This window comes from Pan troglodytes, chromosome 5 (genome assembly GCF_028858775.2).
Source record: "Pan troglodytes isolate AG18354 chromosome 5, NHGRI_mPanTro3-v2.0_pri, whole genome shotgun sequence".
NCBI classification, from domain to species: domain Eukaryota; kingdom Metazoa; phylum Chordata; class Mammalia; order Primates; family Hominidae; genus Pan; species Pan troglodytes.
Window position 1 is genome coordinate 111,824,291 of NC_072403.2, and position 144,179 is coordinate 111,968,469.

The window sequence follows — 144,179 nt, forward strand, 5'->3', positions numbered from 1 at the left end:
CAAATAAAGATAATGTTAATTTTTTTTATAAGGCTACCTATTTTTCAGTTTAAAGAAAAAATACCTGTCATTCTGTGATTTTTGTTAGATATCCTTTCTTTCTTTTGTTTATTTGGTTTGCTTTGTAGGGAGAGGATCTTGTTTTGTTGCCCAGTCTGGAGTGCAGTGTCATGATCATGACTGACCACAGTCTTGAATTCATGGGTTAAGGAATACCCTTGCCTCAGCCTTACAAGTAGCTGGACTACAGGCTGGTGCCACCATGCCTGGCTATTTAAAAAAAAATTTTTTTTTTATAGAGACAGAGTGTCGCTATGTTGACCAGACTGGTCTTGAACTCCTGGCCCCAGGTAATCCTCCTGTGTAGGCCTCCCAAAGTGGAATTACAGGTGTGAGCCACTGCTCCCGGTCTAAATGCCCTTTCTTTCACAATATGATAGAAATAGGAGAATGGTAGCTAGTTTTAAAAATGTTCATGTCTGACAAAGTAAAAACATTGGGAAATGCTTCATTGTTTGTTTTGTAAGCTACAGAAACTACCGTTATAAGAATGGCAAAGACTGTTCCTGATTTCAAAATTAGCAGTTACAAAATAAAAACTGATTATCCACTAAAAGAAGTGTTTTGACCAACAAAATTGGGGGCAATTTGTCCTTTCTACAGGCTGAAAATCTTTTCCAAAGACTAAGAATTAGACTCGTGTAGGCTAGAGGCGATAGTTAACATCTTTTGGACATAAGCCCTTGCCTAGGCTGATGGGAACCTCAGACCTAGCTGGGAACACACTCATGATTAACTGATGCTAGGGCAACAGAAAAATGGGCTCATGTGTGCAACAGAAGATCCTCTATTGGGGAAAGATAAGAACTTTCTAGGGGAAAACCCAAGTTCTCGGTGATGGAGTAATATCCTATAAGACAAACCAGAACTTCATAAGCTGAGTCCAGTTTCACATTGGCCCAGGATCTGGGCTGGATAAAGTCCTTCCATATGACACTTCTGTGGGTGGCCCACTGGCCTCAGCAGTAAACAGAATATCCATGGAGGGCAGTCTCCTGCATCTGATCACTTTCCACTCAATAGAATTCCTCCTGGGAGATGGTAGGTGGGAGGGTGAGTAGGAGAAGTGTGGAAACATTTTGATCAATAAGAAATTTCTCAAGCTTTTAACACTTGCTTTTTGAGGAGGACTCTATTAGCATTTTTACCTATTTATTTTCTTTGTTTAGTTTCATGACTAAATCTTAGCAAAAAGCCTGCTCCTACATAAAGGACAGGCATCTTTCCAAGCCCATGCCAAGATGGTCACTGTCATCAGGCATTCACTGTGAAGGAGACTGCCAGTTATCATCTGGTTGGTGCTATGCTGGGATGGGATAGGCAGGGAACAGGAAGATATTTGTGGTTTCTTGTGGTTCCTTCCATCCCTTTTCAAATGTCCTCTCTTGTGGACCTACTGATGAAGTATCAGCTGTTCTACTGGCCTATGGTTGTCTAGGAAGATTTATATAATATTATATTATATTATATTATACTATTATATTATATTATAATATAATTTCACTTTCTTTCTGGTGTTTTCTAAGCCAATTACTTTTTTATGATACAAATGGATGTATTGATGTACCATACGTTTCTCTCTGTCTTCAGCTTTCTCATTTGCTTGTGCCAATCCCTGGTAAAATAAAATCCATCTGACTATGTCAAGAGAACAAAGTCATGGCCATGAAGGCCTAGTGCTACTTTTTGAATGGGACTGACTTGAACTTTTCCATGCTGATAGGAAAAATCTGCCCCCTTCCGCCCCCCGTCACAACAGTAAAAGAGAGTATCCATTTGAACTCCATTCTACTTGCTTCTCATCACCACGAGGAGCTTCCACTACAATGACATCTCTTTCCAGCCCTCTCCAGCTCCCTCACTTGCTCCTTACCTGATTGGTGAGTTTAGGTGGAAGCAAAGGAAATTGCTCCATTCAAACTTCCCAAGCTCTCTCTCAAAACTGCTGGCCTGCATAGCAGGTGTATTTGGGTCTGTCCTCAGTATATGGACAGATTACTGGGTGAACTTTGCCCTTAAATGGGTGTCCTCTGATTTCTAATTCAACCTGTCATGGAGCAGGTAAGAATATTTCTGAAGTTGGTGTCAGGATGACAATGGAGACCACTGATTTAAATCCATGTTCTCTAATCTGCTTTACCAAAAGTAAAGCTGCCCTTTTGATCTCCATCTGTCTGTCTCTTGGTTCTTATTTCTCAATCAGTTCAAAACTTGACAATGGGGTGTTATTTAATTGAGCCCTTAAATTCCAATATATAATCCCCACAAGCAACTAAACTTGTGACAGGTGAATAAATAATAGTTATTCACATGGTTCAATTTCCATGTCATCCATCCTGGAAACCTCATTTAAAAACTTTTGGACATAGAACCTTGCCTCTAACCAACCTATTGGGGCCCTGGGTGTGCTTTCTCCAACTGAGCTACTACATGACCTAGATTGGTATAAATTATTGTTGACACTTTCAAGCTGAAGGCCTAGAGCTGTCATTAGGGGACCTGGTCCCAGGGCCCAACTGATCCTGGCAAATGTACTCACAAAAGACCCTGGGTCTGTGGCTACAGGTGACCTAGAAACTGTCTTCCTCTGTGAAATATTCAGAATTTATGACCTCCCACATGAAGTAATATTGTAATTCAGATGGTTGCAGGAGTCTGTTTCTGTAGAGCCCTCTCCAATATCTCTGATTTAAAATGCACTTGACCTTTGATTGCTGTCATAAATTCAGCAGCCAAACCAGAAGACCCTAAATGTGAGCAGCTTTGTGAGACCATACAAAATTCTGCCTCTATCCCCAGATCCCATTTGATTGATGTAAGGATTGTTAATCTTTGGGAATTTCCCCCTATCATCATTTTCCTATTTCTACCTACAGCCTCTTAGCAGAACTCCAAACTAGTTCCAACTCCAGGCTATCCTTCACCAGGCAAAGTCTGTCTAATGACCTATCTTTAATGGATGTGTTATATTAGAATGTGTTTGGAAATTTAATGTTGGCTTTAACAAATAGGAATTTGTGTCATATGATAAAAAGTTTGGAGGCAGTTGGCTGTGCCCATTGTCCACCTCTTTTTGCCCTGCTTTGTGCTCTGGGAAGGTGATCTCTAAGGAGTGTGTTACCTGTGCTCTCTAACCCCTGTACTTTGGATTGGGTTGGCCAATGGATTGGGTTGGCCAACAATGGATTAGGCTGGCCAACTTTGGATTGGGTTGGCCAACAGCTGGAGATCACAAACAGGGAGGAGAGAGAAGTTGGGATATTTCTTTTCCTGGCTTCCTCTATGTTGGACCCAGTTGGTTTGTGGCTGGAATCTTTTACCTAAAACAACAGTTCTTATGGGGAATCCCTTCTCTATTTTCTCCTGGTTCAAGCCTCTTGTATTAATACCTTCCTCTCCTTCCCTTTCAAGCTTGAAGTTTTAATGGCTCCTCACTGTTGATGGTTCCTGAGGTTTCATTATTCCTTATTGATTCTCCTCGGCTCGCCCACACCTTTGTAAAGAGAGGCCCTGTATGAACCTCTGTTTAGTCACTCTTTGAGTGTGCCGCCTGTTTCCTGCTGGTACTCTGATTGATATGGCATCTGGTGGCATTGATTCAATAGAGCAAAGCTATTATATCTGTGACATTTCTGTGATTCTCTTGGCCTTTCCTTGGTGGTTGCAATATAGATGCTACTGCACCTGTCGGTGTTCCAGGCAGAAAGAAGGGGATGGGGGAGCCAGCTGACTCCTATTCCATTTAGCAGAAAAAGAAAGGTCTTTTCTTCAGCCCTAGGGGATCCTAGTTGAGGGGCCACACAGTGCCTTTAGGATTTCCAGGGTGATAAGAAAAAGGGGAATCAACATTTACTGAGCACCTACTACAGATCAGGCAATGTATTAGATGCTTTACACACTTCACTGCCTCCAGTTGAAGCAGGTACAGAGAGGTAAAGGGACTACCTTAAGGTTATTCAGCTCGAAACTTGCAGGTAGGGAATTTCAACATCGCTATTCTTCCAGCAGCAATCAAACATTTATTCAATGAGATCTTATGTGGAATAAAAATGAAAAAAGATGAAAGCTAAGCCCCTCTAGTTAAGCCAGGGAAAGGACCTGAAGATGTTGAAAAGAATGCCTTGCCCTTACACCATCCCATGGGGTGGCCCTAAGACTCTTCTGCAGAACTCCAGGGTTTCTTGGAGCAGAGTTTGAAAACCACCACTTTCTACTCTGCTAGAAGCACACACAGAGCTCCCCAATAAAAAACAATTTGAACAAAGCAAATACTGGAAAAACCTTATTGACTTATCCAGTCCTTGACTCCATGCTATTCTTTTCTTTCAAGTCTATCTTTACTTTTAATATGAATATTTATTTTTATTAATGCAATACATGCATATTGTTTAAAAAAATCAAATAGTATTAAAATGCTTCTGGTAGAAAAATATGCACCGGAAATCTGCTCCCTGAAGCAACCACTTTCTACACTTTTAGCTTCATCTTGTGGCATTTATCTCCACATTTCTAAATATAATGTTTTTGTTTCTATTTCTTATTTCTTTTTTGATTATTATCTACTGACTTTTTTTTTTTTTTGAGATAGAGTCTCGCTGTGTGCCAGTGCCAAGCTGGAGTGCAATGCCACAATCTCGGCTCACTGCAACCTCCGCCTCCTGGGTTGAAGTGACTCTCCTGCCTCAGCTTCCCAAGTAGCTGGGACTATAGGCACCCACCACAACACCTGGCTAATTTTTTTGTATTTTTAGTAGAGATGGGGTTTCACCATGTTGGCCAGGATGGTCTCAATCTCTTGACCTCATGATCCACCTGCCTTCGCCTCCCAGAGTGCTGGGATTACAGGCATGAGCCACCGCACCCGGCTCTACTGACTTCTTATTGTGGCAGATAAGTGTTTAGTTCTTTTATAATCCCCCTTTTTCCTGCTCCACCTATTTAACGTAATTACAATTTTTATCAAAATCAGCTTTTACTTTATTATATTGAGTCAAACAATTCAGTATAATTACATTATTTTTCTTGTACAGCTCCTCCTCCCCACACTTCAAGTTTGTATTTGATTCATGTTTCCATTTCCTGAGTTTTCCTTATACATATTATTTCCTCCAAACATTCCAGTTTACTTGTAACTGTTTTTTTATTCATTGTGTTTGTTATTTGTTTCTTTTTTTAAAAAATCTTCCTCTTTTTTGCTTTTTTGTAGGCATTTTATATGATTCCATTTTCTCTCCTCTCAGCATATCAATTATATTTCTTTAATTTTTTTAGAGGTTGCCCTTGAGTTTGCAATACACATTTACAAGTAATCCAGATCCACTTTCAAATGACACTATACCACTTCATGGGTGGTGCATGTCCAATTCCTCCCTCTTATTCCTTATAGTATCATTGGCATTTATTTCATTTATTCATATGCTATATCACCCAATACATTGTTATTATTATTACTTTGACCAAACAGTTATCTATAGATCAAGTAAAAATAGGAAAAATATTTTATTTTACTTTTTTTTCCTTCTCTGACACCCTTTCTTTCTTTATGTAGAGCCATATTTCTAACCTATGTCATTTCCACCTCACCAAAGAAGTTTGCTTTGGCATTTTTTTTTTCAAGACAAGTCTGCTGGTGACAAATAGCCACAGTTGTATTTGCCTGAGAAAATCTGTTACTTCTTCACTTTTGAAGGATAATTTCACTGGATACAGAATTTAAGACTGGTGGTTTTTTCTTTTAACACTTTCAATATTTCATTCTACTTACTTTTGGTTTTTGTGGTTTCTGATGAGTACAGTGTAATTTTTATACTTGTTCTTCCATAGATAAGGTGTTTTTTTTTCCCTCTGGCTTCTATCAAGGTTTCGTTGACTTTGGTTTTCTGCAGTTTGAATATGATACCCAGGTGTAGATTTTTTTCAGGGGTTGGACATTTATTCTTCTTGGTGTTTTATAAGTTTTTGGAATTTGTGGTTTGGTTTCTGTGATCAATTTTAGAAAATTCTCAGCTGTTATAACTTCAAATAATTCTTTGGCTCCTTTCTCTTTGTTTCTTTTTCTGGTATCCCATTATGCATAGGTTATACCTTTTGTAATTGTCCCAGGGTTCTTGAATATTATCTTTCATTTTTTTCATTCTTTTTTCTCTTTGAATTTCAGTTTAGAAAGTTTCTATCAACATAGCTTTAGGCTCACTAATTCTTTTTTTGGCTGTGTCCAGTGTCCTGATGAACCCATCAAAGGCATTCTTAATTTTTGTTAAATTTTTTTATTTCTAGCATTTCCTTTTTATCTTTTCTTAAAAGTTTCATCTCTCTGCTTAATTACCCATCTATTCTTGCATATTGTCTATTTCTTCCATCAGAGGCCATAGTATATTAATTTTAGTTATTTTAAATTCATGGACTGATAATTCTAAATCCCTGCCATATGTGAGTCTGATTTTGATGCTGCGTTGTCTTTTCAGATCATGTTTCTCCTTGCATTTTACTATGACTTGTAAATTTTTGTTGAAGATTAGACATGATACTAGGAGTTGAGGTAGATAGGCCTTTAGTGTGAGAGTTTATGTTTATCTGGCTAGGAGTTAGGCTGTGTTTATTGTTTGCTGTAGCTCTGGATATTAGAGGCGTCAGTTTCCTCTAGCGTCTTCATTTTTGTCTCCTTTTGTCTTCAGGTTTTCCTAGATACTCCTTCTTAAGTAAAGTCTGAGCATTGCAGTTCTTTCTGCCATAATCCACTGTTATTATATAAGAGCCTGACTGATGTGATGGTAAGATATGGGGAGAAGGAAAAACATTCTATATCTCTACAATTAGGTCTCAGTTTTTAGTGGGCCTGTGCCTCTGGGCTTTGATCTTCATAAGTGCTTGTCACACTCCCCTGTCCCCCGTAGATGAGACAGAAAGGCTCTATGGGATTTTTCTCTGCTCTTTCCCTAACAAGCTGGTGGGGCTCCTTAGAGGTGACATTCATGTAAGTGGGGGCCCCCTCAGGAAAAAACCACCCCAAGAATTTTAAACTCTCATGCTAGCCCACACTCAAATGCTTAGCAATTTTTTGATTTTATTTTTGAAGTGTTCAAATGATTACAGATTCCAGTAGCTTCTGATTCAGGTAAACTGATCTGTATTCTTTGTATTCACCTGTCTCTTCAGTTTTCAGGGTGGTAGTTTGCCAATTCTCTGACAGGTATAAGAAACATGGTTGATTTTCAGTCTGTTCAGGTTTTTTTTTCTTATTGTGAGGACAAGGATGATGACTTCCATGTTTCTTATATGTTGACATGAACATGGACGGCCCAGTGTATTTGTAAAATAGTGCTGCCTTGCAGTACTATTTTCTGTGTGTTCAGATACATCACGTAATCTATCAGTTATGAGTTGTTGTTTTTTTTCTGGAGACCTCCTTTCTGGAATTTCATAGTCTCTGGACTGGAATGATTGCTCTCAAGCCTACTGCAAAGTTGTCGTTCAGGGACTGCCTTCACCACCATTGTGAGAATTTTTCTTTGCCTGTTTTGTGCATAGGATTTTCTATTTTCTGGCTCTACTCTCTCATTTTAGGTGGAGCAAATTCTTCAGAATCTCCTTGGAAAGGGGCTCATAGGAGATACATTTTTTTTTGTCATTAACTATTTTAAATACATTATTTTATTTTATTCTCTATCATACTGGATTGGTGATTAGGTACAGAATTATAGATTGGAAATATTTCCTCTTAGCATTTTCAAGATATTGCAGTATATTAATAAATAGTTTTGTAAATTCTAATGCTAAAATGATCCGTGTTGCTTTTTATTATTTGCCCATTTGGAATCTACTAAGGTTTTTCTTCATTTCTGGTAATGTGAAAATTCAAGATGATGTGCTTTGGTGTAGATTTTTAAAAAATTATTCTACTGGGCACTTGGAGGTCCTTTCAGTCTGGAAATTCACATGCTTCAGTACTGAGAAATGTATTGAGTAACTCCTTTGAACATTTTCTTCTCTTTTTCTTGAAACTGTTATTTGTCAGATATTGAAACCTGTGAATTGATCCTCTGACACTTATTTTTCTTTCCATTTTTTTAATTTTTAAGATTATACTTTGGAGATTTCTTTGACTTAATTGTTCAACCCTTCTTTTAAATTTTAGCTTGGGTATTAAATTCTAGCTTGGATATTGCTATTTTAATTTCTAAGAATTCTTTCTTATTTGCTGATGTGTTTTTATTTTAATAGACTATTCTTCTTGTTTTAAGTGATGCAATATTTTCACTCCTACCTGAGGATATTATTTGTGATTTTTTAAAAGTTTTCTTCTTTTTTCTGTATCATCATTATTTCTTTTTATTGTTTTCTTTTTCCCATTTATTCATGTTGGTCTCTATTTTCCATGTTGGAAGACCTTCTCAGACATCTTGTACTCTGGCACTAAACAGCTGAAGTGAATCTCACGTGCATGGGTTGAGTTTATTAAGTAGGGTTCATCAAAGGATAATTATGGGATAATTGTTTTTTAGGAGAAAACAGTAAATGTTAGCGTTTGTAATCATTTCTCTGAGGTTGCGTGACAGAGATTGTAAATGCTTACCCAATACTCATGTGCTTATCTAAATTTTCCATCTCCCTTTTAGTTAGAGTGGGGCCATATGACTTGATTCTGGCCAATGAGGTGTGGGTCAATTTGTGCACATCTTGTACAATCCTCAAACTCTCTCTTTTCCTCCTGTAATGCTATCAGATTCTACATGTTCTAGATGTTTAGCTATGATATAGAGAAACACAATCTGACCTGTTCCAGACTGATGAGAGTAAGAAACACACTTTTTAAAGGATTTGTTAGTTGTTACAGCAAGGCCTATTCTTTCTGATTAATATGGGCCAGTTTCTCCAGAAAATAACCCTTTAGTTCTCTGCTTGGGGAGAATATGCCTGATTGTCAGCGTTTGACAGCAAGAGTGGGGAGGAATAGATAAAGATCTTCTCTTGGCCACAAAGGTGGTGAAGCAAATTTAGGGGTGTGTAATTACTCAGCATAAAAACTTTCATCACTTTCCTTTTCAGTCTCGTGCCTTGCCCCTGCTTTACCAACACCTACTTGGCCTTTCCTATGTCTCACTGGGTTTGCTTCCCTTTGTCCTCTTTCTCTGTAGACACTTAGGGTTCAGCCTCTTTTACATCAGTTACCACTCTTCTGTTTGTTTTCCATTTTTTATGTTTAAAAAATATTGTTCGCTTGCCATTGTCCTCTCTTTTAACTCTTCGCCCTTGTGTATGTACACACCTAAAAAAAATTCCTTCACTGAATTTTAATGGGGCTTCAGAAGAAAGAGGGCATAAAATGTGTGGTCAATTAGTCATGTTTATCTGGATGTCTTCCCTTTACTTCAATACTTAGGTTACCATTTTGGGGTTTGGGTGGGACTTCTTGCTCCAGATGTCATATTTCCACTGTTCTCTTAAGTGGCTTCTTAATGGCACATCTGTTGTTAACCCTCCTGGTCCAGATCTTGGACAAATCTTGATGCCCAAATATTCATTCCTTTAACCAAGCACATGTGTCTGTGTGGGAGGCTGTCCTCCAAGGGTGATGGCCTAGTCAATGAGCCCTTTATCAACTAACATCTGCCTATTGGTCCAACTACCTATTCAAGTTGCCTCCTCCTCCCACCTCCACCCCTCCTGGCACATGTTATACCTAAATCTGACCGGATTTTACTCTCCACAACTTCCATGCATGTGCTATTCCCTCTGCCTACTATGTCCTGCCCCATTTGTTTACCTGGTGAGCTTTTACTCCGCTATCAAGACTTAAGCCAAGAGATACAACTTCTGCTTAGTCTTTGTGGATAGCTTTCCTGCTCTTACCCTCAGGCAGAGGTAAAATTTATCTTCTGTGCCCCAATTAATCTTTCATTTATCTTTGATATATAGCACTTGCTTTGTTTTACTTCATTAATTGCTCTGTTTCAACTTTGAGGGCAGAGACTTATTTGTCCTTGGGTCCTAGTGCTTGAAACTGTCTTTGCCAAAGAATAAGCACCTGACACATGTTTGTTGAAAGTACTCAGGACATGTTTTCTCCATTCTCCTGCTACTTGTGGGCAGATGGAAGTCTGAAACACCCAGAACTCAGGGCTCTTTACACTTTTCTTGGGGAGTTCTGGGAAGGGAGAAATTATGACCTTCGGCAGAAGCCATTTACTCTCAGCTGACACCTTGTCCCTAATAACTAAAATCTCTCATGCTGCATGTAAGCCTATTTCCTCTGATTCGGCAAAGCCTCTCCTAAATATATCTAGATTTAGACTGGGCGCAGTGGCTTATGCCTATAATCCCAGCATTTTGGGAAACTGAGGTGGGTGGATCACCTGAGGTCAGGAGTTCGAGACCAGCCTGGCCAATATGATGAAACTCTGTTCCTACTAAAAATACAAAAATTAGCCGTTCTGTGGTGGCACACACCTGTAATCCCAGCTACTCAGGAGGCTAAGGTGGGAGAATTGCTTGAACCCAGGGGGCAGAGGTTGCAGTGAGCCAAGATGGTGCCACTGCACTCCAGCCTGGGCCACAGAGGGAGACCCTGTCTCAAAAAAAGTATATATATATATATATAAAATCATTCAACCCCAGTAAGTTCCTCCTAGATCACATTTTCCTCTTTTTTTTTTTTTTTGCCATTCTTTTCTAGATCCTATAAAATAGCGTTGTTAAAATGAAGAAAAATACAAGTAAGTGAACCTGATTCTCTTTTAGAGAAATAGCTGTGTGTAACACTGGGTCAATCCTCAGAGCTTTATGCTGGGTAAAAGGATTACCCAGTCTTTCCACTAGAGTAGAGAGTAATGAATGGCACTTTTTCCCCAGAGTAAACGCTCCAGTTGAGTGCACAGTGGACATTGTCCTAGCAGGATGCTAACAGCTTCAGCATACCTGCTATGTTATTGCTTTGCTTTCAGAGAGTGATGCCTAATAGGTCAAACCAGAGGGCCTTACTCTTATAGATCGAAAACTCAGCTTGCTCCAGCCCTGAGTCATGATGAAATTGGAGTTCCACGCCTGTCAGCCTACCATTCATGTACCCCAAAGGCTCATATAGTCTGTCAGAGAATACTTTAGGGAGGGCCACCATGTTAGCAGCAGCAGCAGCAACAACAGCAGCAACAACAACAACACTACAACTGCCCAGGAAACAAAGGACACAAATGAAAAAAAGAAGAGCAAAAAATGTGCAAACAAACCTTTCTGAATGCTGGATGGATTTCAAAAAAAGAGAAGATTTTACTTTTTTCTGTTTATTTTTCGGGAATTAAAATTATCTGCAAAAGGGAAAGCATGAATATGTAAGTAGTAACTAAAATAAAGTTCACAAACTCAGATGCATTCAGATGACAGCCATATGACTTAAAAGGGGCAAGGTCCCAAGGAATAACACTTGCAAGGAGTGGGTTCTGGGGAGAGGGGTGTGTTTGTTTCTCACCTAGATGGATTCAAACTTTGAAAAACACCTACCAGCATCTGGGAGTTTGGAGTTTCCTAATTAAGATGATGCTATCAAATCAGGCATGTGATCGTAAGTATTACCTGGAGTGTGGTTACAAGCAAGAATCCCAGGGCTTTCCTATAAACCTCTAAACAAGAATCTTCAGGGAAAGGTCCTGGGAATCGAGCTATCTAATATTTATTTATATATTAGCTAGATGACACTTATGATTCGGAACTTTTGGCGTACACCAAAATAAAATGTATGGCCTAGTGCTTTCCAACCAAGTGCAGAGCTATTTGACTGGGGAAGGGTAGGGGCCAAACAATGGGCTCCCTTGGGGTGAATGTCATGAGATGGCAGTGAGGGCAGAGAGAACATCCTGAGTGAGGAGATGTGGATGCCGTGAATGGCTTGAATGCAACTGAGGAAAGTGATTAGGGCTATGTTGAGGTCTTGCATGTGAGACAGTGGATTTACTAAGATTTCCACAATCACAGGGATTGATTTGAGGTGTTTGGAGCTTAATGAGTGGAACTGTCTTTAAAGTGCATTTTGTCCCTACAGGAAACATAAGCTTGGAATGGGAAAATGGAGGCTTCTGCTGATAGGCCTACTGCTTTTTGAGTGCCTTGGCTGTCAAGGTATATTTGACATTTTTCGGGATCAAAAGATTCCAGAAATTGTCTAATTTTTATTTTTTCATTTGTAAAGGTCATTGGCAATAGATTACTTGATCTGCCAACTTTTGAAGGCAAAATAAAATTCTACGATGAAAAATTGATGGTTTTCTCTGTGCCTTATTGAAATGTCATGTAGGTGTTAAGACAAAGATTAAAAATGCCCCTACTACAACTTGGCATATTAAAGGTAGAACAATTGTCAGGCTGTAGTTACATGTCACTATACTGCAGGAAAATAAAACAACCTATGATAAATGGAAAGGAGAATCAAACAAATACAGTATGGCAAATAAACACATTGAAGGTCCCTTTTCAAATAGATTAAATAGGTGTAGTACATAAACACAGATATTGGCCAACCAAGCTTGAAAATTTACTATTTATGTATGTTGTTTAGTGGTTTAGGAGAATACTCACTTATTTTCTCATAATATCTTTAGGCCTGAGCATGGCATAACTGGATTTTTTGCTCACAAGGCTGAAACCAAGGTATCAACTAGGCTGCATTCTCATCTGAAGCCTGGGTCCTCTTCCAAACACAATCAGTTTGTTGGCAGAATTTGGCTCCTTGTGGTTGTAAAACTGAAGTCCTCAGCTGTAGAGGCTGTCCCTCTCACTAGGCAGTTCATGGGATTGCTCCTTGAAGGCCAGCAAGAGAGCATTGTATTGCTTGCAGTATCTAATTCAGGAAAGGGCTGAATGCCCCTCTTTTTAAAAAATACATTTTACTATATATGCTTAAGGTATAAAACATGATGTTATGGGAGACATATAGACTGTTAAAAGGTTACTATAGTGAAGCAAGTTAACATATCCATTATCTTACATAGTTACCAATTTTTTGTTTGTTTCTGTAGCAAGAGCAGCTAAAATCTACTCATTTAGCATGAGTCTCATATACAGTTCAATTTTATTACCTATAGTCCTCATGTTGTACATTAGATCTCTAATGTACATCTTACATATCTGCTACTTGTATCTTCTGACCTACATCTCCATATTTCCTTGCCCCTCCTTCTCCCACCAATACTCCACTCCCCTGCCCCTGGTAACCACTGTTTCGTTCTCTGTCTCTGTATATTTGAATTTTTTAAAGGTTCACGTGAAAGTGAGGTCATGCAATATATATATATATTTTTCCTATGGGCCTGGACTCTTTCAAAGAGCTCAAGTCAGGTTCACTTGAAACTTGGTCCAGTTGAGCTCTTTAAAAGGGTCCTGGCCCATAGAAAAAAAAAGAGGCTGAGAAAACATAAAATTATAAGCCTCATATATTTTACCTCAGCCTTGTCTAGAAAACATATTAGGGCAGAAACTACTAACTTTAACTAATGACCGTAAATGAAGAAACTTGGCCAAATGGTGTCTGTTGACACAAGTGCTTTGGGAGGACAAGCGTGTGGCCAGCCATCACTTACTGTTAGATGAGAACAACATTAGTGAATACTTGCATAATTGTTACTACACAGTTTAATTAATATTTATTTGTACCCCATCAATATAAAGTTATCCCATCACTACAAAGTTTGCTAATTAGAACAAAGAGACTTGCTATAGCAGTAAAATATATTTTTTCTTTAATAGTTCTCCAAATAGTTGACATATGACCTCTAGTCTAGAATATTTGCTATAAGAAAAACTACATTTACTAGAATACTGTTATATAAAATTGTGGTCACTTAAGGTTGTAAGCTACATTTGGTTTTACTTATCAACTTTGGTATTTGTTATTTACTATGGCATCACTAGCTTTGGTAAACTTAATCTGTACAAAAGCTCTGTGAAATTTTTCTTACACATATACACCATGGAATACTATGCAGCCATAAAAAATGATGAGTTCATGTCCTTTGTGGGGACATGGATGAAACTGGAAACCATCATTCTCAGCAAACTATCACAAGGACAAAAAACCAAACACCACATGTTGTCACTCATAGGTGGGAATTGAACAATGAGAACACATGAACACAGGAAGGGGAACATCACACTCTGGGGACTGTTGTGGGGTGGGGGGCGGGGGGAGGGATAGCATTAGGAGATATACCTAATGCTAAATGACGAGTTAATGGGTACAGCACACCAACATGGCACATGTATACATATGTAACAAATCTGCACATTGTGCACATGTACCCTAAAACTTAAAGTATAATAATAATAAAATAAAATAAGAGGAAAATAATTCAAAGAATATAAATAACATAAAACAAAATATGAAAATTAATTTATAATAGAATATTGGCACATTATATAAACAGATAACTCAAGAAATAATACCTAAAAGAGAAATATGACAAGTAACATTCAGTGATAGTGAAACTTCATGAAATAATACTTTCATTATATTGCTGGTGAAATAAAAATTAGTAAGCTTTCCATGGTGATTTTTTATAATAGTCATATCCTTTGACCTGGTCATTCTACTCTTAGGACAGAAATTAACCAGGGAGATGCTCAGAGATGTGAGTTACAAGGTTGAAAGCTGTAGCATTATTTATATTGTTAATATAATGTATTTATCCAAGGGAGTTGTATGCAGGAGTGAAAAATACCATTTAAAAATATACATTTAATGATGTAGAATGCTGTTATATTAAATAAAAGTTGCATAACCAAAAAAAAATAGGCAGATAGCTGAAGGCATATTTCCTCATTGAAAATGATTCCCAAGTAAAATACAAAAGTGTCTTGCACACTGACTTTAGGCCACAACTCAGAATTTGTTGTCAAGGTGAAATGGATTTCAAAGACCTAGGAAGGGTGAATGAATAGAGTGTGTGATTAACTGATGGCCGCAGGACATGCTCTGAGATAGCTTCTTGCATGTGGTGATTCCTGGGCCCAGGACCCTCACTAATGTGCCTGAGGCAGAATGAACTGACTATTCAGTTCTTGTCCTCACTGCCTAACTCATTGTTACAGGACTTCAGATAAATCTTTTAATATCTTGAAAGGATATTAAAGGTCTGGTGAAGTTCTAAAACACCATTCTTTGATCTCTATTTTCATGAGACCAGTAGAATATATTTGTGGGATGGCTGGGGTTTGAGATTAGCCACTGCCATGAAACAGTGGAACTAACTGGCACTTCCAGAGCATGAGATCATGATTCTGTTACCATGCTCTGATTACTTTCAAATATAGTTGACAGTTCAAAGAAAGGCAGTAATTGCTTCTCAAGACACTTAGCATAATCTCTGATTTCTCAAGCAGCAATGCTGTTAGTTGCTAGTTATTTTAAACAAAGATGGACAAAAATGTGTCTTTGGAAAATATAATATTGCCATTTTATCAGACTTAAATTTTTTTTGGCATTATATTTACCAAACCAAAGCTTTCATGCCAAACTCCAAACACATTCAGACTTGGTTTCAATAGTTTCAGGGTCCACACATGTCTCAGAGATAATTTAATACCATATTTCATTTAATGTTCACTTGCACGTTCTGCTTTTGCTACACTTCCAAGTTAGCGTTCTGAATTGATTCAGCAGAATTAATCTTCAAACACTCCTGCTTCCTTCTGCCAGATGGTCCCTTTGTAAGTTCTTTAGAGGATATTGGACTGGTAAAAATAAAGATCTTACTTTGTTAAGTGGTTATCCTATCATAAGAAGATCAAAATAGACACTGGTCGATTTTCAGACCAATGAATTGAACCCCCTTGGGCATAAGTGGGCAATATGAGCCATTTAATAGCTATTGGAGAGTTATAAAACTAAGAAACAATTTGTTTGGGTAAAGTTTATCTCCTTGTAAAAGTGATTGTTTCTTATTATAGTATTTAAGAGGCTGGTTATGTAATCAGGGTAATATTTTTAGATGTGTTTGTAAAGCTGAAGTTTTGCTCTGCTGGCAAAAGAATCCACCCAAGTTGTCATGAGCAGAAGATGCTTGGCAAAAAGGGTTCAGTGTAGGCGCTCTTCTTTTCTCTTTTTGTGAGAACTACCATGATAAGTCATGTGAAACAAATGCTTAAGATCTAATTGTGTTCTAAGTGGCCCCTTTGAAGTGACTCAAGTTATCTCCCTTTTAGAGGAAAAAGCTCAGCATTAAGAATAATTGGTTAACTTGCCTCCAACAAGTTTTTCTAATCATAACAATGCACTTATAATAAAAAATAGGAATACTTTTGTATTCAGATGTCAAACTTTTCTTGGAGAAAAGGTTGGAAAACAGTATAGTGAGGGCACGGGAAAGGAAATATGCCTCTCTCTGATACTGTAAATCTCATAGGACTCTATAATTTTGAACTAAATGTTTAGTTCATAAATTAATAAAATGTAAGGAACAAAATGGGAGAAGATGAGCAGTGACAATAAGTGCTTTCTGTATTTGTCAGGGTCCAATATGGAAAATAGAAACCACTTCAGGTATCTCAAGCAGAGAGGAATTAATGCAGGGAACTGGCTGAACACTTGTTGGAAGGATGGAGGACCAACTCAGAAAAGGGCATGTTACCCAGTGATGAGCGGCCACCTCTGCTACTGCCACTGTAGCCACTGCTGTTGGAATCATGCTGCTGAACTCCTGCTTCTGCTGCTGCCAGAAGTACCACCAGGAGGTAAGAGGAGGTGAGGTATTTTAGCTGATTTGCCAAAGACTCTTAGGTGAGATGCACACAGGGTTGGAAGAGTAATCTCAAGATGGACTGGAGGACAATAGCTCTGTATTTGCTGCAGACTAGAATTATGGAAGGAGGCAGAGTCAGTAATGACTGTGACATTTTTACAGAAAATTGTTGAATTAAGGATGCTGTAGCCCACCTCAAGAGTTCGGGAAATTAATTCATTTTGAAAATATAATCAGAATATGTTCCAGTTCACCAGCATAGGGTGGTTGTATTTCCTTTAGTTACAAAATGCAAGCCCCCTCACATGTCTGAAGTCTACTGTTTTCTTTGAGTCTCTCTTATCACATAATGCAAAGCTTAATTTTCTGGTCTATGAATTAGTTTTTGTTTTTCATCTGCTACAACTGTTTAGGAGAGAAGAAAGCACAACACATCCTTAGAGACTGACCTCCACGTAGCTGACCCTGATCTGTCCTCTTTGCTTGTTTTTTTCTGCCTCCAGTATATTTTTCTGTGAAAATATCTCCTTCCTGTGCTATTCCATTCTCTTTTATATCCAACATATTAGTACGGAAGCCTGGGGTGGACACCACATATCCCTGCTCACACTATCGTGGATCTGGACCAAATACACTGACAACAGAAAGAAATGCTAGTAATTTGAATACTAGCTTTCTTGTTTTTTGAAGGTGGTTGAGAGGTGGCTGTATGTAGAATGAAGGAATCAGTCATTTAAATTGGGTTGACTAATCAGTTAAATCAAATAACTACATGTTTATTTTTCTCTTCACCATGTTAACCAAGTGTTTGACAGAACAGAGTGGTTAATTAAATAAAATGGACATTTCAGCACTTAACTTTATCATACACGTTTGTTACTTAAAAAGTATTTTTAAATTGGAACCAGTGAATTACTGAAAATCGGTTTGCAAACTATTGCTTTGAAGAGTTTAATATTTGTCTAGAGAGTCACCTAAGATCTAGAAACTGGATTGAAAAGCAGGTCATTAGCACCCACATTTTCTTTATGTTCTTCATTTATCTATCACCTCTTATCAACTCTTTAAAGTTCAATCATATCTTTTACCAGTATTTGGTCATGCCTGGGTCTTCCTCTGGCTCCTACCCAGCTCCAAAGTTCTACTGGGTGATTGCAGTGCCTATCTATCAACATCTAGATCTGTTCGGCATCCCTTTGGTGATGAGGAAATGAGACTTTTGGTCAACCATTATAGAAAATAGGAGCTAGCACATTCTCATGCCTCTAATTAAGAGGCCCTTTCCTTTGTGTAGTCACTGGGGTTGACTGTGGCCTTGAGGGTCTATTGCAATTGAGGAAATCTTAGAAAAGAGCCAAATATGTTTAATTCTGTTCCCTAATCATACCACTATGCCATCAAATGCTCATAGCACTTTTTTCCCCCACTAAGTCTCTTAAGAATTTTAAGTATCTACATGTTCTGAAGGAAAATTCCAACTGTATTTGGACCAAGATGCAAAATGCAGTTTATTGTACTTTCATCTCACAGTCATTCCATGAAGTTTGTGATTTACCATGTGGCTCCAAAACCAAATGCATGGCACTGATGCATTGGGATTTATTGGTGAGACAGTGTGATATAAGCAAAGAGGATAGTCAGGAAAAGGGGGGTGCACAGCGCTTGGCGGAAGCTATTTACTAAGGGGGAATAGGCACACGGTAGGGTCAATAGTGGGCTTGGCTAATATCAGAGGTTCAATTAGGCAAGTAAGCCATGGTGATCAAGAAACTTGGATTCCCAGATATGGTTCAGGCAAGCATTTGGCACCTTATGTCTGAGCCAAAGAGGCAGGAGGCAAAAGGAGTATGGCAATGGGAAATATGTGTATATGCTTGGTGTGTGTGAGAGTTTTACATAAATAATTTGTAATGCAGATAGTGTATGCCTAGATGACTGAGACTTAGCAGTAGAGAGAAGAAAGTTGAAAAGGCATGCTACGTGGAGGGTGTTTTATGCTTTCTGAGTCTGCGCTTTGACCTGGTCTAAGTTGTTTTCATCAGAAATAAATCACTACTGACATTTCATTTTTAGTCACAACTCTAAAATCTTATTCTACATTCTTGAAAAATCCTTGGTTTGGCAAATAAAAATTGGCAGCTACTATCTGTAGAAATCCATTCTCTTGAGGTAAAGTTGACAGAATCATTTAATATAAGCCCAATTCTCCCACACAGGAGAGTTGTGAAGATTAATGAAGCCATTTAAAAAAATTCTTTGACAGCATATTGTAGAAAAGGCTTTTTAGAAAAATATTATTAAATCTAGATTTTTGTGATAGGGACGTAATCTTTTCCTAAATAAATTAGAATCTGTCTGTCTATTCATCTCTCTATCTCTCTAATCCCTCTTCCCCAGAGGAATGTCTTTCACATGTATTTGATTTTTAACCTAGAGTAAGAAATATATTTTATTTCACATACTAGTGTGTGCATGTATGCACACCACACCTGGAAACGTATATTGTATGCACAACTGTGCTCTGTTCTATCAATTAAGGGGGAAAGGAGGTAAAACAGCTGGTTGAGCTACTAAATTGGTTTCATGGCTTTCTGGTTGCAACTTGTGGCTTAAAAAACACTACTAGTACATATCCTAAGGAAACAGATAAGCATTTAGAAATATCTATGCCAAAACCCTATGTAGAAATTATTCAAAGCAGGAACTCAAAGCACAAGAATCAGGTAATTGTTTAACTAGGCCAGAGTTGTTTTCTTCAGGGACCTGGCAAGGGCAGTAAAAGCCTATAACAAGCTGCTTCTAAGTTCGCCCTAATTGAGCACTGACTCCCCCTTGAGGTTTCTGATTGAACTTTTTTCTTTTTATTGCTGTGAGCAATACAGAAATTAATAGGCTAATTCCCGTACCTGGTCCATACGGTATCTTTTGACAAATAATAACATTATTATTTAAATGAGTGTTTAAAGAGACTAAAGTTATTTCATATGAGTTTTTGCAGTTACATGCATATTTGTGCTAGACGATAACTACACACTTAGTTCTAGTCCTTCTTCCATTGTTCTACAGAAATCTAGATGACAGTCTGTTTTCTGTCACCATCCAGCATTGAGAATCCCCAGAGGCCATTCAGGCATTTGTCTGTGTTGGCAATGGGACATTTCCTCAAGTCAAAATGGAGAATTTCTGCCCATTTGCTTTCACTTTTTCAAAATGACTGGCCAGTTTTGTTGAAATAGCCTAACCTTATACCTTAATAATCACTTACACAGAAATTAACTACTGTCCCTGTTTCCTCAACTTAGGAGTTCTAAAAATCAGTATAGGCCGGGCAGGGTGGCTCACGCCTATAGTCCCAGCGCTTTGGGAGGCTGAGGTGGGCGGATCACTTGAGGCCAGGAGTTCAAGACTAGTATGGCCAACATGGCAATCCCCCGTCTCTACTAAACATACAAAAGTTAGCTGGGTGTGGTGGCGCACGCTTGTAGTCCCAGCTACTCGGGAGGCTGAGGCATGAGAATAACTTGAATCTGGGAGGTGGAGGTTGTAGTGAGCTGAGATCATGCCACTGCACTTTGGCCTGGGTGATAAAATGAGACCCTGTTTCAAAAAATAAAATAAAATAAAATCAGTATAGCTCATACTGCACTACATGATTTTTATAACTTAAATTCTGGTTTCATTTTTAAAGAGCACTTGGTATTCAAAATCTTACACTGTTTCATAAACCTTTCAGCACAAATCTGTACAGGGCAGTGACATGTTGTTTTGATTGTGTCTCAGCTCATTTATTTAAAAGGCCTGGAAGTTTGTTTCAGCAGATTTCCTGCAGGTGTGTCTGATTACCTGGGCTCCACTGATTCAGTAAGATAAATGGAAAACTTAAATCTTCATGAAATAGGGGCTTAAGGGAGAAATTCTGCAATGAATTGTCTTAAGAAGGAAAAAGTTCCCCATCTCTAGATATACTTAATCATAGGCTTGCTGACTACTTGTTTGAGACACTTTGGGAAGGAGAGTAATGTAGAATTAGATAGCTTATAAGATCTCAGCCCATTGAGAAATTCTATGAGTTTAAATTATGTGAAAAGATTGTCATATTTAGCTTTCAGATCTATTGAATTTTCAGTGACAGGCATATGGGCTGGAACCCAATATAGTAAGTTATCATTTGCGAAGCCTGGGTTCAGTACGGTAGCAACTTCAGAAAATCCTTTGCTGAATTTGTTCTTCAGCTTAAAAACTTCAGTCACTATTCTTTAGCCTTTTTCTTCTTCCTTTTCCTGGGGTGTCAAGCTCTATGCTTGCAGAAAAATTGTTAACGTTTAAATATTAGGGAATCCAGATAACATCAGGCATAAGCATTCTTTGAAGAATCTCTAATGGTTCTTAATCATTTTGGAATCACGGATGCTTTTGGACCCTGCCTAGAACAGTGCACATTGAATTTTACAGGCTTAGAGGATTCACCCCAGATTAAGAATCCTTGTAACGAGCAATAGAAATGATCCCTGAAAGTATCGAAGACCCGAAACCATAAAACTACTAGAATAAAATATTGAGGAAATGATTTAGGACATTGGTCTGGGCAAATACTTTTTAAAATAAGACCTCAAAAGCACAGGCAACCTAAGCAAAAATAGAAAAATGGGATTATATCAAACAATCAACAAAATGACGAGACAACCCGCAGAATGAGGGAGAAAATATGTGCAAACTACTTGAGGGGATGATGGATACCCCACTCTTCATGATGTGCTTTTTCACATTGCATGCTGTATGAAAATATCTCATGTACCCAATATATATATACCTACTATGTACCCACAAAAATAAAATAAAATAAAAGTCTAGCGAAAAAATATTTACAAACTATTCACTTGACAAGGGATTAATGATCAGAATATATAAGGAGCTCAAATAACTCTGTAGCAAAAAAAGATCTGATTAAAAATTGGACAAAAGATCTGGATATTTCTTGAAAGAAGACATACAAATGGCCAAAAGACATATGAAAAAAAACCCAACATCACTAGTCATCAGAGAAATGCAAATCAAAAGTACAGTGAGATATCATCTCATCCCAGTTAAAATGGCTTTAATAAAAGAGACAGGCAATAATGAATGCTAGAAAAGATGTAGAGAAAGGTGAAACCTCATACATTGTGATGGGAATGTAAATTGGTACAGCCACTACGGAGAACAGTATGTAGATTCCTCAAAAAACTAAAAATAGAACTACCATATGATCCAGCAATTCACTATTGCGTATATATCCAAATGAAAGGAAATTGATATATCAAAGAGACACCTGCACTCCCAAGTTTATCGCAGCGCTATTCACAATAACCGAAATGTGGAATCAACCCAAGTGCCCATCAATGGATGAATGGGTAAAGAAAATATGGCATATATACACAACGGAATATTTTTCAGCCATAATAAATGAAATCCTGTCATTTGCTGCAACATGGATAAAACTAGAGGTCATGTTAAGTGAAATAAGCCAACCACAGAAACACAAATATTATATGTTCTCCCTTATATATGGGTGCTAAAAAAGTGAATTTCATGCAGATAGAGAGTAGATTAGTGGTTACCAGGGAGTGGGGAAAGTAGAGGTGTGGATAAAGAAGAAAAGTTGATTAATGGGTACAGGTATACAGTTTGATAGATGAAATAAGACCATGTTAGATAGATAAATAGGGTGACTATAGTTTATGATAATCTATTATATATTTCAAAATAGCTAGAAAAGAATTTGAATGGTTCTTGCATAAAAAAGACACAAACATTTAAGGAGATGAATATTCCCACTACACTAATTTGATCTTTACAAATTATATTAATGTATTAAATTATCACATACATCTCAAAACTATGTGCATCTATTTAAAAAAAGAACCTTTGCAAAGAAAAATGTATTCTCTCCAGTGTCTCATATTCTTACTTTTTAGGGACTGCCAGGACACACCAACTAGTCCTCAAGTTATTCTTAAGAGGCATTGAATTTCTTTGTAAATGAAACACATTAATGGAAGTAATAAATACCATATCCCCTGCCCAACAATAACCAAATTATATTTACATTAAAATAATCTGAGAATGGAAAAGGAGTTCATCAAGCATAAAAATTGAGAAAATCACAAAGGAAAAAAGCTAATGGATATGATGTAAAAATATAAAAATAAAAGATGGGGCCAGGTGTGGTTCACGCCTATAATCCCAGCACTTTGGGAGGCCGAGGTGGGTAGATCACTTGAGGTCAGGAGTTTGAGACCCATTTGGTCAACATGGTGAAACCCTGTCTCTATTAAAAATACAAAAATTAGCCGGGCGTGGTGGCACTCGCCTTGAATCTCAGCTACTCAGGAGGCTGAGGCAGGAGAATTTCTTGGTCCTGGAAGGCAGAGGTTGCAGTGAGCTGAGATTGTGCCATGCTCCACTGCACACCAGCCTGGGCAACAGAGCAAGATTCCATCTAAACAAACAAACAAAAAAGATGGTTCATCAAAGGACACCATTAACAAGATTAAAAGGAAAATGAGAAATTGGAGAAAATAATTACAGCCAACATTTAGTATATGAAAGGCCTTTTAAAATCAATAAGAAAACATTAAAAATGTAAAAAATGGCTGAAGTATATGAAAATATGAAAATACCATTTTTCCTACAGCAGTTACTGACTGATTACCATGTGGCGGACACAGAGGGTCTTGGGATAGACAAATATCCTGTCTTCAAGGAGCTTAATTCACAGTAAATGAAAATGGTCAATTAACATATGAAAAATGCCTACATGTACTTAGAGATCAAAGAAATGCACAAAATTGTTGAGAAACAATTTTGACCTGTAATATTAGTAGAGAAGAAAAATAATAATACTGAATGGTGTTGAGAAGATGGGGAACAGATGCTGTTATCTGTTGCAGGTAGGTGGTTCCATGGTGCGTGGCAAAAGGTATTAAGAATTTTAAGAACTGGGTACTCTTTTATTTATTTATTTCTCTTCTATGAATCTGTCCCAAAAAAGTGTCAAAAACTCAGACAATACTTACGTATCAAAAATGTCCATTGCAATATTAGTTATAACCTTAAAAAACTGGGAGTAACCTAAGTTCTATTTAAAAATATATACCATCATTCAAATTGTGTTAAGATAACCTATAGGCTTAGAAATAAAAAATAGAAACCATTGTGATTTTCATTTTACTTTTTCTTTTTGTATTTCTAAATTTCCTATTTTTTATTACTTTTGTAATGAAATGTTATTATGATAAAATATTAGCAATGATTATCTCTGGTTTCTGAATTAGGGATGATTTTTCTTTTCTTTTTTTGAGTTGTCTTTTTACAAAACTGACACATAGCAATTGTACATATAAATGGGGTACATACTGATGTTTTGGTACATATAATAGTGATCATCAGGATAACTGGCATATCCATCATCTTAAATACCTATCATTTCTTCGTGTTGGAAATATTCAATATACTCCTTCTAGCTGTTTGAAACTATGTAATATATTATTTTTAACTATAGTCATCTTACAGTGATGTAGATGTAGAACACTAGAACTTATTTCTCCTATCTAGACGTAATTTTGTATCTTTTAACAAATATCTCCCTATCTCTGTCTTCCCCATGCCCTGTCCAACCTCTAGTATCCTCTGTTCTACTTTTTGCTTCTGTCAGATCAATTTCTTTTAGTTTCCACATATGAGTGAGAACATGCAGTGTTTAATTTTCTGTTGTTGGATTATTTCTCCTAACATAGTGTCCTCCAGTTTCATCCTTGTTGCTGAAAATGACAGTATTTCACTCTTTTTAATGGCTGAATAGTATTCCATTGTGTATATATGCCACATTTTCTTTATCCATTCTTCTGCTGTTGGATGTGTAGGTTGATTCCACGTGTTGGCTATTAAGCATAGTGCTGCAATAAACATTAGAGTGCAGGTGTCCCTTTGATATACTGATTTCTTTACCTGTGGCCCAGTAGTGGGATTGCTGGATCATATGTAGTTCTATTTTTAGTTTTTGAGGAACCTCCAGACTGTTCTCCACAGTGCCTGTATTACTTGTTTTCCAAATTCTCTATAGTGAGCATATTCTTATACCTTTTATAAGTTCAGAGATAAAAAAAAATGTTATCTTTAAAACCCACATCTGAACTACAAGAATATATTTAAAAATGTTTTTCAAATAATGCCATCATATTATAATAATTATATGGAAGCAAGGTAGAAAGTATTCATGTAGAGAAGACACCTGGTATTATAGAACCAACTCTCTTTAGAATCTGTAGTTATTTAGCTTGATAACATTTACAGGAATTCGATTCATTGAAAAAGACGACAGAACTGAGCATTTTCCACTTGATACCTAATCTAATTTTATAATTTTGAAAAGGTTATTCTTTGAACTTTCAAACATTCTTAAAATATGCTAGGCATTTTTGAAGTTCAGAAATTGGTTTACAGAAGTGCAGGCTTTAAGTTAAGCACTTGTATTATTTATTAAATACCATTTTCATAGATTTACAGTAAGGCATTTGAAGCCACATTAAATCTTTTTTATCTCATTTATTTATATTTTTTCACATGAAATCTTAAGGAATGCAAATTGGTTGCCTTTTAGAAAATCCTAAGCTCAAATAAAGGGAAAATGTCTGCAAGGATTTTAATACATAAGTGATATGTCAGTGCTTTATCACTACATTTAGAATAAAGACATAAAAAGAGGAGGTTTAAAGAGATTAAAACATGTTTACCTGAATGATAAACATGTTTTCTCAGTTTATATGACAAATCTTTCTATTTGTTAACATCTAGATAGATATCTTTCCACATCCATGTGTGACTATGAACATGCATATAAATATGAGTATAAATATATGCACAACACATGCACACAGACACTCCTCAATATCCCTGAGAGTATTCTTTGTCTCTCTTCCTTTCTCATTAATTCATTCCTTTATTTATTTCATTAACTGTTTCCTGAATACTTCTTATGTAACAGATACTTAGGTACCACAGATACTAAGATGAGTCAGATGCATTCTGGATTTAAGAAGCTTACAATGTAGTATATAAGATAATTATGCAAGTAATATCACTGATTATACTATAATAGAGGGAGTTACAAAGTATTATGTAAGTACTAACAAGAGGATGGCTAACTTGGCTTGCTTTGGGATTAGGAATAGATGGAAATAATATTTAAACTTGGTGTAACGAGCAGAGGTTTGTTAGGTGGAGGGGAAAAAGCCCCTTAGATTTGTGAATGTATACCCCACGTGTAGGACTGACCAAACTACAGGGTGAGTAGAGGAGAATGGTCACCGCGGCTCAACTGTGAAAGGCTTTGTACATCAGGTTACATTGAAGCCTCAATTCCAGTGGCCTGGAGCATGACTGTGATCAAGCCCCAGAGTGTCCTTTGTCTCAAGGCCAAGGATCATCTTGTTGTTCTTCTGTTCCAATTATCACAGAGTGCTCCTTGCAGGTATACAATCAGTACCCCTCTGTGCAGAAGGCAACCCTCCATTCTTGCTGAAGAAGTGCTTTAAGTAAGTCCATTTTTCTCTTCAGGTGTACCTTTTTCAGAATCAAATAGTAAACAGTACTCACAGTGCTTTCAGGAGACCTTCTCATTTGCAATGATCTGGGAATCCCAAACTCTGTTAAAAAGCAGCAAACACTTACTGAGGCTGGCAACTGGGTCAAAATGTTAATTACTCTCCAACAATCACATTTTTTTTTCTCTCTTCATTTGCTCTTTCACCTCTTCAGAGACTGTAATCGAGTTTGAATTTTCCTTACTGCTGAGACTACTGTGGTGTTAAAAAGAAGTTAGCCCTTTGCCTGTCTCCCGGGCACTTATGATGTCAGACGTCACTGGGTTCTCTCCTTTTTCAAGTTAATTACATTCAGTGTGAGTTTGAATTTTCAAATCCATCTGTTTTCCCCATCTCTGTAGGCAGTTTATTTATATCTACCCTTTTAAATAGAAAAGAAATAGAACAACAGCTTCCTCATACTTCAAGCATTTTCTGTTCGCTGCTATAGCTATTTCTTTTAGAATAAAATTGCTGGAAGTGAATTTGTTTCACAGCTGCTCTCTAAGTACTGATGAAAAACTGCCCAGTGCAGGTTGGGTTTCTCTTTGTTATCCTCTCCTATAGGCATCTATTACAATTTATAGACTTGTGTGTTTGCACTTTTAATGCTAACTGGACTATAAACTCTGTAAGGGCAGGAAAATGTTTTTTCACCAAGCTGTATCTGAAACATATTTTATATTCATGCTATAGATATTTATGGAGCAGCTAGCATATTCAAATGGAATAAATGAATGAATGAATGAATCAAGATTCATAATAACTGCATCCGTTAGAGGCTCACAATTTTTTTAATCACAAGGACTATTTTACTAATTTTTACTTACATGGATGCTATTTTGGTAACCTATACTATAATACAAATCACCCCAAAACTTCTGGCTTTAAAAAAAAGAACAACTTATTATTTCTCACAATTTTGTGGATTGGTGGATGGCTCATTTGTTGGTTACATCTGAGCCACTCTCATGGCTGTGAATGCTGGAGAGTCAGCTGGTCCAGAGGGTATCATCCACATGTCTGGCAGTTGGTGCTGGCTACCATCTCGGGTACCTCGGTTCTCCTTCATGTGGCCTCTCAATCCCAGTAGGCTAGACTGGCTTCATTATGTAGTGTCTCAAGCAGGTTCAAAAGGGCAAAAGTAGAAGGTTCAAGGAAGGCTCCTTGAGGCCTACCCAGGCTTTGGAATTTACATGGTATCACTTCTGCCATATTCTATTGGTAAAAGGAAGTTTCAAGGCAGTCTAGATTAAAAATAGACTACTTCTCAATGGGAGAAATTGCAAAACACTGTGGCTGTTTTTTCAATCAAGTATTTTTAAATAATGATGTTGATAATCATGATAATGAAGATGATGAGGGGAATGATAAGGACACTAAAAGTACTGAGTATTTGCACTATCCAAGGCGTGTTTGAAGCACCTTAAACATCCATGTCTCACAACAACAGTTTGAAATGGGTGATGTTATCATCTTCAATTTACAGATAAGGAACTGAGTAGTTATTGAACTTGCTCAAGGTCTTACAGGCACTAAGTAGCAATTTAGGGATGCAAACCCAGGTTTACTGGCTTTATAGCCTGTGGTTTTTCTCTCTTCTCCCACTTCTCTATATTCTTTATGCAATAATTAATCCCTGGTGTCTGTATTATACCTTTCCATGTCAACATCAGTCTTGATTTTAAGAAACGATACAAAACTATAAAGTGTTAATAATGATATTATAAAACTAGAAAAATTATTGTGTGGCTGGGTTGCTAATAAACAATATGGTTGAATGAGCATGTAGATATGTACACACTGTTAATTTCTACTAGTAGCCTGCCAAAAAAGTATGTTAAATTCTTTTTCTTTTTAAGATTGATCTAGAAACAGATGAGCAGAAACTCCATTTAATGAATACAGATTGCAGCTGGTCCTTCTCCTGGGTTCTTATGTTAATCAATAGCTTTCCCATTGGCTAGAAATCTCAACATGGTTTCATCATCTTCTCTCTTCCTCATTCCACACAACCAAATTTATTTTTGAAGATTTCTCCTATCTCTTTCCTCCCTTGCATTTCTATTGGACACAACCTTTTTCATCTTAAAGTGTGTTCTGTGGAACAGCAGCATCAGCATCACTTGGGAGCTTGTTAGAAATGCATAATCTCAGATTGCACCCTACAGCTACCAAATCAGAATCTGCATTTTAACGATGCATCCACTGTGAAGGCTAAGAAGCATAGTGGATGAGAGCATCAGCCTGGGGTTGCTAGCTGAGTAACCATAGGCAGGTTACTCAACCTTTCCAAGCCCTGGATTCTTCATGTATAAGATGTGGACAATAATGGTATGTAGCTCTGAGGGCTGTGCAAGGATTATATGAGATTATGCACATTGCCTGGTACACTGTATGCGCTCAACAAATGGTAGGTAAATGTATACACCTTTACTGTCATTGTGCTGGTTGAGACATTATTTCCTGGCCCATTGTGATAACTTCCTGTGATTTTCAGCCTCAGGCTCTTCCTGTTCTTTTCATCACACACTCTAGTGCCAGCTATTTCTAAGAGCACAGATCTGATTCTGATCCTGCCCTCCTCAAAAAGTTTCAAGGCATCTCACTGCATTTATAAACCAACTTCTTGGCATGGAATCCACAGCCCCCTACTTTCTGAGTACAGCCTGAGAAAGAAGGATATGGTGGAAACCAGGGAGGGCCTAAGAGTCAGGAGCTTCAAATTTTTGCCCTTGTTCTGGCAACAAAAAGCTTTGTGATTTTGAGTTATCACTTTACCCTCTTTGGGCTCCAGTTTCCAAATCTATAAATTAAGTAGTTTAGTTAACAGTTTTTTAAAAAATATTTTCTTCTGTACAGGATGTGCAGGTTTGTTACATAGGTAAATGTGTGCCACGTCGGTTTGCTGCACAGATCAATCCATCACCTAGGTATTAAGCCCAGCATCCATTAGCTATTCTTCCTGATGCCCTCACTCCCCTCACCCTGCTGACAGGCCTCAGTGTGTTTTGTTCTTCCCAATGTGTCCATGTGTTCTCACTGTTTAGCTCCCACTTATAAGTGAGAACATGCGGTGTTTGGTTTTCTGTTCCTGCATTTGTTTGCTGAGGATAACAGTTTCTAGCTCCATCCATGTCCCTGCAGAGGATGTAATCTCATTATTTTTCATGGCTTCATAGTATTCCATGGTGTATATGTGCCACATTTTCTTTATCCAGTCTATCATTGATGGGCATTTGGGTGGATTCCATGTCTCTGCTATTGTGAACAGTGCTGCAATGAACATACACATGCATGTATCTTCATAATAGAATGATTTATATTGCTTTGGGTATATACCCAGTAATGGGATTGCCGGGTCAAATGTTATTTCTGCTTCTAGGTCTTTGAGGAATCATCACACTGTCTTCCACATGGTTGAACTAATATACATTCCCACCAACAGTGTAAAAGTATTCCTTTTTCTCTGCAACCTCACTAGCATCTGTTGTTTCTTGACTTTTTAATAATTGCCATTCTGACTGGCATGAGATGGTATCTCATTGTGGTTTTGATTTGCATTTCTTTAATGATCAGTTGAGCTTTTTTTCATATGTCTGTCTTGCCTGAATGTCTTCTTTTGAGAAGTGTCTGCTCATGTCCTTTGCAAGGGTCTTACATCTAGTAATTGACCAGGGTGGAACTTAAACCAGGTCTACTGACACCAGGAATTCCAAAGCAGTCAACACAACATTGAAAATTGAGGAGAGGAGGCCCGGCGTGGTGGCTCACGCCTGTAATCCCAGCACTTTGGGAGGCCGAGGCGGGCAGATCACAAGGTCAGGAGATCGAGACTATCCTGGCTAACACAGTGAAACCCCGTCTCTACTAAAAATACAAAAATTAGCTGGGCGTGGTGGTGGGCACCTGTAGTCCCAGCTACTCGGGAGGCTGAGGCAGGAGAATGGCATGAACCCGGGACGCAGAGCTTGCAGTGAGCCAAGATCGCGCCACGGCACTCCATCCAGCCTGGGTGACAGAGCGAGACTCCGTCTCAAAAAAAAAAAAAAAAAAAAAGAAAAGAAAAGAAAAAAGAAAATTGAGGAGAGGAACCTCATTCCTTATTTCTTATTCCTGGAAATAATTTTGTCAATTGCTTAGGAACAGACTTACATATGGCATTTTAGATAGCTGTTATTAAAAGATGTCTAGTATATCTGCCTTGAGTGTTTTTCAGAGAACTAGCAAATGTATTCAGTTTTATAAATTAGGAAGAACAACACATTTAATAAGCTATAGGAACCACCCGTAGTCTCAGTAAAAATCATATAGTGTTTTAGAAATGCTTTTTTCCCCTCTTCTGATTAAAAGGCTACTTTATACTTTCAAATAGGTTTCTGATAGAAGAGAATACCTTTGAAGTAGTATCCCAGAATTACACTCCCAATGATGGTGTGATGAGTCAGAGGTAGCTTTTTATCCTCAAGAAGCTCAAAGCTCTATTTTCATAATGCAATGTTAAGTTTTTCTGTTGTTAAGTAGCAAGTTCTTGTGGTTTTGCTGCTGCTGCAATATATTTAATTCAAAATTATTCCCATTTTTCTCAGTTCTTACATGAAAAAGGTAAACATTGTTTGTGAGATATTTAATCAATTTTGACCCTTTGATATGATTCACTTTTGTCTTTAAATTCAGACATTAGTAGCAATGAAATCACTTAATGAAGAATCCTTTCATAAACTGATGAGATGAGTACATTTAATCTTAGAAGAAAATGTACTGACAGTTGTCGATACCGTTTTCTTCCCCTCAATTCTGTGATGTGCATTCCACGTGTGTTTCTGAGGGTATATCTATTAATGTGAATGTTGTGTTTTTACCTCCCAAAGCAGTTATTAAATTAATGGTATATTTTATGAATTATATTTTAGAATCAAGAAACCATTGTAGATTGTTCTCTGGGACACCTAATGGGTACAGTTGATCTACAGGAAGCATAGGAGACACTGGATTTTCAGTTCTTGAGATGAGGTAATGTCTTAGGCATTAAAAAAAATTATTCTCAGTGGAGCTCAGCACAGTGGCTTGGAGATAGAGTGTTCTGTAAATATGTGTTAAATGATGAATTTACAAACACAAGAAATCAAGATACCAATTAAGTATAGTTTTTTGAGTGGACTATAGCTACATCTCAACATTGCTAAAATGGCCAAATGGAAAAATCTGATGCTACCCCTGCTAGGGTAGAGTCATAAAGGAATTGTAACTGTAGGAAGTGTAGCACTGTTCCTAACTTTAGGTGAGAGAGGAGGCGTTTTGTAGAATGAACTAAATTATTGGTGTAGAGAGCTGTCAACAAAAAATCGGGGGCAGTAAAAGAAAATATTGTTAATTTCTCTATTTTGCTTTGGGCTGATTCCATAGAGCTCTGTGAAGAGAATGGATAATTAATGTCTGCCATTCTGACAAGAAATCCAAGTAAATTCTGAGTCAGGTATTTCTTTAAAATTTGACAACTTTTAGAGCATAATTATACAATCTTGATTTACTCAGTAAACTTTTAAGTATTTGTTATAGCTATTAGCAACTGTATCAGTGTTCCACAAGGGAGGGACTATGGTTTGGTAGAAAGGACTCAGGGCTGGTTTCTAGCTGCTTTTTAGGTGTGGGTCTCTGGACCCACAATGAACTGTGTTAAAAATAATTTGGTTTATTTGTGGCTCATTTTTCTCATCTTTAACACTTGACAGTCTCTAAAGTATGTTTCAGATTCAATGTTCCATGACCCTGTGACATTATAACCCACAAAAAGCAGTAATTTCTGAGACATAATACAAGAATCTAGGTTTCCGACAATTTGGTATGATAATGAGTGCCTTCAAACTACTGGCCATATTTAAGATACATTTTACTAATTCAGAAACATTTGCTCTTTGTTGAGGAGAAGCTATTTCTATTAAGAGAATATAAAATCCCTTATAGAAAATCTTAAAAGTAGAAGCTACAAGCCTGAGGTAAATTAATACCTAAGCAATTTTTACTCATTCATTTTTATTAATTGAGATCAAAGTTTAAATGAGGCACCTAGAATTGAATAAGAATAGAATAAGGATACGATTATTATTTGACTGAGTGACAAATACCCAAGTATCATTATTAACTTCATTTGAAAGTAAACATGTATACATATCATGGCCAAACATAGAAAACACACAAAGAATCTCTATCAAATCACCTCTGTAAATCTGCATATAAATATGCTTATGCATAGAAACGCTATGTAAAGGGACAAAAATAAATTTATTAGTCACCCTTTTTATTTTCTACTTTGATTAAATGCTAAATAAAGCTCCTTACAACTCTTAGTAAATATAATTTAAAATAATTTATTGGCCAATTATTTGAGGACTATTGGGACTGCTACTAGAAAAAGGTCTGTGGTTTAAAGCTAAGTCTTTAAAATCATAATATTTTTCTGTATTAAAAAAAACAATGAAAGTAAGCAATTGCTCTTCAATTATCACATAATAAGATGTTTCTGACCCATTGTGCTGGGTCTTCAGAAGTCAATATTATTCACTGAGCCCGGACTGTTGCATCTTAGAAAAGTGAGAATGAAGACCCCTGAAACTGTGGCCATGACACAGCTTCTTATTGACGTTTTATAGGAGCATCCAGCTGCATATGTAGGTCTCTAGACCTCAGCTATGGAAATAAAATGTTTCAGATGCTACCTGTCTCAGTGTGTAGTTCTCATGTGGTTTACAGAACCATTCATCCAGATATGCATTTAGATACTATCCAGTTCTGAAATGGTGCCTAAAAATTCTAGAGTAAAATAAATAGGGTTAAAAAATCACATCTGGGTTGATTCAAATACAAGTTTATCCAAACACAATTGAAATATAAAAATGGAGATCAGATATAAAAATGGTTAACTCTTTTTCTAGAAGGGGCTGGTTGAAAATTGGTTTCAGATGTTTACGGAGAAAACAAATTTAATGTATTTAGATGAAGAAGGTGGGTTTACAGACTTTATCCACAAGCAAAAATAACAATATTTGTCTTAGTGTAGAACCCAGGCATTAAATGCATTGTTTCCTTTCCTAACTATATATAAGTCTAAAGAGGAAAAGATAGATATAATGAATACCTATGAAAATTTAAGGGCTAATTACTTTTTGTACCTTAGAACAAACATGTATACTGTAACCAAAAGGGAATGTTTCTTGTTTTTTTGTTTTGTTTTGTTTTGTTTGTTTGTTTTTTTTTTGAGATGACGTCTCACTCTGTTGCCCAAGCTGGAGTGCAGTGGCGTGATCTCGGCTTACTGTAACCTCCACCTCCTGGGTTCAAGCAATTCTCCTGCCTCAGCCTCCTGAGTAGCTGGGACTACAGGCACGCGCCACCATGCTCCGCTAATCTTTTTGTATTTTTAGTAGACAGGGCCTCACTATGTTGGCCAGACTGGTCTTGAACTTCTGACCTTGTGATCCACCTGCCTCCACCTCCCAAAGTGCTGGGATTACAGGCGTGAGCCACTGCACCCGGCCAGGAATGTTTCTTAATTATGCTTAAAGTCCAGAAGTAAAGTATTATTATTAAAGTGCAGATGCCAGTTTCTACAGTTAGCAGGTGTGAGAACAAAGGTAATCTAAAATGATGCTTAAAACATCAACTCATTTCTATCAGACTTTAGTTCTCCTCTTGTAGGGCTACAGGAGAAAGCAAAAGAAACTCCAAGTTACTGGGTTCTCCAGTGTGATAAGTAAAGGTTGTCAAGGTCGTGCAGTAGAAAAGAAACAGGCAGAGCTGAATGTTAGCTCAGCTCTTAGATAGCTGTTGCAGCATTAGGCCTATCATTTCTCCTTTCTGAGCCTTAGCAAACAAAGGTAATAATACTTATTTCACAGGTTTGTTACATGTAATCTTACACATTGCATGTGTGCAATAAATGGTAACTTATTCTAAAAGGTGGGGCTTAGTTGTTGAGGGTATTAGTATTGGACCATATAAAACTGACATTTTTTATAGATAAAAAATAGCCAAATTTCAGACTTCACTCTAAGGTGATACCCTCCTAGGAACCTTGAGGAAACTGTTACAGTGAGGCCACAGTGTGGAGGGCAAGGTCAGGTTCCTTGGTGAGTTTTGAGTCAATGGTCATGGATGGCCATTTTCATTAGTGACTAGTTTATAATATGCTGAAATAATATACACCATCATGAAGCCTGGGTATCTCAGACTATCCCATTCCCTACCCACAATATAGATCAACATTTTACATCTTGCTAAAGTTAGCATATTAAGCTCATTGTATTTGCATGGTTACACTTCTCTTCCATGCTGCTAAGAGTCACAAGTACACAAGAAGAATGGGCATAAACATATCGGTACACCTGCCCTTTCTAATAATACCAGTAAGATAGACAATCATGTCTAGACTCATGGTGATCCATGTACTTTCCTAAAAGTGTGATTTCAGAGTGTTTCCCATATTGTTGATTTCCTTCTCAGTCACTCTTCTTTGGATTTGAGGCAGACGTTTCTGGAAATTTCCACTCAGCAGGATGTAGAGAAAAGGGTTAATGCTGCTGCTGGCATAGCTGAGACAGATGGAGAGGTAATAACCCACATAGAAGGCCAGTGTGGGCTGTTCCATCTGTAAGTTCACCAGTTGTATCACATGATAGGGGGCAGCACTCAGGATAAAGACTACCACCAGCACCAGCACCATCTTTGTCAACTTCATCACTCTCTGTTTTGGTACACTGGGATTGCAGCTGCAGAGGAAACATTCAGATAGACAGGGTATAAACAACCATAGAAATTATGGGGCAATGTGTTCCTAGAACCTTTTGGACAGTTCATAATGGCTTTGCAGTGAAATATGAAGCTCATTATTATATTCCTACTTACTCGGTGCATTGTGATATATTCTTTTTTATTCTTGTTGAAAACTTTCCAAAGTTTCCAAAGCTGGAACATTTTTTTGTTGTTGTTAATTTTTTTAATTTTTTGTGGGTACATAGTAGGTGTATATATTTATGGGGTAAATGAGATGTTTTGATACAGGCATGCAATGTGTAATAATCACATCATGAAGAATTGGGTATCCATCCCTTGAAGCATTTATACTTTGTATTACGAACAATCCAATTATACTCTTTTAGTTATTTTTAAAAGTACAATTATTATTGACTATAGTCACCTTGTTGTGCTATCAAATGCTAGGCCTTATTCATTCTTTTGAACTATTTTTTAATACCCATTAACCATCCTCTCCTCACCCTCAGGCCCCTACTACCCTTTCCAGCCTCTGGTAACCATCTTTCTACTCTCTATGTCCATGAGTAAAATTGTTTTGATTTTTAGATCCCACAAATGTGTGAGAACATGTGATGTTTGTCTTTCTGTGCCTGGTTTATTTCACTTAACATAATGACCTTCGGTTCCATCCATGTTCTTGCAAATGACAGTATCTCATTCTGTTTTATGGCTGAATAGTACTCCATTGTGTACACATATCACATTATTTTTATCTATTGATCTGTTGATGGACACTTAGGTTGATTCTAAATCTTGGCAATTTATATAGCCAAGCTTTTCAACTTGATGCGATCCCATTTGTCCTTTTTTTTTTTTTTTTTTTTTGAGACGGAGTCTCGCTCTGTCGCCCAGACTGGAGTGCAGTGGCACGATCTCGGCTCACTGCCAGCTCCGCCTCCTGGGTTCACGCCATTCTCCTGCCTCAGCCTCCCGAGTAGCTGGGACTACAGGCACCCGCCACCACGCCCAGCTAATTTTTTGTATTTTTAGTAAGAGACAGGGTTTCACCGTGTTAGCCAGGATGGTCTTGATCTCCTAACCTCGCGATCCGCCCGCCTTGGCCTCCCAAAGTGCTGGGATTATAGGCGTGAGCCACCGCGCCCGGACCTATTTGTCCATTTTTTGCTTTGGTTGCCTGTGCCTGTGGAGTAAGAAATTTTGCCCAGACCAATGTCCTGGAGATTTTCTCCAATATTTTCTGGTAGAAGTTTCATAGTTTGAAGTCTTAGATTTAAGTCTTTAATCCACTTTGATTTGATTTTTGTATATAATGAGAAATGGGGCTCTAGTTTCATTCTTCTGCATATGGACATCCAATTTTACCAGCATCATTTATTGAAGAGGCTGTCTTTTCCCCAGTGTATATGTTCTTGGCACCTTTGTTAAAAATGAATTCATTGTAGGTGTGTGAATTTGTTTCTGGGTTTTCTATTCTGTTTCATTGGTCTATGTCTCTGTTATTATGCCAGTACCAGGCTGTTTTGGTTACCATAGATCTGTAGTATTATTTGAAGTAAGGTAATGTGATTCCTCTAGTTTTATTCTTTTTGCTCAGGATATATTTGGCGATTCTGGGTCTTTTGTGGTTCCATATAAATTTTAAGATTTTTTTTTCTATTTCTGTGAAGAATATCATTGGTATTTTGATAGACATTGCTTTGAATCCGTAGATTGCTTTGGGTAGTATGAACATTTTAACAATACTGATTTTTCCAAACAATGAATGTGGAATATCTTTCCATTTTTTGGTGTCCTCTTCAATTTCTTTCATCAGTGTTTTATAGTTTTCATTATAGAGATCTTTCACTTCTTTGTTAAGTTTTTAGGTATTTAATTTTATTTGTGGCTATTATCAATGGTCTTACTTTTTTATTTCTTTTTCAGATTGTTGACTGTTGGCATATGGAAATGCTACTGATTTTTGTATGTTGATTTTGTATCCTGAAACTTTACCGAATTTATCAGTTCTAATAGTTTTTTTTGTGTGTGGAGTCTTTAGAGTTTTCCAAATATAAAATCATGTCATCTGTAAACAAGGATAATTTGGCTTATTCCTTTCCAATTCAGATGTCCTTTATTTCTTTCTTTTGTCTGATTGCTCTAGCTAGGACCTCAGTACTATGTTGAATAACAGTGGTGAAAGTGGGCATCCTTGTCATGTTCCAAATCTTAGAGGGAAGTCTTTTAGTTTTTTCCCCATTCAGTATGATGCTAGCTGGGGGTCTGTCATATATGGCTTTTATTATGTTGAGGTATGTTCCTCCTATAACTAGTTTTTTTAAGGTTTTTATCATAAAGAGATGTTGAATTTTATCAGATGCTTTTTCAGCATTTGATATTTCTATTTATTATATTGAATTTAAATGATCATATGTTGATCATTTAAATGATCATTCTGTTGATATGATGTATTACATTGATTAATTTACATATGTTGAATCATCCTGGCACCCCTGGGATAAATCCCACTTGGTTATGATGAATGAGATTTCTAATATATCATTGAATTTGGTTTGCTAATATTTTGTTGTGAATTTTTGCATGAATATTCATCAGAGAGATTTGCCTGTAGTTTTCTTTTTTGTTGTGTCTTTGTCTGATTTTGGTATCACAGTAATACTGGTGTTGTACAATGAGTTTGGAATTATTCCCTGCTCTTCTATATTTCAGAGTAATTTGAGTAGAATTTGTATTAGCTCTTTAAATGTTTAGCAGGATTCAATGAAGCCATTGGGTCCTGGGTTTTTGTTTCTTGGGAGACTTTTAATTATGGCTTTGATCTTGTTACTTGTTAGTGGTCATTCGGATTTTGGATTTCTTCCTGGTTCAATCTTGGTAGGTTATATATGTATAGGAATTTGTCCATTTCTTCTAGATTTTCCAATTTAATGGCATACAGTTGCTCATGGTAGCCACTAATGATCCTTTGAATTTCTGCAGTATCAGTTGTAAGGTCTACTTTCCATTTCTGAATTTATTTATTTAGATCTTCTGTCTTTTTCTCAGTTAGTCTGGCTAAAAGTTTGTCAATTTTGTTTAACTTTAAAAAAAATCAGATTTTTGTTTCACTGATCTCTTCTATTGTTTTCTTCATTTTAATCTCATTCATTTCTGCTGTGATCTTTATTGTTTCTTTTCTTCTACTAATTTTGGGTTTGGTTTGCTCTTGCTTTTCTAGTTCTTTAAGGTACATTATTAGACTGTTTATTTGACATTTTTCATCTTTTTTGATGTAGGCACTTACAGCTATAAACTTCCCATTTAGTACTGCTTTTGCTGTATCCCATAGGTTTTGGTATGTTGTGTTTCCATTATCATTTGTTTCAAGAAATTTTTCAACTTCCTTAATTTCTTCATTGACCCACTGGTCATTCAGGAGCATATTTTGTAATTTCCATGTGTTTGTATAGTTTCCAAAATTCCTCTTATTGATTTACAGTTTTATTCTATTGTGGTCAGAGAAGATGTTTGGTATTATTTCAATTATTTGAATTTTTAAAGACTTGTTTTGTGACCTAACATATGTTCTATCCTTGAGAATGATCCATGTGCTAAGGAAAATAATGTATATTCTGCTGCCATTGGATGAGATGTCCTGTAAATATATATTAGATCCATTTGGTCTACAGTGCACATTAAGTGCAGTGTTTCTTTGTCAATTTTCTGGCTGGAAGATTTGTTCAATGCTGAAAGTAAGTTATTGAAGTTTCCAGCTACTATTATATTGGGGCCTATCTCTCTCTTTAATTCTAATAATATTTGCTTTATATATCTGGATACTCCAGTGTTGGGTGAATATATATTTTAAATTGTTATATCCTCTTGCTAAATTGACCCCTTTTTATCATTATATGGTGATCTTCTTTGTCTCTTGTTATAGTTTTCTAATTGAAATCTATTTTGTCTGATATGACTACTCCTGCTTTTTTTGGTTTCCATTGGTATGGTGTATGTTTTTCCATTCCTTTTTTTTCAGTCTATGTGTGTCTTTATAGTTGAAGTGTGTTTCTTGAAGGCAATAGATCAACAGGTCTTGTTTTTTCATTCAGTCAGCCAGTCTTTGTCTTTTGATTGAAGAGTTTAGTCCATTTATATTCAATGTTGTTATTGATAAGCAAGGACTTACTCCTGCCATTTTAAAATTTGTTTTCTGGTTGTTTTGCGTTCTCTTCCTTCTTTCTTTCCTTCCTGTCTTCCTCTAGTGAAGGTGATTTTCTCTGGTAATAGGATTTAGTTTATTGCTTTTTATTTTTTGTCTATCCATTGTATGTTTTCTGATTTGAGGTTGCCATAAGTCTTACAAATACTATGTTATAAGGCATTATTTTAACCTGATAACAACTTAACACTGTTTGCATAAACAAACAAGCAAAAAGAAAACTAGTAAAAACTCTACACCTTAACTTTGTCCCCCAATTTTTAACTTTTTGTTGTTTCAGTGTATATCTTATTGTATTATCTGTCTTGAAAAGTTGTTGTAGCTATTATTTTTGGGTTTTTTTGTTATTTTATTTTATTTTTTATTTTTATTTTTTATTTTATTATTATTATACTTTAAGTTTTAGGGTACATGTGCACAATGTGCAGGTTAGTTACATATGTATACATGTGCCATGCTGGTGTGCTGCACCCATTATCTCATCATTTAGCATTAGGTATATCTCCTAATGCTATCCCTTCCTCCTCCCCCCACCCCAAAACAGTCCCCAGAGGGTGATGTTCCCCTTCCTGTGTCCATGTGTTCTCATTGTTCAATTCCCACCTATGAGTGAGAACATATGGTGTTTGGTTTTTTGTCCTTGCGACAGTTTACTGAGAATGATGATTTCCAATTTCATCCATGTCCCTATAAAGGACATGAACTCATCATTTTTTATGGCTGCATAGTATTCCATGGTGTATATGTGCCACATTTTCTTAATCCAGTCTATCATTGTTGGACATTTGGGTTGGTTCCAAGTCTTTGCTACTGTGAATAGTGCCGCAATAAACATTCGTGTGCATGTGTCTTTATAGCAGCATGATTTATAGTCCTTCGGGTATATACCCAGTAATGGGATGGCTGGGTCAAATAGTATTTCTAGTTGTAGATCCCTGAGGAATCGCCACACTGACTTCCACAATGGTTGAACTAGTTTACAGTCCCACCAACAGTGTAAAAGTGTTCCTATTTCTGCACATCCTCTCTAGCACCTGTTGTTTCCTGACTTTTTAATGATGGCCATTGTAACTGGTGTGAGATGGTATCTCATTGTGGTTTTGATTTGCATTTGTCTGAGGCCCAGTGATGGTGAGCATTTTTTCATGTGTTTTTTTGGCTGCATAAATGTCTTCTTTTGAGAAGTGTCTGTTCATGTCCTTCGCCCACTTTTTGATGGGCTTGTTTGTTTTTTTCTTGTAAATCTGTTTGAGTTCATTGTAGAGTCTGGATATCAGCCCTTTGTCAGATGAGTAGGTTGCGAAAATTTTCTCCCATTTTGTAGGTTGCCTGTTCACTCTGATGGTAGTTTCTTTTGCTGTGCAGAAGCTCTTTAGTTTAATTAGACTCCATTTGTCAATTTTGGCTTTTGTTGCCATTGCTTTTGGTGTTTTAGACATGAAGTCCTTGCCCATGCCTATGTCCTGAATGGTAATGCCTAGGTTTTCTTCTAGGGCTTTTATGGTTTTAGGTCTAACGTTAAGTCTTTAATCCATCTTGAATTAATTTTTGTATAAGGTGTAAGGAAGGGATCCAGTTTCAGCTTTCTACATATGGCTAGCCAGTTTTCCCAGCACCATTTATTAAATAGGGAATCCTTTCCCCATTGCTTGTTTTTCTCAGGTTTGTCAAAGATCAGATAGTTGTAGATATGCAGCATTATTTCTGAGGGCTCTGTTCTATTCCATTGATCTATATCTCTGTTTTGGTACCAGTACCATGCTGTTTTGGTTACTGCAGCCTTGTAGTATTGTTTGAAGTCAGGTAGCGTGATGCCTCCAGCTTTGTTCTTTTGGCTTAGGATTGACTTGGCAATGTGGGCTCTTTTTTGGTTCCATATGAACTTTAAAATAGTTTTTTTCCAATTCTGTGAAGAAGGTCATTGGTAGCTTGATGGGGATGGCATTGAATCTATAAATTACCTTGGGCAGTATGGCCATTTTTATGATATTGATTCTTCCTACCCATGAGCATGGAATGTTCTTCCATTTCTTTGTATCCTCTTTTATTTCACTGAGCAGTGGTTTGTAGCTCTCCTTGAAGAGGTCCTTCACGTCCCTTGTAAGTTGGATTCCTAGGTATTTTATTCTCTTTGAAGCAATTGTGGATGGGAGTTCACTCATGATTTGGCTCTCTGTTTGTCTGTTATTGGTATATAAGAATGCTTGTGATTTTTGTACATTGATTTTGTATCCTGAGACTTTGCTGAAGTTGCTTATCAGCTTAAGGAGATTTTGGGCTGAGACAATGGGGTTTTCTAGATATACAATCATGTCATCTGCAAACAGGGACAATTTGACTTCCTCTTTTCCTAATTGAATACCCTTTATTTCCTTCTCCTGCCTCATTGCCCTGGCCAGAACTTCCAACACTATGTTGAATAGGAGTGGTGAGAGAGGGCATCCTTGTCTTGTGCCAGTTTTCAAAGGGAATGCTTCCAGTTTTTGCCCATTCAGTATGATATTGGCTGCGGGTTTGTCATAGATAGCTCTTATGATTTTGAGATACGTCCCATCAATACCTAATTTATTGAGAGTTTTTAGCATGAAGTGTTGTTGAATTTTCTCAAAGGCCTTTTCTGCATCTATTGAGATAATCGTGTGGTTTTTGTCTTCGGTTCTGTTTATATGCTGGATTACCTTTATGGATTTGCATATATTGAACCAGCCTTGCATCCCAGGGATGAAGCCCACTTGATCATGGTGGATAAGCTTTTTGATGTGCTGCTGGATTCAGTTTGCTGGTATTTTATTGAGGATTTTTGCATCAATGTTCATCAAGGATATTGGTCTAAAATTCTCTTTTTTGGTTGTGTCTCTGCCTGGCTTTGGTATCAGGATGATGCTGGCCTCATAAAATGAGTTAGGGAGGATTCCCTCTTTTTCTATTGATTGGAATAGTTTCAGAAGGAATGGTACCAGTTCCTCCTTGTACCTCTGGTAGAATTTGGCTGTGAATCCATCTGGTCCTGGACTCTTTTTGGTTGGTAAGCTATTGATTATTGCCACAATTTCAGAGCCTGTTATTGGTTTATTCCGAGATTCAACTTCTTCCTGGTTTAGTCTTGGGAGGTTGTATGTGTCGAGGAATTTATCCATTTCTTCTAGATTTTTTAGTTTATTTGCGTAGAGGTGATTGTAGTATTCTCTGATGGTAGTTTGTATTTCTGTGGGATCAGTGGTGATATCCCCTTTATCACTTTTTATTGCCTCTATTTGATTCTTCTCTCTTTTCTTCTTTATTAGTCTTGCTAGCGGTCTATCAATTTTGTTGATCCTTTCAAAAAACCAGCTCCTGGATTCATTAATTCTTTGAAGGGTTTTTTGTGTCTCTATTTCCTTCAGTTCTGCTCTGATTTTAGTTATTTCTTGCCTTCTGCTAGCTTTTGAATGTGTTTGCTCTTGGTTTTCTACTTCTTTTAATTGTGATGTTAGGGTGTCAATTTTGGATCTTTCCTGCTTTCTCTTGTGGGCATTTAGTGCTATAAATTTCCCTCTACACACTGCTTTGAATGTGTCCCAGAGATTCTGGTATGTTGTGTCTTTGTTCTCGTTGGTTTCAGAGAACATCTTTATTTCTGCCTTCATTTCGTTATATACCCAGTAGTCATTCAGGAGCAGGTTGTTCAGTTTCCATGTAGTTGAGCAGTTTTGAGTGAGTTTCTTAATCCTGAGTTCTAGTTTGATTGCACTGTGGTCTGAGAGACAGTTTGTTATAATTTCTGATCTTTTACATTTGCTGAGGAGAGCTTCACTTCCACGTATGTGGTCAATTTTGGAATAGGTGTGGTGTGGTGCTGAAAAAAATGTATATTCTGTTGATTTGGGGTGGAGAGTTCTGTAGATGTCTATTAGGTCTGCTTGGTGCAGAGCTGAGTTCAATTCCTGGGTATCCTTGTTAACTTTCTGTCTCGTTGATCTGTCTAATGTTGACAGTGGGGTGTTAAAGTCTCCCATTATTATTGTGTGGGAGTCTAAGTCTCTTTGTAGGTCACTCAGGACTTGCTTTATGAATCTGGGTGCTCCTGTATTGGGTGCATATATATTTAGGATAGTTAGCTCTTCCTGTTGAATTGATCCCTTTACCATTATGTAATGGCCTTCTTTGTCTCTTTTGATCTTTGTTGGTTTAAAGTCTGTTTTATCAGAGACTAGGATTGCAACCCCTGCCTTTTTTTGTTTTCCATTTGCTTGGTAGATCTTCCTCCATCCTTTTATTTTGAGCCTATGTGTGTCTCTGCACGTGAGATGGGTTTCCTGAATACAGCACACTGATGCGTCTTGACTCTTTATCCAATTTGCCAGTCTGTGTCTTTTAATTGGAGCATTTAGTCCATTTACATTTAAAGTTAATGTTGTTACGTGTGAATTTGATCCTGTCATTATGATGTTAGCTGGTTATTTTGCTCATTAGTTGATGCAGTTTCTTCCTAGCCTCGATGGTCTTTACAATTTGGCATGATTTTGCAGTGGCCGGTACCAGTTGTTCCTTTTCATGTTTAGTGCTTCCTTCAGGAGCTCTTTTAGGGCAGGCCTGGTGGTGACAAAATCTCTCAGCATTTGCTTGTCTGTAAAGGATTTTATTTCTCCTTCACTTATGAAGCTTAGTTTGGCTGGATATGAAATTCTGGGTTGAAAATTCTTTTCTTTAAGAATGTTGAATATTGGCCCCCACTCTCTTCTGGCTTGTAGAGTTTCTGTTGAGAGATCCACTGTTAGTCTGATGGGCTTCCCTTTGCGGGTAACCTGACCTTTCTCTCTGGCTGCCCTTAACATTTTTTCCTTCATGTCAACTTTAGTGAATCTGACAATTATGTGTCTTGGAGTTGCTCTTCTCAAGGAGTATCTTTGTGGCCTTCTCTGTATTTTCTGAATCTGAATGTTGGCCTCCCTGGCTAGATTGGGGAAGTTCTCCTGGATAATAACCTGCAGAGTGTTTTCCGACTTGGTTCCATTCTCCCTGTCACTTTCAGGTACACCAATCAGACGTAGATTTGGTCTTTTCACATAGTCCCATATTTCTTGGAGGCTTTGTTCGTTTCTTTTTATTCTTTTTTCTCTAAACTTCCCTTTCGCTTCATTTCATTCATTTCATCTTCTGTCACTGATACCCTTTCTTCCAGTTGATCGCAACAGCTCCTGAGGCTTCTGCATTCTTCACGTAGTTTTTGAGCCTTGGCTCTCAGCTCCATCGGCTCCTTTAAGCACTTCTCTGTATTGGTTATTCTAGTTATACATTCGTCTAAATTTTTTTTCAAAGTTTTTAACTTCTTTCCCTTTGTTTTGAATTTCCTCCTGTAGCTCAGAGTAGTTTGATCATCTGAAGCCTTCTTCTCTCATCAAATTCATTCTCCGTCCAGCTTTGTTCCATTGCTGGTGAGGAGATGTGTTCCTTTGGTGGAGGAGAGGCGCTCTGCTTTTTAGAGTTTCCAGTTTTTCTGCTCTGTTTTTTCCCCATCTTTGTGGTTTTATCTACTTTTGGTCTTTGATGATGGTGATGTACAGATGGGTTTTTGGTGTGGATGTCCTGTTTGTTAGTTTTCCTTCTAACAGACAGGACCCTCAGCTGCAGGTCTGTTGGAGTTTGCTAGAGGTCCACTCCAGACCCTGTTTGCATGGGTACCAGCAGCGGTGGCTGCAGAAAACTGGATTTTCGTGAACCGCGAATGCTGCTGTCTGATTGTTCCCCTGGAAGTTTTGCCTCAGAGGAGTACCTGGCCATGTGAGGTGTCAGTCTGCCCCTATTGGGGGGTGCCTCCCAGTTAGGCTGCTCGGGGGTCAGGGGTCAGGGACCCATTTGAGGAGCCAGTCTGCCTGTTCTCAGATCTCCAGCTGCGTGCTGGGAGAACCACTGCTGTCTTCAAAGCTGTCAGACAGGGACATTTAAGTCTGCAGAGGTTACTGCTGTCTTTTTGTTTGTCTGTGCCCTGCCCCCAGAGGTGGAGCCTACAGTGGCAGGCAGGCCTCCTTGAGCTGTGGTGGGCTCCACCCAGTTCGAGCTTCCAGGCTGCTTTGTTTACCTAAGAAAGCCTGGGCAATGGTAGGCAACCCTCCCCCACCCTCGCTGCTGCCTTGCAGTTTGGTCTCAGACTGCTGTGCTAGCAATTAGCGAGACTCTGTGGGCGTAGGACCCCCTGAGCCATGTGCAGGATATAATCTCCTGGTGTGCCGTCTCCTAAGCCTGTCGGAAAAGTGCAGTATTAGGGTGAGAGTGACCCGATTTTCCAGGTGCCATCTGTCACCCCTTTCTTTGACTAGGAAAGGGAACTCCCTGACCCCTTGTGCTTCCCGAGTGAGGCAATGCCTCACCCTGCTTTGGTTCGCGCACGGTGCACTGCATCCACTGTCCTGTGCCCACTGTCTGGCACTCCCTAGTGAGATGGACCTGGTACCTCAGATGGAAATGCAGAAATCACCTGACTTCTGCGTCGCTCATGCTAGGAGCTGTAGACCGGAGCTGTTCCTATTCGGCCATCTTGGCTCCTCCCTCCATGTCCTTTTACTTCTGATTGAAGTACTCCCTTTAGGATTTCTTGTAAGACAGGTCTAGTGTTGATGAAATTCCTCAGCTTTAGTTCATCTGGGAAAGTCGTTATTTCTCCTTCATGTTTGAAGAGTATTTTTGCTGGATATACTATTCTAGGGTATAAGTTTTTTTCCTTCAGTGTTTAAATATGTTATGCCACTCTCTCCTGTCATGTAAGGTTCAAAGCTGGAACATTTTGAGAGACCAAATAAATAACAAAGCATTAAATTATGACTCAATGTATGAAAGAAACATATCAGTCTATAGTAATATAAATAATATTGAATAAAATGAGGAGAGAAGAGCCAGACCTTTTTTACAGAAGCATTCCAAATAATATAGGGATTCTTACATAGATACTCCCCTTTCAGGAGATGGAGCTTAATTCCCATCTTCCTGCTTCCCCTTTGAAGGTAGGCTATGTTAGTGACTCATTTCCAAAGAATAGAATAGTGAAAGGGATAAATAGTAGTTTCATGGTGGAGAAACCTAGCAAACACCACCTTAACCAGGTAATCAAGGCTAGTATCAACAGTGATGTAACGTGGCTATCATGTGACCCCTGATATACTGTGATTAGAAGAGTTGATTTTTTTAAATAAAAACATGTAAGTACAGTCTAATCATGATATAATATCAGGCGAACTCATATTGGGAATGTTCTACAGGATACCTGGCCAGTGCTCAAGACTATGAAGGTCATGAAAAGTAAGGAAAGAGTGAGAAACTCACAGATCAGAGGACACTGGGAAGACATGATAACTAAATCCAATGTGCTATTCTGGATTGAATCTGGAACAGATTTAGGACTTTAATGGAAAAATTAGTGAAGTCCAGTAAAGAATGGAATTTAGTTAACAGTAATGTACTGCAATTTTCTTTGTTTTGACAAATATCCTAGGTAATGTAAGATGTTAACAATGGGAAAACTGAGTGAGGGGTATTTGGGAACCCTCTATACTATCTCTGTACTATCTGTACTATATCTCTACTATCCACTTTTTTAGAAATGCAAATTATTTTAAAATAAAACATATTTTAAAATTCCCATATTTAATCATGTTATGTCATATTTAGGCATTTAATGGAAATTTCCCTGGGACATGGGGGTAACAGATGAATAAAACTTGGGAATAATTTTAAAAGCATGGAAGCTAAAAATCATTTGATTCCCCTGCAATTTATCAGAGTAGGCACTATCATTCCTCTAATTTTTTGCATTTTGATGTGTATGAGATTTGTTTCATAAGATCCTCTTAGCATTTCTGAGAAAAGAGTCAGGAGCAAAATGATCTGATTTGGAGAACTGTTTAAAAAAGGCTCAAGCATTCTCTCTAGCTGTTGGTATCTTTAATATTCCATATGATTTCATTTTAACCTTCTCACCAACTCAGCTCCCTGGGATACATTTATAAGCTAATTTTTTTTTCTGTAACTGTGGCTACTTCCTTTTTCTTCCCAAATGGACCACACTTTACTAGTGCAAGACTTTCAAAGAATTCCAAGAAACTAAGTGGGAAAAAAATGTTGTGAGCCAACAGACTACTTACAAACCTTTGGTTCAAGGGTTTGCCACAAATTTTGAGGAATGGTGGTTAAGTTGCTCACATTTTTTTAAACAAAAAGTTTGTAAAATTTGTAAATTTGTAGTGTGCAGGGAAACCCCGCAAACTTGCCTTTTCATAAGAAACACAAAAATATATTTAAAATATAATGTTTAATAAATGTAAGTGTGTTTTTAACCAACAGGTTATATAATTACTGACTTATTCATTTGAACAAGTAGATTGTGGAATACACAATCTCAAGGTGAAAATAATTTAGATTTATTTATGCAGCTTTAGAGACAAGTATCTTCAAAGGTCCTTCTCAAGTTTATTGACTTTAGGTTAACTCTTTGGTTTCATTTGCTCCTAATTAATCTTTTAATATTAATAAAACCCTTCCTTTAAAATTCAAATATTAGTGAGACTTTTCTCCTTTAAATTAAAAAAATTGAAACACAAAAATTAAAAGGTTGCACATAACATCTAAGATATTTACATATGCATGCAACTCTGCAAAATGTGCAATGAAAACAGTTAAATAACTTAATAACAAATATAAAATTATTCTTTAAATAGAATCTTGAGTTCCGTATGCATTTTAATGAAACCATTACATCTGTGATTTCAACACTCATCACTGAGAGATTCTTAAGCAGTTTATTTAGTACATGTCTTATTTTCCAAAAATTTTTTCTATAGACATATATCAATGTCCACATGTCTAAATGTGGTATGTTTCAAGTCACTGTTGCCTAAGTTTCTATTGTAGATGTCTTAGGCTATCTAAATTGTTCTTTTAACAAATAAAACAAGGCAAACACTTACCATCTGGCATCCTTATTCTGTTGATACATCTCCCAAGTATAGCATAAAATTAAAATATAGCACACCAAAATCAAGGGTAGAGGGAAAAAAAAAGTTGTTATCGTCAAATAAAGTGTATACCTGTAAAATGAGAGAGAGAGGAGAGAGAGAGAAAGAACAACACCATTACATTAATTGGATTAGGAATTGGCTTTTGCAGTTTCCGAGGCATAATTCTTTCATTTTTCAGGGTCCAGGATGAAAGTCCTTGTGGAAAAGCTCAAGATCTTTGGTTGCTTTATTGTAGAGAAGCCCTGATCTTCGTTGTTCACTAACAACAATGCTTGTCTTTTTTCTAGCCAAACCCAACTGTAATGAGTGTAGAATAGGTGGGGCTACCTATTACCAATCTTCAGTGTTTAATAATGACAGGCAACAGTATGTAACATTTATTATATAGTAGGCACTGTTCTAAGCATTTTGTATATCTTTACTCATTGAATCTGTGAAACCCCATGAGTATGATGACATTAGTGCCCTTATATTACAGAAGAAGAAACTGAGGCACAGAGGGGTCAAGTGGCTTGCCCAAGATTACCCAAGAAGTAACTGGCAGAGGTAAAATTTGAGCCCAGGATAGCCAATGATGGTGGGAGAAGTAATGAATAAACAATATTATCTATGTTTCTTTTAAACAATTTTCGCTGATGCATAATAGATGTATATCATTTCAGAGTATATGTGATAGTTTAATACATTCATATAATTTGTAAAAATCAAATCAGTGTACTTGGGATATCCATCACCTTAAATATTTGTCTCTTTAAAAATGCTAGAAACATTCAAATTATTCTCTTCTAGCTATTTTGAAATGTACAATAGGATATTTTAAAGTATAGTCATCCTACTGATTCACCAAACGCTAGGTCTTATTTCTTTTATTAAAGTGTATCTTTGTATCCACTTAATTATCTTTTCTTCTTTACCCACTTCCTCTACCTTTCCTGGCCTCTGGTAACCACCAATCTACTATCTTTATGTGATTCACTTTTTTAGCTCCCACATATAAGTGAGAAGATGTGATATTTGTCTTTCTGTACTTGGCTCGTTTCACTTAACATAATAGCCTTCATTTCTATTCATGTTGCTACAAATGACAGGATTTCGTTGTTTTTTATGGATGAATGATATTCTATTGTGTATATATATTATACTTTCTTTTTCCATTCACCTATTGATAGGCATTTAGATTAATTACATATTTTGGTTATTGTGAACAGTACAGCAATAAACATGGTAGTTCAGATATCTCTTTGGTATATTAATATTGTTTCTTTTGGATATAAACCCAGTAGTGGAATTGTTGGATCATATGGTAGTTCTATTTTTAGTTTTTCGAAGAGCATTTATAGTGACTGTAATAATATGTATTCCCACCGACAATGTATAAAGGTTCCCCTTTGTTCACATCCTTGTCAGCATCCATTATTGCCTGTTTTTTTGGTAAAAGCTACTTTAATTGGGGTGAGATGATATCTCCTTGTGGTTTTGATTTGCATTTCTCTGATGGTTAGTGATACTGAGCACTTTTTATTTACCCATTGGCCATTTATATGTCTTATTTTGAGAAATGTCTGTTCAGATTTTTGCCCATTTTTTACATTGGATTATTTGGGTTTTTTTGCATTGAGTTGTTTGAGCTCCTGATATATTCTGGTTTTTAATCACTTGTCAGATGGATGGTTTGCAAATATTTTCTTCCATTCTGTGGGTTGTCTCTTCATTTTATTGATTGTTTTCTTTGCTGTGCAGAAGCTTTTTAGTTTGAGGTAATCCTATTTATCCACTTTTGCTTAGGTTGCCTGTGCTTTTGAGGTCTTGTATGAAAAGTCTTTGCCCAGACCAATGTCCTGGAGCATTTCCCTATGTTTTCTTCTTGTAGTTTTCATAGGTCCAAGTCTTAGATTTAAGTATTTAATTCATTTCGGTTTGATTTTTGTGTATGGTGAGAGGTATGGGTCTAGTTTCATTCTTCTGCATGTAGTTTTCCAGTTTTCCCAGCACAATTTATTGAAGAGACTTTCCTTTCCCCATTCTTGGCTCCTTTGATGAAGATGAGTTGGCTATAAATGTGTGGATTTATATCTGGGTACTCTATTCTGTTCCATTGGTCAATGTGTCTTTTTATGCCAGTACCATGCTGCTTTGGTTACTATAGCTTTCTAGTAAATTTTGAAGTCAGGTAGCATGATGCCTCTAGCTTTGTTCTTTACCTCAGGATTTCTTTAGCTATTCAGGGTCTTTTGTGGTTCCATATAAATTTTAGAATTTTTTGTCCTGTTTCTGCGAAAACTGTTATTGGTATTTTGAGAGAGATTGCATTGAATCTGTACATTGCTTTGGGTAGTAGTGTCATTTTAACAATAGTAATTCTTCCAATTAATCAACACGGAATATCCTTTTTTGTGTCCTATTTCTTGCATCAGGTATTTATGTACATGTGTATTTTTTTAATCAGAGTTTTATAGTTTTCCTTGTATAGATATATCACTTCTTTTGTTGAATTGAATACTAGGTATTTTATATTCTTGGTAGCTATTTTGAAGGCCACTGCATTTCTGATTTCTTTGTCAGATTGTTTATTACTGCATATGTAAATGCTATTGATTTTTATACATTCATTTTGTATCCTGTGACTTTACTGAATTCATTTATCAGTTTTAATAGTTTTTTTGGTGAGTTTTAAGTTTTTCTAAACATAATATCATGCCATCTGTGAACAAGGCTATTTGGCTTTTTCCTTTCCAATTTGAATGCCCATTATTTCTTTCTCTTGCCTAATTGCTCTGGCTAGGATTTCTGATATTACATTGAATAAAAGTGGTGAAAGTGGGTATACTTGTCTTGTTGCAGATCTTAGAGAAAAGGCCTTCAATTTTTCCCCATTCAGTGCAAAATTAGCTGTAAGTATGTCATGTATGCCCTTTGTTATTTTGAGGTATGTTCCTTTTATAACCAGTTTGATGAGGGTTTTATCAGAAAGGGATGCTGAATTTTATTGAATGATGTTTTGGCATTTATTGAAATAATCATATGGTTTTTGTTCTTGGTGCTGTTAATGTGATGTATCAAATTTATTGATTTGTGTATGGTGAACCATCCTCACATTCCTTGGATGAGTTCTACTTGCTCATGATATACGATCTTTTTAATGTGTTGTTGAATTCTGTTTGCTAGTATTTTGTTAAGGATTTTTGCATCTATGCTCATCAGTAATATTGGTCTGTAGTTTTGTTTTCTTGTGTGTCTCTGGGTGGTTTTGGTATCAGAGTAACGCTGGCTTTGTAGAATGAGTTTGGAAGTATTCCTTCCTCTTCATTTTTTTTTTTGAAGTTTGAAGAGAATTGGTATTAATTATTTAAGTGTTTGGTAGAATTCAGCAATGAAGTCAGCAGGTCCTGGACTTTCCTTTGATGAAAGACTTTTTGTTACAGCGTCAGTCTCCTTATTCGCTATTGCTGTGTTGAGGCTGTTTATTTCTTCATGGTTCAATCTTGGCAGGCTCTTTGTGTCCAGGAATTTATTTATTTCCTCTATATTTCCCAGTTTGTTGGCTTTTAGTGATTCATTACAGTTTCTAATGACTCTGTATTTCTGAGGTTTCAGTTGTTATGTTTCCATTTTTGTTTCTGATTTTGTTTATTTGGAACTTCTCTGTTTTTCTTAGTCTAACTAAAGGTTTGTTGGTTTTGTTTATCTTTTTGAAAAGCCAACTTTTCATTTTGTTGATCGTCTGTAGTTTTTTTAGTCTCAATTTTATTTATTTCTGCTCTAATCTTCATTATTTATTTCCTGCTACTAATTTTGGGTTTGGTTTGTTCTTGCCTTTCTAATTCTTTGAGGTACATTCGTGGGTTGTTTATTTTAAGTCTTTCTACTTTTTTGATATAGGCATTTATAACTATAAAATTCCTTGTTAGTACTGCTTCTGCTATATCCCATAGATTTTGGTATGTTGTATTTCAACTTTTGTTTGTTTCAAAAATGTTTAAATTTCTTTCTTGATGTCTTCATTGACCCACTAATCATTCAGGAGCATGTTGTTTAATTTACATATATTTGTGTAGTTTCCAAGGTTGCTCTTGTTATTGATTTCTAGTTTTAGTCCATTGTGATCAAAGATACTTGCTATAACTTCTACTTTTTTGAATTTGATTAGATGTGTCTTGTGGCCTGATAGGATTATTCTGGGGGAATGTTCTATATGCTGTTGAAAAGAATTTGCATTCTGCAACAGTTGGGTGAAATGTTCTGTAAATGTCAGGCCTATTAGGTCTAGTGTGTAGTTTAATTCTGCCGTTTCTTTGTTGATTTTCTGTCTGGATGATCTGTCGATAACAGAGAATGGTGTGTTAAAGTCTCTTACTATTATTGCATTGCAGCCCTCTCTCTCCCTGCAGATCTATTAGTGTTTGCTCTATATATTTGGGAGCCCCAATGTTGGGTGCAGAGATACTTAAAATTGTTATATCCTTTTGCTGAATTGACTCCTTTATCATTATATAGTGAACTTCTTTGTCTTCTTTTACAGTCATTGATTTGTAGTCTATTTTATCTAAATATAGCTACTCTTGCTCTTTTTGACCTCCAGTTGTATGGAATGTGTTTTCCCATCCCTTCACTCTCAGTCTATGTGTGTCTTTATAGGTGAAGTGGGTTTCTTGTAGGCTGCATATAGTTAAGTCTTGTTTCTTTATCAAGCCTCTTGCTGCCTTTTAATTGGAAAATTGAGACCCTTTACATTCAGTATTATTATTGATAAGCAAGGACTTACTACTGCCATCTTGTTGCTTGTTTTCTGGTTTTGTAACTTTTGTCTTCCTTTCTTCTTTTCTTACTATCTTCCTTTGTGGAAAAGTGAATTTCTCTGGCGGAATGTCTTAGTTCATTCCTTTTTATTTTTAAAATCTATTATGGATTTTTGTGATGTGGTTGCAATGATGCTGACAAAAAATATATATAACAAGTTATTCTAAAGAGATGATAATTTATCTTACATCAAAGAAAAAAGTGGAAAAAAATCTACATTTTAACTCCATTCCCCTACATTTTAACTTTTAGTTGTCTCAGTTTACATATTTCCATATTATCTGTCTCTTAACAGGTTGCTATAGCTGTTACCATTTTTGATAGATTTGTCTTTTGGGCTTCACGCTAGAATTATGAGTGGATTATACACCATAATTACAGTATTAGAGTATTCTGGGCTTGTTAATGTATTTAATTTTATCCAGGGGTTTCATACCTTCAAGTATTTTCTTTTTGCACATTAGTGTTTTTTTTTTTTTTCTTTCCAACAGAAGAACTCCCTTTAGCATTTCTTGTAAGACAGATCTGGTGGTGGTAAATTCCTTCAACTTCTGCTTGTCTGGAAAACACTTTATCTCTTCTTCACAGTTGAAGGATAATTTGCTGGATGCAATATCTTGGATGGCAGGTTTTTTTTTTTTTTCAGTTTGAAAATGCCATTTCACTCCCTCTTGGCCTGTATGGTCTCTAGTAAGAAGTCCATTTCCAGATGAATTAGAGCTCCTTTATACGTTATTTGCTTCTTTTCTCTTACTGATTTTAGAGTTCTATCTTTGTCTTTGACTTTTGAGAGTTTATTATATGCCTTGGGGTACAGTCTTTTTGGGGTTGATTTTGTTTGGTGTTCTCTGATCTTCCCATATCTGGATATTTACATCTTTCTCAATTTGGGGAAATTTTCTGTTATTATTTCTTTGAATAAGCTTTCTACTCCTTGCTCTTGCTCAACTCCCTCTTGAACACCGATAAGTCTTAGATTTGGTCTTTTGAAGTAATTTTTTCTATATCTTGTATACAGTCTTCATTTCTTTTCATTCCTTTTTCTGACTGTGTATTTTCAAATAGCCTGTCTTTGAGCTCACTAATTCTTTCCTTTGCTTGACCCGTTCTGCTGTTGAGAATTTTTAGTAACTTTTTCAGTTTAGCAAGTGTATTTCTCAGTTCCAAGATTTTTTTTAATTTTTAAAATTATTTCAATCTCTTTGTTAAATTTCTCTGATATATTTCTGAATTGCTTTTGTGTGTTATCTTGAGATCACTGAGTTTCCTAAAAACTACTATTTTGAATTATTGGCCAGAGAGCTCACATATTGCTGTCTCATTAGGGTCAGTTACTGGTTCCCTGATGGTTCACTGTTTGCTGTTGCTTCTTATGGATGTACATCTATGTCTTTGCATTGAGGATTTGCTATTTATTCCAGTCTTCTCTGTCTGACTTGTTTTGGTTTTTATTTCCTGTATTTGCTTAGAGAGTCTTTATCGCTAGGTTGCTGTCTCCTTTTGGCTCTAGGTGGTGCCTTAAGCCCAGGCTTGCTGTGGCTCTAGTGACCCATCAGTCACTGGCTGTCCTGAATTGGGGAAGTCCCAAAGGAGATATCCCAGAGGTGTGGGAAGCCTGGCTAGGGGTTTGTCCAGGGGACCTGCTGAATGTACCTCCTGGAATGTGGTGCTATATAGCCACTCTGATTTAATGTCTCCTTTGGCTGAGTTACAGAGCAACTGTCCCACCTCCCTACTTTGTCTCTGCCTGTTCTCAGGGATATTTCTCCCTTCCAGCACTTATGATACTTCCCATAGGTTAAGGCAGAGACAGGTATTTTGTCAGGGAACCCAAGGTGGTGGGAAAGCTGGTTGTCTACCTTGATCTCGTTTTTTTCAATGTAGAAACTGTGAGTTGGGGGGAAGTTTTTCATGTGTTTGGTGTCAGGCAGAATGGGGGAGAGGGGTGTCATGGATGTGGAAGTCTGATTCTGTTACAGTTGGCTTGGAGGCTTTTTTTTTTTTTCACTTCTCTGAATCCTGAGGAACCATCTCATCCACATATTTGAGTTTTGGAGTTCTGGAGTTCTGGGATATTGCTAATGATAACCTTGGTGCTGTATATTTGTCTTTGATTTTCTGAGGGCTCTGGGAGCGGGGGCATTCAGTCAGCTTGCTTCTATGCTGCCATTTTGGAACTGGAAGTGCAGTCCTATCTACGTTGCACTGTTATGTCCCAAATGTTTGTGTTCCCTCAAAATTGCTATGTTGAAAACCTAACCCCAAATATAATGGTATGAGGAAGTAGGGTCTTTGGGAAGTAATTAAGTCATGAGAGTGGCACCTTCATGAATGGGAATAGTGTACTTATAAGAAGAGACACAAGAGAGCTTGCTTCCTGTCTCTCTCTTTTGCCACATAAGGATAAAATGAGAAGTTGGCAGACTGCAACCTGGAAGAGGGCTGTCATCAGAACTTGATCATGCTGGCACTTTCATCTTGGATTTCCAGCTTCTAGAACTGTGAAAAATAAATTTCTATTGTTTACAAGCCACCTAGTCTATAGTACTTTGTTATACTAAACTGAACTGAACAAGACATGCAAGCATATGAATTTTTTTTTTTTTTTTTTTTTTTTTTTTTTACTGGATTAGCGGATTTGCAGGTCCTTTACCGCCATCTTTCTTTGGCTGTGTCCACATAATGCAGAAATGACTTATCTATTTGACAAGTGATGGAGTAAGAGAAAGTAATCTGCCAGACTGACTTGAGATAGCATATGTAAAAATATCTAACACAGTTATTGGTCATTGGTAGTTGCTCAAATAATTTAATCATGAACTCCAATTCTGTGTTCAAATTTCAAATTGAAGACTTTTAATTTCTTTTTAAATTAAAATGTATAAAACGGCTATGGTAGTTGCATTAGTTTCCTAGGACTGCTATAAGAAATTAGCACAAACTGGATAGCTTAAAACAATAGAAATTTATTCTCTCACAGCTCTGAAAGCTAGACATCTGAAATCAAGGTGCTGGCAAATTTGGTTCTTCGGAGGCTCTGAAGGAGAATCTGCTCTATGCCCCCTCCTACCCTCTCTGCTGGTTTCTGGCAATCCTTGGTGTTCCTTGGCTTACAGACATATCACTCCAATCTCCGCCTCTGTCTTCACCTGTATTCTCTTTTCTGTGTGTCTCTGTGTTTCTTAAAATCTGCTTCTCCTTATCAGGACAATAGTCATTGGGCCCACCCTAATCCAGCATGACTTTAACTTAGCTTGATTACATCTGAAAAAACCCTATTTCCAAATAAGATCACATTCACAGGTATGGGGAGCTGGTGTAGGACTTGAACATGTCTTTATAGGGGACATAATTCAAGCAAACTGCAACTGCACACTGATGAGGTGGAGTCTGAGTGACTCTGGAAATTCCTTACCTCCCTTGATTGCTGCATTCCCACTGCGTCTGGCTGCTATGAATCTTTAAAATCCATGTTTAAATATATTTGTATCCACTGAGGTTACATGATTGAATTCAAAATCTTTTTCTAAAGGTTACCCTCTCCTTAAAAATCAAACTATCACCTTGATTGTATGTGTGGAGAAACCTAAGTGGAGATACTGGCGAGAAGAGGATCCATAAGGATACTCTTTGAGGCTGCTCACATGTTGACAAGGAGAATGAAGTTCTTCACAACTTAATTCAACTCATTTTTCTTAAGTTTTCACAACTTACCAGAGTACATCGTCAGGGGATGTCAAATCAAAAGCACAACTCTCAACACCGTCTTTAAATTTGATGACCTTCGAGTAGACCCAGACAGGCAATGCCAGGATAAAGGAAGCTGCCCAAAGGCCCAAATTGATCTGGATGGTCTTGTACCTTGTTCTCCAACGTGTCAGTCGAAATGGTTGGACGAGGGCAAAGTACCTGCAAAGGCAGTCAGGAAGAGTTTTGGAACAATCAATAAAAGCACTGAGCTCCAAGGATGAAAGGTTCATGATGAGAGTAAATTATTAGCATTATTTTCCTTTCTGAAGCACACCTCTATCAGGGCAAAAGAAAGTTATATGTATATATATATATTTTTAATTTTTATTCATTTATTTATTATTTAATTTTTATTTATTTATTTTTATTATTATTATACTTTAAGTTTTAGGGTACATGTGCACAATGTGCAGGTTAGTTACATATATATACATGTGCCATGCTGGTGTGCTGCACCCATTAACTCGTCATTTAGCATTAGGTATATCTCCTAATGCTATCCCTCCCCCCTCCCCCCACCCCACAACAGTCCCCAGAGTGTGATGTTCCCCTTCCTGTGTCCATGTGTTCTCATTGTTCAATTCCCATCTATGAGTGAGAACATGCGGTGTTTGGTTTTTTGTCCTTGCAATAGTTTACTGAGAATGATGATTTCCAATTTCATCCATGTCCCTACAAAGGACATGAAAGTTATATTTTTTAAGAGCTGCCTGGTATCTGTAGAGAAAACAATTCTTGACCCTGCAAGTCTGAATAAACCACTCACTGAAATAGTTGTTCCTTCTATGAATACATTGATAATGGTAAAATTCTGCAGTGCAAACTCTTTCTTTACAAAGAGGCTTTTCCTATAAACGAGACTCTGGAAAACTTTGTCTCTGAACAGGGATTTCCTGCAGGAGGAAATGACCCTTTTCCCAGCAACATTTACTGACATAGAGGCAGGAAGGAAGAAAATATGGGGTTAAGAGAATCCCTCAGCAGGAAGGGGTTCAGGCACATAGAACAAACATTTTGCCCCGATGGCTTTATACTTAAGTCACCAGGCTCATGGAGTTTCAGCTCACAGAAGTCACAGTGAGGATTAACAAGTGTGGCTAGTATAGACAATCCAAATTCCTTAAGGAACTTAGGCTAGAAGCCAGAGGGAAGAAATAGGCTAATTTCATGGGGAGGCATTTTTCTTTATTTTTTCTCTTTTCATTTTAGGGCCAGGAAAAAAGGGGTAATCATTAATCAAACTTGAAATTCTGACATATCAAATGTATTTGGTCCTCCAGCAAATCCAAGAATTTTTCAGAGAAAAATGAAAGCTGAGAATGAAAAACAAGCTCAGATTCAGAAGGAAGGCTATTTGAAAAAGCACAGCTTTGCTGGGAGCTGGGGGTGGTGGAGGATAGTATTAGTAGAAATTAAACAAATGTAAAAAATGGTTTTTATGGTCACTTAATTTTCTCCAAGTTTTTGCAAAGCTACTTAATGAAGACTCACAAAAATAACAAATTTCCTGTCCTCTTGTGCTTTCAATTTTGCACCAGAAGCAGGACATTTGCATTCAGTTAAGGGGCCTTTGGTTGCAGAGAGTGGTTTCTGGCCAGGGCTCCTCAGCTACCCATTCTCTGCACACTGCACATGCATTCCCCATGGCTAACGAGGGAAGGGCCTCTTTTCTCCCTGCTGCGGAAGTGGATGACGTAGTGACTGCATAGCAGCCCAGCCATCATTTTTACTGGAATTATAGGATGACAAAGTCATGGGATCAAGCAATTAAGGAATCTTCTCTGATAGCATCCCTCCCCAGCTGAAAACCTTTCAGTGGTTTTCCATCAATTTTCAGAATTCCTCCCATGATCCACAGGTCTTTTTTCCCACCTGGTTCTGCCTGCTGCTCAAGCTGGAGCCTGTGCCAGTCTCTCTCTTGACTTCCTCAAGCTCTTCCCCTTTCAAGGTTAGGCACTTGCTGCTCTACCTGCCTGGCAGGATCTGCCTCTGCTTCTTCTTGCTCTTCCTTCAAGTCCCTATTTAACTGTCTCCCTCTTAGGGAAGACTTCTCTGACCACCCATTCTGTAGGAGGGTCCATGACTATAAAAGAAGATTATAGGAGACTCTACTTTTCCCTCCTAGTGTATTATCGCTATGTGGAAATATACAATTACTTGTGGGACTCTTCACTTAATGTCTGTCTACACCACTAGAATGAAAGCCCCATGAGGGCAGGAGCCTTGACTATTAGTTTAAGGCCACTGTATCCCCTGTGTCCGACAATCTCTGGCATATGGTTCATGCTCAATAAATATTTTTTGAATAAATGAATGAATCAATTGCAAATTTTGGGTCATACTTACTGACTCTTGATGTTTTAGAGAATTTATTTATGAGTAGCCACTAATGAAAGTCTAGGTAGCTTTCATTTGAAGGCAAACATTTTTAATATTTTGGATATTTATATATTGTTTTTGTATGGCTATGGAGGTAGAAGCCCACTACTAAATATTCTACACACTTGCAGTTATCACTAATTAGGGAAAGCAAAATGAGTTATTGGAAACACTTGAAATGTATGATCCATTAAACTGGCAATTAAAATGATTTAAATATGTAAACACTAAGGCATACTGATGGCACTGACATTTAGTTATGATCTTACAAAGCAAGCCTCATTTCTCTTTTACAAAATTGTAGATTTTGTTAAACTTTTATGAATTTAGTGGAGTTAGAATTACAAGAAATGTGAGGAAGGAAATGGTTCAGTTTTATAGGCTCTTCACTTGTTTCTTATCACCTGATCTTCCAGAATGAGGGGAAGGAAAGGGCAGAATGTCTTAAATGTGAAATGAAATTTTAGCATACTATGTCCATTGGATTAAAACAAAACAAAACAAAAGACTAGGAGTAAGATACCACGCATGCATGTGTGCACACATATATACACAGAGAAAAACCTGTCAATATTTAAAAACATACACAGTTTGTCTCTTCCAAGGCAGAAAATGCCCATTCACTTCATTTACAGTAAGAGATTTATAGGAGTATACCTGTTTATTTTTTTTCAAAAAAAGCCAATATTCTCCTGCATCCAAGGCACAGTATATAAAGAAGCTCATATTATCCCCAAGAATGGGATTACTGTTGGTATGGTCTGTACTTTAGGTCACTTTTCTACAGTGAGCCTGGCCTTTTCAAGACCCTCTTCCTGGTATTGGAACCCTGACAAGCTTATGGGGCTTTTCTCATGACACAGCCACATTGGCTGGCATTAGCTGAGCTAACCAGAGCTATGCAGTATATTGATTTAAAAATGTGTTAGTTACAAGTTGAGAAGCACATTCTATATTTTGAAAGTTCTCTTGCAGAAAAACAAAAGGATATTTAAAAATTTACCATTATTATTCATTCTTGTCAGAGTGAATGATTTATATGAACCTTGCAATTCTTTTTTTGTTCATCTGAAGAATGGCTCATCACTTCCCCACCCAAAAGTCTCACTTAGAAGGGTGAAAGAGGCAGGGTTCAGGACAATTTCTGGATGGACCCAGGGAAATTTAACATACCCTTCAAGATATTCATTCATTCATTCATTCATCAATATTTTTTGAGCACCTGAGTGCCAGGCACTGTTACACACACATTTATGATATATTGGTGGACCAAGACCCTGCCTTTGTGGAATTGACATTTGAGGTACAAGGGAACAAGACAATAAATAACACACACACACACATACACACACACATGATTTATGTAATATATTTGAATCAAAGGAAAAACAGTAGATCAGAGCAAAGAGGATTAAATGTGTTGGGCTAGGGTTGGGTTGGGAAGAAGGCAGATGGAGATTTTAAGTGGGTTGTCCTAGAAGACAGAGTATCACTGTTGGAAGTACTATGGTTGTCTTTAGGCTCTGTTTCTGTTTGGGGTGAGCTGCTAGGACCTGGTGTGGACGTTCTGGCATCTGGATAATGCAGGGCATATCCTAGCTTGCATGCTTCCTAGACAGGCCAGATAGTGAGGCAGTTACAACTATCTGCCATCTCTAGAGTCAGATGGCTTGGGTCTGAACTGGATTCTACCACTTATTGGTTCCATAAGTACTCACCATCACCATCATCTCCTCAAATAACATTAGCTTACATGGATGGTGAAAAGGGCTATGGCACATTTCCAAGACATAGTGGAATACATTTCTAATAATATAAAATAACAGCATTTGTATTAACCAATCACAATAATGTTTGTAAAAGATGATCTCCCTGGCACTGGGAAATTGCTTCATGGTTGTATAATAACATCTATTTACTCCACTGATTCCTTAGAGCTATGAGGCAATAACAAGTGTATGAGACAGTGGACATATCAGAAATAGCCTTGGACAGAGACTAAGGAAACCTACTTTAATTCTTGGTTCTGCCACTAATTCTCTATGTGCTTCTAGCAAATCTCCTCACCTCTCTGGGCCTCAGCTTCTTTACTGTGAAATTGATGGGGGGAATTCATTCTGGTTTCTAATATTTCCTGGTTTTGTGATTTTTTTTTCTTGCACTGAATTGCAAATAAAACTGAGTCGAAAAGAATGATTAGAAAAAAGGAGATTTTTGTGTTTTATGTTTTCCATTAAAAATATTCCTCTGTGAAAGTTGAACAAAATATTCTTAAGTAATCAGTTCTACAATGAAACAAAGGAAGAAAACCTCTGCTGTTATAAACCAAAACTGGTGTTGGAATTGGAATGAGCTTGGGGAAGCACAGGCACCTCTGAATTATATTAAGATATTTCAAAGTCTTTCACTTACCTGTCCACACTCATTACAGTCATGATGGCACTACAGGCAAATTGGTTACAAGTATCCAGGGATGTGATGATGGTGCAGAGAGGTCCCCCAAACACCCACTCTCCCCCTCGGGCCCATTGGTGAATAAGAAAAGGCATTCCAACTATGTGGACCAAATCAGCCACAGCCAGGTTGCAGATATAGATGTCAGGGACTGTTTTTTTCCTGGATCTGAAAGAGATAGAGGAAACTGAGGATTGACATTGAATGTATACAGACTATTCGATATATGCTACCTCATACAAATTTTTAATTGCCATAATGCATTTTAAATGTTAAAGGAAAACCTATACAGATGCATAGAGGAAATGCCTAGTCTTGTGTGTATTTAAGCATTTTGAACTATTTATTTGATAACTTACTGTGGTGGTTTAAAAATATGTCCACAAAATCTTTGATATTCCTTTCAGTAGGTGGAACCTAATTCCCTCTGAGTGCTGACCTTATTAACTTGCTTCTAACAATGAGAATATGGCAGAAGTGACAGTGTGTGACTTTGAAATTAGGTCACAAAGTTTTTGTGGGGCTTTCTCTTTGCTCTTTGTTGGACTGCTCTCCCTGGTGGTAGCCTGCTACCATCTTGTGAGGATACTCAAGCAACACTATGGAGAGGTCCATGTGGAGAGGAATTGGTTAACAACCAGTCAGCACCAGCTTTCCAGGTATGGGAATAAGCTACCTTGGAAGTAGATCCTCCAGCTGCAGCCAAGCCTTCAGATAACTGTAACCCTGGAAGACAGCTTGACAGCAACTTTATGACAGATCATGAGCCAGAACCAACCAGCTAAGCTGCTCCTGAATCCATGACCATTGGAGACACGTGAGACAGTAAATGTTTATTGTTTCAAGCCACTATGTTTGGGGTAAATTTTTATGCAGCAACAAGTTATACCAACTTTAAATACACTCAGGCAAAAGATTTAGTCTTTACTCATTCCCAGTATTTAAAACAGCTGAAGACTGAAAATAAATGATTTCTGTTGTCTAATGCATTTTTTTTTCTTATTGCAGCTTAGGCCATTGTTAAGATTTCAACAATGACTTAGAAATATTACAGTAAAATCTAACAAATAGCAAAGACTATTAATAAAGACCCTGAGATCCAGACAGGGAGAGTCATCTGAAAAGAGGGAGCTGGTAGATGGCACTGAGAATGATCTCATGTCTCCTGTGGGGAGCCGGGGGTGGGAGAAGTGAATTCAATGCTATCTAGAAGTGGCCTTCTCATCAGCAGGTGAAATACATTTCTGAGAGCAGAAATTTAAAATTTAGTTGGTTCCTACTTCAAGGAGCTGGCACATTCAATAATAAGCAGGTATCATCTTTATCTGGGAGATTCTGTTCATTAATTCAAAAAACATTTTATTGAGCACCAATTACATGGCAGGCATAATGTTGTGCTCTAAGGCTGTAAAGCTGAACTATGTATAAACCCTGTCATCAAGGAGCTTATAGTCTAGACATGCATAAATAAATGATCACATTACAATTTGATAAGAGAAAACTAGAGACAAGTACAAGGACAAGAAGCACAAAGAAGGGGCCCCCTCCTCTTTCCTGGGAACTGTCAAGACAGGTTTATTGGCAGATGTGGACAAATAAGAATTTAAAGAGCATGTTAAGAACCAGTCCTAAGATTATGCCACAATTGCTAGTTTTTTCCTATTTCAGGGCTAGTGCTCTGCTGTTTGGAAGCTAGTGTGTGTCTTTATTATTCATTGGTTACAACTTCTATAGCCTGTGAACTTCATTTCTCAGCTGTCAGATTCTCATGTGAAACATCAGACTGGGCGAGGCCATCTCTTCTCCAGGCCTTGGCAGCATCCACTGTGTGGGGAAGTTACTGCCATGGAGTCCTTATTCAGCAACCATACTGTACGCATTGTTGCTGCCACTAAAAAAACAGGTTGGTTCCTTTCCCTCAGGAGCTTGGTGCCTCACACCAGAATGACCAAGAGGGAGAGGAGACATGAAGAAAAGATCATGTAAAACAAAAGACCAGCCAGCTGACTGTCCTTGGTCTCTCATCCCCTGTCCTCTTCAGGTCATTAGACTGGGAAATGGAGAGGGGACAGGGAAGAGGGACAGATATTAGTCAGATAGAAAGAGCTCCAAATTAAAAAAAAATCATAAATCTTAGTCTATAAATAGATGTTATTTGCATGTGAATTGGGATATAAACCATAAGCAGTTGCTTAGGTCTCAATTGCAGCAATTAGATCCATGGCCCTTGCTTTTCTCTAGAGGGGTACCCATCATTTACTGATAATGAATTATGGTAATTCTATTGTGGGAACAGTGCAGGCCATTAACTGGGAATCAAAAAGAATTAAATAAAAGTGTGTCTAGATGATATTCTGTATAGTACAAAGAGAGTTCTGAAGCAACTGATAAATTTATCTGGACATAAGTTACTAGGGCAATATGAATAACACATTATATTTATTATTGTCTTCTTTACTGAAAGCAACAGCATCAAAATTAAAAACAATTAAATAGAAATTGTAAAATTTCTAACTATATAAATTATATCCCTTTTTAGGTCTAATTTATCTTTAGATTTCCTGTTGTCAGACTTCATGAAATTTATATTTCTTACGATGTAAACATTTAATATAAAACACAAAGACTTGTGATAATTTTGGCTAACATGTGCTCCATATGGTTAACATGGTCATATCTAATGCTCATTAATTTGAGGAATGATAAAATAAATTATGGTATTCCACACTACCACACTCAATAGGATGTAGCTGTGGTCATAGTTTGAAAGAATATTTAATCAGATGAGAAAATACTTATACTATTAAGTAAAAGGAAAAAAGAAAGAATACTCATAATGTGTATAGCATGACTCTAAATTTATTTAAACATTTGTTAAAAAATTTGCAGGAACAATATGTCAAGTGATCACAGTGATCATCTATTTGGTAGTAGTATGACTGATTTTTTACTTTATTGTTTGCATTTTCTCACAATTTTTCAAAATTTCTATTAAAACCATGCTTACCTTTTGCCATCAGAAATAACAACATATGATATGAATTAAGTAAAACTAACAAAACATAACACTATGCATGTAGGCTGCTGTGCTTGTCATTCGCCAGCCTGTCCTCAGGCCCCTTTGCCAATTGGCTTCTGATTAGGTTTAGCCAGTCAGAAGCACCAGTGGGAACTGGAGAGTAAGGAGGAGAGGAGAAGCCAGAATGTAGCCTTCACTCCATGGTCCAAGATACCAGTGGGGCTCCAGCTCCCACCAGGCAGCCCAGACTCCTGAGGGCTGAAAAACCTCTTTCTCCCTTTTCCCTCCAGCTTGGGGCAGGGAGAGGAAAGTGGTGTTGGGGTGAGGGATGGGATAGGGTGTAGAAGTGGCTTCCTGCTCTTGTTAATCTCTGGGTTGCCTCACCATCCCATCTGGCATTTAACTCTAGTTGAATTAAATTGCTATCATGAGCCTATGCCAGTGGATTAGTAGTCATTTCCTGAAGCACTGTGCTGAGAAGAATTCTGAGTCCTCACACAGGACAGACCTATACAGGACAGATGCTATACAGGACAGACCTGCGTGATTACAGATGACTGCTAAGGGTGAGAGAGTTTATAGTAGAGTCCTATATTTGCCAACCCTTCCCTAGATACATAGAGTGACAGAGTGGAAAGATAACCTAACTGGGAATTTTATTTTCATTTCTATGCCCTCGCTCATTGTGTCCTTAGGCAAGCGATTCAACTTCCTTAGATTCCCAAGCCAGCTTCTCATATTGGCCAACTGGACCACAGCTCATCTGAACAGATGTTGTTGCATGGTACTCTGGCATCGAAAACATATCTGTGCAGCCAAGGGTATGGGTCAATTCCAACAAGAGTCTGTGTATGGCTGACACTTGGAATGGTAGAGGGCTGGGTCAGAGGGAGCTGTTAGTTATTATTTAATCTGGGTGGGGAAAAAAGAGACCTGTGTTCTAAAATGTTTTCCATCCCTGTCAGCAGCTGGAATTCTACCATTAGACAGTATTCCTCTAGGTTAACACATTGTCCATCTCGTAACCTCTGTTTCACGAATTCATGACTTAGTGTGAATTAGTTGACCTGACAGGGAGATGAGGGCAGGAAGTGACAAAATGGGAACTCTATTTTTGGAGGATAGGGCACCTTTTATAGAGACTTTGCCCAGTTGAAGGGAGTCTGTCAGTAAACAGAAGAAAGATGTGTTCAGAAGGTAGATGTGGGGGTCTGACAAAACAAAGTCGTCCCTTTATTGAAGTACAGGTGATTCCCAGGGCCTGCTGTGCCTGTGGAGACCAGTTGAGTAATGGGGTTGAGTTCATCAATCTGTCTCCTGGGAATGCAAGAGGAAAATATTATAATTGGCTCAATTTTCTGCCTACATTTTCTAAACTGGCTTCCTTTCACCTGCTGTAAATTTAATGTACAACAGACTAGTGATGATCAGGCCTCATTATTTTATAGTCACCCTCCTAATGCACAGTTGCTTCTTGCTTTTAAAAAAAGGCACATAGAACATCTTATTCTTGAAGCTTCATCTTCGTTAAACATATTTATTTTATATACATTTCTAGTCTTCATTTGGCAAAGTCAGAAATTAGTTCATTGCTTGCTTTCCAGCATCATTAATGATTTTATTGACTTTTAGTTCTATTGATGAACAATGGTTTTGATACAATTACTACTGTAAAAGGAAAAGTCATTAAATCTTGTTTAAATGTTATTTATTTCTCCTTATCATTACTGTAGTCTTAATATTTTATTTAATTCACCTGTCTGTTCATAAAGTAACAAATAAAAGATCATGGCAAAGCATGATGAAAACATTAATACAAACTGCCTTAAAATATTTAGAGAGCAATTTACAAAAAAATTGATAAATTCCTAGCCAAATAAATAAATAAATGTAAGTTGCTTTTGAATCACTTTTGAAAGATTAATACATTTTTGGAGAGCCATTTGCAAGGAAAAGTGTTAAAATCTTAGCAAAAAAATTAAAACTGTTGTTTTAATTAAAAGTTGTTCCTGATACTTTTTGAAAGATTAAAATATTTATTTTAAAAGCTCCATTAGCATTTCTTTATCTAATGTATATTCTCGCATTATGTATAAAATGATAATATGAAGAAATGATAGATTTTTCACAATAATGCAAACAAATTGGTCCGTACAATGGCTCAGGTGGTTTTCTCCTCAGTTAAATGACGGTTGACTTTATGTTGAAAATCTGTTTCCATAAGTTACAGCTCAGAATTGAGTTTTAGAAGAGCTCACATTGCCCATGTCTTCCTTTTTTTCAACTTTGTCTCTGTATAAATAGATGGGATTAAGCTGTTATCTATTGGTGTAAATTGAGGGATCCAAGAAATTTCTCTGGCTCCAGACGTCTCTTCAACAGCTTGTCACAAGAGCTGGAATCCCACACTGAAGAGGTTTTGCATATAAAAGTTGCCTGTGAAAATGCAAACATTTCGGAAGGGCTAACACCTAATAAGGACCTGGTTTTTCAATGGTGGTACCAAGGCTTTTGAGTGTAGGACACACCATATGTATCTGTAGAAGAGCAGGGCAGAAATACTGGAGGCCATGAGGGAGAGATGGAAGGAGAACTGGGCAGGTCCAACAGGCAAACGGGAGTGAGCTAGAAACATTCTCAAGTCTGTGGCTATTAACTCTCTACTCAGCACTATTGACTCTTTGAAGCTCCTTTAGAATATTGATTACTTCCATTTTCTTTCCTGGAACTTATCTGAGCCATCTTTTTTCCCCCAGTTGATTGTTTTTAAAGTCTTTCTTGTATTATTTTTCAAATTATTCCATGAATTTAAATCTCATCTTCCCCACTAGTATATGAACTTTTTAGACAGATGCTGCTTTTTTTTTTTTTGGTATTTTCATAAACCCTAGGGCAATGCAGGGCATGCAATAGGTATTTACTAATATATATTGAATTGAATTTCTTCTAGCACTTAAAGAAAACTTTAAAATGCTTGATATTCACAAATAGCTTTACAGGACACAATAAGGAATGCTTGAATTTATTAAGAGTAGAATCCCTATATACTAAATAAATCTTCAGCTGTGACTGGTGTACAAAATACCATTGATCCTCTACTTGTAACTGCAGAGATAGCAAAACTGAAGGTTTGAGAGAGGGCTGGCTGATGAGACGCCACCTGGGGAAGTGACAAGTTACGAGCCTTCTCGGGGTGATAAGCACCATCCGCATGACCATCCTGAGGGCTCCTCTTGCTCTCAATTAAGCCTGTGAGGATTCTTTTATCTTTACAGCAAATCCAACAACTGTCTCTATAATTTTGATGACCTCTTTGTTTTCATTAGTTGTGGAGGAAATAGCCTTGAATTCGGAATAAATCTGAGTTCGATTGCCAGGATCGCTACTTACTAGCTCTGTGATGCTGGACCAGTTATTTACTCATCCGAGCCTCTTTTCTTAAATGGGTATAATAATAGTACTGCTGTGCTTTTTAAGTGTAATATGCTCCACAAAAGTTTGTTGCAGTTATGTGTTAATATGATGCTGAAAACACCTATTAGGTAGTGCAGGTTGGGCATCCCTAACTTGAAAATCCAAAATCTGAAATGCTCCAAAATCTGAAACTTTTTGAGAAATAACATGACCCTACAAGTGGAATGGTCCACACCTGACCTTATGTGATGGGTTGCAGTCAAAACGCTGCTGTATAACACACAGCGTCTCCAAGGGAAAAATGACCCTCCCAGACCCCTTCAGCTGCTTTCATTTCACAGCTGGTCCAGGTGTTCTGGTGATGTTACTGGGCTGCTTAGTTCCCCTGAACACATTATTTTTCACTGTATTAGCGGTATTAATGGTCATATTTTTTACTGCTAAGTATTGTTGTGTGAATAAGTTTAAGAAACTGATTGTTTATTGGTTGGATGTCAATATAGAGTCAGGAATGATGGTGATTCCAAACAACCACAGATGTCCACATGGGTGGCTGAGAGAGTGATGCCTTTACTTTCTGATGGTTTGATTTACAAAAACTTTGTCTCATGCATAAAATTATTCAAAATATTACATAAAATTACTTTCAGGCTATGAGTATAAGGTATAAGCGAGACATAATGAATTTTGTATTTAGACTTGGTCCCTTCTGCAGGATATCTCATTATGCATATACAAACAGCACAAAATAAAAAGAAATCTGAAATCTGAACCACTTCTGGTCCCAAGCATTTTGGATAAGGGATACTAAACCTGCAGTCTAGAATATCTTTTATAACATATGAATATGGATGAACGTTTTGAAAATGGCAATTTTAAGTATAATCAGAAACTAGGATGAAAAAGTTAACATCCTATAGTTATTAAAACTAGCAAAACTTACATGTGAAAATAATCAGGATAGTAAATATACCAAGTAGCTATAGGGCTTGTGTGCACTAATTCTGAATCCATTTTGTCAAGTCCCTAGAAAACAAATAATCAGTTCTTATTCCCCAAGTAAAGTTCTTATTCTGTCTCTCTACTTGAGAGGAGGAAATTACCTGAATTAGGTGGGAGATGTGGTGCCCAGGCAGGAGGTACTCAGGGGCAGATGTCTCTCAGTTTGGTTTATATAGGCTGGTCTACATGAAAGGGAACAGCCCACTACCTATGACTTCCTGCATCTTCTGGTGATAACATAAAGTCTCTCTTTTGCCCAAGTGAGTAAAAGAATCTCTTTCACCTGCCTAAACAGGTCAGCTTTATAGGATAATTCTTATTGCTGGAAAATGAAATGTTGCATTGCAGTTTCAAATCTTACCCGGGCCCTACCCTTAGAGATTCTGAGTTAATGGGTCTGGGGTGAAACTGCATATCAGGAGTTTTTAAAGCTACCCAGATGATTCTAATATGCAGCTAAGACTGAGAGTCATTTCCCTAAAAACTCACTGACCCAGCAGTAAGCATTGGCCTAGGTCTTAGCATGTTGAGATTTGCAACTGAGATGTTACCTAATGCATGAAGAAAATATCTGTAGAATCTTCATTAATTATCTTAATTATCTTAAGCAAATATTTCCAAAATTGCATTTCATTAAGCAAAATGCTACAGGGGAAAGGACTCATTTAGGGAGCTTTGACTGTAGTTTCCTAAAGTATGGAAGGAAAAAAAAAAAAGGAGCCATTCCTTACCTTATTATAGTGAATACAATGAGGATGTTGCCAACCAGCCCTGTTGAACAGATAATCCCAATCATGGAAGGGAGGATGACTGTATCTACCACACTGGCAGTTTGATAAGCAAACTCTTTATTCCAGGATTTGTTTAAAAGTTCGGCAGAGGTGTTCCAACAAGATGCGTGAAATGGATTCATTGTTCGTGGACTTTCCAGGGATTAAAGCTGTGAAGTAATAGGAAGTGATTTATTTAGTGAACATTCCCTCAATATAACTTCCTTTACCTAATTCAAATAATATTTTTTGGAACCTCTTTTTTTAAAACCAAGATTCCATGGAACACAGGATTCCAGGGTGAGTATGATTGGTCCCTGTTCATAGTAATCTCACAGATTACCATAAGAGATAGGTAAACAGCAAGTTACAGAACAACTTGAGAAGCATCATGATAATCTTTGTATCTTACCACATCTTACTGTACTATATGCTTTGAGCATAGGTGATATTTAGCTAGTATATACTGGTCCTGGTTGTTTACAGATCACGTCTATTCTTATTGGCCTGCAGATCTGTTCATATTGGCTAGTATTCTTGTAACACTTATGTTGTTAAATATATCCTCTCTGTCTGCTATAAAATGCATGGGGTCTACTGAACTCGGATTGTTTAGAAATGGAATGGGTAAGACCTCCTGATGTGATTATTGGACTATCTTGAAGCATGTGGGAGAGTTAGCTCAGCAAAGTAGAGTTGTGGGAAGGGAAAAGTGTTGTAGCCAGCGGAGGCACCATGTGCAAAGAAGTATTCAAGGCCAAATGCTCACTGCCAAAAAATAAACAAGTAAATAAAGCAAAATAGAACTGGAAAATTATTTGCTTGATCAAACTTTTGATAAAAGACATTTTAAAAATATCATCTAAGTCTGGTATTTGGAAATGATAAATTGGATTACTCAGATTAATCTTCCCACTGAAAATAAAATATGCTGGACAAAATGTGTGTGTGTGTGTGTGTGTGTGTGTCTTTATATTTATGTGTGTCTGCGTGTGTGTATACAGCAACTTAAAAATACTCAAGGTCTGAAAAATCAGTGGTCATTCCCTGGCTAGGTTTTGAATGAGATCTTGAAAAGTAAGTGGAATACTGAAGCACCAATGCTATCTTGATTTAGAAGGCACTTATGGATGACATAACATTTGAAGTCTGGTTCCATGTCTGGATGAAGTCCAGAGAAAAATCAGGGTCCAGGGCCTACTGAGGCTGGGGAATCTTACAGGAGATACCCTCCTCTGAGCTGGAGCCTCAGGGGCTTCATAATTAAGTGTATTTTATCTAGTCAGATTAAGAAAGTTCCCTCTATTCCCAGTTCAGCAAGCATTTTTTATCATCAGTAGATTTTTAGTTTAATATTAAAGATGCTTTTTCCATCAATTGAGAGAGAGATGTGATTTAAAAAAAAATGTTCTTCATTTTCATTTGGTTCTTTTTCATGTCTGTCATGTTACTTTGATAATTGAATCTCCCCTGAAGAGAACTTTAATCATGAAATGCTGAACATTTCCCTTTCAAAAAATGAAAGAATGTCCACTATCACCACTTTTCTTCAATACTGGACTTTTCTAGTACAATGGGGGAAGAAAAAAATAGGATGTATGAGACTTGGAGAGTAAGAAAGTCTCAGAGTTGTTATGTAACTATAAGAGAATTTAGTAAGTTTGCTGGATATAAAAGCAAGCAAAAATTTAATTATATTTCCATATATTTTCTACAAACCATTAGAAAAAGAAAGTTTAAAAGAGTTAACATTTAATTGTTAAAAATATATATACCTAATGCTAAACTCAGCAAAAATTTGTAAGAACTCTACTGGAAAAATTATAACATTTAACTGATGTTAAAGAAAATTTGTAAATGGAGAAAAATACCAAGTTAATGAATTTGAAGACTCATTAATCTATAGATGTCAATTTTCCCCAGACTGACTTATAGATTCAATGCAATTCCAATAAAATTCCAAGTTTTATTCTGTGAAAGATGATAACATACTACTTCTGAAATTTAAACATAAAAGGCTAAGAATACTAAATAAACTCTTGAAAAAAGAGAATCAGATAGAAGGACTTAATTTATTTGATACTAAGACAAATTATAAAGATACAGTAATCTACACAGTGTGATATTTGAATAGGGATAGACAAATAGGTCAAGGAAACATTAAAGAGAGCCCCCAAACAGACCCATACATATATATTACACTTGATATATGAAAAGATGTCACTTTAGAGAAGTGAGGAAAGAATGGACTCTTCCATAAATGGTGCTGGGACAATTGCCTGTCTAAATGGAAAAAAAACCCAATCTCACCTATATAAATATATATTATACATACACATATACATGAATTCATATATGCTTACATACATTTATATGCACATTGATTTGAAATCTATACGTACATAAAAATAAACTCCATGTGACTTAAAAACAAATGTCAAAGGCTTTTAGAAGTGAATGTAGAGTATCTTTAGGTCCTTGGAGTAAAAAATTCCATAAACAAGACACAGATGTTTAATAAAAACCAGAAAAATTTGATTACAATGAAAAAAAAATCTGTTCATTAAAAGACACCATTAAGATGGTAAAATAGGAAATCTCAGACCCTCTTTCTCCCATGGCAACACTGATTCAACAGCCATACATGGAACAATTCCCTTTGTGAGAAATCCAGAAACCAGTTAAGAAACTTGCATCCAAGGCAAATGGGAAGCCAGCTACATCAAAGCCAATAGAAGAACCTGTGGCACCCTCTTGCCATAGTCTCTCTGGCACAGTGCCATATGATCGGGGGAAACTTCCAGCTTCTGGCTTCTCCCTGGGGAGAGAGAGAAAACTGGAGCACATGTCCATTGTTCTAACTTTCAAGGGGCTTCCTTGGGGACAGGTTTTTGTCTCATCTATCTCAGTGTACTGCCAGGAAATGGCATATTCTGGATACCTGGGGGCTCCTTAGAACAAAAGAGCTGGGCAGTGTGCTGCTGCTCCAGAGGACCTGTGGTATAGCTGACAGAGGTCAATGCTGCTTGGCAGTATCTTCCTTAGGAGGAGTGAAGATTGGAGCATATATGCAGTGTTCTGGCTTTTGGGGGGTTTCCAGAGGGACTGGTTTCTCTATAGCCCAAACTGGGGCACTGATGAGACCTCATGTACTCTGGATGCCTGGAAGGCCACTGGGAACAAAAAGAGTCAGATGGCATGCTGCTATTTTGGAGAACCTGTGGTACGAAAGATAGATACCAATGGAAAAAGAAATTATGTGTTCCAGGAAAAAAGAAATTGGTAAATCTCTCTAAGTAGGAACCTAGACACACACGTCCAGAGGAGACATGTCCACAGAAAATGTTTGAGATGTCCCCTGTATCTGTAGCTATGCTGCTTGGTGAAGATGTTTCCCTGTCTGGAGCCAGTCTACAAAGACTGGGAGAGGTAGCTATATTGTTAAAATGTGTAGATACCAATGCAAAGTTAGAAGGAACACACAGAAGCGGAGAAAAATTGCCCAATCAAATGAGCCAAGTAAATTTTCAGAAATTGATACTAAAGAAACAGTTAGATACTAATTACCTGACAAATAATTCAAAATAACCACCATAAAGGTGATTGATAAACTCATTAAAACAATACAGGAACAAAATGAGAGTTTCAGCAAAGGGATAGAAAATATAAAAAACAACCAAACAGATTTTGGAGCTGAGAAATGCAACAATTGAAATGAAAAATTCACTATAAAGTTTCAACAGCAGACTTGATCAAGCAAGAGAGAGAATCAGAAAATTTGAAGACAACTCATTTGAAATATAAACTAGGCAGAGGAGTAAAAAGAAACAATAATAATAATAATAATAATAATAATAATAATAATAATAGGTAAAAAAAAAAAAGCCTTAAAGACTATTGGACACCACTGAAAGGATCCATATACATGTTATGGGCGTCTCAGAAAAAGAAGAGAAAGAAAGGGACAGAAAGCTTATTTAAAGAAATAATGGCTGAAATCTTCCTAAATCTGGGAAGGGAAATGAACATCCAGATTCCCAGCCTACCTCAAATAGCCTACATCAAAAGAAGTCCACAAAGACAACAGAAAATTTTGAAAGCAGCAAGAGAAAAATTATTCAAGGGACTTCCAATACATCTGTTAGTGGATTTCTTAGCAGAAACCTTGCAAGCCAGGAGAGAGTGGGATGATATAGTCAATGTGCTGAAAGAAAAAAAACTGTCAACCAAGAATACTATGTCCAGCAAAAATATTCTTTGAAAATTAAAGAGAGATAAAGACTTTATCAGATAACAAAAGCTCTTCAAGGAGAACTACAAACCACTGCTCAACGAAATAAAAGAGGACACAAACAAATGGAAGAACATTCCATGCTCATTGATAGGAAGAATCAATATGGTGAAAATGGCCATACTGCCCAAGGTAATTTATAGATTCAATGCCATCCCCATCAAGCTACCAATGACTTTCTTCACAGAATTGGAAAAAACTACTTCAAAGTTCATACGGAACCAAAAAGGAGCCCACATAGCCAAGACAATCCTAGGCAAAAGGAACAAAGCCAGAGGCATCATGCTACCTGACTTCAAACTATACTACAAGGCTACAGTAACCAAAACAGCATGGTACTGGTACCAAAACAGATATAGACAAATGGAACGGAACAGAGGCCTCAGAAATAATGCCACACATCTACAACCATCTGATCTATGACAAATCTGACAAAAACAAGCAAGGGGGAAAGGATTTCCCATTTAATAAATGGTGTTGGGAAAACTGGCTAGCCATATGCAGAAAACTGAAACTGGACCCCTTCCTTACACCTTATACAAAAATTAACTCAAGATGGATTAAAGACATAAACATAAGACCTAAAACCATAAAAACCCTAGAAGAAAACCTAGGCAATACCATTCAGGACATAGACATGGGCAAAGACTTCATGACTAAAATGCCAAAAGCAATGGCAACAAAAGCCAAGATTGACAAATGGGATTTAATTAAACTAAAGAGCTTCTGCACAGCAAAAGAAACTGTCATGAGAGTGAACAGGTAACCTATAGAATGGAAGAAAAATTTTGCAATCTACCCATCTGCCAAAAGGCTAATATCCAGAATCCACTTAAACAAATTTACAAGAAAAAAACAACAACCCCATCAAAAAGTGGGCAAAGGATATGAACAGACACTTCTCAAAAGAAGAAAAAAAAAGCGTTTTAGGAACACTTTTTTTTTTTTAGAATGTTTTAGGAATGCTTTTACACTGTTGGTGGGAGTGTAAATTGGTTCAACCATTGTGGAAGACAGTGTAGCGATTCCTTAAGGATCTAGAACTAGAAATACCATTTGACCCAGCGATCCCATTACTGGTTATACACCCAAAGGTTTATAAATCATTCTACTATAAAGACACATGCACATGTATGTTTACTGAGGCACTGTTCACGGTAGCAAAGACTTGGAACCAACCCAAATGTCCATCAAGGATAGACTGGATTAAGAAATGTGGCACATATACACCATGGAATACTATGCAGTTATAAAAAAGGATAAGTTCATGTCCTTTGCGGGGACATGGATGAAGCTGGAAACCATTATTCTCAGCAAACTATCACAAGGATAGAAAACCAAACACTGCATGTTCTCACTGATAGGTGAGAGTTGAACAACGAGAACACATAGACACAGGGCGGGGGACATCACACACCAGGGCCTGTTGCGGGATGGGAGGCTGGGGGAGGGATAGCATTAGGATAAATACTTAATGTAAATGTCAAGTTGATGGGTGCAGCAAACCAACATGGCACATGTATACCTATGTAACAAACCTGCACATTGTGCACATGTACGCTAGGACTTAATGTATAATAATAATAAAAAAGAATATGAAAATCATGTCAAGTATCTTTTCCAACCACAATGGAATGAAATCCATGACAGCCAAACTAGCACGAATTTATTTTTTCCTTCTTCACAATTTCACAGATAGACTTTTTCTCATGGTATATCACATCAAACTCAGCATATGATTTTTAAAATTTCTTTATTAAGTAAAAATCTTTTTACCTTTTCACTTAAAGCACTTTATAGCTTTGCTTTGGCATATCCAAATTGCCAGCATTACTAGTCTTGTGCTTTGGGTCTGTTATTAAGTAAAATAAGGGTTACTTGAACACAAGCACTGCTACACCGTGACAGTCAGTCTGATAACTGAGACAGCTACTAAGTGACTAGCAGGCAGGTAGCATATGCAGCGAGGATATGGTAGATAAATGGACTAATCATGTCTTGAGAGAAATGAAGTTACATAGCATGAGATTTCACCATGTTCCAGTAATGGTGCACAATTTAAAACTTATGAATTGTTTATTTTGGAAATTTATATTTACTAGTTTCTAACTGTGGTTGTCCACAGGTAACTAAAATCTTGAAAAGTGAAACCACAGATAAGGAAGGACTAGCGTATGGTCAACTGATCTTCAACAAGGGTGCCAAAGTATACAATTGAGGAGAGGATAGACTTTTCAACAAATGATGTCGAAAAATCTGGATATCTATATGCAAAGGAATGAAATTGGACCCTTATCTTGCACTACACACAAAAATTAACTCAAAATAGGTTAAAGAGTTAAATGTATGACCAGAAATGTAAAACTCCTCGAAGAAAACATAGGGGAAATCTTCATGATATTGGTTTTGACAATGATTTCTTGGATATGATATCAAAAACACAGGTAACAAAAGCAAAAATAGACAATGAGTCTACACTGAACTAAAAAGCTTCTGAACAGCAAAGGAAACAACAGAGTCTAAATACAGCCTACAGACTGGAAGAAAAATTTGCAAACCACAATTCTGATAAATGGTTAATACCCAAAATATAGAAGGAACTCCTATAACTTAATATTGATAGCAAGTAAGCAAATAACTCGATTTAAAAAAAGGGCAAGTAACCTGAACAGACATTTATCCAAAGACATCATAGAAATGGCCAACAGATATATGAAAAGATGCTCAATGTCACTAATCGGGGAAATGCAAATCAAAACCACAGTGAGATATCACCTCATCCCTGTTAGTATGGCCATTACTAGCAAACAATAAAAACATACAAATGACAATTTTAAAAAAAGTGACAAAACAAAAAACCCAGAAAATAAGTATTGTGGATGTGGAAAAGTTGGAACTCTTGTGTACTATTGGTAGGAATGTAAAATAGTGTAGCCACTACGGAAAACAGTGTGGAGGTTCCTCAAGCCAACAGGTAGAAACCATCTTAATGAACACTGATAGATGAATGTATAAAAAAAGTTTACACATACAATGGAATATTATTCCACCATAAAATTAAGGGAATTCTGTCATATGCCACAATATGAATGAAACTTGAGGGCATGATACTAAGTGAAATAAGTCAGTCACAGAAGGAAAGATACTATATGATTTCATTTGCATGAAGTACCTAAATTAATCAAACTTATTGAAGCCAAAAGTAGAATGGTGATTGCCAGGGGCTGGAGGATGAGGAAACGGAGAATTGTTGAATGAATATAAAGTTTCAATCATGCAAGGTGAAAACAGTTTAGGTATTTGCTGTAAAATGTTGTGTTTATAGTTCATAATACTGTACTGTTCATTTATCAATTTGTTTGGGGGTGGATATCATGTTATATGTTTTCTTTTTAATCATAATAAGAAATGCATGTAGAGGACAAAAATGAATGTTTGAGAAATGATGCAGAGTTTACTGGTTCATGTTCTAGGTGTAATATTCCATTCAATGTCCTATTGGTAAACTATGTTTGCAAAAAATAAAAAATAACGGGAATTAAAAATAATGACACAAGAAAGCCAAAAGTCAAGTCTCAGAGTGAAGATATTTCTAAGACATATAAATAATAAAAGGCTCTTGTTCAAAATATATAAACTAGCTATACAAACCTATAAAAAAAGATAGAGAAGCCTACAGAAAAATGGCAAGTGACTTCAATACGCATTTACAAAACAGGCATCCAGCTGGTGAATAAACATATTTAAAAGGCATTTAATTTCACTGAAGATAAGGAAAAGGCTAATTAAAAGCCCAATTGGATACCTTTGCTTAACTATCAGATTGGTGAAAAGTTTCATGTCTAACAGTTCTAAGTGTTGGAGCCACAGAAACTCCCACCACTGGTGGCAGCATAAATGGATATATCACTCTGGAAAACAAGGAGGCATTATTAAAGTTAAATAGATACATATTGCTGTATGACCCTGAATCTTCCCCTTAGGTAGGATATACCTAAAGATACACATGTTTATATGTACCAGGATATGTGCTCCAGTGTTCACAGAAATATTCATTTAAAATGCCTTAAACTGAATGTATTAGTCTGTTATCACAGTGCTATGAAGAAATGCCCAGGACTGGGTAATTTATAAAGGAAAGAGGTTTAGTTGACTCACAATTCTGCATTGCTGGGGAAGCCTCAGGAAACTTACAATCATGGCAGAAGGCAAAGGAGAAGCAGGCACCTTCTTCACAGGGTGGCAGGATGGAGTGAGCACAAGCAGGAGAAATGCCACATGCTAATAAAACCATCAGACCTCATGAGACTCACTCAGTGTCATGAGAACAGCATGGGGGAAACTGCCCCCATGATCCAATTACTTCCACCCTTGTTCTGGCCCTTGACACATGGGGATTACGGAGATTACAATTCAAGATGAGATTTTGGGTGGGATACAGCCAAACCATATAACTGAAATTAACCAAATGTCCATTTACAATGGAATGGATAAATAGATTGTGATATATTCACACAATGAAATACTATATAGCACTGGATGGGAACAGACTCTAGGTACACACGATAACATGGATGGATCTAAAATCATAAGGAAGGGCAAAGAGCAGAAATTCATATGTATGATTCCATTTTTATAGAATTAAAAAACAAGGCAAAACGAATCTATATTACTAGGGCTACATATAATGATGGTAAAAATATAAAGAAAAGCAAAGAAGTGATAACTGCAAATGTCAGATTGTTGGCCACCTCTGAAGAGAGTAAGTTGTGACTCGTTAAGTGATTCAGAAGGACCCTGATGAGCCAACAATGTTCTGGCTTTCTTGTCCTTGGTAGCCAGTGTTTTACGTATGGTTCTGCAGGTTATAATAACAGTAAAAGTATTGTTAAAAAACCAGTCTAACATCTGACCATATGGTTTCAAGGCAATAATCTAACTCTCTGTTCTCTTCTTTATTAATGCTTATCTTAGTCTTAATTTTCTGCCACTGCTCTCTTTTACTTTCCAATTTGATTATTTCAAATTTGAAAAATCAGCTAATATGATGTTAACTTTGATTGTGGTTCTGTTATACGAAAATTTAATGCCAAAGTGTTTACAAAAATGTAGCAAAAGAGCTATTTTCAGGCAACACAGATAAATATGACTGACTGGCTGAACCCATTGAGGAAATTCGTATGGAGAAACATATTCAGTTAGTTACCTCATGTTGTTTTAAAAATCACTGATGTGGCTCTTAAAAAGTCAAAATGATTAATTTATTTTAATTTTCATTTCATTGTTTAGACAATGAAATACTAGTGTTTAAGAGAGATTTAGGATACACGAAAATCTAGTGTTTTGTAATTACAAAATGTAAAATAACCACAGAAAGTTAACTTTTATGACACTTGTTTTTTAAGCACTTCTATAAGTTTAAAAAAGAAAATATGGATCATATATGCAAATGAATAGGTTTGGGAGGCATATGCATTTTTTAAAATGATGATTTCAGTTTAAGCCATAAGCAAACTTTTTCCAATGAATTATGTATAGCAATTTTTATGATCTCACAAATCATTTATGAATTTCAATATCTCTTCTCCAAATATAATCTACAGGAAGATAGCTCGCCACATGTGTTTCCAAGACTAATGGCTTCACGTCATAAGATTTGGGAGTATAATCAATTTGGCTACGTATTAATTTCTTTTAATGCTTAATCAAAAAGAATTGCAGTCAGAAAGCTTACTTGTTACTGACAACTCCCAGGCTAATGAAATCTCAGCCCAAAGCTTTGTAGCCCCACTCTTCCACCTCTCTATACAACTTGCTTTATTTATTTTCCAGCTCTCAAGTCCTTTGAGGAAGATGGGAGCTTCAAAGAGTAGAAAAGAAAGAAATATATTAAATAATACTGTGTGTGGAAAGGACTTTGAAAGTAAACTGTAACCTTTTTATCCTTAAATACCTGAAAAAGTAAGAGCTCTTTTATCTTAGCTGTCACTGTTTTTCTTCAGTGTCAATTAAAACTTCATGTTTACTATCTCCTGTAAATGTTGGAATTTGAAGTAAAGGCAAATTGGTGTATCAATGGAAATTCATCATAAATATAATTTTGTGAATCCTTGTCATATTTGTAAGAAAGTTGTTGCTTTATTGACTTAATATAATTTCAAATTGGGAAACTCACCAAATCAAATAATAAATCCATGTCAAGAAAAATAATCTACTTGTCTTTCTTCTTGTTTTGTGAACTGTGGCAGGTAGCAGCCTGCCTTCCCTCCAGGTGTATGGCTGCTAAATTTGAAGAGTGAATGCCCAACAATATTTGGTACGTCACCGGTTCAGCAAGTACCATATTCTTATCTTTGTGTTTTTAATAGACTGTTTCATTAGTTAAATATACGGAAACAAAATATTAATTCACTGATGGTTGTTAAATATTAGCTGTTGAAAAAGTTTAAGCAGTAGTATTTAAATTATGTTCATAATTTTAATTATTGTTAATATTTAATCAAAGGGTTATTTTAAAGGATCTTTTGTATAAAGAATCTCTCAATTCTTCAGTATGATTTCATTATATCTAGGGGCCATTTTCATCCAGGAAAACTCCCCCTAATTTTATAATGAAAGCCAATGCTAAATAAGATTAACTGCATAAAAACTCCTTTGCAAAAGCCCCCTTGCACTATCTCTCCATCTGTGCTCATGTGGTACCTTTGGGTTGAACCCATCCATCCTGAATATTAAAGAAAAAAGTACTTTTTTTTGATACTTTTCAAAGTATAAACTTTTTTCTCATTCCTTAAATTGCAAGTTTTGACACTTACTTGAAATATGACCCCAGAAAACAGGTCTTAAACAGTTAAGTCTTTTGGTAGCAAGATTGTTTTTCTTAAAAAAAAAACAAATTTATGCTTGTGAGGTTGGTGTTGAAAGAAGACTGACAGTGTCAGTTTAATGTATTCTGATTCACATCATTCATCTATGTACACTGACATCTTCATACATACACAATTTATTCATGATGACTAGGACAAGCAAAAGGAGAAATGCATTTAAAGAACATTAGGCTTTTTAAAGCAAAAAGACAGTGTTAAGAAGTCTGAAAAGTGATAATAAAAAATATATGGCAAAGAGGAACATGATGCAGAGATTAAATCAAAAGACCTAACAGATGATGAGCTTACTTACATTGTAGTGATAATTTCATAGTTTTGATTATTTTTTAACATAAACCCTAAAATAATTATCTTCAACTTGTTTCAGTAAACAGTCATGATGATGAGATTAAGTGAACTGGTAAGCCAGCTTTTGGCTGCTTGTTTTGTTACTATTTTCAAGTTAAATATCAGGGAAAAAAATCATCTGGGGAAAAAACCTACTGCTAACGGAAAACCACTGAAGACAGTTCAATAGCCACAATGTGCAAAATAGAACAATTATATTTACCTGTCAACAATCCCCCCTCCATACACACCTATGGATCCAAGTTTTATACATTTTATCTCCAAGTTATGTCCCAACTAACTGGAGGATCTCATTTTTCACCTGATCCACCCATCTCCTTACATTCTATTCAACCTCTATTTGTGAAATCTCTATTTCAGTGATCTCCAGGCATACTCTATCTTATGTCATTCACTCACTTAACACACATTATAGTGTCTATAGCAAAGAATTTGGTTTAGTAATCTCTCTTAGTCTCAGGTTCCCCATTGGTAAAACAGTAATAATAATAGTACCTATCTCATACTGAGGTTGTGATGATTAATGTGATAATCGAAAAAAAGTATTGAGAATAATGTATTCTAGTAAGTATTCAATTAATATCAGTTATTACTATAATCATCATGATCATCATTATGCACTAGATTTAGTTTACTGGGGGTATGGAACCCTGGGATGGAGAGGAGGTGGTGGTAAGGACTGTAGGAATGAGTTGTGAACCAAGACAGGGCTGAGGTTAAGGCTCTCAGTTGTTAGTCCTTAATCTACAGGGAATGGGTTTTGAAACACAGCACCAGCTTTTAGTTCAAAACACTTCAGACAGTGAAGAGAACCAGAGGAAAGTGGATCACTCCCATGATCCCATCTCTATATATTGATATTGTTTAGACAACAGCTAGAATGACTGGATTTAGATATGGGGAAACTAGGCTTGGTCTCCTCTCATAGCTAGACAGCAAGCTAGGGGTCATTCTACCTCTCACTTCTCAGTTGCCCACATATCTCTAAGTGACATGGAGAAGCTAGACAGAAAAGACTAATGGAGTTTTTCCTAATGAGGAATACACCATGAGTTGGTGATCATGATGTAAAATTACAGTCATATTGGCTGGGATTTTTTTTTTTTACTATCAACCAAAAGGATTTAATCAACATTTATAAAATACTCTACCCAACAACAGCAGACTTAACATTCCTTTCAAGTGTTTATGGAACAAATGTCAAGATAGACCATATCCTTGTTATAAAACAAAGCTCAATAAATTTCAAAGAATTGAAATTATATAGTGTTTTTTTTTACCATAACAAAATCAAACTAGAAATCAATAACAGCAAAATGTTCTCCAAACATTTGTAAACTAAACAACACACTTCCTCATAATCTATGGGCCAGATAAATCTGAAGGGAAATTTAAAAATATATTGGACTGAATCAAAATAAAAATATAGCATATAAAATTTTATGACACAGCTAAAGCAGGGCTATAAGGGAAATTTATAGCATAGGTTAAACTTAAGTGCATTTATTATAAATGATGAAAAGTCTCAAATCAATAATCTAAGACAATAAATGTAATTTACCCTTATATCTCTTTACTGTCTCCTTTTTATAATTGTCTTAAATGTTTCCTCTAAATACATTTAGAATCACATCAGATAATGTAATTTTTCAGCCATCTAACGTAATTTAGAAAACTCAAGGGCCAGGCGTGGTGGCTCATGCCTGTAATCCCAGCACTTTGGGAGGCTGAGGCGGGAGGATCATGATGTTAGGACTTCAAGACCAGCCTGGCCAACATGGTGAAACCCTCTCTCTACTAAAAATACAAAAATTAGTCGGACATGGTGGCAGGTGCCTGTAATCCCAGCTAGTCAGGAGGCTGAGGCAGCAGAATTGCTTGAACTCAGGAGGTGGAGGTTGCAGTGAGCCAAGATCATGCCATTGCACTCCAGCCTGGGTGAGAAGAGCAAGACTCCATCTCAAAAAAAAAAAAAAAAAAAAAAAGAAAGAAAGAAAAAGAAAAGAAAACTCAAGAGAAGGAAGCCTGTTGTATTTAGGCATATTTTTGAGTAAAGCATTTTTTCTTTTTTTTCTTTTTTTTAATTTTAATATTATTATACTTTAAGTTTTAGGGTACATATGCACAACGTGCAGGTTTGTTACATATGTATACATGTGCCATGTTGGTGTGCTGCACCCATTAACTCGTCATTTAGCATTAGGTATATCTCCTATCCCTCCCCCCTCCCCCCACCCCACAATAGTCCCCAGAGTGTGATGTTCCCCTTCCTGTGTCCATGTGTTCTCATTGTTCAATTCCCACCTATGAGTGAGAACATGCGGTGTTTGGTTTTTTGTCCTTGTGATAGTTTGCTGAGAATGATGGTTTCCAGTTTCATCCATGTCCCTACAAAGGACATGAACTCTTCATTTTTTATGGCTGCATAGTATTCCATGGTGTGTATGTGCCACATTTTCTTAATCCAGTCTATCATTGTTGGACATTTGGGTTGGTTCCAAGTCTTTGCTACTGTGAATAGTGCCGCAATAAACATACGTGTGCATGTGTCTTTATAGCAGCATGATTTATAATCCTTTGGGTATATACCCAGTAATGGGATGGCTGGGTCAAATAGTATTTCTAGTTCTAGATCCCTGAGGAATCGCCACACTGACTTCCACAATGGTTGAACTAGTTTACAGTCCCACCAACAGTGTAAAAGTGTTCCTATTTCTCCACATCCTCTCCAGCACCTGTTGTTTCCTGACTTTTTAATGATCGCCATTCAAACTGGTGTGAGATGGTATCTCACTGTGGTTTTGATTTGCATTTCTCTGATGGCCAGTGATGGTGAGCATTTTTTCATGTGTTTTTTGGCTGCATAAATATCTTCTTTTGAGAAGTGTCTGTTCATATCCTTTGCCCACTTTTTGATGGGGTTGTTTGTTTTTTTCTTGTAAATTTGTTTTGAGTTCATTGTAGATTCTGGATATTAGCCCTTTGTCATATGAGTAGGGTGCGAAAATTTTCTTCCATTTTGTAGGTTGCCTGTTCACTCTGATGGTAGTTTCTTTTGCTGTGCAGAAGCTCTTTAGTTTAATTAGATCCCATTTGTCAATTTTGGCTTTTGTTGCCTTTGTTTTTGGTGTTTTAGACATGAAGTCCTTGCCCATGCCTATGTCCTGAATGGTATTGCCTAGGTTTTCTTCTAGGGTTTTTATGGTTTTAGGTCTAACATGTAAGTCTTTGATCCATCTTGAATTAATTTTTGTATAAAGTGTAAGGAAAGGATCCAGTTTCAGCTTTCTACATATGGCTAGCCAGTTTTCCCAGCACCATTTATTAAATAGGGATTCCTTTCCCCATTGCTTGTTTTTCTCAGGTTTGTCAAAAATCAGATGGTTGTAGATATGCGGCATTATTTCTGAGGGCTCTGTTCTGTTCCATTGATCTATATCTCTGTTTGGTACCAGTACCATGCTGTTTTGGTTACTGTAGCCTTGTAATATAGTTTGAAGTCAGGTAGCATGATGCCTCTGGCTTTGTTCTTTTGGCTTAGGATTGACTTGGTGATGCGGGCTCTTTTTTGGTTCCATATGAAATTTAAAGTAGTTTTTTCCAATTCTGTGAAGAAAGTCATTGGTAGCTTGATGGGGATGGCATTGAATCTGTAAATTATCTTGGGCAGTATGGCCATTTTCATAATATTGATTCTTCCTACCCATGAGCATGGAATGTTCTTCCATTTCTTTGCATCCTCTTTTATTTCATTGAGCAGTGGTTTGTAGTTCTCCTTGAAGAGGTCCTTCACATCCCTTGTAAGTTGGATTCCTAGGTATTTTATTCTCTTTGAAGCAATTGTGAATGGGAGTTCACTCATGATTTGGCTCTCTGTTTGTCTCTTATTGGTGTATAAGAATGCTTGTGATTTTTGTACATTGATTTTGTATCCTGAGATTTTGCTGAAGTTGCTTATCAGCTTAAGGAGATTTTGGGCTGAGACATTGGGGTTTTCTAGATAGACAATCATGACATCTGCAAACAGGGACAATTTGACTTCCTCTTTTCCTAATTGAATACACTTTATTTCCTTCTCCTGCCTCATTGCCCTGGCCAGAACTTCCAACACTATGTTGAATAGAAGTGGTGAGAGAGGGCATCCCTGTCTTGTGCCAGTTTTCAAAGGGAATGCTTCCAGTTTTTGCCCATTCAACATGATATTTGCTGTGGGTTTGTCATAGATAGTTCTTATGATTTTGAGATACGTCCCATCAATACCTAATTTATTGAGAGTTTTTAGCATGAAGTGTTGTTGAATTTTGTCAAAGGCCTTTTCTGCATCTATTGAGATAATCATGTGGTTTTTGTCTTTGGTTCTGTTTATATGCTGGATTACATTTATTGATTTATGTATGTTGAACCAGCCTTGCATCCCAGGGATGAAGCCCACTTGATCATGGTGGATAAGCTTTTTGATGCGCTGCTGGATTCGGTTTGCCAATATTTTATTGAGGATTTTTGCATCAATGTTCATCAAGGATATTGGTCTAAAATTCTCTTTTTTTGTTGTATCTCTGCCAGGCTTTGGTATCAGGATGATGCTGGCCTCATAAAATGAATTAGGAAGGATTCCCTCTTTTTCTATTGATTGGAATAGTTTCAGAAGGAATGGTACCAGCTCCTCCTTGTACCTCTGGTAGAATTCGGCTGTGAATCCATCTGGTTCTGGACTCTTTTTGGTTGGTAAGCTATTGATTATTGCCACAATTTCAGAGCCTGTTATTGGTCTATTCTGAGATTCAACTTCTTCCTGGTTTAGTCTTGGGAGGGTGTATGTGTCGAGGAATTTATCCATTTCTTCTAGATTTTCTAGTTTATTTGCATAGAGGTGTTGGTAGTATTCTCTGATGGTAGTTTGTAGTTCTGTGGGATCAGTGATGATATCCCCTTTATCATTTTTTATTGCGTCTATTTGATTCTTCTCTCTTTTCTTCTTTATTAGTCTTGCTAGCGGTCTATCAATTTTGTTGATCCTTTCAAAAAACCAGCTCCTGGATTCATTAATTTTTTGAAGGGTTTTTTGTGTCTCTATTTCCTTCAGTTCTGCTCTGATTTTAGTTATTTCTTGCCTTCTGCTAGCTTTTGAATGTGTTTGCTCTTGCTTTTCTAGTTCTTTTAATTGTGATGTTAGGGTGTCAATTTTGGATCTTTCCTGCTTTCTTTTCTGGGCATTTAGTGCTATAAATTTCCCTCTACATACTGCTTTGAATGTGTCCCAGAGATTCTGGTATGTTGTGTCTTTGTTCTCATTGGTTTCAAAGATCATCTTTATTTCTGCCTTCATTTTGTTATGTACCCAGTAGTCATTCAGGAGCAGGTTGTTCAGTTTCCATGTAGTTGAGTGGTTTTGAGTCAGTTTCTTAATCCTGAGCTCTAGTTTGATTGCACTGTGGTCTGTGAGACAGTTTGTTATAATTTCTGTTCTTTTACATTTGCTGAGGAGAGCTTTACTTCCAACTATGTGGTCCATTTTGGAATAGGTGTGGTGTGGTGCTGAAAAAAAATGTATATTCTATTGATTTGGGGTGGAGAGTTCTGTAGATGTCTATTAGGTCCTCTATTAGCTCTGCTTGGTGCAGAGCTGAGTTCAATTCCTGGGTATCCTTGTTAACTTTCTGTCTCGTTGATCTGTCTAATGTTGACAGTGGGGTGTTAATGTCTCCCATTATTATTGTGTGGGAGTCTAAGTCTTTTTGTAGGTCACTCAGAACTTGCTTTATGAATCTGGGTGCTCCTGTATTGGGTGCATATATATTTAGGATAGTTAGCTCTTCTTGTTGAATTGATCCCTTTACCATTATGTAATGGCCTTCTTTGTCTCTTTTGATCTTTGTTGGTTTAAAGTCTGTTTTATCAGAAACTAGGATTGCAACCTCTGCCTTTTTTTGTTTTCCATTTGCTTGGTAGATCTTCCTCCATCCCTTTATTTTGAGCCTATGTGTGTCTCTGCACATGAGATGGGTTTCCTGAATACAGCACACTGATGGGTCTTGACTCTTTATCCAATTTGCCAGTCTGTGTCTTTTAATTGGAGGATTTAGCCCATTTACATTTAAAGTTAATATTGTTATGTGTGAATCTGGTCCTGTCATTATGATGTTAGCTGGTTATTTTGCTCATTAGTTGATGCAGTTTCTTCCTAGCCTTGATGGTCTTTACATTTTGGCATGTTTTTGCAGTGGCTGGTACTGGTTGTTCCTTTCCATGTTTAGTGCTTCCTTCAGGAGCTCTTGTAGGGCAGGCCTGGTGGTGACAAAATCTCTCAGCATTTGCTTGTCTGTAAAGTATTTTATTTCTCCTTCACTTATGAAGCTTAGTTCGGCTGGATATGAAATTCTGGGTTGAAAATTCTTTCTTTAAGAATGTTAAATATTGGCCCCCACTCTCTTCTGGCTTGTAGAGTTTCTGTTGAGAGATCCACTGTTAGTCTGATGGGCTTCCCTTTGTGGGTAACCCAACCTTTCTCTCTGGATGCCCTTAACATTTTTTCCTTCATTTCAACTTTGGTGAATCTGACAATTATGTGTCTTGGAGTTGCTCTTCTCGAGGAGTATCTTTGTGGCGTTCTCTGTATTTCCTGAATCTGAATGTTGGCCTGCCTTGCTAGATTGGGGAAGTTTTCCTGGATAATATCCTGCAGAGTGTTTTCCAGCTTGGTTCCATTCTCCCCATCACTTTCAGGTACACCAATCAGACGCAGATTTGGTCTTTTCACATAGTCCCATATTTCTTGGAAGTTTTGTTTGTTTCTTTTTATTCTTTTTTCTCCAAACTTCCCTTCTCACTTCATTTCATTCATTTCATCTTCCAACACTGATACACTTTCTTCCAGTTGATTGCATTGGCTCCTGAGGCTTCTGCATTGTTCACGTAGTTCTCAAGCCTTGGCTTTCAGCTCCATCAGCTCCTTTAAGGACTTCTCTGCATTGGTTATTCTAGTTATCCATTCGTCTAATTTTTTTCTCACAGTTTTTAACTTCTTTGCCATTGGTTTGAATTTCCTCCTGTAGCTTGGAGTAGTTTGATTGGCTGCAGCCTTCTTCTCTCAACTCGTCAAAGTCATTCTCCGTCCAGCTTTGTTCCGTTGCTGGTAAGGAGCTGCGTTCCTTTGGTGGAGGAGAGGCGCTCTGCTTTTTAGAGTTTCCAGTTTTTCTGCTCTGTTTTTTCCCCATCTTTGTGGTTTTATCTACTTTTGGTCTTTGATGATGGTGACGTACAGAAGGGTTTTTGGTGTGGATTTCCTTTCTGTTTGTTAGTTTTCCTTCTAACAGACAGGACTGTCAGCTGCAAGTCTGTTGGAGTTTGCTAGAGGTCCATTCCAGATGCTGTTTGCCTGGGTATCAGCAGCAGTGGGTGCAGAACAGTGGTGGCTGTACAACAGCAGATCTTGGTGAACTGCAAATGCTACTGCCTGATCATTCCTCTGGAAGTTTTGTCTCAGAGGAGTACCTCACCATGTGAGGTGTCAGTCTGCCCCTACTGGGGGGTGCCTCCCAGTTAGGCTGCTCGGCTGTCAGGGACCCACTTGAGGAGGCATTCTGCCCATTCTCAGATCTCCAGCTGCATGCTGGGAGAACCACTACTCTCTTCAAAGCTGTCAGACAGGGACATTTAAGTCTGCAGAGGTTACTGCTGTCTTTTTGTTTGTCTGTGCCCTTCCCCCAGAGGTGGAGCCTACAGAGGAAGGCAGGTCTCCTTGAGCTGTGGTGGGCTCCACCCAGTTCAAGCTTCCAGGCTGCTTTGTTTACCTAATCAAGCCTGGGTAATGGCAGGTGCCCTTCCCCCAGTCTCGCTGCCGCCTTGCAGTTTGATCTCAGACTGCTGTGCTAGGAATCAGCGAGACTCCGTGGGCATAGGACCCTCTGAGCCAGGTGCAGGATATAATCTCCTGTTGTCCCGTTTTTTAAGCCTGTTGGAAAACTGCAGTATTAGGGTGGGGGTGACCCAATTTTCCAGGTGTCATCTGTCACCCCTTTCTTTGACTAGGAAAGGGAACTCCCTGACCCCTTGTGCTTCCCAAGTGAGGCAATGCCTCGCCCTGCTTCAGCTCGTGCATGGTGCGCTGCACCCACTGTCCTGCACCCACTGTCTGGCACTCCCTAGTGAGATGAACCCGGTGCCTCAGATGGAAATGCAGAAATCACCCATCTTCTGCATCGCTCACGCTGGGAGCTGTAGACCGGAGCTGTTCCTATTCAGCCATCTTGGCTCCTGAGTAAAGTCGGGAATGTATTTTAAACATACTCACTACTTCGTTTCTGCCTCTTACCCATCTCCTTAGGATAAGTAGTGGCTAAACACTTAAATCAGTATAGCTTAAACAACTGAACTTTATGATAATTCTTGACTGACAGAAAGGCATGTCACTTTTCAATCACAAACATTCATAGCATCCTTCATTTGAATTCTTTTGCTAAGTGACCAAAGAGAAATTTCTGTCTGCTGGAATGATGCAGGAATTGAATCTCACAGTTTGAGGGTGGGTATGCAGACAGTCAGGAGCAGGTGCAGGGTTTGTGGATCTTTCAGCTTATACAACTAGGGGAAGGTCTTTAGGAAAAACACAAATTTACAAACACAAATATAAGGGCAAAAAAGATATGACAGCACATTACAAATTTAAAAAAGTTAAAAATATCCCAAAGATAAAATCCAGGAAAATAATATAGTATTTTGATTAACTGCCTAACAAACCTATATCTTTCTTCAACATGTTTGGGTTGCATAATCTTTAATTATCTCTTCAAATGACAATGATGATATAACATCCATTTCTGAACATCCAGTTCAGAATCTATAGCCTTAGGAAACTATGTGATTTTTGCACAAGTCTCAACCTTTTTATGTCTGCGCATTTTCAGCCTACATGAAATCCAGCCATAATCTGGTTGGCACCAATTATGTGCAGCTTTGGGGTACCTCCAGGTGGCATTAGTGTCCTAGGAGATGAAGCATGGATGGTGACTGATGGTGTGAAGGAGCAGCACTGCTGTAGGCCCTAGTTGTGTAGCCATAGTTGCACCACAGCTCATCTCTCAAACCACCATCTATGGCTTTTGGTCAAGCTACTCCAGGTGTGGCTGCTGCCAGCTAGCCACATCTATCTACTTTCGTGGAGCACCACCTGTGGCTTTTTTACAGTGCTCCCCAGCTACTTCATGTTTGCCAGTGCACCCACCTGGACCTCTAGGCATCTTCAAAACCCTGTCTCCTACTTCAGTTCACCTTCTGACACCTGCTTTTGCACCATCCCCATCCAGCCCTGCATAGGGACTGCCTAAGCCTTGCTAAGGTAAGGCCTGCTGACTAGGAACCAGGGCCTACTGCTCAAATTCCAGTTTTGCCTTTAAGAAATTGACATCCTTTGCTGACATTCTTGCCTCACACGCTTGCTGGCCCCTTGCCACAGATATTTTTGTCAGCAACTCATACATTCCACAGCATCAAAAGCAACCTTAGGCGAACGGAGGCCAGAATGCCAATATTTACCTGACCTGCTGATTTTCTTTTGACTTCATTTTTATAACAAAGTTATATTTTAGTGATTTTGGTTTGGTATAAGTAAATACTTAGCTTTTGATAAGCACCTGGGGTCTGAGATACAGTCTGACATGTTATCCTACTCATTCATGAATCACTCTCAAAATGCATGCATAAAAGTTAATTTTCTTCTGTTCAAGCAATATCTAACATTTTAATTAGCATGTTCAAAATCTCCTTTGATCTTGAACTGTATTAGCTGGAAGGGAATGTTCTTTGAGGATTTGAAAAGAAGTTAGGGAGCTCAGACTCAAGTTTATGCCTTCTAAGACCTATTAGATTCTTAGGAAACCTCCAGTTCATCATTTCGCTAGAGAAGTTTTCACACATAGTTGGAGAGAAATTTTGAAGAAAATTTACTCTGCTTAGGAAGAACACAAGAAAATGTACCCTGCTCCTGAGACTGTTCACAGGAGTTTTGATACCATACAGAGTAGGGCTGCATCATTACTTTCATGGGCTCTAGACACTTTTGTCTTTGTGAGCCCATTCCTCTGCAAAGAAAAAAAAGTCATATTTACCATTGCATTGGTATAAAGGCAAATGTACTCCAGGTTGGGGTACATTTATTTTTTTTCCCTTCTGAATTTAAAAGAAATGTAAACATTTCCATTGGCCCCTAGAAGTCCTGTGGGTCCTGGGCATAATAGCTACTATGCCTAGTGGATAAGTCGGTTCCACTTATTCTTATCCTTTAAAAAAAGGTAGCAAAGTTTTAAATTAAAAACTTGAAATGTCATGCTATTTCCTCAGCTTCAGAATTAAGAAGACTCATCTACTTAAAAACAAGGCTACTGCTAGCTAATTCAACCATAATAAAGTTTGCTAGATGGTAAGTATAATTTATGATGTTAATATTCAATCTTGGACCATATCACTGCTTTTCTGGAAACTAGTACAAACAATGTAAATACTTTGAATATGAGGTAAACTCAAAAATTATACCCACGAAGTGAGCAGGCACAGGGAAGAAACACTTTAAGAATCAATATAAACAGGGATCCCGACATAATGTGGCAAAGGTATAGAGGAATGCAAAGGAAGAAAGTGCAGCCAATGGGCCTCTCTGGCAGGGCCACAATCAGAGACAAGGTAGGTTTCCACGTGATTAGCAGCATTTCAGCGGCTCCAGGGAGATGCCCCACCTCTTACTTACCTGACATTTAATTTAACTGAGAATGTAGACTTTCATCTCTATAGTACAAATGGTGCTTATAATGTGAAAACCTTTAAGATGAAGTATTGTATTCAATGCATGACACAGAATTAAGGACTGCCATCTGACTCTTCTCTGAAAGCAGGTTGTGTTAAGAGGACATTTCCTACACTTGCCCATCTTACAGAGTCTGGAAGAGGCTATGGGAGGTCAAGACAATTTTTTTTTTTTTTTTTTTTTTTGAGACGGAGTCTCGCTCTGTCAGGCTAGAGTGCAGTGGTGCAATCTGGGCTCACTGCCAGCTCCACCTCCCGGGTTCAAGTGATTCTCCTGCCTCAGCCTCCTGAGTAGCTGGAACTACAGGTGCCCACCACCACGCCCAGCTAATTTTTTGTATTTTTAGTAGAGATGGGGTTTCACCGTGTTAGCCAGGATGATCTCGATCTTGTGACCTCGTGATCTGCCCACCTCGGCCTCCCAAAGTGCTGGGATGACAGGCGTGAGCCACCATGCCCGGCCCAAGACAGTTCTTTAGAAGAAAAGCTCATCCATTGGCCCTCCCTGAAAGAGGATGATAGCATGTTGGGGGTGGCTAAAAAGGCTAGGACACCAAAAAAATGTACCCTGCTTCACAGTTTGTGCTGCAGTCAGTGTGAGATGGTTAGTGGGCTTTTAATTAGACGGTCCTGTTCTGACGTTGGTTGGAGTACAGGCAGGGAAAGAACTGGGGAAAGGAAAAGGTGCCATGGCCAGTACTAGGCAAAGGGAATAAGCAGGTCTTCTGGTATGGCTGTGCAGGTTGCATACTGCTCAAAGGTGCCACATCCAAGTGGTAGCAGGTGGGGCGGAGGGAGGTGGGTTGGATGGGGAATATCATTTACTTCATAGACATAATAGGTTGGTGTATTTAGTAAAACAGTTTTTCAGTTGATAGTGGTAGAGCGTCTTGTTTTAATAAAATCAGCACATTATGCCCATTTTCTGACATATGGAAGTCCAGTGACTTGGGAACACAGAGGGTCTCTAATTGGCAGAAAAGTCCATAGAGGCAGCACTGTACACGCAAGGAAAGAATCTGTCCCAGCCTGAAAGAATCCCTGCACTTTGCTCACTGAGGGCAGGAGTCATGTTTTATTCATCTTTTTTATTTATTCCTATCACCTAAGACAGCAGCACAGTATGCATGTTCCATTGAACTTCCCTACAACCCCAGTAGCCACTAGCCACATGTGGCTACTGAGCACTTGCAATGTGGCTTGTCTGAATTGAGATGTGCAGTAATTGTAAAATATGCACCTGATTTTGAAGACTAAGTATAAAAAATGTAAAATAAATCCTTAATAATTACTTTATATTGATTACACATGGAAATAAAAATTTTAATAGACTAGGTTAAATTAAATGTATTATTAAAATTAATTTCACCTGTTTCTTTTTACTTTTTAATGTGGCTACTAAAAAATTTAAGATCACATATGTGATTTGTATTTGTTCCTCCTATTTGTCTTGGGCAAAGCTGCCTGGGAAAGCTGACTATAGACAATATCCTTGACAGCAATTCATACAGTGATTATTTACATTGTTGCTATTTTAATATCCTTTAATTAAAATAATTCTGATTTACCTTATATCCCTTTTAAGAATTCCACGAGGAGGGATCTTTAATAGGGTTAAAGAAGAAAATTTCTGAAAAATGTATGCTCCTTTGCAGAGACAGTTAAATTAAGAAGAAAAAAATTTGTAAATGGCTTGGCACTTTGCTCAACTGATCTACAAGATTTTATTTGGTGAAGAGAGTTGTTTGTTGTTGAAATTTGCTAGCATTAAAGTACTGTCATATGAACTTGGTGACACATGCTTGTTAAAGATCTTTGTTTAATTTGATCATTTCAAGTTACATGATGATTATTCTGTTTTATAGTTTATCTATAAAGTAACGAGAAAGTAAACATTCTAAAAGCACAGTAGCACACTTGACTCCACCTGCTATGGGCCCTTGTTAAACACTAGTTCTCAGGTACACATATAAATTTTCCCAGCACCACAGTCTCACCTATGGGGATGAGTGAGATGTTTTAAAAGAAGGCAATGTGCTCCACTGAATCTGGACTAAGCTCACTTTAAGGAAAAATATCTTACTTGGGACCATCTGGTTGCCAGGTCAGGGCAGGCTGAGATGGAAGTTGTTTGTGCTAATGGCCTGGTCGGATCCAGTTCTGAGAGCCTGGGGGAAGCTATCGGAGGTCAAGATAATTCTATAGAACTATGGTTCATCCATTGGCCTTCTGAGAGGCAGGGAAGAGCTGTCCAAATAGTCAATGGGATGGACTTGAGAAACTTCATGTGAAAGCGTGTGTGTGTGTGTGTGTGTGTGCTCACGCACATGAGTGCAAGTGCGTGAGAGTGAAAGAGAGGAGAGTGACAGAGAGAGACAGAGAAAAAAAATTTTCAAGATATAACCTTTCCAAGGACTAGATACTACTACTGGCAAAAAAATACCCTCTATATTGGGATTTTCACTTCTGAATCAAATAATGGATGACCTAAAACTGTGAGCGAGGTATTTAACAGCAATGAGAATGTGGAATAATTTTTTATTCTGCCAATATTCAGTGCTCCACTGACAGGTACTGATTACATGAAACTAGCTCCAAAAACATCAAAGAAAAGATATATCCATTCAGACACCACAATCCCAAAAGGATTGCATGAAAATATTAGCATTCATTTCTGCTGCAGGTTTTATGATAAAAAGTTATTACATATTTGAGTGGATGTCAAAGCAAGGTTGCAAATTTAACAAAGGAAAAATCCTTAGATAATCTTCATGTCTTTCAAATAGGTCAAATGCTTATAAAATAAGAGACATTTTACTTTGACAATCAGAAATCTACCACAGTAAAAATAAGCATCTAAAGGTTTTTATAGCTGTCAATCCTTTTGCTTATTTATTATTATTATTGTTGTTACTATTTTTACTTTAAAAATACAGATTGTCCTATGCTGTGGTCCAAACATTAACATAGCAATCCTATGTCTATCATGTAACATTCTAGATTGAAGGCAAAAAACAAAGATGTCTTATTAGAGTTGAGATAAAATTGACTGGTACTTTTCTGCTAAACACTTCCCTGTGGGGTAAGCGTTTCAAGCACAAAGAAGAGGGTGGCCATAAGAAAAAACATGTTTCACTACTGGACAGTGGCTTGTGACTGGAGCTGTTTTCCAGTCACTGGAGTCCGACCTCTGGGAAAATCCTCTTTCTCTGTGGGGATCTGGCCAGTGGTATGTGTGGTTAAACATGGAGATGTTGGGACTGAATCCAGGTTCTACCCCACAGGGATTGAGAACGGGGTCAAATTCATTAACCTCTTTTGTAACCTCAGTTTCCTATTTGTTTAATGGGAATAATATAACCCATTGCATAAGGCTGTTGTGAGGAAATGAGATGTAAGGCACCTGGCACATGGCAACTAGGAAATGAGTGTTGGTTACCATTGCTGTTACTATTAATTTCATATCTGTGCTTTCTCTCATGTTCTCTCTGCATGAAAGTCTCTTTCCCTCCTTGTTGATGTGGAAAGTTCTTCTTTTCAGAAATGGCTCACCTCTAAGAAACAGTCGGTGATTAATTCCAGCTCTTTGAGTCTCCCCTTTCTGTATACTGTCAGGCTTTATACACACCTCATAATTATTAGTTGTGTGTTTACATGCACTTCCCCAAAACTGCTAGCGACTGTAAACATATGGTGTAAGCTCAACACAAGGCTTGTTGACTGAGGTGATGGTTTTTCTCTCTAACCCTTTATCCCTCCCGACAACTTCCCACATATCTTGCATCTAATTCCATACTCTAGATACTGATTTCACATCTCCCTAAACCCCCCGCTCCCTACCTGTCTCTGTTCTATTCAGATGGAACATCGGGTTTTCCTCCTCACAGCTTCATTGCTTCCTTCATTACTTCTCACTGCAGTTATGGCGGCCTTGTCTCCCACTTCGACAAAATTCCTTCTCAGTCTTTTGTGGTCCATTTCAAATCTGCCTCCTAAATTAAGCCTCAGTTAACGACTCACATCAACCCACCTTCCCCAACCCTACTCAGGATGGCTGTTCAGAAATCTAATATTGATATATAAAACAATTTTAATTGGGGCCGGGCACAGTGGCTCATGCCTGTAATCCCAGCCCTTTGGGAGGCTGAGGTGGGCAGATCACTTGAGGTCAGGAGTTCAAGACCAGCCTGGGCAATATGGAGAAACCTTGTCTGTACAGAAAAAAAAAAAAAAATAGCCAGGTGTGGTGGTGCACATCTGTAGTCTCAGCTACTCAGGAGGCTGAGACAGGAAGATCGCTTGAGCCTGGGAGGTGGAGGTTGCAGTGAGCTGAGATTGCACCACTGTACCCTAGCCTGGGCAACAGAGTGAGACCTACTCTCCAGAAAAAAAACCACACCCAATTTTAATTGGGGTGCTATTATGGGTGCCATATGAGTTGGGTGGATGAACTCTTGATGGAGAAGTGGCTTTTTCCATTTCTCCCTAAACCTCTGATGCAGGCTGATCAAATTGAGCACTCAAACATTAGATGTTAGGAAAAGAAGTTACTATTTAGATGCTGAGACAAATGGAAAGTGACACTAGATGCTCCCTTTCTCCCTTTTGGACTCAAGACAGAGCACTGTCTTGGTGAGTGTGGTCTTTCTTAAGGTATATGTGGCTGGTGCCAGCCATGATGTTTTTGTTTTTTTGTTTTGTTTTGTTTGTCTTATTATTATTAGAGTCAGGGTCTTGCTCTGCTGCTCTGGCTGGAGTGCAGTGGTGCAATCACGGCTCACTGCAGCCTCAACTTCCCAGGCTCAAGTAATCCTCTCACCTCAGATTCCTGAGTAGCTGGGACTTCAGGAGGGCACAACCATGCCCAGCTAATTTTCGTGTTTTTTTGGTATTTTTGTAGAGACAGGGTTTTACCATGTTGTCCAGGTTGGCCTCAAACTCCTGGGCTCAAGTGATCCTCCATCCTTGGCCTCCCAAAGTGCTGGGATTACAGGTGTGAACCACCATGCCCAGCCCCTGCCATGGGATTAGTAACAACTCTTGGAAAAGAATTGTTTTCACTCCTGAGTCCTCATACTTAGATGTTTGTCTATAGAGGATGTCACAAGTAGAATTAGGTCTCAAAAAGCCATCTGAGCTAGCAGAATATGCATGTCACTCATCTTTCCTTTTACTAGGCCCTATACATACTATTTTTTAAATGGACCTGCCCACTACTCTGAACTTTCTGAAGCAAGCCTGATCCCAGTTGTTCCCCAAAAAAGAATTTGAAATCGTCACAGTCAAGCTTTTGACTCACCACTCTAAGAAAACCATTGTTTTCAAGGTTACTTAATCTTATTGTTGGCTAAATCCAAGTAATTCTTCTTTGTCCTTATTTTAGTTGGTTTCCTGGCAACAACCCACATCATTGCAAATTTCTTCCTCGAAACACTCTCTTCTCTTGACTTCCTTGACATGATGCTCACCTGTTATTAAAAAAGAGTGCCTATGTTTGCATTTACCAGACACACCTTCGCCTATATTTTTATTTTTCAACCTTTCTGAACTGCTTTATTTAAGGGATTTTTTTCTACAGCATAGGGTTGGATATTCCATTATAAGCCAATTTGAAGTTATTTTTCTATATTAGAGATAGAATTTAACTCCTTTACATCTATCATAATGACAGATGTGTTTGTTTTTAGCTCTGGAAGGAAGGATTGGACTCTTTACAAGGGGCTTCTGATTAGGTATTCTTTAGCTGGTAGGTGAATCATTTGGGATGTCTTTGCTAGTTTCAAAAAACTCTATACAAATGGCTTAAACATAAAGGGTATTCATTATCTTGCATAATAAAGAAGTCCAGAAGTATTTCATATTTTGTCTTCTGTTATACACACATACATGCACATACACATGTATACATACATATATATACACTTATACATGAAAGAGAAACATTTATTTCTCTACATTTTTCACTGTATCTTTTTGTTTTTTATTTTTTAATTTTTATTTATTTTTCTTTTTTTATTATTATACTTTAAGTTTTAGGGTACATGTGCACAATGTGCAGGTTAGTTACATATGTATACGTGTGCCATGCTGGTGTGCTGCACCCATTAACTCGTCATTTAGCATTAGGTATATCTCCTGAAGCTATCCCTCCCCCCCACCCCCGTCTTTTTGTTTTTTAACAATGTTTAGGAAAATGTACATTTTTATTTTATAGGTTACATTTGTTTAATTTTACATGCTACTTTTAGACTTTATTTCTTTAGATAACATCTTTTAGTTCTTTCATATGTGACTCACCACATACACAGAATTTTAAAAAACCCTATGGTCACATCAATAGATGCAGAAAAAGCATTCCGTAAAATCTAGCGTCCCTTCATGATAAAAACCCTAAAAAAACTAGGCCTAGAAGGAACTTATCTCAAAATAATGAAGGTTACATATGTCAAACCCATATCAACATCATAGTGAATGTGGAAAAGTTAAAAGCATTCCCCCTTAGAATGGGACAATACAAGGATGCCCACTTTCACCACTACTATTCAAACATAGCACTGAAAGTCCTAGCTGGGGCAAGCAGGCAAGAGAAAGAAATACAAGTCATTCAATCAGAAAAAAGTAAGTCGAATTATTTCTGTTTGTTGATGATATGATCTTATGCCTAGAGAACCCTAAGGACTCCTTGAAGAGACTCCTAGATTTGATAAATGACTTCAGTAAAGTTTCAGAATACATAATCAATGTACAAAAATTAGTAGCATTTTTTTACAAATAATGATCAAGCTGGGAACCAAATCAAGAACTCAATCCCATTTACAATAGCTACCAAAATAAAATAAAATACCTAGGAATAGATTTCACCAAGTAGTTAAAAGATCTCTACAAAAAGAACTGCAAAACACTGATGAAAGAAATTAGAGATGACACAAACAAATGGAAAAGCATCCTATGCTCATGAATTGGAAGAACCAGTATCATCAAAATGACCATACTGCCCAAAACAATCTACAGATTCAATGAAATTCCTATCAAATTACCAGTATAATTCTTCACAGAATTAGAAAAAGCAATGCTAACATTCATATGAAACCAAAAAAGAGTCTGAATAGCCAAAGCAGTCCTAAACAAAAGAGAATAAATCTAGATGTATCACATTACCTGACTTCAAATTATACTATGGCTATAGTAACCAAAACAGCATGATGCTGGCGTAAAAACAGACACACAGATCAATGGAACAGTACAGAGAACCCAGAAATAAAACCACATACCTCTACAACCAATAATCTTTGACAAAGTTGACAAAAACATACACTGGGGAAGTACACCCTATTAAATAAGTGGTAATGGGAAAATTGAATAGTCATATGCAGAAGAATGGAATTGGACACGCATCTCTCAGCATATACAAAAGTTAATGCAAAATTGATTAGACTTAAATGTAAGACCTGAAACTACAAAAATCCTAGAAGAAAACCTAGGCAAAACTATTCTGGACATTGGCCTAGGCAAAGAATTTATGACTAAGTCCTCAAAAAGAAATACAACAAAAACAATAGGCAAATGGGATTTAATCGAACTAAAAATCTTTTTTACATCAAAAGAAATAATCAACAGAGTAAACAGACAACCTACAGAATAGGCGAAGATATTTGCAAACATTGCATCTGACAAAGGGCTAATATTCAGAATCTACAAGGAACTGAAACAAATCAACAGGAAAAAAACTCAAATAACCCTATTAAAAAGCAAGCAATGGACATGAACAGACATTTTTCAAAAGAAGACATACAAATGGCCAAAAAACATATGAAAAATGCTCAATATCACTAATCATCAGAGAAATGCAAATTAAAACCATAATGAGATACCACTTATACCAGCCAGAATGAATATTATTAAAAAGTCAAAAATCAACAGATATTGGGAAGGATGCAGAGAAAAGGAATACTTTTACATTGTTAGTGGAAATGTAAATTAGTACAACTTTACAGAAAACAGTATGAAGATTTCTCAAGGAAGTAAAAAAAGAACTAAGCTTTGATATAGTCATCCCATCACTGGGTATCTACCCCCAAAAAAGAAATCATGTATCAAAAAGACTCCTACACTTGTATGTTTATCTAATGCTGTTTACATTAGCAAAGTCATGCAGTCAACCTAAGTGTCCATCAACTGATGAGCAGATAAAGAAAATGTGGTATATATGTATACTATGGAATCCTACTCAGTCATAAAAAATAATGAAATAATGTCTTTTATGGCAACATAGATGGAACTGGAGGTCATTATTCTAATTGAAATGACTTGAAACAGAAAGTCAAAAACCACATATTCTCACTTATAAGTGGGAGCTAAACAATGGGTACATGTGGACATACAGAGAGGAATAATAGACACGGAGATTCCAAAAGGTGGGAAGGTGGGAGGCGGGTGAGGGATGGAATAATTCCTATAGGGTACAATATATCCTATTTGGGTGATAGGTACACTAATAGCCCCAGACTTCACCACTATGAAATATATCCATGTAACACATGGATATATTATATACATGGACCCTTAAGTATATACATGGACCCTTAAGTATATAATATATATACATGTATAATATACATACGTATAATATACATGTATAATATATACACGTATAATATACATGTATAATATATATACATAAGTATAATATATATATACATGGACCCTTAAGTATATAAAAATATAAAAAAGGAAATGATAACATTGGCATATTTCCCCTTCCTTGCTTTTTTCTTCTGGCCCTCCACTGCTCAATTTTGGTCAACAAATGATATTTTTAGTTTTAGCTTTGTACATTTTAATGTTCTTATACTCTATTGTATTGTGTTTGTTGTGTTTTGTTGTGTTGTATTTATTTATTTATTTATTTATTGAGACGGAGTCTTGCTCTGCTGCCCAGGGTGGAGTGCAGCGGTGTGATCTTGGCTCACTGCAACCTCCGCCTCCTGGGTTCAAGCGATTCGCCTGCCTCAACCTCCCAAGTAGCTGGGATTACAGGCGCATGCCACTGCACCCGGCTAATCCTTATACTTTAAATACTTGTTTTGTCAGGTTGAATAATATATCCTTTGACTCAGATATATTACACGAGGCCATAAGTGAATTTACTCTAGCTTCCACCTTCTTTCCCTCTTCCTCTTCCAGTTTTGGATAGGTATGTAATTAAATTTTTTCACAGCATATAGTATGCCATCCAAATCCCCACCCTTGCTTTAGGATTAGTTCTACAATTAAATACATTCCACGCTCGCTGCCATTCTTTTTGCTTTGGGTTAAGGAATTTGTCAAAAACTATACAAAAATTAGATAACAGAGTCAGGATTTAAACCAAAGTTTGACACAACATTCCATGCTTTTTCCACTACATTATGCTTCTTCTGAAAGTCTGCGTACACACACATACAGACATATGCTTTAACTGCACTGAAAGCAAAAGAGATCAAAACAGTACACAGAAAAAGTAAGCAAAATATAAGACATTAAGAGTTAAAAAACAATAAAAATTGAAATAAATGGATAAACATATAAAAGTGACTGAAGTCACTTCATTAGCACCCCAAAATAAACACTGTTTTAAAATTTTTCATGTGGGCACAAAAGGTTATTTTTTATTGATAAGATTGGCAGGCCAATATTGAAAGAAAAGAAAAGGAAACAAGAGACCAACAAGTCTATAGAGGGTTAATCATTTTTTCAAAAAGGCTTTAAAACAGGAGGCTAAGTTAAAAATCATTAGGGATTATTTGCATCTCTGGAACTAAGGCAGCCATAGACTTCAGCAGAATATTTAACTCATTTGATGTCCCAAGGGATGGATTCATTGCAAGAGTTTTCTGATTTGGTTCTCTATGGCTGGTGTGTAAATCATTTGGGCTGTCTCCTACTGTCAGTTTCAGAAGACCCAGCCCTAAATAGCTTAAACATAACAGTGAAGTCCATAGGGTAGACTTTCACAGGGGAAGACAGGGTGGTACTTTCAAGATTGCTTATTTCAGTGGCCTAATGGTGACATCAGAGTCCAGGTCTTTTCCTTCTTTTCCACTGCAGCTATCCTCAGTATACAAATCTTTTCCAAGGATGGTCCCCACAGGGATACCAGATGATTACAGCAGCTAGTCCTCATCCTCATGTAAGCACAATAAAAGCCAGAAAGGACCATCCCTTCTTTGTGGACATTTTAAAGAAAGTGCAGTCCTTTCCCAGCAGCCTCTTTTGCACACTGGCCCACAAGTATCAATGGCTGGAATTGTGTCACATGCTCTTTGCCAAACCAATCATTGCATTGGTAGGAGGAGTGAAATTACAGTAATTGGTCTAAAATAATCTCAATTCATCCCCCCACCCACAGGGCTAGAAATGGACACACACTTGCCTGAAACTCAGAGCCACCCAAACTCAAGGCAAGGAAAAACGAGATAATCAATCAACAACATTTCTCATAGGTAGAAATAGAACAGAAAGACCTTCCTTTTACCCTCTGCCTCTCACTTTTGAACATTCTTAAATACTATAGAGGATTAGAAGACACATCACTCCATCTTTTTTACGTGCATCTTCTAATAGTTGATTGTTATTGGGCACAAGTTGCTACTAGCAGGCATATAACTTTTTCCATATAATGAATGGCATACTGGGTTTCTCTTCCAGAATGGCCATCAGGTAGTATTTATTTATGACTAATGTTAGCTTCTCAAGGCCGTTATGAGTCAATTAAGAGACCAGCCTGAATGTCTCCATGAGCTAAATGGATATTTACCCACATGCATGTACATAGTCATACTTATGAAAACACTTATGACTCCTATGAGAAAAATAAATATTAAACACAGGTTAAGAACAAGCACTTCCAATGGCTGAAAGAGGGTCTAAGATCATATGAAATACACCACAGGTTTAAAGTTACTACCTACCAGAAGGATCATTTGAGCCCAGGAGTTTGAGGTTACAATGTGCTAAGACTGTGTAAGTGCACTCTAGCCTGGGCGACAGAGCATGACCCTGTATGAAATTCAAAAAAAATTATTGCCTAGATTTTCATGAAGGAAGACATAAAAAACAAGATAAAGAGGTAAAGTACCAATTTTAAGCAAGATTTATAGAATGTTTGTAATGTGCCAGATACTGTATTAAGTACCTTATGTACATTACCTCATTTAAAGTTCACAGTCAGATCAAAGGTAAAATTACTATTATCTTCATTTTGCCAAAGAGAATACTGAGGCTAAGAGGGTGAGGATATTGCTCAGGTTCCTCTGTAAGTGAGTGGTGGGCCAAAAATTGAACCCAGTTTTGTCAGGCTCTAAAACTATGTGTTGACCTTTGACCTCTACCCTGAGAAGACGATGGGAACAATGGTCCCCCTGAAATGTTTCCTCTCTCTTTAGGGTCCCAAACTGCTCCTGAAGAGCTACATAGACTTTGCTTAATAAGCCATCACTGCTGCTTGAAAGAATCAAGACATATTTCGAGAACATTACATAAGTCTCTGATACAGAGGCTCTCTGTAAACAACAAACTGTACTCACCTTCCACTTTTTGAAAATATAAAATATTTTAGGCAGAATTTATGCAATGAAATGCCTTAATAGTACACAATTTTATAACATTTTTATTTGAAAAAATGTTTTTATATGTGCTCCGTGAAATAATCTCCCTCAAAGAGAGCAGCTTCTTTTAAATTTCTGAAGAATTTTAGTTGGAGAAAAAATTCGCCTAGATTTTTTTAAGTAGCAATATATAATCTTTTTACATTTCTAAGATTAAAAAGCATTTTCAACCAAGTAAACTTGCAAGTTCATTGGCTTTAAAAAACAAAACAAAAACTAAATTCCATCTTAATGAAAGTGAGCAGAGCATTGTAAATGAATTAGCTCAATTATTTAGAAGGTTTGGGATGTCAGGTATATTTAGAACAAGGTGGGACCCAGGTGATGAGATTTCAGTGTTTTGCAACCTTACATTAAAATTGGAGTAATGAGCTACTAAATGTGTCAGACTTGAGTTCAGCATAGCAAAAGCTTTGCCAATATTTTACATGCTTAATACAAATCCCAAAGATAAAACTTGTTCTCATAAAACGTGGTTTCTATCTATGTCTCTCTTAATGTTAGAGTCATATGATAAACACACTATTTACCCTGTATGTGTGTGTGTGTATTCATTTACTTCAATGATGATCAGATAATCATGCCAGAAGCTAGTATTCAAGAGAAACTTTATTAGTCCTGAGAGTATAGAAAGATTTTAAAATGTATGTTAATTAAGTAAAATGTACGGTAAAGTTATTTGGAACTGTATTTAATGAAATACACAATTGTTACTGAGCTGCATGGCAATTAGCTGTAAGTCATAAGAAATTTACAAAAGACTGTCATTTCATCAGCATTAATTTTACACAATCAATCTAATTTTTAAAAACTTTTCTATAATCATAAACTTTTCCCTGGATAAAAGCCATTTACATAATTCTGTCTCCTCTCTGTCTCTCTCTACATTTTTTTTTCTTATCTTCCTGCCCTTCACCAAGACAGAGGAGACCCAATCCTGGACCCTGCCCAGGGCCTCAGTATCCACCTCTCCTCCTTCCCACCCTGATCAGGGTATCAGCTGCTTGGAAGCTCCAGGCCCTCGGTTCTTCAGACCTTGGAGCCACATCTAGTATGTCCTTAGATATGCGTCTCCTGCTTTATTTGGAGGGGTCTTTATGAGATTCCCAATAATGTTGGGATGGGACAGAAAGAAGAAACCCAAGCATGTGGTGAAAGGGTGGTAACCCCAGGGAGAGAAAGGGCATATGCCAATGGTTCTGAAATTGTAGCATCGAACAGTTTGGGGTCAGAGGAGTGAGAAGGTGCGGGCATGGAGATAAAGAGTGGGGAAAAGAGGGGAGCAGAGCCGCCTATGGGGCCCAGGACCTCCACAGGAGACCCTAGCGGTGAATACATGCTCTCCAGGCACAGCTTCTGGAAGATTTAGCCTCAGTGCATCCTCCTCAGGGAAGCTGGGAGACAGATGGGGCTGGAGGACAGAGCTGCTTGGGCTTTTCCTGACAGCCCTCACCAGCAAAGCATAAAGGCCTTCCTAGAAGACTTTGATAAATTTGGACCTAATCTTGGCTCTGTCATTTTTAGCAGTGTGACTTTAGGTAGTCACCAACCTGTCTGAGCCTCAGTTTCCCCATAGGTGAGGTGAGAATAATACTCTCTACATAGTTATCGTGAGGATTTAATGAAATGAAGCATCTGAGGCCGGGGCGCGGTGGCTCACGCCTGTTAATCCCAGCACTTTGGGAGGCCGAGGCAGGTGGATCAGGAGGTCAGGAGATCGAGACCATCCTGAGCAACATGGTGAAACCCAGTCTCTACTAAAAATACAAAAAATTAGCTGGGCATGGTGGTGGGCGCCTGTAGTCCCAGCTACTCTGCAGGCTGAGGCAGGAGAATGGCGTGAACCCAGGAGGCGGAGCTTGCAGTGAGCAGAGACCGCACGACACTGCACTCCAACCTGGGTGACAGAGTGAGACTCCGTCTCAAAAAAAAAAAAAAAAAAAAAAAAAAAAAAAAAAAAGAAAAGAAAAGAAAAAAGAAATGAGGCATGCGAACATTGCCTAAAACAGAGCAGGCTCTTGACAAAAGTGTTTTTCTTTTCTTCAGCCCTGAGGCATGAAGAAGGTTCTTCTCATTTCCAGCTTTGCTCTAATTTCCCCACCTGTATATATTTCATTTCATTTCTGAGAATCAGAATGTTAAAAATAAATGTATAAGGGATTGGAGATGAGTAAATTGGAGGCTGAATAAGTGATAGCTTGGGTTTCTTCCAGCTGGGTTGAAGGAAGAGGAGTCATGTTGGGTGAGGGGGTGTCACTGCAGAAGGCAGAGGCATCCCGGCATCTTCAGGGCACAGGGACATTTTCCATCCCTTGTGGAGTGGGAGCTGTGACTGTCCCTTGCAGGGCATTTAGGACCTCTGACTAGACAGTGTCCTGAGCCATAGTTCTAATGGGCATCCAAAGGTCCTGTGAAGGGGGAGGCTCCCTCCTGCACACCTGACTCTAGGACTAAAGTGCTAGGCGGGGGAATTTGGGGTCTGGTAGGATAATTGCTGCCTCTTATGCATTTAGCCCACAACTTGGGTTAAATCTACAGGCTTGCCTCTCAAAATAGACACTGGACTTAGCAGTATACACAACAGACCTCCCCTCAAAATCTATTTCTAGTTTTTGAGGAGAGCCAGGCTGACACTAAAAATGAAATTGGTTCTCTCACAGCATCTTGGACCCGTAGGATTGTTCCTGGCTCCTCTTTACAGTGCCTGGTGGCTTTTCCTTCCCTATTCAATCTCCGTTTAACTATCTACATTAATATTTCAGAAACATTCTGTGGCCTGTACATTGGTGGTACTTTATTCCCCAGGCCTGAAAAACTTTTTTCTTGTAATTGGAATGCTTTGTGCAGTCTAATAGTCTGTGTTAGGCTAAGAGTCGAATAACATTGCCCTTGTAATTATCTTGTCATAGCCATAAGACAGTAAGTGAGGGCATGTCTGCTCTGCAAAAGGCCAATTCAATTGTGACATTAAACATATGCCTGATCCAAATGAAACACAAATAATGGGTTACCAACCCAATCCAGCCATTTCCAGCCAGTCAGCATCCCCACCCCCCCATCTCTACCCACTAAGTTATACTAACAAACAGGTTATTATTTAAGTAGAAAAATGCATTATTAAGAAGTCAGAAAACATTCATTGAAAACAGATTGCCTCCCCATTTGCCCTGAGCTAAGTTCTATGAAATTAGAACTGCGCATTCCTCAAATCCAGAAGATTTTATGTTCATGCCTGATTCTTTAGTGGTAGCTTCAGGGCCATTTTAATAAGAAGATTCCACCTCAAAGATATTAGGCTTTGGGGCAAAGCCTCATTAAAAAATACAAGAAGCACATTTTTAGAAAGAATTTTTCAAAGGCTGTCAGAAGCCCCAGCTGAGTTGCAAAGGGCCTAGGCTACCACCTGCCTCCTCTCCCCAGTTCTCTGACAGCTGCTAACTAACTTCCCTAGGGCCACTGAGGAGTTCAGATGACCTGACCGTGCAGGAGTCCTGTGACAGAGGAATAATATTAACTAAGTTAACTAAGTGGGAAGGGGGGCTTCACAGAAGGCCGTCCGGAGGCGCGTACAGGGGACACGGGGATCTACCTGGAGGAAGAACTGAATTTGTCTTTTCTAGTTCAAAAAAGCCTTCCCGAACTCTTAGCAAACAAGCCAGTGATCGCCTCCTCGCCTTCGCCACTTCAGTTCAGCCTCTTTAGTCCCCATGGAGAGCCGGGATGAACTAGCCCGGTGCGCTCCAGCGGTCTCGGTAGGGGCCGCTGCTTCCCGGAAAGCCACTCCCTTTTTCTTTTCCCACCTGTGTTTCCATTTTCTTTGCCGAGTGTGAAACCAGCCGGCCACCCACCCGCCCCGCTCCGTCTCCTAGGTGCCTCCACAGAGCCAACCTTTGTACCTTCTGGGGATGGAGGGGGATCCCCCAGCAATCAGACACTACCGGCGAGCCAGCCCCGGGGAGGGGCGACTGGTGGACCAGGCGCCAGACCTTCCCGGGAGCGCAGCCCACCGGCCCTGGGGCGCGCCCACGCCAGAGCCCGGCCCTCGCGCGGCGGCCCGCGGGACGTCACCTGGGTGCTTGCGTCCTCCCCGCGCGGCGGACAGCCCGGGCGCCCTTCCTCTCTGCGGGACTGCAGGTCTATCCGCTAAGCGCGCGTGACCAAAAACGGCTCTCAGCGGGTCCCAGCTGACGGAAGGTGGGGGAGGAGTGCGAGGGTCTCTGAGACAGGTTGGGAGCCAGCCCCACCTCCATTTCCAAAGCGGGGGTCCAGGCACAGGAACAGCCAAACGCCCGAACCAGTGGGGTTACCTTTGCCACTTCATCCAATCCGAGCATCGGGTGCGTCGTGCTCTTTTCTAGGAGCGTGGGGTGCCTTCGCGAATAAAATCTGAAGGCATCTCTGCTCTCGCGGAGCTTGTTCTTTCTTATTTTCAAGTGCTTATCTAGACTGGTAGTCACTAAAGTTCCTGTGAACATTTGTAGGTGTTTTCAGCTAAGCAGTAATAGAAACTCGACCTTCATTTTATATGAACAAATGTTTATTGATGTACCAAAGGTTTAAAGGAAGGGAAGGGGGAAAGGAGAGAGGAAAGAAGAAACCTATAATACCACCAAGGAACTTGTTTTGTTTTCACGAACTTTTAATCCACCCAGTACAACTGCTTTATAATGATCTTTAGCCTCATGCTTGCACCCTGATCAAATCTGCTGGCCTTAGTAGCTACTTAGCAAATAAGGTGACAAGGACGAAGCTGGAGTTGGATCACTTTCCACCCAAGGGAGCCTCATACGATTTTGGAGACAGGCAGCCCGCCCCGCATTCCACCTCAGCTTTATCATTTACTGTTAGGCATATGACCTCGGGCAGGTTCTTTAATGTTTCTAATCCTCAGTTGCTCATTTGGTACTACCAGAATTGTAAAACTTCCCTCCCAGGGATGCTAAGAGGCTTCACTGGCTTGACATATGCAAAAGCCCTCAAATCAGGCCTGCCATGTAGTTAGTGCTCAATATGTGGTCCCTATGATAATTATAGTCATTAGAGCACCTTTCAGAATCCTTCCTTCATCTATAATATGAGTAGTCAGAGTGGCATGGCAAAATGTCCTGTATTTCACATTAAGTTAGGAAAATGAGAAAAACTTGAAAGGTTAGTGAAATTGGTTAAAATTTCAAAATTCAACAGATCAGAATTTTTAAAAGCAAGTGTAGAGTCAATCATTATACATTTCAGAACTGGAAGTCGCCTTAGAGTTAGTGTTTGTGCAAAAAGACATCATCTCTAAAATCTCTCAGAAAAATCAAGGAGATATGAGGATGGGAGATTAAATTTAAAGAGAATTTGGATTTCAAAGTGGGAGATTTCAAAGCATCTCTTAGGAAAGAAAAACAAGAAGAAACACTTGACCCATTTATTAGGCTGATTATCTAAACGCCCTCTACAATACCCTTGTGGAAAAGCCTTTTCTAGTTCTCTGATAATATAAAAATTCAGTCCACTATAAGTTTATACACCTTATGTTTTTTTCCAAGTTAAAATTTTGATGTATATTTTCCTGTTCAACTTTCCTATCCCTGACCAAATGTTAAGTCGTTTCAAAGAAAACTCAGAGTGGCTTGTCTTGAATTTCTCATTTGTAGGCAATCCATTTTAAAAAAAGACAGGAATATTGGCAATGCCAATTTTTGCTACTTCAATTCTTTGTTCCAGTGATTGATAATGATGAGGATGATGATGTTGACGAATTCTATCTAGTTGTGTACTCTAAATGAAGGATGAATAAATCTCATTTTGTTGTTGTTGCTAAATTGAAAAGTGAAGAATACTTTTTTTTTCTAGCCCAATATATTGTATTGTGTTTTATGGAGCATTGGTGGCTAAAAAGCCTGTGCTAGACATCACTATTTAGGGAAATATTAGCATATGAGGCTTAATTGCATCCTTGCTTATGTTTGACAATTTCTATTGGTGTCAATGGAGGATATGTGGCCTTACCTTACATTTTGGTGCCACTTTTTATGCATACTTTAAAAAGTATCATTACATTATTTTTATAATAATTGGAAGGTACACAAGATGGGTGTTATCCCATTTTACTAATAAAGAAACTGAGGTTAAAAGTTAAAGTAAACCATAGACAGTGAAACAGAGGCTGAACCAGAAATAGAATCCCACCTAATTCTCACCCTGGACCTTGAGCTTTCTGATGAGGTAACATTCTTTAGATAGCAGCAGGAGAGCCAGAATGCCCAGTTAAAACCCCACCCCTGTAAAGTCCCTGCCTTTTTTTCTCAGCTGGAAACTGGGAAGTTTGTCAGACAAAGCTCTTCAGGTTACTGGCAATTTATGTGCTGGGAGGTGGATTTGTGGGCAGAGCTCCGGCTGACCTGGTGTTGTCCTACTATGGCTACAGACTTCTGACTATGCTTATCAGAAAACCTTTCATTTGGTTCAAGGATTTTTGGTGAGTCTCATTAATTCTGGTTTTATAAAAATAAAAGAGATTGATGCAATGACTGACCCCTCATGCTGATGAGAATGAGGCTTATTGTGTTCCAACTGTGTATATACCATGGACTGCAGAGTGTCCGCAGCGGGTCCTGATCTCTATTCCTTCTCATTAAGGGATTGTTCAGGAACATCTCTCTGCTGACTTGGCATGGCTTTCTTCTGAGGACCCAGGCTGTTCTTGAGCTCCTCACTGGCCTGGGCTGGGATATTACTTGTCTCTGCAATCATCTGCTACCCAGCTTGGTCTTTGGCTCTGCACTTCCTCGAAGCACAGTCTCTGAGAACTTAGTCTTAATCATCCACTCCTATCAAAGCATCTGATTCCCTCCAACATCCTTTGCAGAATCCTGACTGAGGCTCTCTAGGAAAATGATCTCTCTCTAAACTGAACCCGCTGTGTCCATATTGACTCTATAAGCTGAATTTTCATTGAGTTTTCACAACAGAAGGGATTTTAAAGACCTATTAACAAGAAGAATTTCTGCTAGGAATCTAGTAGTGGGTTCCATTTAGATTATAATATTTTAAAATGTCTCTCAGGCTGCAGCATCTCAGGAAATTAGCCTGAATTAGGAAATTCTCAGAAAGTTAGTCAGATGTCATTTTGTGCCCACTAACATAAGCATTGCATAAAAAGCAGTGAGATATTGCAGTGTTTCCAAAAGTGTGTTCTGTGGAGCACTAGTTCCATGAGATGATCCATAAACAAAGAGTTTTGTTGTGAGACAATTGTTGGTCCTAGCTCTTTAACCCCTCCTTAGATCCACTCCTTGCAATGGCCTCATCATGGATGGAGCGTATTTCATCACTCCCTGACTTTGGGCTTGGCTATGTGACTTGCTTTGTCCAGCTGAATATGGATTACAGACCCAGTATGACAATTTTAGGAGTAGGACTTAAGAAACTTAGTGCATTTTCACTGCCTCTTTTGTACCTCTGGCATTGTCCAAGAAGAACATGTCCTGGCTAGCCTGCTAGGCCAAGGAGGATGAGAGAAGCATAGAAAACACAAATTCCCAGGCCTGCTGCTTGAAGCAAAAGTGTTCCAGTCAAACTTCAGCTCTGTGAGAATAAATGAAGATTGTTCTGAGACACTGAATTTTGGTGTGGTTTGCCATCTGGAATTATTGTGGCAGTAGATAACTAATATAATAGTCAAAAGAGTTTGGGACACATATAACTCCCTCTTCTCAGAGTCATAACCCACATTAATATATTAAAGGCTCTGAGAAGGACTGCATTATTTCATTACTTCCCAAACTCATTTCATTTTTTACCTTTATATTATAATAATATTATATAAAATATACACTTTAGATTAAAAAAAAAACAAAGAAGAGCAGTTTGCCTAAGTCCTAAACTTGCTATTAAGAAACGTGGATGAACTCTTAGAACAACTGACAATGATTTTCAAGCCTTACCAATCAATCAGATTCATAAAGTTTACTTATTAGTAAATCCCCATTTACCTTCTCATGGCTGCTGAATTTCACATCAGTGACTTGTCTGGTATGGCTCTAAATTTCTAAATGAGTAAGAATTATTTTCCACTTCTGGTGCTAGCCAAATTTCAGAATGATTTTATAATCAGTATAAAGAACATTCATTTTTTAAGTAAATGACCAATGAATTATATTGATCAATTTTAATTAAATTCTTTTTTTCAAATAACATATCTAATATTTGCTATTAAAATTACTTAGCAGCTATGTTGGTGTTAAAAATGAGAATGAATAACCTAAAATACTGGCTGATCTCTTTTTCTCTTAATTTTTGAGAAATGGGGAGCACTTTCAGGAGAATTCTTTTTCAAGCTTAGTCACAATGCCAAGGCTTGGGACTGCTTTCAAGCACAAAAGAAAACACATGGGTTTCAGGAAACATATAGAAAACACCTCCTTTTTCATTTAATTTGGTAACTATGATTCATTGTTGATATCTGTTTATATTCCCTAAGGGGTCTTGGCCTGTGCTTTCATTTCAAACACAGGTGCTCATGTTCAACACCATTGGCAGTGATGTTTGTACAAGAATTTATTTCTTTCCAACTTCTTGAAGAATGGTCATAGCTTATCATATAAGCTGTCTCAGTAAGCATAAAACATTATGACCTGGAATGTCTTAAAGTGAAAAATCAGTTGACCTTTTATACTTTTTTTCCTTCTTCTAAGTGGACTTCTTTCTTCTCACTATATTTGCCCCTAGCTGGCTGGTCTATGGTAAGGTGCTATCTATTAACTAAAGCGTTAGTAAAATTCTTTCATTTTAAAAATCTTTCATTTTATAAGTGGTACTTTTAAAAGACATTTATTTCCAATAATAAAATGCTTGGAGAATTATTCCAGATACTAGGGGTACAAAGATGAACAAGATATCATCCCTGCCAATGAGGACCTTCAAATCTTGTGGTGAAAATAAACACATGAATAGTTACAGTGCAAATGAAATGAAAGTATGATATGCATTCTTAAGATAGAAGTAAGACATGTTAATTGAGTATTCTTAAAGTAAGTCATTTTTATGAGTTTGCTCATGTTGGCTAGCAGAATCGTGATGTGTTAGTGAGTTGAGGTATACAGCCTAGTTTTTATTCTTTGAAAAAACATGAAGGGTTTTTTCATGTTTTTTACCTTGGGTTCTAAGAGAGACAATCACCAAGATTCACTGTGAACTACTGCCTTTAATATTTGGAATGAGAACTACGTACTCTACTAAACAGTTTTCCTAAGCCTAGTTATAGCTAATAAACTATATATAATATAAATAGAGAAAGTGGATGTTAATATCCAACTCCATCCTTAGGAATTATGAGAAACTTTGAGGAAACACATTTAAATGAACTGTCTTTGGCTTAATCCACTCTGTATTTCTCCTGCTGCATCAGGTTCCGTAACCCTCTGCTATGTCTCCAGTGCTTCTTGGGCTAAGGTAGAAATGCCAGGGCTAGTTTTCAGTCTCAATTAATTTGCACAAGTTTCGCTTTGGCTTCAGAGTTTATAGGGATAATTACCTCCCCAAATGCTCTGGGAAATGCATGCTCTTATTACAAGGGTTACCATATATCTCAGTTTATCTGGGACAATCCCAATTAATGCCTGCTGTTCTGGTGGGACTATTAGTTATATCTTATGCCAGTGTAATGGATTAACGGGGCAGCCACCTATTAGTCCTGCTCACCCTGTGGGAAAGGGATGGGAGTGTTATAGTCTGCTCCCTTTGTCTTTGAGATAACAGCTGAAAACAGAGCAGAAATGTGGGTGCCATGAAATTTCCTGTGTGCACATTAACATCTTTCTTGGGGGGCAGTAGCTCAGAATTCTAAGGTTTTACCATTTCATGTCCCCATCAAATTAGCCTCATATCTTTACCTCCCATGCATTCATTCTTTGAGAGTGAAATGTTTAAATGCCTGCATTTAATATTTACATTTGTTTTTTGAATTATAATGATTTATAAATAATTTATAAATGACCTTCATTTTACTGGAATAGATATTCAGAGAATGATTTAATTTACTCAGTTTTAGTGTAGCACCACCATAAATCCAAAGGGAAATTGAAGAGAACTCACTGGTTTACTGTTTCTCAATCTTGGTGAATTTCATCTCTTTATTTCAAGGATACATTGTGTCCTTGTGTATTGAGTAAAAATAGCTCCACTATCTCATAACAAAGGCATACTGTATTTGACAAATTCCAGATTATAAAACATGTTTATAGTGGGATTGATAAAATTCATACAGTAGGGAAGACAGATCTATGTAATGGGTCTAGGTATGGATTGGAATCAAGTCTAAAGGCCCCTTGTGTAAGTTGTGTGCTTTGAGGGAAGTCATTTAATGTTTTTGAGCCTCAACTTCATTATGGATAAAATGAGGAAGTAAAACTTGCCCTACCCACTTCATAAGGCAACAAATGTGATTAATGTAAAAATAATTTATCAAATGCAAAGCACTATGTGATCATAAGTGGTAGCAGAGAGCTCTGTCCTTCAGGCTATTTAGAGGTATTATACTCACAGAAGAAAAGATATCCACTTGAAAAGTGAGATTTCTTAGTCTATCTCTCTTTCCATTGGCAGTTCCATTCCCCCTATACAGACTAAAGCTCAAACAAGTTCAAGCCAACAAGAATTTGTCAGGAACTGATCAGGATACAGCAATGGGTTTGAGGTGGGCAGAAACTGCTAGTCAATGCGGCATTTCAAAGATGCTAGTGTTTGCAAATTCTGTACCACTGGTTCCTACTCTTGCCAGTGCCTGAACTTGATTTGGTTATAAAGATAAATAAGACATGGTTCTGCTCTAGGGAGCCCACAGTTCAATGAGGGAGACAGACATACACAAGTTAATTTCAATATAATGTAATAAAGAGTATAATTTTAAAAAAAGTCACAGAAGAATGTGGAGACACTTAGCAAACCTGACTCTCATAAGGTAAGTTTAAAGAAAGATTTCAGGTGCCAACAATATTGTGTATGTCTGAAAGCCTTCTGTGATGACCATTATGGCACAGTTCTCAGGTGTAACAAAGGGTCAGAGATTACACCTCCTTGCTCCTAGTATAAAAATAACAACCACAGATTTTGTTGTAGAACACACCAGTGCCTAATACCTCATTCGGTCAATTACTTGCTACATTTCTGAGCTTCAGCTTCTTCATCTGTGGTGCAGGGGTAATCATATCTACCTCAGTCTACTGGAATGTCAGCTCTACAAGGGCAGGGACTTTGGCCTCTTTTGTTTATTACTGTGTCTCCATCACTTAGAACATGGTAAGCACTATGGATGTTACCTTATATAGGAAGTACTTACCTGGCCCATGGTAACTACTCAATAAATATTAATAGTTGTAGAATTTGTTTAGTAAATGAAGGTAGCTATTCATCTCCCAATCACCATTTTTTTTTCCTAATTTTAATGAAGATCCACAGTAGAGTCAAGGAGATATTGGACCAGGTCCACTGGTTTACTCTTTGCTTCTCAATCCTGACCAATTTCAACTTTTTGTCTTTCAAGTATGTATTTCAAAGGTACACAGTGTCCTCGTGTATTTAGTAAAAATGGCTCCATTACACAAGACACAGGCAAAAGGCAATGGACAGACCATGCTCATGATGCTTCCCCGTGTATATCCATGTGGTCTGCCGTGCTGCAATGTCCTTCCCCGTTGAGAAATTTGCAAGGATCTGAAGACTCAGGTCTGTATATAGAAAGGGTATCATCAAATATGCTTACTTTTTCTGTTTTTCAATGTTTGGAGTCTCTGTTTTTATAAGTGTACAGTTATTCTGAAAACAACCTTTTCCCAAATTGTCAAAGAAAAAACTGTGACTATGCTAGAGTAGTTCATCCATCAAGCTACATCCTTTAAGTACTTTCTCATCTAAAGGATTGACAGATTGCACATTTCACTGGAAAGCTGTCACACAAATATTTCCCGGGAGAGTTGGTAGCTCCAGAGCTGGAGAGTCGGATCTCAGAACGGCAAATACCTCATTGAGAACTAGCTCTAACACCAAATGCAGTTCTCCCGACTGGCCACTTGGTGGCAGTGCCAACTAAGTGCCAGCTCAAGCCATTAGATTGCACACAGGCATGTGATTCCTAACTTCTATTTATTCATTCAAATTTTAGGACCTACAAGTGGTTTTTGGTCAATCACATGGGCTAAGGCAAACTTTGCTTACTGACAAAGAGGCTATATGACAATTTTAAAATACATTTCTTACCCTAATTTATGACATTATGTTAGGCCCCCAGTTAGGATACACCTGAAAAGGTGAATAATGGCAATTTCCTCAGTGTCTTTTAATAATCTCTATCTTGACATTATACATAGGTCAAACATAATCCAGGTCCTATCCCAGAACTGGTTATTACCCTGAACTTCTCCACCTCATAAATCTTAAACTCTGTTCTCTGACCACAAACATCTATCTCTCCCTCTTTGCTGTTACAGCAAAGGTGTGCTTTCTCAGAGATCACAGTCTCTTGAGCCCTTCTCTTTTTTCCTGTTTTCCAGGTTCCATAGTCCATCCTGCAACCCTTCTGTGTTAGGGTTCTCCTGAGAAACAGAATGAATAGAATGTAGATTGTAGATACATAGATTAGATTAGAGATAGATAGATATAGAGATAGATAAAGACTTATCATAGAAATTGGCTCATATAATGATTGTGGAGACTGAAAAGCCCCACGGTCTGGCATCTGCAAGCTGGGAACCAGGAGAACTGGTGGTGTAACTCCTGGTCTAATTCCTAAGTCCGGAGAACCAGGAGCTCCAATGTCCAGGGGCAGGAGAAGACAGATGCCCCAGCTCAAACGGGGACAGTGAATTCACCATTAGTCCACCTATTTGTTCTGTGCAAGCCCTCAATGAATGGGATAATGTCCACCTGCATTGGTGAGGGCATGGGCTCATTGCTGCACCTCTTTTGCTGTGAAGTGAGTTTCTGGATCAGAAACAATGCTGTGTGGAAAACCATGATGGTGGATAAGGCATTCTGTAAATCCACAGATGACAGTTTTGGCAGAGAAGCATTGCAGGCGAGAAAAGCAAGTTTTTATCCAAAGTAAGTTTCTATTTTAGTATGGACAAAACACTGCCCCTTCCATGATGGAACTGGTTCAGTGTAATCAACTTGCCTCCAGGTAGCTGGATGATAACCATGGGGAATGGTGTCATATTGGTGTTCAGTGTTGGTTTCTGCTGCTGGCAGATTGGGCACTCAACTGTGGCCATATCCAAGTTGACTTTGGTGAGTAGAAGTCCATGTTGCCGAGCTCATGCATAACCACCATCTCTGCCATCATGGCTACTTTGTTAATGAGTCCATTGGCCAATGACAGAAGTGGCAGGAAAGAAAGAGACTGACTGGTATCCACAGGACAGGTCATTCTATCTACTTGATTATTAAAATTCTCCTTTGCAGAGGTTACTCTTTGGCAGGCTTTCACATGGGACACAAATATCTTCATTTTTTTGTTTGTTTGTTTTTGTTTTACTCATTCAGAGATGTTTCCTCTCTGTATGTTGGCTCATTCTTTCCCAGGCTCCTTTGACAACCCTTTAAGTGTTGCTGGAATTCTTCCTTAGACTTCTTTTCTCTCTATACAACCCCATGTGACCTCTTTTATGGCTTCAATTATCAATTATATACTGAAGAATATACTCCTGAAACAATATCTCTAGGCAGCTTGTCTAAACTCCCCATTCCTTCATGTTTTCTACCAAGTCTTTTATTTTATTTTATTTTTTTAGATGAAGTCTTGCTCTGTTGCCCAGGCTAGAGTGCAGTGGCATGATCTCAGCTCACTGCAACCTCTGCCTCCTGGGTTCAAGTGATTCTCGTGCCTCAGCCTCCCAAGTAGCTGGGATTACAGGAGTGCACCACCACACCCTGCTAACTTTTGTATTTTTTTGTAGAGATGGGGTTTTGTCATGTTGGCCAGGCTGGTTTCGAACTCCTGGCCTCAACTGATCTGCCCACCTCGGCCTCCCAAAGTGCTGAGATTACAGTTATTTACCAAGTCTTCTCATCCTTTATTCTTCATCTCATTAATGGTTCTGTTAACCACCTCGTTATCAAATTGGAAACCTAGAAGTCATGCTTTACTCCCTCTCTCTCACTTCACACATCTATGTAGGCACCAAATTCAGTTAAATGTAGTACCTTTACATCTACTGAGATAGTTCACTTCTCCATCTCCATAGCCACTGTCTTAACTCAGGCTGTCTTCATTTTCCCCCATAAATTACTGAATAAGTTGCTCATTCCTTGTCCCAACAAACCAATTCTCCAAACTCCTGCAAGAGGGAATTTCAAACAGGAAGATCTGATTTGCTTAAATTCATTTTTGGTTTTTCATATTGTTCAGCATAAACTCCTAAGCATAAAGTTTTGGAAATGCATTCTGAAAAAGTGAAACAAATGACAACTTTCTGAAGCTATTGGAAACTTAGATAAAATGTTTAACATTACAGAGAAAGTATTTGTTTTGTGGTAATGACATGAATTTAAATTTTGGTGGAGCAAGGCTTTGTGGTAAATATAACATTTGTATTAATATAAAAATCTATGGAGAAGAAATAAATTTGAAGCTGTTTGTCGTGTACGGATAAACCATAATTGTATTCAAACAAACTATGATATCATATCTGTTAAAATAGAGTCTGTAGTTGTTGCAGTTTAAAGAGTTTAACATATCTTACCTGGTTAATGTCATAAAATATTTGCTATGAAGTTGATGTTGAATAATAAAACAAGCTTTGACATGGCAAATTGCACTTTATCTCTTTTCTTCCCATCATCAATTGAATTTACAAGTGTTTTAGCCTTTGAAGAACTACTTTGCAAATCAATGTTAATGTTCTACAACAGCGTTCAACTTTTTGTAAATGAGCTTTTTAACCTTTTAGTATATTAAAAAGTCAACTGTACATCTATCAATCATTAAACCATTCTGTGAATGTAATGCCAAAAAGTCAGCTTTGGCAGCATTTACTGAGTTGAAATTATTAAAAAGAAAGCCTGCACCCAGATCCCAGATGTTGCTTTCTAAATATCATTCTCCAATAAAAGCAACCAGGGGTCCTTAGAGAAATGGTTGATGTCAGCAACTCTCAGTTTCGGCTAGGATTGGAACAGGGAAAATATAAGATGAGCTTGAAGCATTTGTAGCCCCAGGAAGCAAGGAAGAATCCCTAAAACAAAGGATAAAGGCATGCCGAAGGGACTAAAGAGCCAACCTGAAAGAGCTCCCAGTGGCCACATTGGAATAATTTGAAAAACAAAATAATAATAATGTTGGATTATTACTGAAAGCATAGTATGATTATACATGAATCTGCACTGAATACATATATACATTTCCCCTGGAATGGAAGTATAATTCCCTCCTCCTTGAGTATGGGCTGGGCTTCATGATTTTCTTCCAAAAATAGAGCATGAAAAGGAAGAAAAATAATAACTTTATTGTAGAGAAACCTGGCAAACACTACCTTCAGCAAGTGATCATGGTTAACATCACTAGTGCTATGGTATGTTGACACCATGTGATGAGGAAGGCATTTCACCTTTGTGGTATTCTCCCAATCCCATAACTCCAGTGCACCATAAGAAAAACATCAAACAAAAATCGAAGAACATTTTATAACATATCTGACCAGTACTCTTCAAAACTATCAAGGTCATCAAAAATAAAGACAGACTAAGATGAGACTAAGGAGATATGATGACTAAATATAATGAGGTATCCTGGATGAGATCCTGGAACAGAAAAAGGACGTTAGGGAAAAACTAATGAAATCAGAATAAAGGGTGGAATTTAGTTAATAGCAATGTACCAGTGTCGATTTCTTAGTTATGACAAGTGTACCATGGTTAAAGCATGATGTTAACAAAAGGAGAAACGAGGTGAAGGATATACAGGAATTCTCTGTACTACTTTTACAGTTTTTATGTAACTCTAAAATTATTCTAAAAGAAAAAGTTGATTTAAAAAAGAAAGCCTATAATATTGAAAATGTTAAATGCATTAATCCAGAATTTTGGGAGGCCAAGGTGGAAGGATCACTTCAGCCCAGGAGTTGGAGACCAGCCTGAGCAACATAGGGAGATGCCATCTCTACAAAAAAAATTTAAAAATTACCCAGGCGTGGTGGTGCACACCTGTGGTCCCAGCTATTCAGACAGCTGAGGTGGGGGGATCACTTGAGCCTGGGAGGTCAAGGCTGCAGCAAGCCGAGATCACATCACTGCATTCCAGGCTGGGTGACAGAGCGAGACCCTGTCTCAAAAACAAAAACCAAAAAACCTTATTTCTACAAAACCAAGGAGAAACTGAAGAAATTATGGGGAACTCAAACAGTGTGTACAGGAATAAATTTTGAGTATCTTGGCTTGTAGAAAGAATATTTTGATGGAGCTCCAATTTTTAATTTGATAATTTATATTGACGTCTGGAATTGAAAGATATTGAGAACTCTTAGGTTTTGCAGGATTTATATTTGGCAAAAAATTCAAAAGTATATAAATTCAGGCTATGTTTTTTTAGAAGTTCTTTTTTTCCTACAAAATAATTTGTCAAAGAAGTTGTACTCTGAAGGAAAGCAAAAAGCAGTGCTTGTGACAATATTGGGGTAAAACATTTATACATTTCAATTAGAAGAAATTAGATTTGAGACTATTCTTCATAACTGGCTCCGAGTTTGCCAGGAACCTCAGTGCCTATGGAGAGAACATACTATCAAATAAAAAAATAGAGAAGTATCAACTTCGGATGTTAACAATTTCAAATGTATTAACCACCAAAATAACGCTTTGCAGATTACAATTTGATGAACAAATTAAAAATAATAAGATGCTTATTGAAAAAACTGCACTCTTCAAGAAAATACTAGTAACATATTAGAGACAGATGCAGCTAAGCAACTGAATATGCATCACAGTCATTGTTTTGTTTATTTCATTTTTAAAGCATTCAGGTAGTCAATATAACAAAATAATTTTAAAAATTGTTTAAGGTGCATGAATGTATGTTATTTTCCATTTTTAGAAGTAATTTTATTTTTTAAAAGTTTTTAATAGAACTGCCAATGTAATACAATAGGACCAATATAGTAAAAACCCAATTTGTTGCTCAATAAATATTTTAATTATGTAATTTTCATGATTGTGTTAGCATATTCTCTTTCACTCTCAAACACGCTTTCGCGTGGATAAATTCACTTAACATAAAGATATCCTTGAGCAGCCTGCAGACAGGCAACAGTTTCTTATTCATTGTTGTACCTTCAGCATCTAGCATGGGGATATTTAATACATGTTTATTGAAGGGATGAATAAATCAATGTACGTTTTGCCCTGCAGAGTGTTCAATGGTGCTGCTACTAATGAAAGGTAAGCAGTAGCAAAGCTTGACATGAATGCTTTTCCTGTTAGCAGCATGTGGACCTTTAACACCTGGGTGAACCCTAAACAGGTGGTGCATGGTGGAAACCCAGGTGCAGAGCGGAGTGCCTCATTCATCTCTCACAGCTGCTCCCTCCTTTTGGGGTTCCTATAGCCTCAACTTTTTTTCTTTTGAAGCTTTTAAAATCTACCAAAAAATTGAAAGAAGAATATAGGTAACACCCATGTTTCTTTCACTTCAGAAAATTAATAATTTTATACTGTCAAACATGCACTTAAATTTTCCTGATTGTCCCCCAGATATTATTTTTAGCTGCTTTAAACCTGTATCCAATGAAGTTTCAGGCATTGCATTTGTCTGTGTCTCTTTTATCTCTTTTAATCTAGAACAGTCCCTGCCTTCTTTTGTTCATTTTTCACATCCCTGGCTTTTTCAACAAGTCTTGCAGACTGGCCTTTTGTCTACTCTTTAGTTTTTTAAATGTTATAAAGTGAATTAAGAACATGTGGTCAAGTTCCCTTTTACTAGACAAGGATGATTTAGGGAGATGGGCTTTTAGGCAAAAATGCCAGTCAGAGAATGAGGAGAGATTTCATTTAACATACAAGACTTAGGGGCTCCTTTCCATATACTCAAGGAAAAAAATCCAGCTATTTCACTGAAGAAGTAATCATTTAGAATTCATTGATAATTACTCCTCAAAAATATTAGGTAAAATTTTCATCGAGCAATTTCTGAAGCACAATAACTACATTTGAAAAGAAATATTTTACACATTTAAGGCATTATTTTAATTTAGGTTTTTCCACATACATTATATGTGAGTACATTTAAAGTTAAATGACCTGCTACCACATGTTAATTATTATTTGTGCTAATAAACAACAAAATAGGGTGATAAAGAGGTATTTTAAATTGTATTCCATTTTTCTATACACTCTTGCTAGGAAATTAACTGTGCATTTTTTGGGGGGGGGCAGGGAATAAAGCAGGCTTAGGCACCAATCCAAATCGATTCTCCTTTCATTAAAACAGACTGATTTGTTGCATTGAATCAATGAATAGCAGTTACTAGGTGCTGAGAAGAGATAAAAGATAGCAAATATATATAGTATAAATAAGAGAAACATGCTGATACATGTTCTTTTACTTTCCACTTTTTGGTATATACCAAATATTTTATATTTGATAGGTATATATAGTGTGTATATATATCCTATATATCTATATAGCATACATATATCTATATATGTATCTATATATCTATATATATCCTATATATCTATATAGCATATATATCTATATAGCATATATGTATCTATATAGATATCTATATATCTATATATATGCTATATAGATATATATATCTATATAGCATATATATGCTATATAGATATATATAGGATACTATTATAAATGCTTCATTATCCATGGCCTTAAGTCTTCTTTCAGAATTTGTACAGAAAATGGTAGGCACTCAATAAATGCCTTTCGCACAAATGAACTCGAATTTGTTCCATGCATATTGCTATTTTCAAATTGATGTCACACATGGTCTGAGTGAATTTCATCTGCATTGAAATGTGGAGGAAGCTCTTGACAGATGACAGTGTGAGGCCCTGCAGGGTGAGAAGAAAAGCTGTGCCAGCCTAATGGAGAATACTGTGACCTTAAGGCTGCCCTTGAAAGACAGCGGGATTGTGTGGCTCACACAGCACCCCCAGCACATCCGTGCTGGGGTAGTGGGTCCCAGGATGTGCACAGGAGTAGAAAACAATAACTACATTAGCATTCAGAGCCATCCACACCAAATCGCTGCCTCCTCCAATGTCATCTGCAGATGGGAAATCTGGGGATTTTTAGATGGTTTTTATGATAATTATAATGCCACTTACATGCGCATCCTTCTCTAAAACACTGCTCATGAAGTAACTACCTAACCTGTTATGCTGTTGTTAGAGGAGGAAAAAAATTAAAATTACTCAATTTCTTTGTTTACATGGAAGTCTTACCATGTAGTACATATTTGCATACATTTAGATAAAATGTATCCCTTCTGGCACCAAACAGTGTTGAATCAGTCCCTTCACCTCTCTGAGATTTAGTTTCCTCATAAGTAGAGAATGAGTAAAAATATTCACTATGTTTATCCCTCAGAGTGGCTGAAAAATCAAATGAGAAAATGAATGTGTATGAAAGTAAAAAAAAATGTGTTATTACTACTATTACCTGTCTCTTCAGCTCATATGTTTGTATATGACTCACATCCATGGATGGAGAAAGGATGAAAGTTTATTCACTAGGGTCAGAACATCTCCCAAGAATGGCCTGGGACACTTTGAAGTCAGGAAAGAGGGTGGCTCTATTGGCTTCTTAAAGTTTTCTCACTCTCTCTATATCCACCAAAACCCAGTTCAGTATTTTCCTATCCAACTTAGTGGTGCTGTGCATCCCCACCCAGAAAACATTATGAGGTGGTGGAAAGACTCCAAAAACAAAAAACAGCAGGGATGGAATTTCGATTCCACCTTTGTGTTAGTTCGTTCTCATGCTGCTATAAAGACATACCTGAGACTGGTAATTTATAAAGAAAAGAGGTTTAATTGGCTCACAGTTTCACCGGCTGTATAGGCGGCATGGCTGGGGAGGCCCCGGGAAACTTACAATCATGGCAGAAGGCGAAGAGGAAGGAGGCACGTTCTACATGGCTTGAGCAGGAGAAAGAGAGTGAAGGGGGAGGTGCTACCCACTTTCAAACAACCAGATCTCTTGAGAACTCACTGGCTATCATGAGAACAGCAACGAGGAAATCTACCCTTGTGATCCAGTCACCTCCCTCCTGGTCCCTCCGCTAACATTGGAGATTACAATTCAATATGAGATTTGGGTGAGGACACAGAGCAAAATCATATCAATATTTAATTTGGTGTGTGACCTGGTACACACTACTGAATCTTTCCAAGTCTTATTTTTCCTCTTTGTGTAACAGTATTGTTAGTCAGTTGTGTAACATAGAATGTGTGAAGCAATACATAGGGGGCTTTTAGAAAATAGTTTACTTTGCTCAAAATCGGCAGCCCACACACCTTGAATTTCCTCATTTTAGTATTCAAATTAATGAGACAATGTATGCAAACTCCAGCAAGGAGCTTGGCATGTGGGATGTAATTAATTCATTCAGGCTTCAGCCTTGTAATGGTAACATAGTGAGATGGGGCTGGAGGAGGAAAATCAAAGGAGTCTGTGGCTCAGACAGAGACCTAGGTCATGAGGAAAATAACCTGTGCTGTGTGTAATAGGGCTGAATTGAGTCTGCTTGATCAAGAATTTCTTAGTAAAACCCACATTCTATTTTTCCTTTGTTTTAAAGATACAGCAAGTGCCAATCGTTAAGTTTTTCATGCCTGACTTGTATGTTGACACTGCTGCCTAGAAGGGACTTGGACTAGCAAGTGCAGAAGCTTTTTCTCTGGTGTCAGTAGGCTGGAACATAGGCTTGCCATTCATTGCTCTCCTGATCTTTATTTGGCCTGAAAGAGGAACTAGAGTAGATGTGGGAGAGATACAGTGTTTTCTAACCTGTTTTTTCATACTTAAAAATTTAGCATAAATGCTCAAGTCCCAATCTGGCAGTAAGTTCTTCTTGTCCCTGCCTTCAAAATATATTGTCTATTCACTTCTTTCCACCTCCACTGCCACCAGCCCAGGTCAAGTCATTATTATTTTTTAAATTATTATTATTATTTTTTTGATACAGAGTCTTGGTCTTTCGCCCAGGCCAGAGTGCAATGGCGTGATCTCTGCTCACTGCAACCTCTAGCTCCCAGGTTCAAGCAATTCTCCTGCCTCAGCTTCCCAAGTAGCTGGAATTACAGGTGCCTGCCACCATGCCTGGCTAATTTTTTGTATTTTTAGTAGAGACGGGTTTTTGCCATGTTGGCCAGGCTGCTCTTGAACTCCTGACCTCAGATGATCCACCTGCCTCAGCCTCCCAAAGTGCTGGGAATATAGGTGTGGGCCACCGTGCCTGGCCCACTCTCAGCTTGTAAATGGACAACTGTGTCAAAAGTATTCTATCTGATTCTGCTTTTTTTTTTTTTTTCCATTCCTCCCTGTAGTAGACATGGTGATTGTGTTGACAGCCTCCAGTCAACTCTCTGCATTATGGCAGCTGTGTGGTTCGTGTGGGATTGACCCCACCACCATCTCTAGGGAAAACCCTGATGGCTTAAAGCCTATCAGGAAAATCCATGTGCTGTTGTTGCAGCACTCGGTTCAGACAACCCAGGACTAACCCAAGCAGCTCCTGATATTTATCTGGCCAAAGGATTGGTTCAAGGTAGTTCAGTTGTGCAAATCTTAGGGCATTTGTCAAATGGATAGAGGGAGCCATCCTGTTCTCTCCTTCTGGATGTGAAGGAGAAAGCATGATGTGGTGTACAGACTGGTAGCCATTTTGCCCAGGCAGCCTGAGAAAGAAGCCACCAAGTAGGAGGCAAAGCCACTGGAATCTCAGAGAAGTGGAGTAAAATCCCCAACTAAACCACGCCTAAATCCCTTTCTTCCTTTGAACTTTCAGTAACATGGACCAATAAATCCCTTCTAAGTCATTTTTGCATTCTTATAATGGTTCCTAATGGCTTTATTCTCTATACTATAGACAAAGTGATCTTTTCAAAACATAAATGAGACTATGTTACACCCTTGCTTAAAATTCTCTGCTAAGAATTTAAGATACAGTATAACTTCTTAATTAAACTGGACATGATGCTATATAATGAGATGTTAACTTCTCTGACCTCTGTGGCTGCCACCTACCCTTTCTCTCACTACACTGCAGATACCCGTGAATTCTTTCTATGCCTCAAATTCATCAGGTTTATTCTAATCTCAGATTTACACTTGCTGTTTCCTCCGCCTAGAATGCTCTTCCTTCAGATCTTAAATTGTTGATGTCCTCTTCTCATTCAGGTCTCAAATCAAATATTGCTTCCTCACAGAACTTTTCCCTAGCTACTCAATTTCATTTTTCTTCTGATCAATGCCACCCTGTATACTACTAACCTGTTTAGTTTTGTTCATAGCAGCATTTGGTATCTAAAATAATCTTATTTCCTTTTTTTAGTGTCTCCCCACTAAAATAGAAGCTTCTGGTGAGAGAAGACCTTATCTTTCTTCTTCATCCTGTATCTTATTGTCTAGGGCAGTTCTTGGAGCCATAGTAAATAGTAAATAAATATTTGTTGAATTAATGAAAGTAACTAAATATAAGATGATATATTTTTAATACTCTATTATATGAATGTCCTATTTATTTTTTATTAACTTTTGATAAGTCCTTATGTTGAATTCAATTTTCCAGATCAGCAAAGGACCCGGTGGTCTCCAAAAATAGTTTTAAGTCTGGTATCCTGTATGTCTGAATAAGAGAATACCAGGAACCCATCTCTCCTACGCTTTCCAGTCCTTTGGTCTGCTCTTCTTCATTAGGTTCAATCTCCCTTTGGCTGATGTGAGCTCATTTGCATAGAGTATAATTTGGATAGTGCTCCTGGAGTTTTTCAGGGCCTAGGTTCAGATCTGATCTTGCCTTCTAATTGGTTGGTTCCCTCCCCTGGGCTGGATATGTTTTCTTCATGTTAGCCACTATGTGGCCTGAATGTGGGTCCAAACTACCAAATCACTGGACCACCATGAATCATGAGATTGCTTGTTTTTCATACAGCTAAGGGCTAGAGGAACCTGCTGCTTTGTCTAACTCAGTAGATGGGCATCTCTTGGACTGTGTTGCCTACCTACAGAAAGTTAGAATGTGTCACCTATTCAGCCCATCACAGGCAATACACACAGGAGCTTCCTCCACTCCCCTGCCATCTTCCACCCATGAATCTTTTCAATTTAATTTTATTTTTTTGAGATGGAGTCTCACTCTGTCACCCAGGCTGGAGTGCAATGGTGCGATCTCGGCTCACTGCAACCTCTGCCTCCTAGGTTCAAGCGATTCTCTTGCCTCAGCCTCCTGTGTAGCTGGGATTACAGGCACCCGCCACCACACCCAGCTAATTTTTGTATTTTTAGTAGAGATGGAGTTTCATCATGTTGGCCAGGCTGGTCTTGAACTCCTGACCTATGGTGATCTGCCTGCCTCGACCTCCCAAAGTACACCTATGAATCTTATTGGGTAGTTTCTCTTTTTCTCCTTGAGCCAGTTGTGGAGGAGCCAGCATGACTTGTGGCTGATCCTACTTCCACCTTAGAAAGATCTTGACCACTTTCCTCCAGGGTATTCTTGACTGTTTTCCTTCCGGGCACTCTTAACCATTCTCCTCTGAGCTGCATTGTCATCAAAGGGGACAGAAGGATAAATAACCAGTCAGTGTAGGAAAGTGGATTATGGAGTGAAGGAACACTTCAGTTGTGAAAGAGTTAAATCCAAGAGATAGGACAGCTATATTTTCTGTTAACTATGGACATAAAGTGAAGACAAATAACACAACTATTTAGCTGTACTTCCCATTCAACCCCCTGGCTTGCCTTTGTCTTTCCTGTCATTCACATGTGGTGTTGCAGCAGACCAGAGATTACTGGGAGCAGGCAAAGTGACAAAGTGGAGTATCTCTCAGTTCAGAATGTACTGTCTCTTACACCACAGAGGATTTATATTGTAATGTGCAATTGAGAGACCTAAGGGTGTCTTACAGATGAAATGTTGTCATTTAGGAAAAGAAGTAATGCTGTGCAAAAGAAAGTGGGCTGACTTGTAATTTAGAATTTCAAACACTCAGATCTTTTTTTTTTTTTGATAATGGAACTGATAAATGTTATTTTGTCTACACCTTTCCTTTTAGATATCTCCATCATTTATTCTGATTTTTAATAACAAAGGCAAAATCCTTTAGATGTAAGGCTTTAGTGATCACCATGTTTTAGATTAATCAAAGGTTTGGGGACCAAGTCGGCAAAAAGTGCCATCACCTTAAATCTCCTTGCTCTTCCCATTACTCTTACAGGATTTCAAAGGGGTATTATCACCTGTAAGAGGCCTTGGCTGAGGGGTCCTGCTCCAATTACTTCCAGGATGACCCTGGCACCAAAATTCTTGTGGCTCTGAGCCTCACTTCATACACATGTGAAACAAAAATCACTAAAAACCTTTTTAACTGTTCTATGATTCTAACTCTATTTGTGGCTTTGTTTGGGAATAACTCAGAAACAAGGTGGAAGTGTTAATAAATACCTTTGTGTTCTAACCCAAAAAGTATCTGTGACAGGTCTCAATCAGTTTAGAAGTTTATTTTGCCAAGGTTAAGGACATGCCTGGAAGAAAAGAACATAACATCGCAGAAACAGTCTGTGATTTGTGCCTTTCTCCAAAGATGATTTTGAGGGCTTCAGTAATTAAAGGGGAAAAGCAGGCTGGAGAGAAAGAGGAGGGGTACAGTAATCCACATGTTGTTAGAGAAAAGAAGCAGACAGGGGAATCGTGAATTATGTAATAGTCTCACGCTCAGTAAATCGGCACTTTACATAAGATAAGGTGAACATAGAGTAGCTACCTGTGCAGATATTTAACCTTTTATCTGTAGCTATCTGCTTAGGAACAATAGGAAAGGCAGTTTTTTTGCATGACAGCTTTTGGCTTAATTCTTTCCTTTTGGCATAGTGAATTGGGGTCCCAAGTTTTTTTCCTTTCACACTGCTTACACCCTACCAAAAAGTCCAAATGCAAATAGACATTTCATCTGAAACTCTGTCTTTATGGGAGTACCCAGTAAGTCACAACCAGAGTTTTAGAATCAGGTTAGTCCTTAGAATACTACTGATTGAATTTCTCTCACGAGTTTGTGGTTTGGCCATTCTGATAGATAAGAGAAAATAGTTTCTTTTTACTAAGAAATCTTCTAGACCTATACAGTTCTAATTTATGAACTGTCACAGTATAGGACAAAGAGTGGGGTTTAAGAGAATAATGAAAAGTATAAACAAGTCATGGGGGGTTTATAAATCTTGTAAAGAGAATTTTGTGTGTAATTGGGTTGGCTGGGATTAGAAGGGAATTGCTTATAAGTTTTTCTAAGAACTGGGCATTAATGTCAGGAGTGTGCTGACACAGGACAGAATCTGATTCTCTGTGTTTGAAGCAACAAGGTTTTCCTAGAATGTTGATCAACTCTTAGTAAAAAAAAATTGCAAGAGGTTTGGATTTTAATTCTCAAATCTATTTCTTTAAATTTTCAACCATCTTCTGACCTACAGCTTTTCCATGTTTTACAGTTTCTACCTAATTTCAAGTTAGAAGTGCTGTTTTCACTTAAAATGATAATTACATTTTTTGAGTAGACTTTTCCTCTTAAAGCCTTTCAGATTCATATGCCTAGGGTTTGGCTTTTTACTGCATCTCACTACGTGTGATTTGCAGGTCATGCATCATTGCTTTCTGCTTTTCTTCCTTAGCTCCTTGAAAATAAGATACATATTTTTGCTTAACTAGAGTGGTTACTTTATTCCTTAACCTTTTCATCCATTTCTGTAGCCTTTTTCCAGGTTTGACTCTGCTATTGTGGTCTAATACTAAGAAAGTTTGTCTTAAAGGACGAATAAAACAATATCTCTTCCATTATAACTTGATTCTACACTCTTGGCTTTTCCTGATGCCTCTAAATTGTTCCATGTAACCAGACAATTTCACATGCTTTTACTTTTTCTCAAAGCTATAGATTCCCCTGCTCAAGGTAATGGTTCTCTTGTTTACGTTGTTATTTTATAATAGGGTGTACACTCATAATCATGGACATACACTCTTTCAGTGTCCAATTTAATTGAAGTAACTTTTCAACAGGTTTCTACTTCAAGGTTATCTAAATGGGCTTCCAATAAAGAGAAGCACTAATACTGCAGGAGGTGTGTGTGTGTGTATGTGCATATGTGGTTGTTTTTTAACGTTTTAAGTAATAAGCCTAAGAAACAGGATTTTTTTTTTGTTTTATTCATATAGTTTCTTGTGCTTTCTGCTGTCCTTATTAGGTTTTTGATTACTTAGAAAAGCTGAATCATCTCTAATTAGTGATGCTAAATCTTTCTTAAAATTTATTTATATAGATGTGTTGATGTTTTAAAAATTATGTAAAATTTATAAAGGTCTGATAGTCCTTTTGTGACACTGTCAGTTGTAATTCTGGTCATCTTAAAATACGGTAGAAGTGACTAAATTTCCTTGTGTTAGTAACAAAAAATTCTCATCAGATTTTTAACCATGGCTATTTTAAGTTTTTGTCATTTACGGTTTTGATTTTTCTCTAAAGGCATCTCCAATCAAATTCATAGAAAATACTCTAACAAGTACTTTTGAATACAGTTTCTGATAACTTTAAAATCAATGCATGAAGTAAAAATGTCCAAAATGCTTATAAAAAATAATTGAGGAGTTCATGAAACTGCTAACCAAGATCAGACAAAGCAAGAATTAATTATATGGACTGAACTGATAAAGGAATATGATTTTTATAATATTTATTTAAAATATTTATGGTTCTTTAATGAATTATGGTTCTTTATTTTTCAGATTTGAGGAAACTCATAAGGTCCCTCCAGTGTACAACAATTTGGTAAAATATACTGTGAACAGAATTAAAATATTTGCCTTTTCTCTCTATCTGATCCCTTCAAAACTGAAAAACTATTTGTGGCTATATTTATTTTATGACCACATATTTATTTACATAAGTTCAATACAAATATTTTCTTTATCACAAGATATAATTTAGAATAGTAGCAAGATTTAACTAGGTTGTCATATTTAAAGTTGTTTGTAGGTACTATGCTATGGAATTGTATATTTTAAACCAGTTAATTTTATGGGATGTAAATTATAATCACAAAAAAGATTTTTAGAAAACAAAAACCAGTTTATAGGTACTACAGATAAAACCTAAAGCCCACCTTGACTTGTTTTCCTAGCCTTGAAAATTTTTCTAAGTCCAATATGAAATCTAATCACTATTATTATTATATTTATGTAAATAATAAGACCAAATCTCATAAAATTAGATTTATTTAGAGCAAATTAGTCTTAATCTGATTATATTTGGCAAAAATTGAGATGAATACGATATACTTGTTATTGGCTTACTGTCTGAAACATGTTTTCAAGTTTTATTATCTACCTATAGACTGAACTGGATCCTACATTTTTCTAGGTTCTTCCAATCCAATTTTCTCCCATGGAATTACTAAACAAAAACTTCTTTTCCCTGAAGTCCTTTAATAATATAACTTTTCAATAACACTTCAATGCTCAGACACTGACAAACATTCACAAGCATGGAGACCATCCAGGAAAACATGACCTCACCACATGAACTCAATAAAGCACCAGTGACCGATCCTGGAGAGACAGATATGTGACCTTTCAGACAGATGACTCAAAATAGCTGTTTGAGGATGCTCAATGAAATTCGAGATAACATAGAGAAGGAATTCAGAATACTATCAGTTAAATTTAACAAAGAGATTGAAATCATTAAAAAGAATCAAGCAGAAATTCTGGAACTGAAAATTACACTAGACATACTAAAGAATGCATCAGAGTACCTTAACAGCAGAATTGATCAAGCAGAAGAAAGAATTAGTGAACTTGAAGACAGGCTATTTCAAAACACACATTTGGAGGAGAAAAAAGAAAAAAGACTAAAAACTATGAAGTATGCCTACAAGAACTAGAAAATAGCCTTAAAAGGGCAAATCTAAGAGTTGTTGGCCTTAAAAAGGAGGTAGAGAAAGAGAGAGAGGTAGGAAGTTTATTCAAAGGGATAATAATGAATAACTTCCCAAAGCTAGAGAAAGATATGATATTCAAGTTAAAGAATGTTATAGGACACCAAGCAGATTTAACCCAAATAAGACTACCTCAAGGCATTTAATAATCAAACTCCTAAATGTCCTAAATGTCTAAAGAAAGATCCTAAAAGCAGCAAAAGAAAAGAAACAAATAACATATAATGGAGCTCCAATATGTCTGGCAGCAGGCTTTTCAGTGGAAACTTTACAGGCCAGGAGAGAGTGGCATGACGTATTTGAAGTGCTGAAGTAAAAAATTTTTACACAAGTATAATATATCTGGAAAAAATATCCTTCAATCATGAAGGAGCAACACCTTGGAATCTATGCAAACACATGGAAATTAAACAATATGCTCCTGAATGACCAGTGGGTCAATGAAGAAATTAAGAAAGACACTTAAAAATTTCTTGAAAAAAATGATAATGGAAAAACAATGCACCAAAACCTATTGTACACAGCAAACGCAATACTAAGGAAAGTTTATAGCAATAAGTGCCTACCTTAAAAAAGTAGAAGAACTTCAAATAAACAACCTGATGATGTGTCTAAAGAACTGAAAAAGCAAGAGCAAACCAAACCTAAAATTAGTAGAAGAAAATAAATAATAAAGATCACAGTATAAATAAATGATATTCAAACAAAGAAAACAATAAAAAAAATTGATAAAATGAAAAGTTGTTTTTTTGAAAAGATAAACACAATTGACAAAACTTTAGCTAGACTAAGAAAAAAAGAGAGAAGGCCCAAACAAATAAAACCAGAGATGAAAAAGTACAGATTACTGTTGATACCACAAAAGTTTAAAGGATCATTAGAGGCTGATATGAGCAACTATATGCCAAGAAATTGGAAAATCTAGAAGAAATAGATAAATTCTTAGACACATAAAATTACCAAAATTGAACCCTGAAGAAATCCAAAACCTGAACAAAGAACATGTAATGAGATAGAAGCCATAATAAAAAGTCTCCCAGAGAAGAAAAGCCTGGGGCCTACTGAATTCTACCCAACATTTAAAGAAGAACTAATATCAATCCTACTCAAGCTATTCTGAAAAATAGTGGAGGAGGGTGTACTTCCAAACTCATTTTACAAGGCCAATTTTACTCTGATACCAAAACCATACAAAGATACATCAATGACATTCTTCGCAGAAATAGAAAAAATAATACTAAAATTTATATGGAATCGCAAAAGACTCAGAATAGTTAAAGATAGCCTAAGCAAAAGGAACAAAACTGGAGGAATCACATTACCTGACTTCAAATTATACTACAGAGCTATAGTAACCAAAACAGCATGGGACTGGCATAAACACAGACACATAGACCAATGGAACGGGATAGAGAACCCAGATATAAATTCATACGTCTACAGGGAACTCATTCTTGACAAAGGTGCCAAGAACATACACTGGGGAAAAGACAATCCCTTCAATAAATGGTTCTGGAAAAACTGGATATCCATGTGCAGAAGAATGGAGCTAGACCCCTATCTCTCACCATATCAAAAAAAAATCAAAATGGATTAAATACTTAAATCTAAGACCTCAAACTATGAAACTACTACAAGAAACTTTGGGGAAACTCTCCAGGACATTGGTCTAGGCAAAGAATTCTTGAGTAAATATCCTACAAGCACAGGCACCCAAAGCAAAAATGGACAAATGGGATCACATCATGTTAAAAATCTTCTGTGCGGCAAAAGAAACGGTCAAGAAAGTGAAGAGACAACCTACATAATGGGAGAAAATATTTGCAGACTACCCATCTGACAAAGGAACAATAACTAGAATATATAAGGAGCTCAAAAAACTCTACAGGAAAAAAAATCTAATAATCTGATTTTAAAATGGGCAAAAGATCTGAATAGATATTTCTCAAAAGAAGACATAGAAATGGCAAACAGGTATATGAAAAGGTGCTCAATATCATTGATCATCAGAGAAATGCAAATCAAAACTGCAATGAGATATCATCTCACCCCAGTTAAAATGGCTTTTATTTAAAAGATAGAATAATGAATGCTGGTTAGGATGTGGAGAAAAGAGAATTGGAGGTAGGAATGTAAATTAGTAAAGCCACTGTGGAGAACAGTTTGGAGGTTCCTCAAAAAACTACCATTATGATCCAGCAATCCCCTGCTAGGTATATCCCAAAAGAAAGGAAATGAGAATGTAGAAGATATGTCTACACTTACATGTTTATTGCAGCACTATTGACAACAGCCAACATTTGGAAACAATCTAAATGTCAATAGATAAATGAATAAAGAAGATGTGTTACGTAAACACAATGGAGTATTTTCTGCCATAAAAAACAATAAGATAGTGTCATTTGCAGCAATATAGATGGAACTGGGACATATTATGTTAAGTGAAATAAGCCAGGCACAGAAAGGCGAACTAACTTCACATGTTCTTACTTATTTGTGGAAACTAAAAATTAAAAACACAGACCTCATGGAGACAGAGAGTAAAATGATGATCAACATCATTGATCATCAGAGAAATTCGGTGGGTGGGAAGGGTAGTGGATGGTGGGGAAATAGTGCTCATTAGTGGGTAGAAAAATATAGTTAGATAGAATGAATAAGACTTAGTATTTGATAGCACAACAAGATGACTACAGTCAACAACAATTTATTATACATTTTAAAATAACTAAAATAGTATATTTGTATTTTTGTTAAGAAAAGAAGCTTGAGGTGATGGATACCACACCTACCCTGATGTGATTATTACACATTGTATGCCTGTATCAAAAAAATATATAGAGAGAGTACACAGGATATTTATATATATGTATTATATATATAATATACTCACAAAAATTAAAAATTAAAACAAATAAAAATAAATAAATTAGAAACTCTTGAGGTGAAAAAAATATCAAATGTCAGCTGTGGAGACTAAAGGCATGTCTCCCGCCTGCCTGTGGTCTGGAGGGTCTATGCTGAAGTTACAGGCCACCTATTCTGCTCTAGGTAGTTTGGGCAGTTTTATTAGAATAACCCATAATAATAAAATATGTGGTTTTAACTTTAGTAATATAATTGTTTATAGCAGAGACTATTAATATTAATTACAATGTCAACAGGTTATTTTTACTAATGACTTTTTTTGAGATCTGAATATTTATAATAGAAATCATTTAGGCAGAGCACCATGTATATAAAAAAATTATTGCATATAAACCATTTGAGCAGTGTTGGGTACATTTGAAAACTCTTCAAATATCTAAAAGCATAAAGTTATATATTCACAGAACAATGCTTTATAGATACGTCACAGCTCCAGGAAAGCACATAGTCAAAAGCTCAACATTGATACACTTACTTTTCCATAATTTTTCCAGAAAGTGTCTTGAATTTAAACATCAACATAATAAAAATTATATTTTCAAAGTTTTCCACTCTCCTTAATTAACTAGTAAGGCAGTATTCTTTAATGTCCTAAGAAACAAGCACATTTTACACTACACATTTTTGCATATGGCTTTGATAAATTTCTGCATATTGCCTAATTCTGCATATTGCTTTATGAGAGAAATTCTTGTATTTCCCTTTAATTCAGTTAGCAGACATTGATTGAAAAGTATAGAAAATGCATGGCACTGTATTGGTTACAGATGAGTACTTTGACATGGAAACCCTGAGTCCAGACTGACCTGCAACAATCCTAGCACCGCTTATGAATCATTTATAAGCTGGGATGCAAGTAAGGCTGGAGTGAGATGTGTACTATGTCATAGGTGCTTTTGAGAACCAAGACACATGGAAGGTTATTGCTACTTATATGAAAAGTTTAATAGGAAATTAACAGCTAATACAGTATATAGAAGCTGTATAGGATCAATTTAAAATAGAAATTATCTTACCTAGATTGAAAAAACGGAATACTAATTCTAATGATGCAAAAAATACTACTGCAAAAAACAAAATGAATAGATGACACTCTACAGAGTGTAATAATTTATTGAATATAGACACTAAAGCCTGGAAATGCCAGGTAATGGAGAGGCCAAAGAGCTGAGGTAGAGAGATTAATCTAAAAAAAATGTTCTCTATGTTACTTGGGAAAAATGCTATATTTAATAACTACAAATTAATCTTTGTCCTAATTACAGACTTACACATACATAGCATTGTTCCAGTCATTTCTTATGATGTACAAGTGTCTTTGGAGATTTTGAAATGTATCAAGTTTTAATTAGCTTAAGCTATTTAAGGTGTTAGACTTTAACTAGAATTTTATAAAATTTTATTACATCAGTCTAATTCAGTGTTTACATGCCAATAACCAGATGAAAATTAAAGTATTAAATTATTGGCTTTAATTGCATAATTCAACAGCTGTCATTGGGCACTGACTTATGTCCTCAAGAGGCCTATAGTTTGATGACCTTTGAGTTGTATAAATTGGGACATCCCTGACACTTGCATTCTGGTCTCACTTGTTTACTTCTGAATTTATTACAACTGCAATGGTGGAATTTGGATGAGATTTTTATGAGGGAATAATCTACATATACCCTGGGAAACTGAACAATGATAAAATTTCTGAAGGCATTAATTGCCAACGGACAATAGGTGACTGAGTAGTCAGTGACGTACTGGTGGAGAAGTTGAGGGGGCGAGGTGGTGGGCCAGGATTATGAAAATTCTACATTTGACTACTGCACTGAAGGGAGGAAAAAGGGAGAATGGGAAGCAAGCAAACTGGGGATACTAGCTCATTCAGCCAGGAAGAGGGGTGGAGGCTGTGTCGGTTCCGACTTCTTGAGACAAGGAAGCTCCCTGGGAGGCTGAGTGAAGAGGGAGGGAAGGGAATGTGATGTGGGGGTCAGAACACACATCATGTGGCAGGAAGGCCTGGTCTACCCCATCAGGGAGGAAGGAACCTCTGATAGAAATTTGCCAGATGAAAAGCCCTGATTGATAGATTCCAATACCATTTTTTTCTTTTTCAGAAAAATAATCATTTCTCCATCTGTCTTATTTTAAAGCATTTAGCAAACATTATTTACTGAAATTTCAAAACATACATTAATGATTATCTTGCGTCCTCAATTGTTTTCTTATTTTGCAAGATAGTTACCTACTCTATGCAAATGTAAAATACAGATTTTATTACATGTAAAAAATTCTGTTTAGAGTATAAGCAAATAAAAAAATTAAGCAGGCCCCATTTTAAAGAATTGGACAATTTGGATTTTCCTGTTTATTTTTTCAGTAGTTACCAAAGAAGAGATCCAGTCACCCCTTAGCCAGTGTTTATCGCAAAACTGAATATCTTTTCATTTCTTATGATTCCATCAATATAGAAAGGAGAAATTTAACAGAATAATGTATACCTTTTAGTAGAAAAATGTATTGTTTTATTTTCCAATCATCTTCAATAGTTTAATCCTAATTAATGCCATGTGTTGGTTAAAATAAGTAGATTTTCCTGAAGAATCCCTGATAATCTCAGAGCTCTAGAGTAAAAGGCAAAATCTTTAATACTATAGTAGACATAACTAAAGAATTTTGATTATGGATGCGGTTCTGATATATATACAGCACATCCTGTGTTTATTGACTACAGCAGGTAGTTAAGCATCATTTAGAACCAGTGTTCACATAAAGATTGCTTATTCTTGAATAATGTATATCATTATACACATCTGGCATTTTCCAGGGACAGACCACATCTATACTTTCTAAGTCCCAGTACACACTGGAATGTTAGAGAAAAAGGGATGCATGGAATGTCTGAATTGTTGGCTAACCCGTGATGTAATTAGTTGGCATTACTTTGAAGTGTTAAGCTGTCCTTTGGTTACAATTGTAGCTAGTGCCATCTGATAGCCTTGAAAAAGACTGTGAGAGCTCTAATTTTTACTTGTAGTGGAAGCAGGCATCACAAACGAGAAGACAATTTATCTTTAAGTTAAATAAAAGTGATGTTGGTGAAGGTGAAGGTGAAGGCTGTGGTCAAGGCACAAGGATGAAAGGCACCTATTTCAAAATTTCTTCTTTGGGTTCAGAAATATTGCTTGAATGAAATGTTCTAAAATATTGGAAATAGAAGCAGCATAATTTTCTTGTACTTATCAGAAAAAAGTTAATGTCCTCAGATTGATGTTTATATAAAAATGATTTGAAATCCAATAATAATGGCTACTAGTACTTATTTTCTAGTTTAAAAGTCATCCATGGGAAAAGTAATTTGTATTATGTTTTAAAAATATGTAGCCTAAAGAAATATTGATAATTATATTAAAAATCCTCTTTTAACTCGAAATAAAAGCAGTGCTTAACAGTAGCAAGAAATTCCGCCTTTGGCTAACATGAAGTAGCAGGGACTAAATTTATCCTCACACCTAAAATAACTAGAAAATTGGGAAAAATGTGAAACAATTGTCTTTCAAGAATTCAGACATCTGACAATGAAGAACAGTAATCACAAAGAGATAGGAAATTGATGTGGCATGATTGCCCCAGCTTACTACCCCTCTCCAGGAGAGTTTCCAGGCCATGGCTCACGGAGGGGGGACCCAGGTGGAACCCAGCAGTATCCCTGGGAAGAGGAGATGGAGCTGGGACTCCAGGCAGGCCAAGGTAGTCAGAGTTTGTAGAGCAGTGGAAACGAGAGAGCTGCACATCAGAGCACCCTGGAGAGCTGCAGAGGGTCTCTGAGTCTTCATCTGAAGACTGATCATCACACACTTGTGAGGAAAAGACCAAGGCTGGGACATGAACCTCTGGAAAGAACTACAAGTAATTATCTTTAGAGATTTCACAGGACCAGGAATAATTCCTATTTTCCCACCAGCCAGAGTAGAAAACCTCATAAATCAAACATTGTGTAGGATACTCAGAAGAATTTTTCCTCAGTAGTGGGGCAAAATTAGATCAAAATTAAAAGCTGCTCTGTTCCCACCTAATAAAGCTGAAAAGCAAGATCTGAATGGATCAAACTGTTTCCAAGTAAATTAGTTATATCCTACATCAAAGCTCAAGAATATTTATAGGAGTATAAGAATATTCAGCATCCCAAAGGTACAATCCACAAATTCTGGCATCCAATAAACAATTATTAGCATGCAAAAAAGTAGTGGTATACATATTTGAATATAAAACCCATATTGAGAATAACCAATTAATTTGAGACCAAACCAGACCTGACACAGATGTTAGAATTAGCCAACAAGTACATTGAAAGCTATTATAATTGTATTCTATGTGTTTAAAAATTTAAGTGGAGATGGAAGATATAGCGAAGAGCCCAATTAAACATCTAGAGATGCAAACCACAATGTCTAAGGTGAAACTTTATTATAGGCTAAGAATGAAGAAATGTTCTCGGCCTATCAAAATGGAGTTACTGTTAACAAACATTTATGAAAAATATTCACCTCACTACATCAAAGGTGCTAAAACAATGTACCTGCATTTATCAGAAGTAAGTAGAAAGGCCATCCAATTGTTTTTAGATCAGTCCAACCAGAAGTGGATTTCAGTAGATGAGAGTCTCAGGCAGAATGGTAACTGAGACTTTCTCTAATTGCCATTCTTAGATATTGGTTTCACATTTGTTTACCAGTGGGAGAAAAAAAATTATTTTTTAAGTGATAGAAGTTACATATCTCTTTGTATTGAACATTTAACATTTATAGTAGCCATGGAATATAAAACATATTTTAATTTATTTCGATAGTCTTTTTTTCTCAGTAGTTATTTCTCAATTATTACTTATAACTGAATAGTGTTAATTACACAGAATCTCTAAAAACAGAGGCAGCCCTGCTGGATACACTCACCACACTTCTACCCCTTGCTCTTTGCTACAGGAGGCTGATGGACTACATCCATGGGCTACTTTGTCCTCTGGCTTCCAATTAGATTCAGACAACAGGAAGCATCAACAGCTAATGGGAGACGAAGAGGAAAAATTGGGGTACCTATTCCCCTAGATTACTCCCTGCTTATTGCCTCAGAGGGGCTTCATCCTTGCCCTGGTTTCTGGAAAACACTCTTTCATTGCCCATGCAGGCCTAGGAGTGATGATGCCTCACTGGATGGCAAAGTCTCTTATTGGTTTCCCTAAATCTTACTCACAACTTGTAGATACTCCCTCTATTAAATCCTTTTCAGTTACCCAGTTTGAGTGTGCAGTCTCTTTCCTGATAGACTTTTACTGATATAGTGTCCTTCTTGAGCTTAGTTAGAAAGTCATTTTCAAGTCAAGTTCATGTCTAAATCATGTTTTCTCTGGCTTCCATGTGTGCAAAACATTTTCTATATTTTTGTGTCTCTTAATCTCTTCAGTTTCTTTTGTGAAACCAGGAAACTTCTGAGAAAGGGTAACAAAGCCTTTTAAATTTTGATTTATATAACAAATAGCCCACTGAATCAACAGTAAACAGATTTATGTCATGCATTATTTGGTTTCAGAATTTCAATCAACTGCAGCTATTGACTTTAGCCAATATCAAGTTGAGTATTCAGCAGAGAGAGTTTAGAGCCACTACCTTCCCTCCCCAACTCAAGAGTGCTACATGCTTTGGTAGGAAAGTAACCAATTTACAATTTGTCAGCTTTATGTAAGAAAGTGAATGAAGAAACTAAGTGATGTGAAAGCATCATTTTAATTTATTTAGGTGATGTTTTAGTTCACCTTAAAGGCCTATTCCTTAACTCAGCTTCGACAGGCATTGTTTCTCTAGTTAAAAAAACATTTGGGCTTAAGGTGGAAGTAAGGCAAAGTCTGGCCAATTTTGAGACTTGGTCTTTGGAAAGAGTTTGGGAAAAGAATATAAAATAAATAATGATAGCAAGAGGGGGAATGTCTTAATAAATATAGTCATCAGGATTAAATTGGGAATTCTCTCTCATGTCACAGAAAGGAAACATTAGGATTTCATTGGCTTCATTTTACCCTGAGTATATTTTGCCTATTGAATTAAATTAGCAAAGCAAGAATTCTGGCACCGATGCCTCCGTAACCTTCTCTCTGACAACCATAAGTAATTTTTTTTGTCTGCTTAGTCTTCAGAAATGTTGTTGGTAGATCTGGAATAGCAGTGTGCTGGAGTAAATGTGGTTCAGTGTTGAGTAAATTTCAATTAAAGTTAAAAATACAATTCCATAAATTTAAAAAAGTCATCAGCTATCTTGTAAGAATTTTTGATTACATGTAAACTTAAATAGATATATTAATGACTATTAATGGCATTTAAGATACAAGACTAACCACTTCATACCCATTAGGATGGCTGTTAAGGAAAATAACTAGAAAATGGCAAATATTGGCAGGAATATAGAAAAATTGAAACCCTTGTGAATTGCTAGTGGGAATATAAACTGGTGCAGCTGCATGGAAAACAGTATGATGTTTCCTCAGAAAAGTTAAACAGAATTATTACACAATTAAGCAATTCCCTTTCTGGGTATATGCTCAAAGGTATTGAAAGCAAGGGCTCAAACAGATATCTGCATACCCATGTACATAGTATTATTACTCACAATAGCTAAATGGCAGAACCAACACATGTGTCCATCAGTGGATGAATGGATAAATATAATGTGATATACATATACAATGAAATGTTATTCAGCCTTAAAAGAGAAGGAAATTCTGACATATGCTACAACATGGATGAACCTTGAAGTCATAATGCTGAGTTAATAAACCAGTCACAAAAAGACAAATACTGTATGAAGATATCACTTTTATGAGATACCTAGAGTAGTCAAATTCACAGACAGGATGGAATTGTGGTTGCCAGGCACTGGAGGAGAGGAGAATGAGAAGTTAGTGTTTAATTGGTACAGAGCTTCAGTTGGGGAAGATGAAAAGTTCTGGAGATGAATGGCAGTGATGACTATAGAACAATGCAAATTCACTTGATGCCAGTGAACTGTACACTTAAAAATGGTTAAAATGGTATATTTTATGTAATGTGTATTTTACCACAATAAAAAAGACTAAGCATAGTTTACTGGGGAGAGTTACATATTTTAAGTAAATATTTGGAGTTGGCAATGCTAGGAAAAGAACCTAATAAATGCAGCAACATTATGTAATGGCCTTCTTTGTCTCTTTTGATCTTTGTTGGTTTAAAGTCTGTTTTGTCAGAGACTAGGATTGCAACCCCTGCCTTTTTTTGTTTTCCATTTGCTTGGTAGATCTTCCTCCATCCTTTTATTTTGAGCCTATGTGTGTTTCTGCATGTGAGATGCGTTTCCTGAATACAGCACACTGATGGGTCTTGACTCTTTATCCAATTTGCCAGTCTGTGTCTTTTAATTGGAGCATTTAGTCCATTTACATTTAAAGTTAATATTGTTATGTGTGAATTTGGTCCTGTCATTGTGATGTTAGCTGGTTATTTTGCTCGTTAGTTGATGCAGTTTCTTCCTAGCCTCGACGGTCTTTACAATTTGGCATGATTTTGCAGTGGCTGGTACCGGTTGTTCCTTTCCATGTTTAGTACTTCCTTCAGGAGCTCTTTTAGGGCAGGCCTGGTGGTGACAAAATCTCTCAGCATTTGCTTGTCTGTAAAGTATTTTATTTCTCCTTCACTTACGAAGCTTAGTTTGGCTGGATATGAAATTCTGGGTTGAAAATTCTTTTCTTTAAGAATGTTGAATATTGGCCCCCACTCTCTTCTGGCTTGTAGAGTTTCTGCCGAGAGATCCACTGTTAGTCTGATGGGCTTCCCGTTGTGGGTAACCCGACCTTTCTCTCTGGCTGCCATTAACATTTTTTCCTTCATTTCAACTTTGGTGAATCTGACAATTATGTATCTTGGAGTTGCTCTTCTCGAGGAGTATCTTTGTGGCGTTCTCTATATTTTCTGAATCTGAAATGTTGGACTGCCTTGCTAGATTGGGGGAGTTCTCCTGGATAATATCCTGCAGAGTGTTTTCCAACTTGGTTCCATTCTCCCCGTCATTTTCAGGTACACCAATCAGACGCAGATTTGGTCTTTTCACATAGTCCCATATTTCTTGGAGGCTTTGTTCATTTCTTTTTATTCTTTTTTCTCTAAACTTCCCTTCTCACTTCATTTCATTCATTTCATCTTCCATCACTGATACCCTTTCTTCCAGCTGATCGCATTGGCTCCTGAGGCTTCTGCATTCTTCACATAGCTCTCGAGCCTTGGCTTTCAGCTCCATCAGCTCCTTTAAGCACTTCTCTGTATTGGTTATTCTAGTTATACATTCGTCTAAATTTTTTTCAAATTTTTCAACTTCTTTGCCTTTGGTTTGAATTTCCTCCTGATTACATAATGGTAAAGGGATCAATTCAACAAGAAGAGCTAACTATCCTAAATATATATGCACCCAATACAGGAGCACCCAGATTCATAAAGCAAGTCCTGAGTGACCTACAAAGAGACTTAGACTCCCACACAATAATCATGGGAGACTTTAACACCCCACTGTCAACATTAGACAGATCAATGAGACAGAAAGTTAACAAGGATACCCAGGAATTGAACTCAGCTCTGCACCAAGTGGACCTAATAGACATCTACAGAACTCTCCACCCCAAATCAACAGAATATACATTTTTTTCAGCACCACACACACCTATTCCTTCTACCAGAGGTACAAGGAGAAACTGGTAACATTCCTTCTGAAACTATTCCAATCAATAGAAAAAGAGGGAATCCTCCCTAACTCATTTTATGAGGCCAGCATCATCCTGATACCAAAGCCAGGCAGAGATACAACCAAAAAAGAGAATTTTAGACCAATATCCTTGATGAACATTGATGCAAAAATCCTCAATAAAATACTGGCAAACCGAATCCAGCAGCACATCAAAAAGCTTATCCACCATGATCAAATGGGCTTCATCCCTGGGATGCAAGGCTGGTTCAACATATGCAAACCAATAAACGTAATCCAGCATATAAACAGAACCAAAGACAAAAACCACATGATTATCTCAATAGATACAGAAAAGGCCTTTGACAAAATTCAACAACCCTTCATGCTAAAAACTCTC

The 144,179-nt window shown here is 37.4% G+C and overlaps 1 protein-coding gene across 5 annotated transcripts; it reads right to left on the reverse strand.

The window, feature by feature from the left end:
- Window positions 1-32,417: 32,417 nt before the first annotated feature.
- MCHR2 (melanin concentrating hormone receptor 2) lies at window positions 32,418-108,305 on the reverse strand. Of its 5 annotated transcripts, XM_054686169.2 has the most exons (8): window positions 107,805-107,974; window positions 97,563-97,731; window positions 96,104-96,255; window positions 69,905-70,113; window positions 61,697-61,906; window positions 56,870-57,064; window positions 48,308-48,427; window positions 33,657-35,166 (listed from the first exon to the last, which is right to left on the reverse strand). In XM_054686169.2, exons 4-8 carry the CDS (start codon window positions 70,084-70,086, stop codon window positions 34,851-34,853), a joined length of 1,023 nt encoding a protein of 340 aa, XP_054542144.1. In that variant the 5' UTR covers window positions 70,087-70,113; window positions 96,104-96,255; window positions 97,563-97,731; window positions 107,805-107,974; the 3' UTR covers window positions 33,657-34,850. The 5 variants fall into 5 exon arrangements, with proteins under 5 accessions (XP_001141159.1, XP_001141240.1, XP_054542144.1 ...); XM_016956048.4 differs by lacking the exon at window positions 96,104-96,255 and having other exon boundaries at window positions 34,755-35,166; XM_001141159.7 differs by lacking the exons at window positions 96,104-96,255; window positions 97,563-97,731; window positions 107,805-107,974 and adding an exon at window positions 108,216-108,305 and having other exon boundaries at window positions 32,418-35,166.
- Between the last annotated feature and the right edge of the window lie 35,874 nt (window positions 108,306-144,179).

Excerpts from the sequence above, each read along its gene's own strand:
- MCHR2 (XM_001141159.7), bottom strand. The coding sequence starts at position 70,086 with ATGAATCCATTTCACGCATCTTGTTGGAACACCTCTGCCGAACTTTTA. Across the intron at positions 61,907-69,904 it reads ATTGTATTCACTATAATAAG|ATCCAGGAAAAAAACAGTCC; the intron begins GTAAGGAATGGC and ends TATCTCTTTCAG. Across the intron at positions 35,167-48,307 it reads CAGAATAAGGATGCCAGATG|CTGCAATCCCAGTGTACCAA; the intron begins GTAAGTGTTTGC and ends TTTCCTCTGCAG.